Below are 105966 nucleotides of genomic sequence, written 5' to 3' on the forward strand. Positions count from 1 at the left end.
TGAGAACAAATTAAAAAACAAGAACACTATCAGATTGATACAAATTAAAGAACATCAAACAAAAACAAAGACCGGATGAGGCAGGGTGTTCATTCATTCCAAACGACAAAAACAAATCTCTAAGAGAACTCCCTGCTACAGTAATACTAGTAAACAGTTTATTGGTGAACTGAATTTCTCACTTGAAGTAGTAGGATAACTATTGGGCATATGGAATCTATGTGAAGTCTACATGTCTTCACCTGACCTTGAATTTATTTCATTGATAGGTGACCAAGGTTAAATTTACTTAATTAAGTCCTTTCCTGAAATACTATAAGGAAAAGGTCAACTTTATTTGGTGAAAGGAATTATTGTAAGGTTGACATTTCTGTTTGGAAGGTTTCCAGGTATCATGTGACTGACCTAATTTGCATGGTTCATTACTTGATGTTTTATTTACCCCCTTTAGTTTTTGGTGTTTTTCAAATACTAATTGTAATAGGTCAACTATATTTGGTGAAGGGATAATTGTATTAAAGGTGTACCTGTTTGTATAGTAGGTATACTCTGATCTTTGCCTTATTTGCATAGTTATAAATTGGTTAATGTAAAGTGTTTTATGTTTTTGATCTCTCTCAATTATCCCAGGCAATGGGTCAATTTTATGTATGGAGTGATTGTCAGGTGGCCTTATTTGCATGCTTCATTGGTCAATATTAAGTTATGGTTTCTATGTGTACATATGGCAATTGGTCATCTATATTTCATGTGTTATAATTTTAAGTCGTATATTTCTATCTGGCTTGGATTTAAGGAACAACTCATTTTCATGGATTATTTGATTGGTAATGCTGATTTTATGTAAAACTTTATTTGTAGGACTATCAATATAAAATACAACATAAGTTAACCTGGCTCATCACTTGGCAACCATAGTCATCTTTTGTCTATAACTTTTACAAATATCTTTTCTGAAACTACTGGGTCAAATATAACCAAACTTTCCCACAATCATCATTGTGGTATCTAGTTAAATATATATGAAGGTTATACTACAAGAATCACAAACTTGATATTATCAAAGATCCATAAAAATGATGCCAAGTTCAGATAAATCATGCCAAGCAGGCATGTACACCTTAACAATCACAGACATAACTAGAGGCTCAAAACAGCCTGTGTAGGTCACCTTGGTCTATGTGAATATTAAACAAAGGAAGCAGATGGATTCATGACAAAATTGTGTTTTGGTGATGGTGATGTGTTTGTAGATCTTACTTTACTAAACATTATACAAAATTACAAAATATGCTGCTTATAATTATCTCTATCTATAATGAACTTGGCCCAGTTTCAGTGGAAAATGTTGGTAAAAATTTACAAATTTTATGAAAATTGTTATAAATTGACTATCAAGGGCAATAACTCCTTAGGGGGTCAATTGACCATTTTGGTCATGTTGACTTATTTTTAGGTCTTACTTTGCTGTACATTATTGCTGTTTACAATTTATCTTTATCTATAATAATATTAAGATAATAACAAAAAAACGGCAAAATTTCCTTCAAATAACCAATTCAGGGCAGCAACCTAACAACTGGTTATCCTATTCATCTGAAAATTCCAGGGCAGATAGATCTTCACCTGATAAACAATTTCATGTCCCGTCAGATTTGCTTTAAATGCTTTGGTTTTTGAGCCAAAAACTGCATTTTACTCCTATTTCTATTTTTAGCCATGGCAGCCATCTTGGTTGGTTGGCCAAGTCACCGGACACATTTTTCAAACAAGATACCCCAATGATTAATTTGGCCAAGTTTGGTTTAATTTGGCCCAGTAGTTTCAGAGAAGATTTTTGTAAAAGTTTACGAAGCCGATCACTAAGTGATGAGAAAAGCTCAGTGAGTTAAAAATAAGATGTGGTATGATTGCCAATGAGACAAAAGACCAAATGACACAGAAATACACAACCATAGGTCAACCTACGGTCTTAAACAAAGCCCATACCACATAGTCGGCTATAAAACTGACAAATGTAATACAAGTCACACAAGAAAACTAATGGCCTAATTGTACACCTTCAAATCGTTCCATACAATGAACATCATTGACCTATTGCTTATAATATCTGAGATTAAAGACTTGGCCATTTTAACTTAATGATCACTGATCCATAAAATGAGGAAGAGTTGGACCATGCAAGGAAACTATTTACCAAATAAAATTATTATGTATACAGTGAGTACTGGTATTTCACATTACAAAATTCAAGCAGTCACTGAACCATTCAAATGGAACAATTTGTTCCCAAGTTGAGATTTTTAATAATAGAGTTATACCTACCAGTGAAAATTGACATTTATTAAATTAGAATATAATTCGTGTTAACTAGTTCTCATCGCAAACATCTAGGTGATCTAGAAATAAAAACATCCCTAGGATGTCCGATCACCTTACCTGTGTAATACACACCACTACAGGTAAATATACAGGTATTCTCATCAGTTTTGATTTTTGTCATGTTCCTTCAATCTACACTTACATGTATCTCGAAATTCATCTGGGGGATGGTGGTGGCCCCTTCACTGGTAGGTATAACTCTATTATTAAAAATCTCAACTTAGGAACAAATTGTTCCATTTTTAATAATATTCATTATACCTACCAGTGAAAATTGACATTTATTAGATTAGAATACTCACTGATTCCAAAGCAGTGATGAATTCATTCAACGGTGGTGGATGAATTTCCTTCTCTTCAAGAAAAATCCACAAACAAATATCTTTCCAACAGGATAAAATACTACCACCATAACAAAAAAAACCACTATTTACATCTATATACAGCTACATGTTATACTGAAAATACAAATAAAATATCATACAAATAAATGAATTTGTATGCTTATATCCTATTCTAAAACTTTAGTGGCATCAAAATCTCGCAAATAAAACTTTGCGAAAGTTGATTCAACTGCCCAGTCGGCAGAATCTAAAATTGATTTCAAAGAAGCTCCCTTGTACAAAGCCCAACTTGGAGCTATAGCACGTGTGGAATGTGCATTAACTTTCATATTGTCATCATTATAAGCTATTCTAATAGCCTGTACAATCCAACTTGAAATAGTTGCTGTTGATACCGGTTTGTGCGGTTCATTTATTCCCAGAAAAAGCTTAATTCTTTCTGATTCACTCAACTTTCCCCGGAAATTCTTAGTTTTATCCAAATAAACTGAAAGAGCTCTTTTTGGATCTATTAAAGTTTTCTCTGGAAAACTGGGAACAAATAATTTTTCTCCAAAATGTTTTTGTCTATCTTGCTTGGCTAAGCCATGTCTTACAAAAGTAATACCCTTACTTTGAACTCTCATTGACTTGTCATCAATACGGAGACTTTGCAAATCACTACATCTTCTGAATGTAGTTATGGCAACTAAAAACACAGTTTTTAAAGTTACATGCTTTAAATCAACTTCTTGCATATGCTCAAAAGGTTTCTTCTTAAGAGCCAGTAACAATAATTCTAAATTCCATTCAGGCAGAATTTTAACCTTTGGAGGTCTAGAATTAAAAACACCTTTGATAATTCTAACTATGTTAGGGTGTTGGCCGACAGGAAAATTTTGCACTGGAGGTAACACTGCAGATAACATAGATCGATAACCTGCTATTATCCTATATTGCAAACCAGAATGAAATAAATAAGCCAAAAAATCGGCAATCTGATTTAAATTTGCTGAATATGGATCAATTTGTCTCTCACCACACCAGCTATTAAACTTTTCGAATTTTGAGGAATAGTCCTTTTTTGTACCATCGCGCCATGAAGCTGAGAGCAATGTTCTTGCTGATTCAGAAAATCCCTCTGTTTTAAAACGTCTGTCGAAAGAAGCCATGCTGTCAGATTTAATATTTCTGGATTTGGATGAAACATTTTCATTTTGGACTGAGACAACAAATTGTCCATTACTGGTAGTCTTATTGGGCATGCTATCAGTAACTGTAAAATCTCTGTGTACCAGTGTCTCCTTGGCCACTGGGGCACAATCAAGATAATCTGACAGTGGAACTGCCTCATATATTGCAATATCCTTGGAATCAGACAAATTGGGGGAAACACATACGCGTACATGTTCTCCCAAGGAATTGTCAGAGCATCCAAGGCCAAAGCATTGGGATGAGGAATCCAAGTGCAAAAGATTTCTGTCTGGCGATTTTCCCATGACGCAAACAAATCTATCAAAGGAGTTCCCCATATCTGAAAAATCTGCTGCACTATTGCCTTGTTCAGAGACCATTCTGTCGGACAAACCTTTTCCCGACTCAAATGATCTGCTAAAACATTCTTCTTGCCCATAATATGGGCTGCTTTCAATACTATGTTGTTTTGAATTGCTATCTGCCATAGCTCCCAAGTCAAGTAACATAAATTTGGTGATTTCGTCCCCCCTTGACGATTTATGTATTGCACTACGCTTGTGTTGTCGCTCCTTATCAGAACACATTTTCCCTTCAAACTTTTCAGAAAATGCTGAACTGTCAAAGTTACAGCTTTCATTTCCAAACAATTTATGTGCCAAAGTTTCTGTTCTGAGTTCCAAACTCCCTGAAAAATCTGTTTTCCCATATGACCCCCATAACCTTTCATTGAAGCATCTGTCGTTATGGTCACATTGATTTTCGGCAATTGCAAATATCGGCCTTTCAGCGTGTTGGCTGAATTTTTCCACCATAAAAGATGGGATTTCAGATGTTGTGTCAATGGAACATGTGCCAACATATTTTTGCTGACTGGTCTCCAAAAACTTAACAAATGAAGTTGGATGGGTCTCATAAACAGACGAGCATCGGGAATCAATTCGATGCATGATGCCATCATCCCCAAAATTTTCAAAAAATCTAGAGCCAAATTCTGACCTGAAAGCATTTTTTCTAGTAATATCTGTATTTTTTCTATCCTTTCCATTGTTGGATAAACTAGGCCCTTGTCTAAATGAAAAACTCCCCCTAAGTAAGTTATCACTTGACTTGGAACTAGGCTCGATTTGTCTATGTTTATCATAAAGCCTAGTGAAACCAACAGATTGAGACATTTCAGACGATCCTGAACTAATTGATGTTGGTTTTGATTGACTATCAACCAATCGTCTAAATATACTGACATTCTGATATTTTGAGTTCTCAGATATGCAGCTACTACTGACACCAGTTTTGTAAAAATTCGAGGAGCACATGTTGGGCCAAAGCACATTGCTTTCCATTGATAACATTGATTTGCTATGCAAAACCTCATGTACGGACGATGTTTCTGAAAAATTGGTACATGGAAATATGCATCGCTCAGATCTATTGAAATTGCCCAATCTTTTGGTTTCACTAGATTTATGACTTTGCTCATTCAGTGTGTCCATCTTGAAATGGACTTTCTTTAGATGTGCATTTAATGGTTTTAAATTTGTCACAGGTCTCATTTTCCCGTTTTTCTTTGGCACCAGAAATAGTGTACTGTAAAAACCTGTGAGATTCCGGAAAAAATACTTTTTCTATAGCATCTTTTTCTAATAAAGAATTTATTTCTGCCAGAAATATATCTGCGTTTTTGTGAGATAGTATTGTTTTCTTGATGCCTGTCCATGCAGGTCTTTGAAGAAATTCCAGTTTGTAACCTTCCTCTATTATAGAAAGTACCCACTGATCTGTTGTTATCATTTTCCAATTTTGAAGAAAATATTTTAGACGCCCCCCTACCGGAATCTCTGTACACATCATTAAACATGAGCCTACCTTTGAGTCAACTGTTGTTCTTTCTGGGGATCCGAAAAGACCCCCAGCTATTCTGACCAGTCTTGTTGGTCTTGTCCTTATTTGACTCTTTTGCAGGACCCTTATAGCCTTGATTGTCTCTTTGTGGCTGTCTCCCACTATTTGATGTCTTAGGCACATTGAACCTATTGTTATTTGAGCCTCTAGTCTTATTGGCATTAAAAGTATTATGCTCAACATTGAACTTGGGAGTTTTATTTTGCCAATCTCGGTCAAAATCTGCCCTTCTCTTCCTACCCTGACCTAGTTCAGGTAATAAATCATTCAATTGATCTTTTTGTTCCTTGCGCTTTTCAAGGCATGTCTTAAGACCATTCCCAAAAACACCTTCTCCTGATAGAGGCAAATATTGAGTTTTGTCTTTTATATCAGACAAATTCACAAGACCTGATTCATGTGATGCAGCCTTACGTCTGACTAAATGAAAGAATGCACCAGTCCTACCCGACTGGTCCAAAGACTTAGTTGACATTGAGAACAAATCTTTCACAATTTGACAACATGATTCTTTCTCCTCATGCTCTAAAGATGGAGAATTTTCAAGCTTCCCAAGCAAAGTACCCATTGTCTGTTGCATATACATGCCTGAAATCACATTCATTCGAGACGCCATTTGTCCTTGATATGAAAGTTTTTCAATTTGTTTTAAAGGCTGTGTATATAATTGCCTATGGCCAGTATCCCATGACTTTACTGCCTTTGGCCCATGGTTCTTTCTCATCATTGGCTCTAGCAAGTCGTCCAGACTAGGAACTTGCAAGAACTCTCCAGCACTATCATGCACAGGAAAACAACTCCTGTATTCCTCTCTATAAGCGGAAAGTTTCTCTGGGTGCTGACACCGCCAGGAGTTTTCCAAAATAGTGCCTTGAGCCTGATCCATAATCAACCCAACACTACCTTTATCATTGCTTGAGGCAATATCCTCACTAAACAATTCTGACAAAACATTATGTCTAGTAATATTGTCTGAGCTTAACTCAACATCTTTGTTAACATCATTTGAAACAGATTTTAATTGTACATGTTTCATAAACCTTTCACCTTTTCTAGCAACACTACCTGTTGACTGCTCAAATCTAATTTCGCTCTCATTATCTGACTCATTGTCAGAGCGAATGTCACCAAGTATATCCCTTTCTATCGGATTAACATGGATAGAAATTTCCAACCTTGCGTCGAAATCTATATTCCTAGAAATTCTAGGAGAACCCAAATCCTCGTCTAGATTCGAAACTAGTGGAATAATGGGTCTAAGAGTGTCAGATCTGAGCAAACCTTGTGTTTCTCTATTCTGACCCCTTGAATCTGGATTAGTTTCAGATCTGGGCATACCTTGCGTATCCCTATTCTGAACTATACTCTCGTTATTTGCCCCTCTAACATTGGCTAACGACTGCATCATGCTAAATAATGTATCAAATTTACTGTCAAAATTTTCTTGCAAACCTTTTATCTTGTTGTCATATTCCTGCTGCAATGCAGTTGACTTTGACGTTTTTTTCTTCGTCTTACCAGTGGTCTTGGTTCTGGACATATCTTTACTTGCCGGTAAAAAAGATGGCGTATCTTTGTTTACCTCCTCCGAAATCTCGTGCACCTCGAGATCGGATTCCATACTCATATGTATTTAAATTTTCAATTTAAACGATATATTATTCAAACTTTGTTATTTAAAGAAAGTCTTCAATAGAAACAAACTAAATTTCTAATTTTTTTGAAAACTTTGCAGCGACGAGAACATCTGTTCGCTAGCTCGCAAAAATTAAAACTGATGAGAATACCTGTATATTTACCTGTAGTGGTGTGTATTACACAGGTAAGGTGATCGGACATCCTAGGGATGTTTTTATTTCTAGATCACCTAGATGTTTGCGATGAGAACTAGTTAACACGAATTATATTCTAATTTAATAAATGTCAATTTTCACTGGTAGGTATAATGAATATTATTAAAAATGAGGTTGTTGACAAAGGACAAATTATTGACAAGACGTAACACAAAACAACTTCTTAACATAAGGTATCTGCATACAAGGTTTGACCCATCATGTCTTCTTCCATCTGAATGATAAGGCTTTATACAAATAGTTTACATTGTCACCACTTGATTGTTGTCCCTATGTCTCACATTCTATGACTTTTGTCATGGGCAAGACAAGCATTAGGCTTACATGACAATAGTGACATGATAAAGCAAATAGAAGACCATTTAGATTTATGTTTTATTTATGAATTTCATAAAATATTCTAATCAGGTATCACAGAAATTGCAATTCACAATAAAATGGACAAAGGTTTTACACAAAATGGTTTTACACTGAGTTACAGCAGTTAATCTAGCTGACATATAACATGATTTCACAACATACATCATGGTGATGGCAGTCTAGAAATAGTTTTTCACAAATTTGAGATTCCTTAATCATGACATAATGGACAAAAATGTTTGTTAAAACACAAATAATTAGACACAGCAAAATTATTGTTGTACAATTTCACAGGCACAAAGCTCAGCTGAGATGTTTAAAATATTGAAATACTAACAACACTAAAATTATGAATTTACTTATAAAACCAGTCAAAAATAAATATCTTTAGGCTTACTATAAAGAAAACTAATACGTAAAAAAATAATCAAAGTAATATTGTACACCACTGTAAAAATATATAATTAATGTGTGTATTTCTGTTAATAAGTCTTTTTTTTTATGTTAAAACTCAAAGGGGTAACAAAAAGATTTCCTCAATTCGGGAAAATTACCCCTAAAAGAGTTCAATTGATAATACAGACTTAGTTCATGTATTGTGAAGCAGTGAGCTACGATTCAAGGCTAGTTTAAAAGCAAGAGTCATGAACAAAGGGAAATAATTCACAATTTTAAACTTTAAAGTACTTTTCACAATTGAAATTTCAATAATGAAATGAAGTCCAATTAGTACTTCCATCACCTTAAAATAAAAATAAAAAATAAAAAAATTCAATGTCTCAACACAAATAATAATAATTAATTTAAATAAAAGACTCTCATGATTTCACTAACAGAACTGAAGTTGGTTTAGAGTTATTTCCCTTTAGTCTAAATTGAAATACCTTACAAACAATGCTTATTTTTTTACTGGGTTTTGTTGCCTTGGTTAATTTAATGAAAATTTCAAGAAAAGATAGCTCTGTGACAAAACTATTTGGAAATGTTTGCTCTGCAATCTTTTCTGAAGAGTATTACATCAACATAATTTACAACTCAATTTCACAAATTGGTACAAGAAATTACAGTTTTGATGATGCTTAAAAATAAACAAATGAAAACACATACAAACACTGGGACTATTTAACAGCAGCCATCTATTGATCAACTAAATATTTAATTTCTTCAATTTGCAATATAAAAAAAAATGAAATATGCATAAGCACAAATTTTGTTCTAAACTAAAGTGTGTACTTCACTATGAAGTAAATATCATAAAAGGAAGAAATGTTCCCCTTTACTTTCTTAAGATGTTTGGTTTGCCCTTTCATAATACTTATTGGTTAAATACTTTATCAATTTGCAGTTTGAATTAATTTTAATTTCAATAAACTAAAAAAAAAAGAATTTGTATAGTAAGTCTTATAATCCTGGTACCTTTGATAACTATTTACTTTACAAATCCTTAGATAAACTGATGAGAAATTTTAGCCCTTTGGTAGAGAATGGTTGGTTATATAGTGTCATCCTATTTATGTGACTGTCTTCTGATTCTTAGTTAGTTTGGAAAATTAAAACAATGTATTAGATGTACATCAAAACAAAAGCATGGACTTCAATATGAAATCTGCTTCAATTTTTTTCACATAATCTGTTTCAAACTATTGTTTTGAAGAATATAATTGTTTTGAAGAATATAATAAACATACTTGTATTCCTTTTTTCTCTAATAAAAAGTTGTTGAGCAACTTAAGTTCAGGTCACTGTACAGCCTTCAACAATGTTACCTTTTTTTTAACTAATGTTTCTGATAACTAAACTTGGTGTTATTTTTCTTCAATCTCGTTATGTAAAAATGTAGAATGTAAAAACTTTGAATTAAAAACTCATAACATTTACTTCAAACTAAAAAAAAATTCTCTCCAATGATGGGCACAAATTTTTACCTGTTGATTCGTTTGTCAAGAAATGAATTAAAACTTCAACTTTATATAGTACTTTTGGTCATTGGTATAGTGAAAGGACAAGGTATCATATGGCTAATAAAAAATATCCTCATAGAGGAGCCACAGTGTTTGATATTTACATTTTAATGATTAAATCTTTTCCCATATGATTATCAAATATATAATCTAGAAACTTCTGTAAATATGTATATGACTTAAAAAATGACTTAAAAATAAAGAAATTGTTCCCCTTAAAACTATATTTGACACTGTGAACAGATCCATATGATTTTTTAAGTGATGTAATGACAAAATCATACAGCCTACTTAAAACTTCATAATGGAAATATTTAATTTTTATCGGTAATTCGTAAATTTTGCCTTTGATCTTACTCCCTTATATTTTCGAGTATCAATGTACTGGCAATACATTGCGTGATGTCATAATTACCGATAAACAGAATAGTAGGAAGTTTCGTTTTTTTGATACTGACTATATCATGTGGAATATCTTAACTCACCATAACAGGCTCGTCTAGATATTCCACGTGATATAGTCCGTATCAAAAACGAAACTACCTATTATTCTATATTTATGCATTTTCCTGCCAATACTATATTTTTTCTTCTAATGATAAACATATTAATCTTTAGTTTTATTCCACTTGCTAAAATAATGTTCAAATCTCAAGAACTTTGTGTTAAATTATTTTTTCTATATGTTTTTTTGATCTTACAAAATAGATTGTTTTACCAAATCCTTTATTTCTATTTCTGTGCAAGGTATGTATACAAAACCTTATTACAATTTTAAATGTATTCCTGTAATCATAAATTAATATTTAATTACTTGCTGTTTCATTGATCTATAAATTCTATGTTTTTGTCACTTTATACAAAGATTAAAAAAAAATAGGAGATCCTTTAAAAATAACTAATCTACACTACTTTACATTCAAAATTTACACATGACATAAAAATCTGTATTTACAATAATATCACAGTTAATCTTCTACATTAAATTATGCATTAAACAATTGCAGTATGGTCTATGGATATGTAATATGAAAACTCTATGAACAAATCTAATGTAGATTATCCTAATGTTGCCATATTAAAAATATAAAATTTCTGTATTCATAAAACTAAAGTTGTGTCAGTCAATGGGCCCCCACTTATGAAAATTTCTGGATTCGCCACTGAATTTAAATATGAATATGTTGCCTTTGTCAAGATTAAATTATGATCATTCATTTTCTCTCTTTGGCAACAACTTTTTCAGGATTTACCATCAACAGCCTTGTCAGACAAAATCGACATATATTTTAAACGTACCACAGACTTAGAGGTAAGAGAAAAAAACGGAAGAAACTTGTGTGATGTGGATGAATAATTTTGAAATAACTGAAATTTTTCAATCCAGATCATTTTCTTCATATTTAGAATTGAAGATTTCTTTGCAGGATTGACATCTTAATTAAATCAAATAACTAAACTAACTTTGATCTTTTTCTCTTATAATTTTGGTTCTTTTATTAATTAAAGCAGGTATTAATCAACTTTGAATATATCTAAATTAAAGCTCAAAATTATACCCAGCTCAAAGTGACTTGTAGTTTCACCAAAATTTCAGAATCATTTGTAATTTGATCAGCTTCAAAAATAGTATTTCTACAATAAGGAGGTAGAAAATGAAAGAAACCTAAAATGTTGAACACAGAGTAGCATAACCTAATGAAGCTTGGTGTCAAGTTAACACCAGAATGGTCTTAACACTCAAAATATGATTCGAGACAGCTTTACCTACAAGGGAAGTCATTTTTTTAAAACATTTTTTTTTCTGAAAACTATTTTAAAATTGATCTATTGTTTTCAAAGATGAGGCAAGACTTGGAAAAGAATATTTTCAATGTTTTCTAAAAGTATTAACCAAGTCACTATGTAATGTAGACTAGCTCTAACTAAATGATTGTGTGGTTTTATTTCAATAGTATATAGTTGTTTCCCCCAATTCAATGAGGTAAAAAAATGAAATCAACAAAAAAAGAGGTAGATATCAACAATAGTTTTAGGTAGATATTCTGAGTAATAACTGCATTGCCAAGAGATATACCCTCCATTACATATGAGGCATTCTAATGAAAGAAAATGTTCTCTCACTATTAGATGATTATAAATGTATCAAAATATTGCATAAATATAAAGTTAAGGATGATCCAACAGTCATATCTTATCATCTTACTGTAATCAGAATAAATGAAAGAAAAATTATAGCAATGAACAGATAACTCTGTTTTATATGAAAATAAAATCTAGATCCAGTAAGAGTTGTCTCTCTTTGAGACAAAAGATAAATGCAAAAGGTTTTTAACAATCACCTTTACACGTAAGATGATAAAAGAACTGATTAGACTATATAAATAAAATATTTGGAAGAATCTAACTTCTAATGCCATTTTAAATACTTGTACTAATTATATTATTACAAAAAACTATGGAATTCTGAGAAGAAAATGGGACTAAATGCAATAAATAGAACAGGAGTTGTCATCAGCTAACATCCATTTTTTCATCATGGCCATTACTCCTTTTTCTGTCTTTTCTTTCACTTTCACATAAATCTTTACTTTCATTTTCCCTTCCACACTGGTCCTGAACATGTTTACTTTGTGCTTCTTGTAACCAGTTATCTCTATTTTTAGCACAACCATCTAAGAGAGGTGATAATTTGGGGGACACCTTTGCAATTGCCTAGAATAGAAGATTTGAATACATTCAAATAAAGAAAGTAACTATTGAAATAATTATAAAAAGTTGATTTTTTACTATAAGACAATAACAATCAAAATCAAGGATTAAACAAAGACTCACAAAACCAAAAGACATTTACATCAACAGTTATAAATAATAAATAAGAAACAACACGAACCAAAGTACACATCTCATCAATACATTTATTTGAAAATGTAATTACTGAAAATATGTGATGAAGTACATTTAATTTTATTTATAACACAAAGATAATTCTGTGGAAACCAGCGGTTTGTTTGACTGCATCTAAATCTCAAATAGTAATCTCATTCAAAATGTAAAGTTTTCTCGGCTCAGTGGGACACATACATATGACATGTATTTATCCGAGCTCTCTGCAATGTTAAAATATATGAATACTGAAACTTGACAAACTGAAATGGAAGATTATTATGATCAACATTATGACAAAATGTCTGACAAAATATCAGAACCATAGTCATGTCTTTTGTCACTCTTTTGATTATCTTTAGATGTTGTCTCATTTTGATTTACGCCACATTGGTTTATGTTAAAACAATTCAGATTCATAACAATTCACAAGGTCTTATGATGTATACAATTGTACATTATAAATGGCCTAATCTCATTTTGATAGGATTAGAGAGTTTTAACTAGGTGCATAATATATGTTCTAAGGTCCATATGTTATTTTTTTACTATTTGCGGACCATCTATGATTAAAAAAGCCAAACTAGCCATTGATATATTTTATTTTTAACTTCCATTTAAACTTCTTTAGTACTGTGGATTTATTTATTTTCGAGGGTATCAGTTTTCGTGGCTTGCTAAAAACTTGCATTTGTATGGATATTTCATTTCCCGGTTTTGCCAATCTCTGTAGGAAAAGCCTCTTGAAAGTCAATTATTTGTAGAATATTTGAATTCCTGGTTTATTAATACCAACGAAACCCACAAAAATTGGTATCCAATGAATAATAAGGAATCCACAGTATATATTTCACTCTTTAAATATTTTGCATGACAATACATTGTGAAAAGGGGTAAAATTTTTACAATGAACTCCTAATCAAGTTTCTTTTCTTATTCACCTGATATACTGGCATGCAAATGGCATCGATGAATCCAACCTGCATTCTAGGTAACTCCTCTTTCTTTTCTCTGTTCATCATATCCTTCAAATAGATAAAAAAATATAAATGGAAATAAGTACAAAAATGGATTAAATATACAATACGTTGTTGACACAGAGAGATGTCTTGTCATAATGCTATTTTGATAATGCAAATGTTCTATTTAAATGGCATTACTTCAGCTGAAAACTATGAAACCATTCAACGTTGATGAGCCTTGACTGAATTCTCATTTCTCAAACAACATAATGAAACAACACTACTGTGGATTCATTTTTATTCGTTGGATACCAATTTTGTGGGTTTCGTGGGTACAGGTAAACCACGAATTCAAATGTTCAAAGAATATAATATTTTCAGTAGGCTTTATATATAGAGATTTTCAAAACCACGAAATAAAATAACCACGAATATGCAAGTTTTCAGCAATCCATGAAAATTGATACCCACGAAAATAAATGAATCCACAGTATTTTTACACTTTGTTCATTTACAAAGTTATTCACGTACTTTGTACAGCCAGTTATATTTGTAAAATGGCATTATTTTTTTTTAAAATTTGAACCAGATGCTTCGCAGGGCGTAGCTTTATACGACCGCAGAGGTTGAACCCTGAACGGTTGGGGCAAGTATGGACACAACATTCAAGCTGGATTCAGTTCTAAATTTGGATTGTGATTAAATAGTTGACACAGCATAGGTTTCTGACACAGAATGAATGTGTTCTTATGAACTTAAAATTTTTGTTTTCTCTTAGAGCAATTCACTATGCTGTTCAATATTAATCCTCTCAAAAAAATGTTTGAAGAAATTTTCTTTTTATTTATGAAATTTCAAATACGAAAAATTGAACCCAATTTTTTAATCACATCCCCCTTTCCCTTATTCCAAATCTAATCTCAATTAAAATATTCTAATGGAGTTTGCAACAATAACTACTCATTTAAATACATCATAAAATATTAAGATGTAAAAAAACTGCTTGTTATCACTGAATGGTAAATATATAATTAAATTTATCAGTTGGTAGTAAAAATTGAATATACATTGTATATTGTATATAACAAAGATTTAAGTTGATTCTGGACAAAGAAAGATAACTCCAATTAAAAAAAATCTTGCAATAAGATATTTCTTGTTTACTATTTTGGACAAAGAAAGATAACTCTAATTAAAAAAAAAATTGCTATTTCACAATATTGTGAAATTAGATATTTCTTGCCATTGCACAATACTGTGCAATTGAAAAGACTTGCTATTCCACAATAATTAATATGATAATTTTAGTTCCTGATTTGGACCAACTTGAAAACTGGGCCCATAATCAAAAATATAAGTACATGTTTAGATTCAGCATATCAAAGAGGCCCAAGAATTTATTTTTTGTTAAAATCAAACTTAGTTTAATTTTGGACTCTTTGGACCTTAATGTAGGCCAATTTGAAAACGGGACCAAAAATGAAGAATCTACATACACAGTTAGATTTGGCATATCAAAGAACCCCATTTATTCAATTTTTTATGAAATCAAAAAAGTTTAATTTTGGACCCTGATTTGGGCCAACTTGAAAACTGGGCCAATAATAAAAAATCTAAGTTCATTTTTAGATTCAGCATATCAAAGAACCCCAAGGATTCAATTTTTGTTAAAATCAAACTAAGTTTAATTTTGGACCCTTTGGACCTTAATGTAGACCAATTTGAAAACGGGACCAAAAGTTAAGAATCTACATACACAGTTAGATTCGGCATATCAAAGAACCCCAATTATTCAATTTTGATGAAATCAAACAAAGTTTAATTTTGGACCCTTTGGGCCCCTTTTTCCTAAACTGTTGGGACCAAAACTCCCAAAATCAATACTAAGTTTCCTTTTATGGTCATTAACCTTGTGTTTAAATTTCATAGATTTCTATTTACTTATACTAAAGTTATGGTGCGAAAACCAAGAAAAATGCTTATTTGGGTCCCTTTTTGGCCCCTAATTCCTAAACTGTTGGGACCTAAACCTCAAAATCAATACCAATCTTCCTTTTGTGGTCATTAACATTATGTTTAAATTTCATTGATTTCTATTTACTTAAACTAAAGTTATTGTGCGAAAACCCAGAATAATGCTTATTTGGGCCCTTTTTTGGCCCCCAATTCCTAAACTGTTGAAACCAAAACTCCCAAAATCAATCCCAACCTTTCTTTTGTGGTCATCAACCTTGTGTCAAAATTTCATAGATTTCTATTAACTTAAACTAAAGTTATAGTGCGAAAACCAAGAAAATGCTTATTTGGGCCCTTTTTGGCCCCTAATTCCTAAAATGTTGGGGCCAAAACTCCCAAAATCAATACCAACCTTCCTTTTATGGTCATAAACCTTGTGTTAAAATTTCATAGATTTCTATTCACTTTTACTAAAGTTAGAGTGCGAAAACTAAAAGTATTCGGACGACGACGACGACGACGACGACGCCGACGACGCCAACGTGATAGCAATATACGACGAAAATTTTTTCAAAATTTGCGGTCGTATAAAAAGGAGTTGACATTTTGCAATGTAAATTATGAAAATGAATAATTAATAGAAATATACAATAATAAACTATTATCGTAATGATATGATATGCATGTATAATATTTATTTCAAATTGATGACTACTTTATGAGCAATCAATAATGAAATCTACATCATGATTTTGAAAATGTCAGCTTATATGACATATAATTGATTGCACATGGGATGATACTCACTAGCTTTTGACTAATTAAACAATTTCTGCCAAAGTTTTGTGTTTAAAATATGACGGTCAGATTTTAAATTGTTAATAAAATATCTATTTCATATATTTCAAAGATTTGTAAATATTACTATTAAAAGCTGTGTTTTTGTTAATTAATACATAATGAATGCAAGTGACAATCACAAAAAAAAAAAAAAAAAAAAAAAAAACCAAACCAAACCAAACCAATTACACTATTAGGTAGAAGCTGTTCTGTACTAAAATGCAAAATATGAAGGTCACTGCATTCTTTCATTTTGTATGAAAAAAAGCAATGAATTCTATAATGAATCAGGTAGTTCCAAAAGGCTATGACGTTACATACCATTGGTGTTATCTTTAACTGTATCTTTTCTAAATCTCCTTGTTCAAAGAACTCATTAGCTATCAATTCTGCAACCTAAATATAAGGAAAAGTCAGAATGAAAGTTATAAGGTCTCCTAAATTAAAATATATATGAATATAACAGTAATTAGTATTTTGTTAATGTTTAGATACAAGAGGTCATATAACATGTATACCATCATAGTTTCCTTTAGGTTTGAACTGGATGGGCATTTGATGTTTCTGTGTCATACATAAAATACTGTATATTGTTAAATGTGGGTTTATTCTTCAAATCACTATAATGGCATAGACATCAGTTTACAAAGAATTTGGTTCAAATCTATGCATATATGGTCGTCTTAACGTTCAGTATGGTAAGGGAAGGTGTTTGCAGGCCTAACTATACCTTTACTATACCTTTGAGATTAAGAACAGCAATACAAGTGCTGTTCCTGTGATTTGCATGTGTTTTTGCTGTGTATATGATTTTGGGTCAAATTTGTTCTTTTTTAAGTGGTATAGGTATGTTTTAACATGTCTTTTGCAGACTTTTAAAATATGAGAGAGCTTTACATTAACAAGACAGCAATCGATCAATCAAGTATTACAATCAAATATTCAATCTTCAACACGCTAGACATATGCTAAACATTACCATCCACAAGATTATATAATTGCAGGTACATATTGAATGGATAGAACTTATATATTAATACAATATTGTACACCTGTGTCAAATATAGCATGCCTACTTCATCAAATTGTAATCAACAAAATGTTATTTTACCATCCTACACCTGCATTGTTATTTATCAATTACTATCATTAATCTGTCTTATCACAAATACAGCTGATTCTACTTTCATTTCAACAGGAAGTGAATAATACACCTGATAATTAATTAGGAATACAATCTACACAACAGCAGGTGGTACGTTCCTTAATCCTATAAACCTGCACTTTATAGAATATTAATTATAAATTGTATATAATTGATATAAAAAGCTTATGCAGTAAATCTATGCTTATTCTACTGGCAGATTATATGAATTTGATCTACTCCAATTGATTTTTTTTCATCATGAAGATGATTAATTTGGTAGATTGAAAGAAGTTAAGCCCATTGTTTCAAGATAAACAAGAATGTGTCCATAGTCTTCAGATGCCCCAGATCGCACAATCATTGTCTATGTTCAGTGGACCGTGAAATTGGGGTAAAACTCTAATTTGGCATTTAAATTAGAAAGATCATATAGCATATGGGACATGTGTACTAAGTTTCAAGTTGATTGGACTTCAACTTCATCAAAAACTACCTTGACCAAAAACTTTAACCTGAAGAAGGACAGACAGACAGACTGAACGCACAGACAAAAAAACATAATGCCCCTAGGTGGGGCAAAAATAAGTTTCAAGTTGATGAATAGGTTTGTAAGATAGTGAAATATAATCATTATTGATGAACCTAAAATTTTAACAAAGTCCCAAACAGATCAAACACAGCTAGAATTATGAGAAAGTTGACAACATTTTCTAAAATTCAACCACATTTGCCATATATTTCTGGTCCTGCAATCACTAGAAATTAACCTGTTTTCATCAGATTTTGAGGAAAAACAAAAGTTGAGGTATTCATGACTGATGAAATGAATGCTGATTCATTAATTTTCAACAACAACAAAATATTTCCTGTCTAGTCATTATTTTAAGATTTATCATGATATTAATGGTCTATAAACTTTTAATTGAAATCCTAGCAAGAAATAGGTGTCTAATTGAAGTCTTTATAAACCTTTTGAAATTCCTTTAAATGTTTGATTTGAGTCCCTGTCCCCCTATTAGCCGACACATTCAAGACTATCATCTTATTACTACTGACCTTTCTCTGTACTTCCCATGGTTTTGTAATAGCTGACACATCTGATGCTGTCATCATCATGGACCTATAATCATACAATTTATTATTCATTAATATCTTCTCTCAAGATACATTGGTGACAACCAACTGAGGGTATAACAAAAGCAAGAAAACCAATATAAAAGTCAAAAACCTGAATTCTTCCTACTTTTTCTAAAGGACTAATTTGTATCAATGGCATTTCAAAGGATTTGGTAAATTGGTCTCAGATAATTTGAAAGATTAGCCAAATAACATAATGATTGTTTAAGACTAGTCTGAGTGAATCTCTACCTAAGACAATGTTACAGCCAATTTCACTGAGTGTGTACACAAAGGTAATATCAGGTTAGTTATACTAACCTTCTTTCGAAGTAGCATAGTCCAACAGACAGACAGATTGGTTATCTGTCAAATAGTCTCAAAGGAGGGTTGTATACCTAACCTAGTAATTACTTCATGGTTCAGCTATTAATCAAGCTAACCAAAGATATTACCTTTGCCTACACAATCAAATGAAATTGGCTGTAAAGACATACTGTGTCCTATAGTTTTTTACTTCTATTTCCGTGGTCTCTGGTGTTTCATTTGCAATACTATCATATCTTCTTATTTTTTCATATTATCTGAGTATACCTAAATCTAAATTGACTTTAAACTGGAATAATTTAATTTTGGATGTAACACGTCTTCTGATTGGCTGACGTTATTTTGTAATGAGCCCACAGACATAATTTAGTCATATGACTGTGACGTCATCAACGTTTTTTCATGGTTTTTCTACGGTTTAAAATGGAATTTAGAATTAAGTTATAAGAAATGACTGTAATATTTTTTCTGTCTATTCAAATAACATACAAAATGTGGTGCACACTGTTAAATAACCCGCTACACGCTTTATTCAGTGTGCACCACATTTTTTTTGTTATTTCTTCATAGACAGAAAAAATATTACAGTCATTCCTTAAATAAATCTTTTATATACACAGCACTAACCTGAGTAAACCTCTATCACTTTATATACTCAGCACTAACCTGAGTAAACCTCTATCACTTTTATATACTCAGCACTAACCTGAGTAAACCTCTATCACTTTTATATACTCAGCACTAACCTAGGTAAACCTCTATCACTTTTATATACTCAGCACTAACCTGAGTAAACCTCTATCACTTCTATATACTTAGAACTTACCTGAGTAAACCTCTATCACTTCTATATACTCAGCACTAACCTGAGTAAACCTCTATCACTTTTATATACTCAGCACTAACCTGAGTAAACCTCTATCACTTTTATATACTCAGCACTAACCTGAGTAAACCTCTATCACATTTATATACTCAGCACTAACCTAGGTAAACCTCTATCACTTTTATATACTCAGCACTAACCTGAGTAAACCTCTATCACTTTCTTTGCTCCAATCTGCTTGTTTATCTTCAACTAAGTGGAAAAATTCACCTCTAAATCTAAAAGAAACCAATTAAATTTGTTAAATAATATGATTTTTTGAATTCCTTTGATAAACAAAAGATTTCCCACCATCATAAAATACTACTGTCTTCTTAAACTTCACATGATTCTCAGGCAATGATGACCTTAGATAAATCAAGCTATTTTTTTGTCACTTTTGGTTAATAAGCCCCCCTCTCCCCCTAGCATTCAGGTATTTATATACCTCTAATGCTTTGAAAGTTTGGGTTTTGAGCATCATGGTAGAGGTAAAATCAATAAAAGACTCAAAAGTGCTTTGAATGTAAGGAGTTTAATACCATTTAGTTCCGGGACAACAACCTCTTAGTTTGTATGTAAACATTTAGCTCATATGCAAAGTATTTTAGAATTGTGTAATACTAGAGCTTAGAGGCAGTTATGGGGCATGGAGAAATGTGCAAGTTAAGACAACAGAAAGCAACTTTAGATCTAAAGCAGACATGTTGTAAAATAGGACATTTCAAGTTATAAACCTTGACAATTTGGTACAATGTTGTTGTTTGGAAAATTTTCTTCAAAATTTTTAAGGTTTAGGAAAGAAAAAAGTTTTTGGTCTAAAAATAGATATCATTTTGTTACAAGGAAAATATTTATTTGAAAGTTGCCACTGTCAATTGGTAATTTGGTGGTTTCAAAGCAAGTAAAACTGTTTCTTAAGACAATAACTAAAGATTAATCTGCTCTAATTTTGGGTATCTAATTTAGAGACAATAATTTAAGTTTGTTTATGCCATTAGTACAATCAATTGGGGAATGAGACATATGCATTGTATTTGTTTCAGCATCTTAAGATGAGCAATTTACAATTAACATTCATTTCTACCCTTTTTTCTCTACAAAATAAACAGATAGCAAACCAGAAAATGTGTTGATGGTTTTATAATAAACATTTTAAGTATGGAACAATCAAAACAAAGAACTGTTACTGTAATTACTTCATGAAATAAACATTACTCGCTTAAAATACAGCGCTAAGTCTGTGGCCAAGATGGCACTCCCTTATAACTGTACTCACTTAAAATACAGCGCTCAGTCTGTGGCCAAGATGGCACTCTCTAATAAATGTACTCACTTAAAATACAGCAGTAAGTCTGGCCAAGATGGCACTCTCTAATAAATGTACTCACTTAAAATACAGCGCTTAAGTCTGTGACCAAGATGGCACTCTCTAATAACTGTACTCACTTAAAATACAGCGCTAAGTCTGGGGCCAAGATGGCACTCTCTAATAAATGTACTCACTTAAAATACAGCAGTAATTCTGTGGCCAAGATGGCACTCTCTAATAACTGTACTCACTTAAAATACAGCGCTTAAGTCTGTGACCAAGATGGCACTCTCTAATAACTGTACTCACTTAAAATACAGCGCTAAGTCTGTGGCAAAGATGGCACTCTCTAATAACTGTACTCACTTAAAATACAGTACAGCGCTTAAGTATGTGACCAAGATGGCACTCTCTAGTAAATGTACTCACTTAAAATACAGCGCTAAGTCTGGGGCCAAGATGGCACTCTCTAATAAATGTACTCACTTAAAATACAGCAGTAAGTCTTTGGCCAAGATGGCACTCTCTAATAACTGTACTCACTTAAAATACAGCGCTTAAGTCTGTGACCAAGATGGCACTCTAGTAACTGTACTCACTTAAAATACAGCGATAAGTCTGGGGCCAAGATGGCACTCTCTAATAACTGTACTCACTTAATATACAGCACTTAAGTCTGTGGCCAAGATGGCACTCTCTAATAACTGTACTCACTTAAAATACAGCGCTAAGTCTGTGGCCAAGATGGCACTCTCTAATAACTGTACTCACTTAAAATACAGCGCTAAGTCTGTGGCCAAGATGGCACTTTCTAATAACTGTATAACCCGTTCATATTCGTCTGGCTTTAAACTACTAAGAATATCATTTCCCTGGAAAAATGAAATTGTCAATATTCATGAAAAAAAGTTTAATACCTATCATAAGGTGTAACATTATGTATTAAAAATGTTGAGTACATTAGATAGCAAATAAAAAAATAACTCAAAGATATCTAGAGGTATGTACATACAATAGGTTAAACTCTATATCGCACTGAGTCTACAAAAGTTGAATTTCCCAAATAAGCACAAACATAAACATACAACTTGTGATGAGGCTAGAACAGGCAAATGAAAAAGATATTTTATTCCTGCCAAGTTTGGCTTTAAAGAAGATGGTGAAAATGTGAAAGGTAAACAGATTTTGAAAGTAAAGGGACAAAAAGCACTGACTATTGCCGTATGTGCCTGCTAAACAAACAAATATAAATATATTTATCAGTATTTTATTGGGGTATTTATTTCTTCAAAATGAGTTATCTACCTTTCAAGCAGGAATTAATCAATACTACATGTCAACTAAAATATCTCCAAATGAGAAAAATAATGACCACATCAACATTCCACTTTAATTTGTTCCTGAATATTTTCAGTTGTATGAAAACTGACATTGGCTCTAGAAAAATATCTGACTGAACTCCAATGTTCTTAAAGTCATTATTTAAAATCGTTATAACAATCTGTTATTAAAGACAACAATTAGTGTCGCCACAAAAATGGTTCCATTACATGATTAAAACTTGTTTTCACTGTTTCCTTAAAAAAAACTATTCCCCGGAGAGCAATTATTGCACAGAATACAACCTAACGGATGTAAATTAACTTAAATAAGTGATACTTGAGATGACATTGACCTCGGTTCTATCAATATTTCATGACAATAATATCATGCTCGCTGTAACTTAGCTCCATTTCAATTTCATTTGTGACATATAAATTCCATAATATGGAATCATAGAAAAATATTTGACAAGGAAAAAATAAAATAAATTGGTTTTCAAATGATTTTGGAGAATCAAAATTAATTCTGTAAATTCAGCAATTAATTATAATAAGGTATTTTATAATATTTTAAACATGTATGTACATTTTTAATGCATGTTATTAATAAATACAGGTGTAAACTTTCTCAAGAATTCTAGAAAGTAGACTTGAGTTATTGTAAGACATAATTTAAAAAAAAATGTGTTTTTCAATTAATTTGAGTACCTAACCTTGGAATGACTTATACTAAAATCATCAAAAGAGAGGAAATGTTTTATAAATTGTGACACTTTTATAAAGTTTCAGGTGATATTTTTAGCAAGAACTTCTAAAAAAAAATGCCTAGGTTTTTAACAATCTATGCCCATAACTCTGGAACTCTGAATAATTTGAAACTCATCATAGACTAATAGCTAGTCTTCAGAACAAGCGTCACCTAAAAGCCTGAATCTGTGTCCTGTCAAAAATATATCTGGTATTGCTTATCATTTTTTCTGTTTACAATTTTTTTTTATAACAATCTAATAAGATTTTTTGTGATATGGAAGAACATTTGAATTAGTCAAAAACAAGAATGTGTCCCAAGTACATGAATGCCCCATCTGCATTATCATTTTCTATGGTGGATCATGAAAATGGTGTAAAACTCTAATTTGGCATTAAATTTAGAAAGATCATATCATAAGGAAGTTTCATGTTGATTGGACTCCAACTTTTTCAAAAACAACCTTGATCAAAAACTTTAACCAAAACTTTAAACTGAAGCAGAAAGAACGGACGCTCAGACCAGAAAACATAATGCCCATAAATGGAGCATAAAAATTATTATTAAAGGGCAATAACTCCAATAAGGATTTATCTAATGATTTCAGTCATATTTGAATTTCTGTAGATCTTGCATTGCATATCATTTTACCTTTTACAGTTTCTTTCAATCAAGTATGGTATCAACAAAAAATTAAAACTTTGGTAAAAGTCTTTCAAGGGCTATTATTGACTTATTTGTAGATTTTATTCGTTAATTCATTTCCTGACTATAGTTTTTTTTACTAAAATATCTTATAAAGGGCAATTACTCATTGCGCAAAAAATTTGGTAAGCATTATCAAAGTACACTTGGGTTTTCATGGGTGTTCCCAAGATAAAAAGTTTATAAATTGAAAAAAAAATTGTTGGCAAAGCTATCCTGTTGTTCAGGAGAAAGACATATTTATTTTTACTGAATGTGAATTTTATATGTTGAAGAAACAATCAACTGGAAATAATGAAGTATTATATATACTCCCAAATTATTAATAAAACTGCAATAATATTATATTGCATTGCACTCGTAGGAATTCAGAAAGAGACTTTCAAAACTAATTGAAATTGATATCTGATAATATTGGAAAAAGTAATTTGTGACCTTTTCAATTACAACAGAAAATAGTATAAAACCTTAATCTTCTACCCATAAAATTATTGCAATCACTAAAAATTTTCAATATTATATATTTTCAATTGAATATTCTGGGTTTGTTTTTCTCCTAATATTCATTTCCAGATTACGAAGATATAATAGATTCATCTGTTAATGAATTGTGCTTATAAAACATGGAAGCTGACATACTATGATAAAAATCAAAGTTCAGGTTGAACAGAATACACACTAGTACCATCTGATATCATCAGTAATATGACTTTCCCATGAGGAGGTTTCTCAAGTTTTTTTATGCTTTTTCAAATAAAATCACCTTTACAAGGTAAATATCTGTGACTAACCTTTGTACTGAGTATCATAATACACTGATCAAAATGATGGTGTTCTAATGTGGATGTGGAATATAATTCTGCTAATGGAGACATGGACCTGAAATAAGATATTACCTATTTAAATATTAGCAATAGGAACAAGAGGCTAACACGTTGCCAGTAAACTTTATAATTTGTGACCATCAAATCACAGATTGAGGCTGTTGGAGCTTAAAATACAATACAGTTGTCTCCTAAATCTAAGGTGAAACAAGAATGTGTCCACAGTACACAGATGCCCCACTCGCACTATCATTTTCTATGTTTAGTGGACCGAGAAATTGGAATAATTTTCTCTAATTTGGCATTAAAATTAGAATGATCTTATCAAAGGGAAAATGTATACTAAGTTTCAAGTTGATTGGACTTCAACTTCATCAAAAACTACCTTGACCAAAAACTTTAACCTGAAGCGGGACAGACGGACAGACGGACGCACAGACCAGAAAACATAATGCCCCTCTACTATCGTAGGTGGGGCATAAAAACAAAAGATGGGGAAAATAAGGTTTTACAAACCATGCAGAAAAAGTAACTGAATCAGCAAAGTAGTAAAACAGGAAAAGTATACATATTCTTGATTAATGAACTTGAAATATGTTGGTGAAATAGAAATCAAATTTTACATGAGATTAGATAAACATTGGTTATTTTATACCCCAAAAAAAGGGACACCTCTTAGGGCTGGACATTCTTTGGAAAATGTCAACTATCAAATGGTAGAGACCCACTGAAATGGAGAATCACAAAGTAGAAAACAGAGAGAGATATGTTTGATGCACCAGCTATGTACTCTTGAACCTGATGGACTCAATGATAGAGATGAATAAACGGCTTTATCATAAACCAAAGGAATAAATCTTGAACTTACTGGTAATACCATTTGCATAACACAATAAAATTGGTAATAAATTGCAAAAAATATATGATAAGCTGAAAAAAATTCTTATCAGCCTCCGATTTCACCTGGATGGCTGCATGCACCCGATGACGCTAGTTTGTCTATTGAAATATTGCGTGAATCAATAAAATATTACCGGTACAAGTAATTAGTGTGTTAAATTTACATTCTTAGGCATTCATATACTTTAATTTAGTAATTGGATCAGTCTATTTTCAAACTGATCCATGTCAAGATAGATGGTTGTCTGTTGCTATTTTTGTGATCTAAAAAAAAGCCAGCAAGTGTTAATGACAAATTTGACACCGGTAATCAATTTGGAATAGCATATCATATCTACCTCTAATATTACATGTACATGTATATTAATATGTTTTGAAATTATAGCACAAAAAAGTGTTATTTAAACATTCTATGTTCACACAGTGCATAAAAATACTGAAATCATCTAATGCAGTACTGACTTATAAGCCATAGAAATTCTGATCAAGAAAAAAAAAAGATAGATTCCCAAATGAATGGCTGGATTGCTGTTTATTGCCAAGCAGAAATCTAAATGATATTCAGGATGTAGGATGTGAATATCAACCATGCTTTGTACTAGACAGACATGCTGAGTCAGATTTGTAATGTAACAGGCTATTATTTGAACTTGGAATTATTTTTTATTATGGAATTTGCTAAAATTTCTTGTGCTTGAAATTTTTAATGAATCCCATGTTTATTCTGTATTATAATGTTCTGTGCCATGCACAACACTTTCTATTACAAATAAGATACATATAGTATATTTTCCATAGAATGTACTGTGCTGTGCACAAGACTATTTTTACAAAATACATTGTGTGGAAAGTGTTATGCACTGCTCAAAACATTGTGATGACGAATAAACATGGAATTTAAAAAAAAAATCAAACACAAGGCCTTTTTTTTTTAATTAGTTGGTTTACGGATCCGCCGACCCGATTTTGTTTAAAAGTGAAATAAAATTAAAATTTTGATTTCGTGTTGTTTTTTATTCCGCCGACCTGATTTTTCGAGTGCTGTGAATAAAAAAATCCGAGGCGTTCCAAAACGTTTTGTCTGTGTCAATAAAGCGTTTGTTGTGAACGGCGTATTTTGAAAAGCTTCGAAATGACGCAGACGAATTCAAAAACCCAACGAGGGAGGACCATGGAGTCTGACGGCTTCATCTACTTTCAGTTGAATATTAACTTTGATGGTCAACGTACTGAGAGCACTTTTATCAAATGCAAACCTAAGCAAACAATCGGCGATGCCATATTCGACAATATGGCTGATGAAAATGTTGCCATTGTCAAGGTACAAACAGTTTCGCCACCATTGTGTTCACCTGGAGAGTGAGAGATCTTGGGTTTGAACCTTGACCCGGTCAAATCAAAGACTTAAAAATTGGTATCTGCTGCTTCTTCGCCAAGCACGCTGCAATTGCAATTATTAAAGGAGTCAGAATAATGTGTTTGGGTAAGGTAACATATCTTTGGGGGAACTGTTACCTTGTGAGCTAGCACATTTAAATTCTGGCTCAGTGTGTCAGTTTAGCATTTCATTTCTCATTATCATATTCTCATCCTAATTATGCATCTGATTAGCCACTAGACATTAAACAACAATTGAACATCCATCCATCAAATGCAAAGCATATCAAGATAAGAGCTAAACTATTTCTCCTCCTCAACCCCTGTAATGTCATGAATGAACAGCATTTTTTTTTTTTTTTTTCCTCCGACTCAAATTTTTCAGAACAGTTATACGTGAACAAAAAAAAAATCTAAGATTGCTATTTTATTTTTATTTTTTTTACCTCCTCCGACCCTAACCTTTGACACTAGTTGTCCGTAAACCAACTAATTAAAAAAAAAAGGCCCAAGAAATTATGCGAATTCCACAATTAAAAATAATTCCAAGTTCAAATAATAGCTTGTTATGTGCTAGTTCAAAAAGTCAGCAGCAAGACCTGTCAACCTATCTCGTAGGCCAAGCCCAGTCAACTGACTAGCATTTGCTGTTTTTACTTAATACTACATGTTTGGCATTTAAACAGCAAATAACAAAAGTTAAAAGTCTTTCACTAGACATGTACATACCTGTTTAAGAACTGATTGTTGACCCCTCGGTGATCTAAATCGTGACATAAACAGCCAACCATTAAGGCTAGTCTTTCACAATCTGTCAAAACATTGTCCATTTGTCCTACCTAAAAATATGATTATAACATTAATACATTTATATTAAACTTTTACAGGACTACTAAGAAAATGTTTATATATGGTCAAATATGGCAGTACTGTTGCCTACATATGCTTACATCAACCTTATTTGAACTTTGGTGGATAACTTTCTCATTGGCAATCATACCACATCTCCTTATTCAATATCAATATTTATCAATGATTTATAACATTGGCTTCATAATTTGTGAAATGATTTCTGTATAATGATAATGATTTTCGAGGGAAACAAAATGCCAAAAGAATAGCTCCTGCTACTATAAGTTCATTTAAGTAACAAAACACTGAAAGGTTAACTCCTCTAACTGATAATAAATCTGGCCATACAAAGAATATCTTTTCTTACTGATAATTATTTGAGCATAGATAGTATTAAAAGCACACATATCTCTTCTATAAATAATCTTTATTAGGTATACAAAGCAATGATTCTCCTGTTGCTGACAATTAATTTTAGGAAAAAAAGCAAAGAGAACGCATTACCTTATACTCATACTCGGAGCATACAAACTGGCAATGAAAGCCCATGTCCTCTACATTGACATAGCATATCTACTGCTTCTACAAATATTGACCATATAAAACACTGCTCTGGCTACTTAGTAATAATACTGAGACATTAAAAAAGCATTCAAAGCATAATTGTGCCAAAGATGATTGCTCTATGCTTACATAATCACTATAAGAATTTTTAATGTTAATTCCATGTGACAACAATGGCTTTAAAATATAATGGCTGCAACTTTAAAAAATTACCCTGAGCATACAAAACATTGTCTGTGCCACATTGAAAGCATGCCTCCAGTTATGATATGTCACATTCCGGTAATTCTTCTTCACACTCAATAACCATCGACATAATGTCTATAAAGAAAGAAAAAGGTAAGAATAAATGCATTATATAAAATTGTTATCAAGAATTTATTTTAAAACTGTTTTTATTTTTGTGGGTATCAACTGTCTTGGATTCAAGAAATCTTGCGGTTTTGCATATATCTGCATTCAAGCCTTTAGAAATTTTATAATTTTTTGAAAATCTGAGTTTGTTGGTTTACCCACCCTTCACCTGAACTAATGAAACCAAGACAAATTGGTATCCAACGAATATTAATGAATCCACAGATTTTTTATTTACTGATGCTGCAGCAAGTAAAATTGAGAAAGGAAATGGGAAATGTGTCAAAGAGACAACAACCCGACCATAGAACAGACAACAGCAGAAGGTCACCAACAAGTCTACTATGCAGCGAAAAATTCCCACACCCGGATGGGTCCTTCAGCTGGCCCCTAAACAAATATACTAGTTCAGTGGTAATGAACACCAAACTAAACTTCAAATTGTACACAATAAACTAAAATTAAAAATAGTACAAGACTAACAAAGGCAAGAGGCTCCTGACTTGGGACAGGTGCAAAAAAGCGGCAGGGTTAAACATGTTTGTGAGATCTCAACCCTCCCCCTATACCTCTAGCTAATGCAGAAAAGTAAATGCATAACAATATGCACATTAAAATTTAGTTCAACAGAAGTCCAAGTCTACAGGACTAATTTATCACTCTCTCTTTAAAATCAAGGAATATATGGTCAAGTAAAAATACATGTGAAAATCTTTTTACCCCAGACCTCAGGCTATTATTGGTTACTTTATTTGATACACATTGTGAAATGAAAATTTTCTGTTTCTGCAATGTACATCTTGTGAGAGTACAAAAAGGCAATGGAAAGAAAGTTTTACTCATTTGTTTTTTCTTGACTGCAGATAATCCTGTTTATGCTGTCTTGACTAAAGCATTTTCTTAACTTTAGAGCCTGTGTCGCTCACCTTGGTTTTTGTGAATATTAAACAAAGGAAGCAGATGGATTCATGAAAAATTGTGTTTTGGTGGTGGTGATGTGTAAGTACATCTTACTTTACTAAACAGTCTTGCTCCTTACAATTCTCTCTATCTATAATGAACTTGACCCAGTAGTTTAAGTGGAAAATGTTAATAAAAATTGACAAATTTTATGAAAATTGTTAAAATTGACAATAAAGTACAATAACTCTTTAGGGGGTCAATTGACCATTTCGGTCATGTTGACTTATTTGTAAATCTTACTTTGCTGAACATTATTGCTGTTTACAGTTTATCTTTATCTATAATAATATTCAAGATAATAACCAAAATAGGCAAAATTCCTTAAAATTACCGATTCAGGGGCAGCAACCCAACAACCGGTTGTCTGATTCATCTGAAAGTTTCTGGGCAGATAGATTTGACCTTCATAACAATTTAACCCGATCAGATTTGCTCTAAATGCTTTGGTTTTTGAGTTAAAAGCCAAAAACTGCATTTTACCCCTATGTATTAATTTTAGCTGTGGCAGCCATCTTGATTAGATGGCCTGGTCATCAGACACATTTTTTAAACTAGATACCCTAATGATGATTGTGGCCAAGTTTGGATTAAATTGGCCCAGTTGTTTCAGAGGAGAAGATTTTTGTAAAAGATAAAGATTTACGAAAAATGGTTAAAAATTGACTATAAAGGGCAATTACTCCTAAAGGGGTCAACTGACCATTTCGGTCGTGTTGACTTATTTGTAGATCTTACTTTGCTGAACATTATTGCTGTTTACAGTTTATCTCTATCTATAATAATATTAAAGATAATAACCAAAAACAGCAAAATTTCCTTAAAATTACCAACTCAGGGGCAGTAACCCAACAACGGGTTGTCTGATTCTTCTGAAAATTTCAGGGCAGATAGATCATGACCTGATAAACAATTTTTCACCATGTCAGATTTGCTCTAACTGCTTTGGTTTTTGAGTTATAAGCCATCTTGGTTGGTTGGCCGGGTCACTGGACACATATTTTACACTAGATACCCCAATGATGATTGTGGCTAAATTTGGTTGAATTTGTCCCAGTAGTTTCAGAGGAGAAGTTTTTTGTAAAAGTCAACGATGCCGGACGCCAAGTGATGGGAAAAGCTCACTTGGCCCTTTTGGCCAGGTGAGCTAAAAATAAAACACATTCAAGAGATAGAATTATGTGGTGATCTGATGAGACAAGCCCTTTTCAATTGATTTTTTCTTCTTTTCATATTGCATTGTAACACTGACCCCAAGTTATAGGGAGGGTTCAGCTTGCACATAGATTATTAACCCCACCAGTTTTTAGTTAACATGACTTTTATTTTTCTATCTAATGTTATTAGTCTATTCAAGCCATAAATTTTAATCTGTTTCACATCTTGTTGTCCAATGGATCTTGTATTGCTTATTATACAATTTGGGTTGGCTCAATGTTGAAGGTTGTACTATGACCTGATGTAGTAAATATCCTTATCAACTGGTCTTGAGTGATAGTTTTTTCTTTGGCAATCTTACTGCTTCTCCTTATTCTTATATAAATCTTGCACAATAGTTTTAACGAATTTGTACAAAAACAAAAATAAAGACAGACATGTTGATTGATATCATTTTATAAAAAATGTCAAGTTTAGAAATTTATGTGTGAGAAAACTTATGTAGGTTACCTATTTAATGTCTTTAGAAATAAAAATTTACAATCCTAAAGTTAATTTATTCTGAGAATATGGTTTAACCATCACTTAAATAAACTCTTGAAATGGATTTAAATATTAAATCACCATGTTAGGTTGACTATTTAAATGTAACAATATTGAAGCATTTATAAATATGATCGAGAATGAAAAATGGAAATATTCAGTTATATTTAATCTGTTATGTAGTAACAATGAACTTAATGGGGTTTTTATATTTCACAAGTATGGAGAATTCCTAAAGCAGCAAAGTTCAATAACCAATATCTGGTATCTCAAGGTTACTTTTACAATAAACCTGTCTGATTACCATAAGCGTACTTAATTTGTTTTTTCAAGTTTTTCAGAGGAATATGAATAAATGCTAGCCGCATTCATCAACATGTTTCAGGACACACAGTGCTAATAAAATTTGTTTACATCTTGATTTCTTTAATACGCAATACTTTTCTAAGTTTAATAAAATATATAAAAACAGTTTTACAATAAAAAGTACTTGTGAAAATTTGTATGTGTAAGTTTAATACATGACGCACTATAAGAGACTCTTAATTCTTTTGCAAAATACTATGTTATTTGGAATCTTCACAGTGATAATGGTTCATGTTTCTTGTCAAATTGTTTATATCCCCTTGAGCTTATAAGGCATAGAAGGTAAAGGGCAAACATAGAATGAGTCTATATCCCCTGTGAAGCCCAAATAACAATGATATTTATAACACTGAAGTGTCCTGCTTTGAACATTAATTACCATTCTGATTTTTGTTTTTTATGCAAATTTTTAAAGTAAATTGGCTCATTTACACTGTTTTCAAATCAAATTGCATGACTAGCCAGATATTTCACTCCATTATAAATTTTATCTGTATATAATTGAACACTGATGATTGAATACTTGCCTCATAGTTAATTCTGAATTTGTCCACTAAATTGAGATCTTGGAACATTCTGATACTAGCTTTCAGTGTGTCATCATCGTCAAGATTAAAATCTATGAATGAGTAATCTAATAAACCATATTCCTGAGATGTGAGTATGGGCATTTTCTAAAAAAGAAAAAACAAACATTTTTAAGCTATTAGTATAAAGATTTTCTGAAAAATAGACCATTCTCAAAGCTGTAAGTATGTTTTTTTCAAGATTTATAAGCCATATGCTTTGGCTGTTAAGGTTTAGCAATATGTTAAAAAAAATAGGCCTTAAAATGTTTTTGGTTATAATGTGTCTTTGTGTTTCTGTCTGCTTAATGTGTAATCCACATCTTCTTTTTTTCAATTTCATTCAGAAAATTTCATATTATAGTTTTTATTTTTGAAAACTCTGACTAGAATTGCAACTACAATGCTTGGTAGATTGAGTGTTTTAAGTCCAACTAGTACACACATTTCATGCATACTCTGGATGGAAATACTAAATAAAATAGTTTGACCACTCTCATTTTCATAATATTCATGTTTTTTTAATACTTACTGTTAATCTCTTGGCATCATCTGCTGGTGCTGACGCATGATAGGACAAACACTCCAGTGCCACTTGTTGCTTAGCAACAGCTCTCATTACTTTCTCATACATTTGTGTATTGTCTATACCCATACCACAAAATATTGCAAAGGCCTGAAATCAGAAAAATACAATATTTAATGCAGGATTTTTTAAAAGAGAGGCGAAATATACTAGCCATGACCAGATTATGTATAAAAAATGTAGGTTTCTTAAACCCGAAAACTTCAGTTCGCAGATGGTAAAGAGATATATATTTACACACCATTTGAAGGCATTTTCCTCTTTGACCTTGATCTTCTGTTCCTACCCTGTGTAATTCTTTCACATAAATTTGCTTTTGTAATCTTTGTAAATGAAAACATACATATTCATTGTTATGACAACATATGAACTTACATATGTTTTCTACACAGCCAACCATTAGCCATACCCAATAAAGATACCAAGGTCAAGGACAGAGCCCACCCATTGAGTCATTGACAAATCATGAAATGCCAAAAAGTTATCTTACAAACAGAAAAAAGATATGATCCAAATACTTCTATAAAGTTTTAATTTAAAGCTTTGAAAACTTTTTAAAACTCTCCTAGCACTCTGGCTTCCCCAACCAATAAATCATGACCTCCACAATATAGCACAATAGGGTTGAAAGTGGCATTAAACACCATACATTAATCAAAAACTTTGAAATAAAAACTAATATGTAATGGTTTCAAGCAGTATAATTTCATGAAACTTGACTATAATCCAAAGAAGGAACTCAAATAAGAAGTTAATAAGAAAAAACAAATGGATTGACAGACCAATGGAAAAAGATCATTTACCACTACCCCATACTTCTGGGCACATTATAAAAATAATCACAAAATGTTTCCAAGGTAAGATGAGTCAAGAACAATAGTTTGTTTCAAAAGGAACCAACTGAATCTGATGGAATTTCCCAGCATTTTAGGATTTTCCAGGACGCGTAGGATTATTAGTACTTTCTATTTTCTTTGTGTGATAAAAAAAGGCCTGAAACATGCTCTTATCAAAGTTTTCTCTATACATAGAAATTTTATGAATAAAGATATTGGAAATTAAAAATGATATCGGAAGTTATATTGAAACTTGATTGCTCCCTCTAGCCCACCTCTTCTGAATCTTATTAAAAACTTCAATGAACCTGAATTGACTAGAGAGTACATATTTAATTTAATCCCTTTAACATGATCTAATAAAGTACCCCATAACACTATAGCTGATCTTCTTAAAGAAAAGGAAGATGACATTCTCAAAGCTTTCACAAGCAATTGGACAAACACAGCACTGTAAACCTGATTTTAACACGAAACGGTCAAATCACCTGTAGATGTAACATAGAAAGCCCATTTAAAACCAGATAGCATGTTATTATAGTAGGAAGAACAGAAAATTGGTAAGGTTATTTAGGGTAATATTGAATTTTTAAACAATAGTTTAAAAGTCAATCAATCTTTGCATACTAAGAAAAACATGTAGAAAATCTTTTTGTACACAGTAAACTTAGATATTTTATGGAAAAGAAAATTCTGTTGAAAACATCATAGTATTATTTCATGTTCTTTCACAAAATGCTTATACAAACAGTATGGCTACATAACTAAGAAAAAACAAGGTACAAAAGTTTTTATTTGAAAGGCTATAGTTGTTACATTTTGGCTCTAAATGACATAAAAAAGAATGGTTGAACATTCTGAGATTTTTTAAATAACATGATGTATTTGCTCCTATTATCAAGTCTACTCAAAGTTTTAACCTAAACATCCATACTGTGAGTGTTTCGGGGAATTAAATTTTGTCTAAATTCTTACTACCCATAGCTAATTCAGACCTGTGACCAAATTGTCTAGTCAGAACATGATATTTGAAATTTTTAACTGGACGTTTTAGGGGAATATTTTTATCAAAAAAGGAAAAGATGGAACTTTTAATGAGAGGAAGGGATAAGGGCTCCAGCAAGAAGAATCTTAAGTATTTCAAAATCATTATCAAACTTGTTCAGTCCATGATAAAAGCCATACTATAAAATTTAGGACCTATAAAAGGGTGGATCCAGCCAATCTTTAATAGGGGGTTTCAAGTCATAGATTCCCAACCAAAAGCATTGATTGTCCAACCCCAGAACCCCCCTGGATCCACTACTCTTTAAAAAGTGATTGAAAAAAACGTTATAATTGAACATCCTGATACCATTAAAGTTAACTCAATGGGATCCTCAAATCTAACTTCCAGAATCAATATGGCTGAATGCTGTTTAATCTGATCAGCCTAGGTTTATATCAATAATCACAGTTGATAAGTCCTTAATTGGGCTAAAGATCAAATGGCTTATATATGTAACGGAAATTATAGACGATGTCAAAAGAGATATAAATGATGGCCATGATTTTACCATAAGGTATTCTGCAACTGTTTTAATGAGCATCATAATGGTAAACTAACTGTAATGATTTAATAAGCTTCTTTTCTTGTAGTGACTCCCTTTATTCAAATAGGACAGAATGTAATATATTCCCGCTATTAAATTATTTTGTTTAGTAGCTTTATTTAGTGTATTTAATAACTAATTTTACAATAGCTCAAAACTAAATTATAAACATCCAGTAGAAGTCCATAAATTACAGGAAAAACAGAAGTAAAATGAAATATTTTTAGTAAAAAATATGCTTTTTTAATAAAAAAATTATGCTCTAGTTTACATTTTTTACAGTTGAAAGGATCAACAACAAAAAGTCTTAAAGAAAGGTTGTTTAATTTGTCATATTGATTATACTAGTAATTCGTTCTTTTGTTAGTGGGTTATATTTCTATTGGAGTGATGACTCATTAGGGATGAAAAGCCTAACAAAACAGTGATTTGTTTTTAATATGTCACTTTGGTTTATAATTAGTTTGATTTTAACACCAAAACATATTTTTTTCAATAAACAACTAGAAGCGGAATGAAACAATTCTGTAAAGACTCATGCCATACTACAATGTTAGCTGTACGACATTTTGCATTATAGAAATATTAACTATATCTAAAAATGTCAAAGAAAATGGAACAATTCAATTAATGGAAATAAATCAGAGGGACAATATGATCAACTAAACATCATCCCAAAACTCCTTAACCAATAAAAGATCTAAATAGATAAATCAGACCTCAGTGGTATTATATAATATAGATGCGAAATATAGACAGTTATAGAACATTGCTCCGGCAAATATCACTTATTCAGACAAATTCTTCTGCAGTGAATGGATTGAAAGGAGAATGAGGACAAAGGGAAGTATAAGTATGTCACTCAGTTGTATAAATATGATGAAGAAACAAAAAAGAAAAAACTGAGAATGGAAATGGGGAATATGTCAAAGAGACAACAACCCAACAAAAGAGCAGATGACAGTCTAAGTCTACCAATGAGTCTTCAATGAAGGGTTTACATCAAAATTTGCATAAATGTCTGTCTAATCCCCTACATCCAGCTCAAAGTTAATGAGTGATTTGTGCATACATGAATTTCAAAAAGCATTTTAAGTTGTAACTAACACAAAAGAAACTAGCCAGGCCCATAGCCAGGAATTTCCAGGGGGGGTATTTGGACTCACGAACTCGACTTTAACAGTCACAATTCGAACAGAGTGTTGACTTTAACAGTGCTTATTTGTTTTCAAAGGGGGGGTCATCCCAACCCCTCAAACCCCCTAGCTACGGGTATACTAGCATAATTTTTCTTTGTTAATTTGAGAATGGAAATGCATTAGCAACAAACAAAAGTATAATACTATCATCTTACTAGTGGGAGTTCACGGATAATGAGAGTAATGAAGTTTTGATGTACAATTCAATGCATCAATGATTTAAGAAAGAAGTAAGTTAAGGAAGAGTTTAAAATTACCCAGATACATTGAAATTCAAATAACTGTACCACTTCTACAGAAAACATGTTAATATAACATATTTTTTCATGTTTTTCCCAAGCAAGTAAATAAAATATTTGTTTGATGGTCGCTACAAAAATACATCAAAAAACTTTGGACCAGGAAAACTTTGATAGTGATGATGGACCTTAAAAGATGACACCAGGAAAGTGAAAAGCTAACCAATGTTTTGTTATATTGATATTTATCTGTCCCCAACAAATACAAGATGATATTACAGATACATAAAACCAATTTATACTACTATGTATAATCACAATAACATCACAACTAAGGTGACAAATTAATCTGAACAGAAGTTACAATGCAGAAAATAATGGGTCTATGACCATATACAACAGCATTTTTTCCATCCTTTCATTAAAGATTTACACATGAACTTAATATCATGAAAGAGACTCAACTATCTTTCTGCATTTCTGAAAAAAAAATACTGACAACTGTCATTGAATAATCCTTAAATGACTTTTTAATGAGAATACTAAAAACTCCATTTTTATCGGAAATAATTACCTCAAAGAGATTCTGATCATTTTTGTTGAATGATGACCCGTCAAGTTTGTTGATGAGTTGTGCCACACCAATGACACGACCCTGAGCATTTTTAATTGGCATACAAAGTATTGATTTGGTCTTGTACTTAGTTTCCTCGTCAACCTGAAAAAAAAACATAAAAAGACAACTATAATATTACTTGTTAAAATTACTATTTCTGTTTGATCCATAAATGAATTGGTTATTTAATATTAAAGTATTACTCATTCAGTCACTTAGGGTGGATTTTTCTTTGCATTGAGCTCCTTTCTACCTGCAGAAATCATAAAGAGAAAAACAATCTGTATATTTTTAAAATTGGTCTATTTTTTTCTTCCAAAAATTTGCTGCAACTTTAGCCTGTGGTACAATTTATATGAAAAAAGATTGATTTTCTATTGCAATCAGAGTACAAAATAAATTTGAGGTAGGTTCATAGTCTCATTACTATATACTGTAAATTCAAAACTTATTTACACTTTTGGTATTTAGCTGAAATTATCCTAATATTGCTAGAATTCAATGGGGGTAACATGCACTTTCCTGCAGTCATATGTAAAACTATAAGACATAAAAAAAGATAAAGAGGATAATTTATATTTCATCACCAGTTCACAAGAGACAAAAGTATTCTTTTCATATATGATATGTACTTTTAATAGAAATCTGATAAATATCAAACAGTGTATATTACATTAACCTGAGACAGATCGCTGTGGATGTGTACTATAAACAGCTTGGACAGAAGATGTTGACATTAATCTAGTCAAATTCAATATAATTCAGTTTTTTTGGAAAGGGATCTTTTTTTTTCAATTTCCGATATATGTCTGTTTTAAACTCTATCCATCTGTCCCGCTGTATGTGATTGTACTTTATAGACGAATATTCTATTGCATATAACATAGGATTTTAAACTTGCTATACATGTGCTTAACGTTGAATATAATCAATGCTTCTGGAATGTCTGAAATCATATATGTGAAAACTTTTATTTTTGTTCCAAAAAACATTTCACTTTAAAAAAAAGGTTTGCAAATTAATTAATCTTTAATTATATGATTTTTTTTTATGCTTAAAATGGGAGCAAACGATTAATTTCATTTCCCAAAAGTTGGTAAATATTTGAAGAAAAGCCAAAAATAGGCTGTGGAAACAATGCATTAAATTTAGATTGTTAAGTGTTACAGTTCATTTTTAGGATACTTAGGAACAAGCAATTACTATTATACTTGAAAATTCCACCTATATAAAATATAAACAGCAGAAGACAACTTGAGTGGGGAAAAGGTCATTATTGAGAACCAGATGAAAATTTTCTATCTATTCATCACATGTATTGTTCAATTTATATAAATTTTTGTCAATTGGATTGTTCCATTGAAAAAAACACAATAGCTATTGTGCTCTATTGATTTCTGACAATTTTTTTTTAGCATTGTTCCTATTGAAATTTGCATTTTTTTTTCGTTCACTTTTTAAGGATACAATTAAGAAAGCCTTTATCAAAATATCATAATTTTCATTTTTTTTTGTTGAACACAATTTTTGTTTGTCAGATATCAATAGAGAACAATAGCTATTGTTTTTATTCAAGCATTTAGGACTTCTACCTTTAGAAATATAAAGCTTTGTACAAACAGTTACACAGCCCAAGATTTCACCCCTATGTCTTACATTATGTGAAGAAAACTTGCATGTGAGAAAGAAAAGAACTTAATTATTACTGAACTATGTAATTACAACAAATAAAATAACTTCATCTGACTACATCCTTAAGACACAGTTAAAAATGTTTACCATTGGCATACAGAGACAGATGTAGGACAGAAAGACACAGGACAAAAAGTCACAATTCATTTTTTCTGATTTTTTTCTTTGAATAAAAAATGCTTATTTCTACCAGATTATTTTTGTATTTTCCTTGAACTATTGCATATAAACTAATTTTTTTAAACAAAATTTATCCAAAAAATATCAAAGATGATCAAATCATTGTTAAAAAATAATAATAATAATAATAATAATAATAAATTCTTTATTTAAAGAGGGTAAACACAGTTAGTTACAATCACTAATCTTCCCTGAGGCCCTCATATACATGTATGCAATACAAGTAAAAACAAAATGGTAATAATAAAAGAAAAAAGCAATCATACAACATATAAACACAATTGTATAGACATAATAGTTCAGTGTACATGTACCATGATTAAAAGATATAAAACAGTTAAATATCGCATGTAGTAAATAGACCTAGTATATACAAATCATTAAAATCATACATTCTAAGAGTAATACAATGTGGTTGCAATCATTTCAGACTGAATATTGGGACTGTCTCAAGTATTGTTTTATAATTTGTTTAAAAGAATAAGTGTTTTGCACTTTACGCATTTCATAAGGTAGTCCGTTCCATAAAACTGATCCAGAATAAGCAAAAGATTTTTTAAACAGTTCAGTTTTTGGCTTTGGAACTATCAAATTACCTTGAGTAACACCCCTTAAAGCATAAGGATTACTTACAGATATAAGTTGAAACTTTTGAATTAGGTACTGTGGTGCTTCTTTCCGCATACATTTAAATAGCAATAAATATTTATGGTATTTGATTCTGTTTTCTACTGTCATCCAACCAAGTTTTTTAAATAAGGGGGCTGATGGGGATAATGGGTCTGCATCAAGAATTAATCTTGCTGCTCTTTTTTGAAGTTTTAATATTCTTACTATCCCTTCATTTTTACATTCTCCCCAAATAATACAGCAGTAATCGATGAGAGGCAGAATATACCCATTATAATATGCTTTCCTGGCATTAATATCTAAAAATTTCTTTAATTTAGAAAGAAGGTATATTCTTGATGAAATGCTAGCACAAATTTGATCAATTTGGTTTTTCCAGCTAAGTGTGCTGTCAATTTTAACACCTAATAATTTCTCACATGATGAATTTTGTAGTGTTTCTGAATTTATTACTAAATTTGGTTGAAAAGATTGGGTTGATAACTTCTGACTTGTTCCAGTAACCAAACATTTAGTTTTTTTGGTATTGATGAACATATTATTCATTTTGCACCATTCTTCAACTTTGCATAAATCTTCTTGAACATCATCATGTAAATTTTCTATACTTTTCCCTGATTTATGAAGAGTAGTATCATCAGCATACAAGTCTGTTTTACAATTTTTAATGCACAGGGGAAGGTCATTTATAAATAAGACAAATAATAGAGGACCTAGTATAGATCCTTGGGGGACACCAAATTTCACATCTTTTTTATCAGAATTAACATTGCAAATGTTTACTTGCTGTGTTCTATTACTTAGGTATGACCTGAAAAAACCTACTGCAGACTCACTGAATCCATAAATAGCAAGCTTTAAGCAAAGAATGTCATGATCTACAAGATCAAATGCCTTTTTAAAGTCTAACAGTATTGCTAAGTTAAGATTACCATCATTCATTTCTTTCAGCCATTTGTCAATGATATCAATAAGTGCAGTTTGACAAGAATGATGTGGCCTAAAACCTGATTGTGTAGGATGTAAAAGTTTAAATTTAGACAAGTACTTATACATGTTATTTGAGACATGCCTTTCTAATACTTTTGATAAAGATGGAAGTACAGAAATTGGCCTGTAATTTGTTGCTAAAACCTTATCCCCATCTTTGTAAACTGGTGTTACCTTAGCATTTTTCAGTAATGAGGGGTAGATACCAGTATCTATCATTCTGTTGAATATATATGTGAGAGGAGAGGCAATACATGGAGCACTTATTTTAAGGATTTGCGGTCCAATATTATCAGTTCCTGATGATTTATTTACATCAAGTTTAATTAACTCATCAAATAGCTCATTTATCTTTATTGGTGGTATGGTAAATTTCTCATGTTTTTGTTGTTTTAATTGATTTTTAATAAATTTGCTTAGATTATTGAAATCTGCCTTGTCAATAGATGTAATGTCCCTTTGCTCTCTTAGTTCTTCAGCACAGGAAGTAAAAAAGGTATTAAAAGTATCTGCTATAGATTTTTTATCATTTGTTGTTGTATTGTTCTCATCTGTAGCTAACTCATGTGGGGATTTTTTAAACTTTGGATTCAAGCTATGAAGGCATTTCCATAAAGATTTTGAGTCCTTCTATAGAGTCTTTTACCATGTTTTTATAATAGTTCTTTTTTTAATTCTCTATTATTTGTTTAGTTTTATTTCTCCAAAATCTATATTCACTCCACAATCCAAGTGCATTGTATTTATCCCTCATGTTCCTAGCATATATAATTTCACTATTATACCAATCAGGTTGCCTATCCTTTTTAACTCTCTTTTCAACAACAGGAGCATGTTTATCTAAAACTTTGTTCAACATATCATAAAATAGTTGGAGACAAACAGAAGGGTTGTCTTCAAATTCAATTTTATAAAATGGTGTACTTTGTAGGTCTAAAAGAAATTCATTTTGATCAAATTTTTTGAAATTCCTGTATGTGATTGTACTGTGTGAATTCTTTTTGTCTTTATTAACTTCTTTCCTTGTTAAACAAATAGGATAATGGTCACTAATTGCTAATTTACAGACATGTGATTCCTGTACCTTATCTAGATTACTGACATAGATATGATCAATCAATGTACTGGTATCCTTTGTGACCCTTGTAGCATCTACAATCAATTGTTGAAGATTGAATGTTTCTAAAACATTCAACCATTTTTGAGGAGGTTTGCTTGGTGCTTTAAAATTCATATTAAAATCCCCCAATAATATAATATCTGAATTAATGGTCACTGCCATTCCTAGTTCTTTTTCAAAATCATCAATCCAATCTATTGTTGACTTTGGAGGTCTGTACACAAAACATAGTAAAAATGATTTTTTATAATCTGGTTTTACCTCAAACCACATTGTTTCAAATGGCTTCATGGTGCCAAGAAATCTTTCTTTTGCATAATTAAATTGGATAAATCTTCATTTTTCAAGTATAATGACACATTTCCTAAACTTTAATATGAATATTTGTATTAAAAAGTAAATATTTCAAGATATTTCTCTTATTAACAATTGCCAACAGATTATTTGTGACTTTTCATCCTACCAAATTTGTGACTTTGTGTCCTGTGACTCTTTGTCCTGTGACTTTCTGTTCATTTACCACAGAGACATAGCATAACATGAACTTCGAAGCATCTCCTTCTTTGACACATATTAGCAAGACCTTTCAGTTCAACTGTTGTGCAAGTACAGACCTATACAAGACTCTTAATGTCTGTTATGTCAAAACTTCCGTCCAATTTACTAGATCAGCTGATTGGAACTGTGATAGATTAGACAAATAAAGATTACATAGACTAACAAGTGCTGACTACTGATGTGTCAGCTGACATTCTATAGAAGACAATTTAATAACAAATGTCTATTGGTCAGTGGTACTTAAAAGCTATTAAAACAGGGCAACTATTTATAGTTATTTTTTTTATAATTGATGCTGACATTTAAAAAGTAGAGTTTTTTATTGCTATATATTTGGTCATGACATTTTCAGCAAATCTTAATTGAGGAAGACCATGAAGTCAACATTTCCAGCTTGTTCTTAATGACGAAGAATGTCTAGAAAGTGGAAAAATCTCAAACTATACCATATAATATTATGTTCTAGACCATATTGATAAAAAAAAAATCAATAGAAATGCTTATAAAAATTTAAAATCAATCAGAAATAAATGCTTCATTTTGTCTTTGAAATTACATTTAAACTCAAAGAGAATATTCATTTTTTTTTGGTTTTATTTTAAAAAGCTGTTTTTGAAATTTATAATTCATTGATGTTATATCTACTGATAAAGTATTTAGTATAGTTGTCAAAAATGTTGATAAAAACCATCAATTAAATCATTCTATTTCATTAAACAGAATTTTTTACTAATGGATAAAATTATCAATTGATTTGAATTGAATCCCATAAAGCCCTCATTTTAAAATTCTGCAAGTCACACTAAGTGTATGCTAAAAATTGCCTAAATATAAACAGCTATTAAAAATCCCAAACAAGAACAATTAAGATAACACTTCCATATAAATATTACAATTTTGAACAATACAATGTTTTTAATTTACTGCAAATCCTCTTAGGTTGGTACTTTGTATCTTTTGTCTTAATGTTGAGAGTTTTTGTGCTTTGTGCCATTCTGAACAGTCCAGCCATTTTCAATTGATTTTTACAGTTTGTTCTTATGTTGTGATGTTACACCACTGTCCATGGTTACAGTACAGTTGATCCCAAACATGTTTAGCCTAAATATATATTTCCCATCTTATTTTGTTTTTCAAAAACTTGCAGCTGCTACTCGCTTAGTAAAGTGTCATGAGAGCAATATTTAGACAGAACAAAACTTCTGTCTTTCTTTTTTTGTTTGGACATTCTCATAAATAAAACAGACAGTGATATACACAATGACAGATTCTTCTGTAAATTGTCTGAACAGAATTCAATTTCATTAATATAACAGTCGCTACTGAAAATGCACTTTCTTTTCTTAGAAGCAAATTGTTAAACAAATGTCAAAAGTCAAGCTGTATGATAGACATACAATGAAATAGGATGTTAACTTTATATGGGAAATAAAACTGCTATAACATCTGATATATCTACTGAATGTCATAAATATTGTGTAATAGGGGGAAATATCTGTTTTATTATGTAATGTCAGACTTTTACAACAATAAAGTATACAATGGCAGAAGATAATATGTAATCATGCTTAATGTTAAAAAACTTTATTGACAAGCTTTTTCCTTTATATTCTACTTTACAGCCTTCATCTGTAATACAAGAATACTTTTTTGCAATCTGTTGAAATGTTTATTGCCAGCACTCTAATTTACTTATAACATTAGTAATGTGAGAGAGAGTTATAGTCAACTGTTTATTCAATAAACTGTAACAGTTTTAAACATTTTAAACAGAAAAAAAACCCTATAATTATAAAACAATGCCATAAACTCTTGATATGAAACATGAGGATAAATATTAAATAATTTCACTCTCTGTAGTAAATCATGATTTAAGTTTAATATATGCAGAAATTTCTCTCCAGAATCTCCCATAAAAAATTTAGATTAAAAAGAACATGGGCATCACCGAAAAATATTTCAGATACAGGCGGCACAGAAAATGTATAAGAAAAGGCCTGTTGTTGAACTTTTTTTCACATTAGCCCTTCCAACCCCATATTTTGACATTGTTCTGGATATCCATCTATCCATTCATCTATCAAGACAGATTGGCAGACAGGGTGACAGACAGACAGCCATCATTCATCAATCTTTCTAGGAAGACACACAGACAGATATTGCTATATCTGTTCTGCCACTTTGTAGCAAGGAAGAGATTTGTTATGCTTGGCTCATTGAAATTATTGAAAAGCTTTTTAATCAGAGGAATTAAGGGTGAGCACAAGCTTCTATAATTTATATTGCTTTTTACAATGTGAAAATTAAGTTGCATTGAGTATCATGCTCTAAATATACAAGCTTCATTCTGTCTTTAATTAGCATTGTCTTCTTTGACCATAAATAGAATAAAGGCAATTCTATAAATTTTACAAGCAGGCTTTTTCCAATTCCAAATATGAGTTAGATTAAATTAATAAAAAATATCTGAAAAGCCTTTACAAAATAAAACTGAATAGAATCAGGCTGAATTCAAAACGTTACAGCAATCCTATTTAGTATTGATAAAAGCGACTGACATTTTGATTATTTTTTTTCAGTTTTTATTGTCAATTGACAAAGTATTAGTAAACAGAAAGAGTTGTGCAATGAAATTGATATATAACTTTCCTGGTACAACTCTACATTAAACCAAAGACCAAATTTTAAAAGATTCATATGTATCAATGTTTATTAGTTGCAATTATCAATTGTGTCCAGGGCCATAATAAATAATAGGTTTGTTTGCCAAAACACTACCTACCCAGAAAAAAGCTGCCTACTCAAATTCTTTTATTGTCCTGATTTGAAGAAGTTTTTTTTTAATCAAATAGGCCTGAAGACTAATAAACATCTGAAAAAAAAAGAAAATGCCTACCTACCTACCCACTGTCTCAACCTTTGGGTAGGGTTTGGGCAAACTTTTTTAAAGTGTGGCCCAAATCGTTTCAGAGGAGAAGAATATTAATAAAATTAATGAAAACATCAGACACCAAGTGTGGGCAAAGCTCAGAGTGATTTAAAAAGTAGGTTTTATAGCAGAGGGCCCCACATTTGTTGCAACACACATTATGCCTATATGGTTAATTTAAAGACATTTTACAAGTCGGAATCCGAGGGTTACCTTGTTGGTGGGCCAAACATTTTCAAAATCGTGGATTCCAATCTGAAGCTCACATGCATGATCCAAATGAACATGATGAGTTAAAAATTTCAATACGATAGCAACTATGTGTAACAATTTTAAAATACCTACTTTTGGATCAAATCTTTTATCTTTGTATGCATCTGGTATTTTTAAAGTCTAAAAATAGAGAGAAAAAAAGATATCATCGAATAATCTTAAAACTGATGAAAGCAAATGATCATTTGTAAAATTCTTCTGATAATAATACATCAATCTGTCCAGAAGTTTGCTATAAATGTTTTGTTTTCAGTTGCCAGTGAAATTACATAACAACAGCTTTACATGGCACTGCAAGGGTAAACATTATTTAAAGATAGTACATCTCTCCTTCATTTCTAGTTCAACATATTTTTTCAACTTTGTTCTGGTCTTATATCAAGACTTTTCATCAAAATATTTGTTTAATGACATCTGCTCATATACAGAAATAATTCTACCTCCTGTGATTGCAGGTGCTTGGTCGTAATGTAATTAATCAGTGTAGTTATATTGATCAATTTCTTCAATTTGTGTCTAACATATAAAAGTACATAGCTAAAAGTTCATTTAGATTTTTAGTAAATATGCTATGTTAACAGAAATATCTAATTGAAGTGCTACCGAAATCTTCTTATTTTAGAGAACTGCATGAACTGCATCTGTAATTTTGTTTTCTTAGAAATTACAGAATAACTTGCAGACATTTTCTAATGAATATTCATGGGTATACTCCATTGACATTCAGGACAATTTAGTTCTTTTGTTGTTATATTGTTACTTGGTTGCTGTCTCATTAATGTATATTCCATTGATTATTCCAAGATTTTCGTTTGTCAACTTTTTCAAAGGATAAGTCACATTCAATAAATTACTGAAAATATCAACTCACTGCACTCCTTGTTTTACCTTTACCATGCAAAAAAAATCAAGTAATCATCCAAAGTCACTGTTTTATAGCTGACTTTGCGATATGGGCTTTTCTCATTGCTGAAGGCCGTACGGTGACCTACAGTTGTTAATTTCTGTGTCATTTGTGCTCTTGTGGAGAGTTGTCTCCATTTCCAATTCTAACACATATTCTTTTTTATATCCAGGAAACAATTTTTCCAAAGTATTTCTATTTTGAAAAAAAAAGACCTTTTTATGCAATGAAGATCAAGTAATCATATGGGACACTAATATTTCCATATATTTTTTTTATTTTTAGAAACAGTGACCTTGACCTGTGACCCAAACATCAATAGAGCGGCTCTTATGCCTTCCCAGTAACGGAAAAAAGTATGAGAGGAATAAAATGAAACAACAAATCCTCAAAATTGACACTTTTGGCAAGATATGACTAACTTTGGAGCAACATCTTGCCCACCAACTAATAACTGATTACTCTTTTGCATTTTATATGCATGGTAAAACAATAGTTGTATGACAGTGGATACATATAAAACAAGGTTACATTTTACCTGTCCGGTAGCTGCCACATGACCAGAAATACCAATATGGATAGGAAAACGAGGTTCTGCTGGCCTGAAATAAATAAACAAATAAAATAAAATATCAAGATTTACTTTTATCGACAAATAATGTAGTTTCCTAAATGCTGGTTTCCTCCTTATCCCTTGGTCATTTTAGGGCCTTTAACAGAATTTAACAGTATTTAAATTTTCCTAACAATTCAAGTAAAGTGACCTACATACAGTTGCATTTACATCATTTGGACTCATGATGACAGTACTTTGACCTAGTATAATGGTAACTTTTACAAATTGTGATATGGGTGGAGAGTTGTCTCATTAGCACTTGTACCACATCTTCTTATATCTAATAGCAGGGGTTAAATGTGCTGTAGTACAATAGGAACTTTTTAACAGCATAAAAATCAACCATACTTAACCATCATGTTCTAGAAGCAGTACAAACAATATGTTTCTTACAATTACTGGCATCACACTGAAGCCTCAATGACAAACAAATTAATAAATAGCTTAATGGTTTTGCTTATCAGTTATGTATCTTAAACTAACACATTTAAAATCACTATTTGCCAATAAAAGTTAAACTGTACAAATATACTATAGGCTTTTTTTTCAAAATCAATTCTCGTTAATCAATAAACAGTTTGTCTTCTATATGTTATAGAACCCTAGTTAATTTGTATTTAATAGGCAGATAATAGGGTTGAGCTGTCTGGTACATTTAGATAACTGCTATTTATTGACATGTCCCCATAATGTATCAAGCTTGCTGTTGACACTTAAACCAAAGACTAGGATAAAAACGTGAGAGCAAATATAACCTTATCTATATTTAAACCTAATTGACGTGCAGATCAAATAATTGACACTATTTTTGAAGAGAAAAAAAATTTGAATAAAAAAGCCATGTAATATATAATCTCATCCTGACAAAAAAGACTCTAACAATAAGCTTTTTGGTCTTACTTATCAGTCATTTTGTCTCAAGATTGGCAAAATCAATAAAAAAAAATCCACTTAACCTAACTTGATTTGTGTATCATTGTGATATTCAATCAGTGTCAAGATTAGCAAGGACGTTCCACAACAATATTATCATAGAATACAGATGCAGTCAATTCCAAGGATAAATCTACCATTTTATAAGATTGTGATTTAAAAAAAAATGTTCACTGTACAGAATTTAGTTACAAATTGCAGAATCCTAAAAGACTATCATGATCATACCAGACATTACATGATTGACGATTTTATCTATTACAAATTTTCATGTAAACAATTAAAAGATACTATGGTGTCAAGCACAAATCATGTGTCAATGAAAAACAAACAACTCCATGGCAGGAGGAAATAAGATAGAAAGACAATTATCAGTTAACAAAATGATACCAATAAACTAAAGACTGAGCAACACAAACTCTAGTGAAACTACTTGGTGAACTGTCAATACTCTGCGAAGGTAAATGATGCTTATGACTTAAGATCTCAAATGTTATTAACTGGAGTGACATGATAAAGAGAAATGTAGACAATGTTGTAAAAATAACAAATTGAGCTTGTTTGTGATAACTCTAGCACAGACATCTTTTAAAAATGATCTACTAATTCATGATGGCGTCAATACAAATTTTCGAGAAATGAATCGCATGATCTCAAATTTGCTGTCAAGTTGTCAAGTACTCTTGATTAATTGTCAATTAACACATTAACTTCTACTAAGATACATCCAATGATTTCATTATTTTGGATTTTTTTTAGATTTGGTATATTTGATATTTTTGTATGCTCTTAATGTATCTACTATACTTTTTGTGTTAATTAACAAAGGATTGTAACTCTTATAAGGGTCACTTGACAACTCCTGCTCAGTTGACTTATTTGTAGATCTTATATGAGAAATTAACTAGCTATTTTATATAAATTTATAATATTTCTATTATAGTTTTTGCCAAAACACAAGAAAACTTTTTCACAATTTCTTTCCATCTATTGTAGTTTCTGCCAATAAAATTGCTTTGCTGTAGTTCTGCAAGAGGAATTTTAAATTCAATAGCCATCAATAAATGGAAATCTTCTTTACAAATTTAAAGAATATACCATTGAACAAATGTATTAAGCAAAACCATATTTGTGATCCAGTTATACAATAGATGAGCTGTAAAAGTTACATTTATCACCATATAAAATTTCTAAGTTTTCTGATAGAATTTCAGATTTAGAATTTTTAAAGAAAAGATCAAACATTTCTATTGTACACAGGCCAATAATTCAATACATAATATGTAATATTGTTTATATCCCTCTGGTAACATCAATCAGTGAAACCTATTCTGTTTCATTATTACAAAGAACTCAATCAATATATTTGATACAAAATATACAAAAATGGGTACAATCATCAGAGAGTAAAAAAAATCCATTAACCCAGTTATATATCATTGTGAAATCAGGACAAAATAACTAATCTGACTTAATGATACAAGTCAGGAATGAATGGTGGAATATTTCACTCTATCTCAAAGTCATGTTACATTCATGATAGAGCATGAATGTTTCTTGGCAATAGAAATAAGGAATTACAAAAAAAATGCATTAAAAAACATAAATTTTGTGGTTTTTTGTACACACAATGACATATAAAATTCTTTACATCAAAGTTGAAGTCAAGCTTTGTTTATACTAGCTGATATTTAGATGTTTGATATTTCATTTTCTTATTAGAAAGTCAATCATTCGAACTGCAAAAATAATTTCAGAACACCTAACCAGTGTTTCAATGCTCTTCAACTTCAAACTTTATTTGTTGGCCTTTAAACTTTTTTGGACCCGAGCGTCACTGATGAGTCTTTTGTAAACGAAACATGCGTCTGGCGTATGTACTAAATTTAGTCCTAGTGTCTATGATGAGTTAATTACCTTACTACAGCCTCAGACTACAGCAGAACTTTTTCTATAGCTAGCAAAAGGCTAAATGTTTTAACAGATGATCCTTTTGAAGACAGAAAATCAAAATGCAACTTGCCAAAGACATTTGGATTATAGGTATTGTGAAATGGGCAAAGCCTTTAAATGAAGAGCGTATAAAAAAATCCTTTCAGTTTACATACTTCATGCATGCAGTCTTTACTACAAAAAGGCTGAAGTTATATCTATAGCTAGCATCTGTTTCTTTGATTGTCAGATTTACTCTATACTTGATGGAATATGTATATGCTACACTTCCACCAAGATGTCATTAAATCAATATCAATTAGATATCCAGCATTATACATGCTTTACCATCAAATAAGACAAAATAGCTGAAAGATCCCTTCCTAAATTATTATAATTTATCTTTAAGCGTTTATCATAACATTATGGTGTAAATATGATAACGCTCCCTGGCTTTTCAGTAAATTTAGATAATTACAAAAAATGCATCATCGTTATAATTGCAATAAGTTAAACTCACATTTTGATTTTTTTTACATGAAATAAATAGGAATTTTTTTCAATATTGCAAAAATTTTAAATCACATTTTAGTCTCAAATGACAAAATTGCAATAATAAATGCATGGAATAATTTCTGAAATTACAGTACTATATATCGTGGGTCTAATTGGGGTCTACACAGGAGTGCAGATTTTTTTGTAAGCGTAACAGAACCCCCCAATGAGACCCCCTATACCAGTACTTACCATTCTCTGTTGAAGGTATCACTATTGTCAAAGTCTGTATGTAATACCAGTACTTACCATTCTCTATTGAAGGTATCACTATTGTCAAAGTCTGTATGTAATACCAGTACTTACCATTCTCTGTTGAAGGTATCACTATTGTCAAAGTCTGTATGTAATACCAGTACTTACCATTCTCTGTTGAAGGTATCACTATTGTCAAAGTCTGTATGTAATACCAGTACTTACCATTCTCTGTTGAAGGTATCACTATTGTCAAAGTCTGTATGTAATACCAGTACTTACCATTCTCTGTTGAAGGTATCACTATTGTCAAAGTCTGTATGTAATACCAGTACTTACCATTCTCTGTTGAAGGTATCACTATTGTCAAAGTCTGTATGTAATACCAGTACTTACCATTCTCTGTTGAAGGTATCACTATTGTCAAAGTCTGTATGTAATACCAGTACTTACCATTCTCTGTTGAAGGTATCACTATTGTCAAAGTCTGTATGTAATACCAGTACTTACCATTCTCTGTTGAAGGTATCACTATTGTCAAAGTCTGTATGTAATACCAGTACTTACCATTCTCTGTTGAAGGTATCACTATTGTCAAAGTCTGTATGTAATACCAGTACTTACCATTCTCTGTTGAAGGTATCACTATTGTCAAAGTCTGTATGTAATACCAGTACTTACCATTCTCTGTTGAAGGTATCACTATTGTCAAAGTCTGTATGTAATACCAGTACTTACCATTCTCTGTTGAAGGTATCACTATTGTCAAAGTCTGTATGTAATACCAGTACTTACCATTCTCTATTGAAGGTATCACTATTGTCAAAGTCTGTATGTAATACCAGTACTTACCATTCTCTGTTGAAGGTATCACTATTGTCAAAGTCTGTATGTAATACCAGTACTTACCATTCTCTGTTGAAGGTATCACTATTGTCAAAGTCTGTATGTAATACCAGTACTTACCATTCTCTGTTGAAGGTATCACTATTGTCAAAGTCTGTATGTAATACCAGTACTTACCATTCTCTGTTGAAGGTATCACTATTGTCAAAGTCTGTATGTAATACCAGTACTTACCATTCTCTGTTGAAGGTATCACTATTGTCAAAGTCTGTATGTTCCAAATCAAACACCTGACAAAAACTACCCTGGAAAAGACAGAAAAGTTCGGCGTTATTGACAAATTATTTCATGGTAACAATGAAGTTAAAATAGTTTTTTATGATATATAAATGACAATGAAATAATGGTACACCATCCACTGCTACAGACTTTGATGTGTGACACATTCTTGAATAAAATAGTTCTGAAGGTGATCAATAATAGACAGCTAAAGCTTCAACTTTAAATGAGTGGAACATTTGATGAAAAAGAAGTATGAAAAAAACCCATCTACTGCGGTTTCATTACAATATGTGGGATATCAATTTATGGTATTTTTGGGTACTAAATGATCAATGAAGTACAAATGTTTGTTTAATAATTTGCTTTTTATGGAGACTTTGGAAAAACCCTGACATCAATTTTTCAAACCAAACAAGCCTTTCTAAATCCACGATTTTTTTTAACGGTACACACAAAAATTAATGATTCTAAAAACTATTGGACTGAAGAAGGATTTTAATGCTAAAGTAACTCCAAATAATATTGTATAATTTCATTTTCTCTAAAAATAAGTGGTATTAAATCAAATAATGATGACATAATCATAATAATGTTTAAAACCATAACATCATCCAATCATCCACAATCAGATAGAAAAAGCAACTAAATTTACATGAAATATGTTCCATCAACCATACAAATTGTACCTTTTAATGAGATACTGCATTTAAATTGAAAGAACTAAGACAAATATGATGACCATATTTTAACCTATAATGGTTTACTTTTACAAATTGCGACTTGGATGAGAGAGTTGTCTCATTGGCACTCATACCACATCTTGGACTTATATCTAAATTAGTGAATATTGAAATATATCAAACAAAATGCACTGCTATTAAACATTAAGTTTTGTTTTTTGGAAGGGTTTTCTATATAAAAGCTTTTTTCCTTTTGTATGAATTTAGGCTTTTTAGGCCTTTTTCTGTTTTACCAAATCTTACAAAGTGGGATTTATTGCATGTAACAAAAAGTTTAAACATAAACTAACACAATTGATACTTGTAGTACAACTTTGATACATGTACTGATGTAGTACAAAGTTTAACTTGTAGTACAAAGTTGATGTATGTTGTTCACAGTTTAAAAATGAAACACAAGAACACGTTAATAGATTTAACAAATTGTCAATTATCTATATAACTTTTGTTATTTCATTGATAGTTTTCAAATATCTTGTTGTCTCCCCTTTATGACATTTAAAGTGCATTTCCACAAATATATATATTTTGGAATTAATTATCATTCTAAAAAACCTTAATTACAAATACAACAATTTTTCTTGAAAATAACATTGTGCAATATTACAGTTCTTGAAAATAAACATTTTTTTACCTAATTAAAATTGTTTAAAAAAAAATAAAGTTCCAATGATAGAACACAAACAGTTCCATGCAAATTATCAATATTACATGGAAAAGAGCAACATTTGTTATCTTAAATGTACCAATGCCTGAATGATTCTGATGAGGAATATCAAAAAACTACATGCTGACATGAATAAGCATGAATCATCTTAACTTTAATGATGCAGAATGCAGAAACGAGACATGAAACTGAGGGCCAAAAATACCACAAAAACTTTAGATATATTTTCTTAAATCCTTTTGCAAATAAAAACTATGAACCAGAACATATACTACTAATTAATACATGATATCTTTTATGATATCTTTGCCAAATATTAAAGCTAACATGTTTTTTGCATCTACTGAATAAGCAAGTTTATTAGCTTAGAAATCAATAAGGTTGCGTTGTTATAAATATGGTGTCAGTTGCTTGCTTCAACCTTATATTTGTAAGGACTGCATCTTTTACCGTTATTGCATAATTCTTTAAAACCTCCAAATTTTCCAACCTTAATAAAAGTTTGTCATAATATAAAAGATAAAAAGTCTGGATGCACACTATCTTGTCAACTAGGATTTGCAATAAACGAAGCAAAATATTGTAAATTGCTACAGATTTTAATATGATTTGACAAAAGAGAAGAAATCAGTTAATGAGAGAATATAATTAAATTATGCTATGTCTGAGAGGCAAAATTGTCCTCTAGATAAAGACACGGAGTGCATTGCCATCATGTATATGATATTTCATACTTCCATTGTCATTTGTTTGCATTCAAACTTTCCTTCAATATGAATAATGATTTAACTGTTTTTGATAGTTATACAAACAAAATAGAACAGGCCAAGTACCTATCAATGTCTGAAACTTAATGCCAATAATTAGCTTTATTTGGAAATATCTAACATATTTTTGTGATAAAAGAGTTTACATTTCTCTGTGTTTACCTATCAGACACTGACAGTCAACCATTATACTTAACAACCATATGTCAGAGTTACACTAAACAATTCCTAATCATCGTTATGCCTATTTCAGATAAGCTCAGTGTTCTTCAGCATAAGAGTATAACAAGCATCTATGATAACAGAGTAAACGGGAAATTGGAAGTCAAGTACGAAGCCAGCAAAGCATTATAACATTTAAATTCACATGAAATCAGGAAGCATTTCAGATGTTATCCAATGGATAAAATATCAGAATAGGAAGAATCCTTTCAAACTGTAGCTAAAATTGTCTTTTAATGATTTCTAGAGGATTTTGAATAATATTTCCTTATTATCCAATCTAACTATATGTCCTCATTGTCCTATCTCGATATAACTTCCTTATTTTCTAACTATTTCTGAAAATCTTTACAAATTGATACTTAATTCTAAGTTAAGTATCAATTTTTTTTTACATGAATGACCATCAAATTGAATGAATCCAAAATAATGGGTACATGAGATGAAAGCTTTATTAAACTATGTATCACAATATAAATGCTGATACCTAAAGTTCACTGCCCAGACACACTTCTTTTATAACCTTTATCAGGTACATTCAAGATCATTCAAGATCAAAAGTATGGAAAGCCAAAGTGTTAATTATCTACAACTAAATAAATGGCTAGTTCATTGTTAGATTTCTCTGACGATAAAAGTGAGAATGGAAATGGTGAATATATCAAAGAAATAACAACCCGACCAAAGGGCAGAAGAACAGCAGAAGGTCACCAATGGGTCTTCAACACAGAGAGAAAGTTCTGTACCAAGAATCGTTCAGTAAAACTACATTATATATTAGTTACTTAATTCATAAAAAATATAAAATCAGACATTTAAATCTTGCCATTACTTGAAAGCCTCTGTAACATTAAGGATGGGAAATAAAACACAATAAAAACAGATCACCTTGTTCACGGACACAACAAAAAAGTCAGTCTTATATCCTGAAATGAAATATATTGGCATTCTACTACTAGGATGATCAACAGTTAAGAATATTATGAGTTATGATCCACTAAGACCATCATTGGGAAAAAGGATTTATATTGTACAATAAAGACTTAGTATACTGCTCTATATACTGTGAAAGAAGTGAGAATAGTGCAGCTACAAAAAAGAGTATTATGTATTTTTTTTAAAGAGGAGGCTGTGAGTTCTGTTTATTGTGCAGTTATTATGATTGGTTTCACAATATTAGTGACTAGTAGGAAAATGCTGAACAATTTTATGTTATGCAACATTTCAAAAATACACTACAAAGGCATGGATTGAGATTTTGTGCAGCCCAACTTTATCCCTACTTTATAGACAAGAATGAGTTAATCTCCAGTCATGTGTTTAGTCAACTTACAATTTATTTTCTGTTGCAGAGTTCGCACCATGTTCTAAAACATGTCTAAATAAATAAATGAAAAAAAATAGGGGGGGGGGGGGGGGTGAGCTTATGCCTACCTTGCCAAAATTATTTGTTTTACATGAAGTTGATATGGGATGATCTGAAAATGTATGGTTTAGCCAGACAGACAGGTGAGGGTAAAAAAGTAATAAAAATACCCCTCCTTGGAAGCAAGCATATCAAAATGTGGCAATACAATATAAAACTGTGCTGACTTCTGGTAATTAAAACAGAATTAAGACTTAAATAATCATATTTGATATTCTGATACTACAGATGTCAGTGCTTTTACATAGGTAGATATTGTCAGCTAATTGTATAGAGGATCTTCACAAGAATACTATATCATTATTAATTTCAGACTGTTATAGATATTACAGAAATTTAAAGGGTTTTCAGGCTAGTTAAATCAGTGATAAATTTAAGCTGAAACTTTAACCACAGAAAACTTAACTGTAGTGCTTTTTGCAGTTAATTTTCTTAATGTTTTATGTCTTTCTAGCATCCTCACACATATTCAAGATTAATGTTTGTAAAAAAATATTCAGAAAGATGTTTATTTTTCCATACAAAATAGATCACTAGACAATTTTGCTAAAAGGTTTAAAAAAAAACCAACACCATTTGTAATAGATTATAGCAATTACCCTGTAAGATTATTAGTTAGTACCTTGATTGAAAAAAGATGATAGTTTAACCTGATTGCTTAACAAATTGATTTTCTCATTTTTAACTTAAATTCTTATGCCTTTCAACTGCTTATCAAATAAGATAGTACCTCCCTTTAGAGACAAAACCACATGTATTTGTTCAAAACATGCTTTTCAGATTGAAATAGATAGAAAATTATAGAGAATTGAAATAAATGTTATATTTTAACAGTTGCTTGAAATTATGTTTATGAATCTTGGAAATAAAGAGGGCCTCAATGTAAGAATCAATCAAAAAGACCACCCCTCCCACTAGATAGGATTCAATTATAGTTGTTCCATACAACATGTTTAAATATTGTTCAGGTGATATAGGTATATAAATCTAATCAGGCCCGTAGCCAGGAATTTCCAAGGGCAGGGGGTTCGTTGGACTCACAAACTCGACTTTTACAGTCACAATTCGAACATAACATTGACTTTAACAGTGCTTATTTGTTTTCAAGGGGGGGTTTGCCTGAACCCTTAGAACCCCCTGGCTACGGGTATGATAATATATTGCATTAAGTGTGAAGTGGTACTGGAACATCGAGTGATATTAGAAAAATAATATTGTGAAACCAATCCATACAAGTTAAAAGATGTGCATATATTACTCTATTATAAACATTCACCACTTTGCGTTTTAGATGAAAATCTCTGTTTTTTGCCTGAAATATAAAATTGAAAGCTCACTAAGCATACAAACATACAATCATGCAAACACAGTGCAGTGCAAAAATATAAAAATACTGATGATAAAACCATTCCTAATGGAATAAAATGAACAAATTAATGATCAGATCAATGATGTTTGATGTTGATACAGGATACATAAAGCATTAAATACAAATTAAACGTAAATACAATTAAATCAAAGTCCTTTTGTCAGTAAAGGTGTTACAAATCAGACATAAAAATATAAGTTTCATACATGATGAATTTGTTTTTCTTACCTCTTATAAAATCAGATTCAAGTACAGACACATAAAGATATGCAATCACAAGAGCATGCAACATAAATCATAGTTAAGCAATGAATTAACAGATAAGCATGCATGTAAAATAGCATGCTTTACATGAAAGATAGGATATATGTGTACAAAAATTGAGTGACACATGGTGCAGCCCATTAACATGCTACATTTAGAAACTTTAGTGCAAGGGTTCTTATATGTTGTGGTAATACTATGTTCCTTTTAACTGTTGAATTTATTTCTAATCAACTGAACCAATTTTTTTCTTTCCAAAAATTCGAAAATCTATATATAGTTTTTGTCTTTTACGCATGCAACTAATTTATCTTTCCATTCATATGAGGAATATGTGATTCCTAACATGTAATAATACCATGCTATGATAAAAGATATGTTTAAGTGGTTTCAAAAGAAAAATATACTATGTTACTGTCTTGCGATTCTTGACAAATTTTACAAACTCCACTTTAATAAACAAAATCTGTTGCACTGTCCAGTACTTTTATGTATAGTTGCTAAATGAGTGCAATGTTTTGCTGGTTGTTCCTTTGCAAGCAGCTTAGCCAATGATATGCAACTATTTTTTTTCATGCCATTAGCAATACAAGTCACTATTGGTGCAGGGACTGTGGTCCCTTCCAGAGCACATTAGTCATCCCCTGATTTTAGGTGGAGTTTATGTTTTTATTGTAGTGTTTTAAGAACTGTTGTTTGCCTGTCTTTTTTTATCATCTTTTGGTAATGTTGTGTCTGTCTTTCATTTGTTGTTTTTGATTGCATCATGATATATTCTACCTTTTTAAACGTTCCACAAGTACATATCAAGTACCAGCTAGGATTGTCAGTTTTACCCCTTACATAACAACAGATAAGGTTGTTAGTTGATGAGAATTGAAGTTAATTTTCAATATAGATATTAAAAAAAAAAATTCAAAAGGATTGGCAGAGTGAATTTAACTATTTTTGAAAACTTCAAACAACAGCTCACGGTAATTTTTGTTACGGTACTTATATTTCGCACTCAAACAACCCCTAAGCCACGGCCATTTCACAACTTTAATCAAGCAGTAATGTTGAATAATATTATGGTTTTAAACCTTCCAAATGAAGCTTTATCAAAGAAAGAAAATTTGGTGTTAACAAATTTAGCATGTTTCAAATGTGTAACAACTTGGGATGGTTCTGTCATTACTTTTACAATAATCTAAATTTTATAAAAATATTTTCAACAACAAAAGAATTAAGCATTGACTGTATGATATGGAAAGTTAACCTTGTATGTCATAAACAGTTTACTCCTTTTTAAATCTGAGTAATCAAATTCCTTTTTACATGGTTTACATAAAGCGAAGGGTTGTTGCTTTGGGTGAATGGCGTCATCAATAACAGTAAAAATACCTGGTGGGATTCAGGATTACTTTTAAACGGAAACAATGGATATTAACAACACAGATAAATATTCATCTTAAGCTCTCGAAGGATGCAATATACCTTGTATATAAATTGGTTGTATTTGGACTGTAAAATGTCAGTTTCATTTAAAGAAGTCAACGTGTCTTCAAATGATATCATATAAATGACGATATAAGAATGGCTCGTGGGAGAAATGGACAATAAATTGATTCCAATCGTTCTAATAAGTCAACTTTACTTTCAGGATTAAGAAATTTATTTTGTAAAATAAAAATATCTGACGTAGGAAAATAACATTTTTCACTTTAATATCACCAAGATTACGTCAAGCAAAACAGTAAAATTTAATCAAATTTCCTTATACATGTATAATTTTTTTTATGGAAGCTCGTATTTCATTTTCACATAAAAATTTCCTTCTATTCCATGCTATAAATCCTTAATATGAAAACATAATACGATCTCATAGTTTTATTAATATCTTATCTAAAAAAATATTATCACATGATTTTAGCATTTCCTGTTATGAATAGTAGTCCAGAGTTCTGACATAATCATATATTAAAATGGTGCACAAAAAAATACATATGTTCTTTTGATCATAAAAATTGAGAATGGAAATGGGGAAATGCAAAAATAATGTATTCTTTAAATTGTTTACATTTGTTTAGAATGCATGTAAAATTAATGATAAATATACTTTGTCTTTAACTTATTTCATTTCAAATTCAATTGGTAAAATTTACTTGCTTTCAATTAATGGCTTTACAGAGCTATAAAATTATGCCTGTTTTGATGATAAGAGATCATTCTATTTTATGATAGGGTTCATTTTGAATGATATATACACAAAACAAAGGGTTGACCCTCGAAAATTTCAAATAACTATAAAGGGAAATATATCACTCAACAATATGTTGTACTTCAGAAAAATCTACTGACTGGTAGTAAAGGATCAAGAATTTAATAAAATTCTAAGAATTTTCAATTGAAACGAATCAAAGGAATTTGAACAAATAAATGATTTTTTTCATGGAATCTTCAGTTAGATTTCATAACATTAACTGTATTACTAAATCATTTGCATCTTCAATAAATCACAGTTTTTCCGGACTTTTGGTAACAATCTAACTAAAACAAACAACATATAAGAAAATCAGCTAATTTAAGCCATGAATAGTTTTGAGTATAGTTTGTCAATAAATAACTGCTTTTATCAAATATTTAACTATTGCATCTGTGACCATTACTACACTAAATAGTAATTCAGCCTTGACCTTATGAGGACCTCATAATCCAGATTGATATTTAGTATTACTAAAAAGTAAGTATCATAAGTCAATATTTGAACAGTAACAGCTATATACTTCATTCCACCCACACAATGTTAGATTGTATTTTTTTAACATACAATTCTCCTGAGTATGGTTCCCCCTATTTAGATATCAACAATAAAGTTTACTATCAAGGACCATTAATATTGAAGGTGCTCATGCATACAAAAAAAGTATTTTATAAATCTTGGTCAATTTTATCTGTACTATCACAGTACTAGTGGACTCTCAAAGATAATCAGACTGACATAAACTATTCGAGTAAACAGAAATTTTGAGATATAATGTTTTTAGAGTAAAAAGAATGCAAATCTATCAATTGGTCCAGGCTGTTTAAGCCCCAGTCCCACAAGACCACGATCGCACCACGATCACCGCGATCTCAATTAAATTCAGATCGTGGTGAGGTCGCGGTATGAGCTGCATGAAAATGTAAATTTTCGTTAATTTCACAATGCTGCTACGTCCTCATTACGCTCCTACAACGATCCGGCTACGATTATAACACGTTCCCACCGGGCTACTTCTGCGACCTTACTACGCTTATTAAGATCTTTCTACGCTCACCACGTTCTCACTACGACCATACCACGAGTTATCCGATTGCAACACGATCTTACCACGCTTCTATTGCGATTATAGCACGTTCTTACCACGACTACACTACGTTCAATCCGCGATCTTACTACCCTCTTCTCAGCAATAACGTCAACATCGTGTTCTATATCAATACAGTATCGTTCCTTCAGTTCTATTTCTGATTAATACGTAGATTTCTCGGAAAAATACAGTCATGCCACCAAAATATACTAGAACACATGGGCGTAGTGTGAGGGTTGATGAAGATACCAATGGAGCTCTGATAGAAACGAATCTTGATCAAGTAAAGATGTCGGGCCCACCAATCCGACCTAAATTACAACCTATTGCTGGTCCATAAAGCTGAAATGACGATAGTTTATTGAACGATATCAGATATGAAACAGATGCGTCAATAGATATAGGAAGATGTGGTATGAGTGCCAATGAGACAACTCTCAATCCAAGCAACAATTTTTAAAAGTAACAACTATAGGCCAAAATACGGCCTTCAACACGGAGCCTTGGCTTACGCCGAACAGTAAGATATAAAAGGCCCAAAAAACTACTAGTGTAAAACCATTCAAACGGGAAAACCAACGCTCTAATCTATATGAAAACAAGAAGGATGGTTGAGCCGTTAGAGAAAATGGACAAGAAGTCCCAATTACATACAGACAAACAAAACCTGGGGAGAATTAATATATTTTATGGGAAAATGACAATGAGAATAATGGTCGTAGTATGAACGTAGTCTGGTCGTAAGAAGAGCGTGATGGGGACGGCAAGGGTGTGCTAGAATCGTACTATGGTCGTGAACAGCGTGGTATAGTCGTTGTGGACGCGTAGTTTGGTCGCGGTGAGAACGTGATGATCGTAGTGAGGTTGTAATAACGTCGCAATGAGATCGTAGAGCAGTTTCTCCGAATAGAATCATGCTTTCGATACGCTCTCACTACGATGGTACAGCGACCTTTGCGATCTTACTATGATCTTAGTGCGCTCTCACTATGCTTCTACTACGACCTGATTTTGCCACGACCGCACCACGATTGTTTTGAACATGTTCAAAGTTTGCCACGCTCATCACGATCTTGAAGACCTCACCACGACCCTGATACGACCTTACTGCGATCTACACGATCGTACTACGATCATCAAAATTTGCTGTTTTTTAACAGATCGTGGACTAGTGAGAAAACAGGAATTTTGAGATAAAAGAGTTTGAGATAAGGGGGAGTAATATGAATTGATGAGATGTACTGATGCTATGACCAAATGGTTTTTAGTCTGAAGTGTAGTAAAGTTTATTGAACTGTTGATCTTTATCTATTCAAATTGACTGTTTACTGCTGTTGTAACACTTTAGAGTTGCAATGCAAACTTTAACAGATACTAAAACATCTTTGTTGAATTAAAACTCAGCAATAAATAGAAAATCTAGATACCAATATTTGTCAGGTTAGTAAAGTAGGTTTTTCTGTTTCTATGACATACAGCTGAAGACTGTATTCTAGTAATTTACTTTTAAGTGATTTAACAAGAGGCAAATTACAATACATTATAAAAATATAAATAATTTTGACAGCACTTCAAAAGATTTGGTGTAATTTATATTACAACATAAGAGTTTCATCTTCAGAGAATAAGATTCAAAATGATATAAATTGACACAACTGTTCTGTTTTACTGCAGTCTGGTAATTTAAAATAGTAATTTTACCCTGCAGGATGATTAACTTTCTTCTGCAGGAATAGCCTTAAGTTACTTCTAGATGGTGTTTAACGACTTTTACCCATGAGGGTCTTGCTTGGTCATCTTTATAATGACAAACTTTTTAAAAGTAATTTGAAAGTTTTTTATTGGGAAAGTAATAAAACCTTTCCACATAGTTATAAAAAAGAAGATTCGGTATGATTGCCAATGAGACAACTATCCACAAAAGACCAAAATGACACAAACATTAACAATTATAGGTCACCGTAGTTAGTTGATCTTAATGTGAGGCTGTTCATTTTCTGGCATGCTGAACTGTCTCATTGAATTTGAGTTTCTGACAAATAGATCTCCTTTAGTTCCAACCAACCAGAATCTGATATGAGCCTTGGCAGCTATCATCTTCAATTTCAGAGTAGCTTAAAAATGACAAGTTGTAATGAGGTTTCCCTGAGGAACATTCTCTCTATGCTTGGTCTCTTTTACCTCTCTATGCTTGGTCTCTTTTACCAAGCTGTTTATATACAAAAAAGTTTGCAACAGACAGACAACTGACACAACATGATTACCGGTGATCTGAAACAATGTGTAAAATCATTAGCTGATTACATGCAAAGACAATTTATAAACATTTTCATGATGTTTGATATACCATAGATTCCTATATCTAAGATAATTGAAAATTAGAAAAAATTGGAAATCTAATTTTAATTTTAATTTCAATTAAACCATAATTAAGGGGGGTTGGAGGGGTCCTCAGGTCTCGAAATCCTGTGATTAAAATCATGAAATCCTGAGGTCCTGAATTTAAAAAAAATCTAAATCCTGACATCCCGAAATTCAAAAAAAGAATTTCTGGATCCTGAAATTTTATCATATAAGTCAGTCTTGCTATTGACAGGACTAGTGTGCCAGAGTGCAGGAGGTTGTGGTTTGGAAACCAGCCCATGTCAAAACATAGGTTTTTAAAATGGATATTCACTGTTTTTTCTGCCTAGCTTTTAAGAGAAAGTTCTCAGGCTCAGGTTTGCTCTAAATTGGTGTAAAGTTTCCAAGCAGGGTGACATATCTTCCTGCAAACTTTTACCTTGTGAGCTGGCATATTAAACATGCAGTTTTGCATGTCAGTCTAGCTTAAAGCAGGGTTAATATTTATACCACCATCTCGTCTTTATAAGCATGAAGTATTTGCCATTGGAGAATAAACAGCAAATTATCCTGCTTTTATCAATATATAGTTGCTCTGGAAAACTATCTCAATTTAAAATTTAGCTATTTAGAGTGTAAAAAAAAGTAATAAAATACAGTACTGTGGTAGAACCTTTATATTTATTTGAGCCATTCTCTATGTTATAATTTCCTGGCAGTAACAATCAGTTCATACCTACCTGTTAGAATTCCTACTTCACAAAAGATAAATTTTCTACTGCTGTAATTATACAGAATGTTTTCACACTGACTGCCCCCCAAACTTTCACATTCTATTAACATTTTTGCTGGTTTTTATTATCACACTCAATATAAAAGAAAAAAGCAAAACAAGCATTAGAAATTCAAACAAATTAGAGAGTCATGCTCAAATCAATCATTTGAATTATTGCAGGCTTCCATCATGCAGAGATAAATAGTAGAGCAATGCCACAGCACATACCGTAAATTTTTTATCTAGATTTTCACTTGACTTTTTGTCTTTGTCTAATTTTGTGTGAAACAGATCCATCTATAAACAAAGCAAAAATAGCAAACCAGTTGTTTTTATTGTATACACTAGCAAATAAAAATAATAAGCTTTGAAATCCAACTCATCTTTCCAAATTAAAAAAACATAAATTCAATTAAGAACATTTAAGAAGAAGCTTATAATCCTGATTTATAAATACTGGTATGTAAGAATGTGAGAAATGTAAGTAATATTTCCTTAGTAAATCAAGTTTATTTCCATTATTAATTCATACAGAAAATATATCAATCAAACAGAAATGCCCCAGCATCAAGCTATTAAGAAGTCAACATTATACATTGTAATGTCTAAAAGTGTAGACCTTTATTTCTTAAAATAGTTTTCTTAGTAAAATAGCGGTATTTTTTTTAAATTTTTAAATGAATTAAAGAAATATCAAATGTAGGGGTTGGGAATTTCACCCAGGGACAAATTTTTTGTTCACGGAAATTTTTTTAACTAGTTTTTGGGTTGACATATGTAAACTAAATATTTGACCTCGATGGTCAAAAGTCAAGGTCATCAATGTCATTTAGTAGTCAAAGGTCAAGTTCATATGATGGTCACAGTCTTATTGTAATATACATTTATGCCAAAAGATAAAGTTATAAGCTGGACTAGATTACGTGATAGGCAGAAGAACCAGACTAAGAAACACTACTAAAACATTAGGTCTCTGATTGTCAAAGGATGTCAGTAAACATCCATAACACACTAACCCAAGGGCACAAAATTTACAGTAAGTTAAATTCAGCAAAACTAAGATTTCTATTCTCATATTAAGCTTAATGAGAAATAGAACAGATTAAACAACAATTACTATTAAATTAGTCAGCTAATAGAAATACTGAACCCTTAAGAAAAACAACCTTAAGGAATATCTAATCAGAACTGAATCTAGACTTCCATCTGCAGCATCTATAAAAATTCTTCTTAGAGATAACACTTAAAATTCCTCTGTAAATCTTCAACAAAGTGTAAACCTTAACAAAAAATAAATAAACTAGAGGCTCTTTAGGTGTCGCTCACCTTGGTCTATGTGCATATTAAACAAAGGACACAAATGGATTCATGACAAAATTGTATTTTGGTGATGGTGATGTGTTTGAAGTTCTTACTTTACTGAACGATTTTGCTTCTTACAATTATATCTATCATGAACTTTGCCCATTAGTAACAGAGAACTATATTTGGTAAAAATTTACATAAATTTACCAAATTAATGAAAATTGTTAAAAATTGACTATAAAGGGCAATAACTCCTTAAGGGGTCAATTGACCATTTAGGTCATGTTGACTTATTTGTAGATCTTACTTTGCTGAACATTATTGCTGTTTACAGTTTATCGCTATCTATAATAGTATTCAAGATAACCAAAAACGGCAAAATTTCTTTAAAAATTACCAATTGGAGGGCAGCAACCCAACAACCAGTTGTCCAATTCATCTGAAAAATTCAGGGCAGATAGATATTGACTTGATTAACAATTTAACTTCTTGTCAGATTTGCTCTAGATGCTTTGGTTTCATAGTTATAAGCAAAAAACTGCATTTTACCCCTATGTTCTATTTTTAGCTGTGGCGGCCATCTTGGTTGAATGGCCAGGTCATCGGACACATTTTTCAAACTAGATACCCCAAAGATGATTGTGGCCTAGTAGTTTCAGTGGAGATTTTGTAAAAGATTACTTAGATTTATGAAAAATGGTTAAAGATTGACTATAAAGGGCAATAACTCCTAAACGGGTCAACTGACCATTTTGGTCATGTTGACTTATTTGTAGATCTTACTTTGCTGAACATTATTGCTGTTTACAATTTATCTCTATCTATAATAATATTCAAGATAATAACCAAAAACAGCAAAATTTCCTCAAAATTACCAATTCAGGGGCAGCAACCCAACAACTGATTGACCGATTCATCTGAAAATTTCAGGGCAGATAATTCTTGACCTGATAAACATTTTTATCCCATGTCAGATTTCCTCAAAATGCTTTGGTTTTTGAGTTATAAGCCAAAAACTGCATTTTACCCCTATGTTCTATTTTTAGCGGTGGCGGCCATCTTGGTTGGTTGACCAGGTCACGCCACACATTTTTTAAACTAGATACCCCAAAGATGATTGTGGCCAAGTTTGGATTAATTTGGCCAAGTAGTTTCAGAGGAGAAGATTTTTGTAAAAGATTACTTTAATTTACGAAAAATGGTTAAAAATTGACTATAAAGGGCAATAACTCCTAAACGGGTCAACTGACCATTTTGGTCATGTTGACTTATTTGTAGATCTTACTTTGCTGAACATTATTGCTGTTTACAGTTTATCTCTATCTATAATAATATTCAAGATAATAACCAAAAACAGCAAAATTTCCTCAAAATTACCAATTCAGGGGCAGCAACCCAACAACCGATTGACCGATTCATCTGAAAATTTTAAGGCAGATAGATCTTGACCTGATAAACATTTTTATCCGTGTCAGATTTCCTCAAAATGCTTTGGTTTTTGAGTTATAAGCCAAAAACTGCATTTTACCCCTTTGTTCTATTTTTAGCCATGGCGGCCATCTTGGTTGGTTGACCAGGTCACGCCACACATTTTTTAAACTAGATACCCCAAAGATGATTGTGGCCAAGTTTGGATTAATTTGGCCAAGTAGTTTCAGAGGAGAAAATTTTTGTAAAAGATTACTTTAATTAACGAAAAATGGTTAAAAATTGACTATAAAGGGCAATAACTCCTTAACGGGTCAACTGACCATTTTGGTCATGTTCACTTATTTGTAGATCTTACTTTGCTGAACATTATTGCTGTTTACAGTATATCTCTAACTATAATAATATTCAAGATAATAACCAAAAACAGCAAAATTTCTTCAAAATTACCAATTCAGGGGCAGCAACCCAACAACCGATTGACCGATTCATCTGAAAATTTCAGGGCAGATAGATCTTGACCTGATAAACATTTTTACCCCATGTCAGATTTGCTCTAAATGCTTTGGTTTTTGAGTTATAAGCCAAAAACTGCATTTTACCCCTATGTTCTATTTTTAGCCGTGGCGGCCATCTTGGTTGGTTGACCGGGTCACGCCACACATTTTTTAAACTAGATACCCCAATGATGATTGTGGCCAAGTTTGGTTTGATTTGGCCCAGTAGTTTCAGAGGAGAAGATTTTTGTAAAAGTTAACGACGACGGACGACGACGAGGGACGACGACAGACGACGGACGCCAAGTGATGAGAAAAAACTCACTTGGCCCTTCGGGCCAGGTGAGCTAAAAATGAACAACTAAGAAATTACCAATCTTGGAGACGCAATAGTTTAGCAGTGACACATTTTCAACTATTATGTAGTCAACTATTATGTAGGGATACAAAAAATGCAAAAACTTTTTCCCTTAAACTGAGGTTTTATTTTCTTTTATCAGAAATTGCTTTAATCTAAATGATGTACACTTGCAATTATAAGCTAAAACATATAGAGACATGAATTTAAAAAAAAATGGTCAACATGTCTGTATAAAAAGATAAAAAAAATAGAATCAAATAAAACAATCAATCAGAATAAATTCACAGTTTCAATTTAGAACTGTCTCTGAGTGAAAATAATTATGTATAAATTATCAAGCACCTTGTTAGGTTGTCGGATGTAATGCTCAAAATCAATTTCTGTTCAATTATCCTGTCTTACAAGGCAATGTCCACAATTCCTTATTCTAAGTCTCACGTTACCAGCTTGGTAAAACAATCTTAATAGCCATATGGGGATTTGGAAAACCTGCTTTAAGGAAATTAATGAATATTGCATAATTTTTATTTCTATTTCAAGTTAGGAAATACTATATAAATCAAGCCGATCAAGCAGTTTTACGTCATACTCATTGTTTTTGTGATTCACAAATAAATTTTTCTTGTTATAGATTCAGATTTTTCCCCAAAATGAAAGAATAGGTCTAAATTTACCTTTTTCCTGGATTTGATACCTTTCAAGTGTCCAAAATAATTACAAAACTAATTTAGTTTGCCCACGATGTCATGTATAAGAGATATAAATATAACTGATGTGTATTCATTCAATTGATGCTAGCGACAGTAAGGAGCTTAAAGACAACTATTGTAACAAATTACATCCTTTATTTATGGTAGAATTCCAATATAGAGAGGAAAGAATTAGATTTCTTGAAAATTCTTTTATCAAATTCCCTTTTCATATGACTCTTTTTAACTAAGTACTGTAAATTCAGAAACATGGTTATATTTTAATAAATGCAAATAATCAACTGGGAGAATATCTTAATAATAACTCGCATTTTAATATCAGATACATATATATAACTGTATGAAGATTTTTCTACAAATTGTATCTCATCTTTGTTCTTTTTATTCAACAATAGTAAAAACTTAATGCCTTTGATAATTTCTGAATTTTCAGTACTCACTGCCTGGACATACTGCCTGCTTTCTTAAAAGAACTGTTCACACAGAAGGCAAAACTTCTATACTGGCATGATTTATATGATAATTAAGTTAAAAAATTATGTAAAAAACAAATTTTATAACTCTAAGAGGTATTCCCCTTTTTTTGGTTTCTCATATGCTCCCAAATATGTAATTTAGTTAGCTTCCAATTAACTTTTGACTTTTTCACCAAATTGTAATACAGTTTTTAAGGATTGGAAAATAAAGTTAAAGAAGTTGTTAGAGATAAAAGACAAAAAAAATGTAAAACAATGAAAGTTGAAATGACGCAAAATTACTTATTGGAATATTTTGTCAAAAAAGGGTTTAACCTTAGAGACAGCATGTGGAATTAGAAAATAAAAAAACAAACTTGAAACTTTATCGTGATTTGTCCTCATTTAATATGGACTTACTATATAAAGGAAAATTCACTCTATAAAAATGAAGATAGAAAACTCTTTCCATTAAACAACAAATTTTATTGGATGAGACATAAACTAAACAATAAGATTACTAAAATAGTAGAAATTATGCTTATGTACTTTTAATTTCTATCTTATGTAAGTTTGAAAACAAGTTAAAGTATACATTTATTTTATTTTTTTAAATCCTATCAATTTGCTCACTGTCATAAACCTGGGTCTTACTGGTACCTAAGTGGAAATAAATTCTTCCATAAATACCAAATAATTTTTATGATGTTTGATCCAAATAAAATGAATGCATTAAAACTGGCCTATATATTATTTTTACAATAAATACTATAAAAATCTTTTTACTGTGAAGATTTTAATTAACACTGTTTGTATACTTTGGCTGAGAAATCTATACAATACAACATTTAATAGTTTCTATAAAATTCAACAATGCAAAACTTAAAAATGATAAACTTGTACCATATTGTCAATTTACTTAAGTATATGTTGAAAAGAAGAAAATAGATTGACAATTGATTGGGATATTTCATTTCAACATCTGCATTTAAGTAAATGAAACTCTTCATCTTAAATAATGCATGCATGAAACTCTTTTGTAGAAAAGGGATCAATATTTCATAAATCATTTAAAATCTTGTCTATATTTCAATTTATTACAATTTTTATGCTTTTGAAATGAAGTTATACTGTCTGATTGCATTGGGAAAGCTTTTATGCTCTAACCAATTTTCTTGTAAGGAGTAGTACTTTACTTATTTTGTCAAGAGCTATCTTATTCTAATATCAAACTCCAGTATTGAAGTCTAACATTAGGTCAGCAGAGTCAAGCTGTTTCCTCTGATCAAAATACTTTAAAAAACTAACAAATGTTTGAATAGCTCTTGAAAATTTTTAAATTCATTTGTCCTGTTGTAAAAATACTGTTTACCATATATTACATAAAAGTATTATGAATTTGTGTTTATACTTAGACAAGGCAATAACAATATTAAGGAGCATCCATCTGTGGCTATACCAGGACTCTTGACATTGTGAAGATGTGTAAATGTGACAGCCTGACAAAATCTGTTCATCGAATTAGGAAATTTTATTCAATAGAACAGACTTAATTTAAGGAGTTTTGATATAAAATATTTTTCCTGCGAAAATCATTCATTATTATGTTGAATTTTCACCCAAATTTGGTAATTGTCCGAGCAGTGAAATATCGGGAGATTCTATCCTGACAGACAGGGCAGTGCCATCAGTCATAAAATTCTGTTCAGTACTCGGAGTACAAAATGTGTGCTCAAAACACCAAATACATTATTTTGATTGGTTATATTCAGAGGCTGAGTACAATAATCATACTTGGTTATATTCAGAGGCTGAGTACAATAATCATACTATCTTTATATGACTTCAAGACCAGAAGAATGACTGAAATAAATAACTTGAGGTTTTCTTTCCCTTTAGTTCCCTCCATTCAAAAACTCATAAATGATTCAAAAACTCATAAATTATCAATGAAAAATTCCTACTAGGTAGATTATTTTTCAATTGAAAGTAATAATAAATTGGAATAAATGTATTCCATTCAATGAAAATAGAGAAAGAATGTAATTGAAAAAAATATGCACAATTATAAAAATAAACAAGTGCTAGTCTTCACTGTTATACAAGAGCTCAATCAGATGATCTGTTTTTTTCTACAAGGCTAATAACATATGGGAGAAATTCCAACAGTTTGATTTGTTAGTTGTGTACATGTACTTTTAGATGCACATCAATTTCATACGTCAGTTAAAACAGAAACATATTTCTTTCACATGAAACATCTCATATTAAGTGTGTCTCTTTAATCATAGTCTATTATCACTGTTTATATCCGTATAAAACTGCTTCCCAATTTGTTTGGTGCAAAATATCATGTTGCATATGGTAAAATCAAGAACTGTCCTGATTAAATAATCTTACACATACAAAGCTTTACAAATTTTCAAACTCTAATTATTTTGAAACCAAATGCTATTATGAAATGGAGACACTAATTATTTTGAAACCCAATACTATTGAGAAATGGAGACACAAGAATTTTTTTTCATGGGGTCATTTTTTAAATGCACAAGTGTCACTGGTTAAGAAATGGTAGTCTTAGTTCAATACCTACCACTTAAAACTTTAACACACTTAACAATTAAATAAATAAAACTTTACCACGTTTATGTCATCGATGAGCATGACCTGACATCGAGCACACTGTAATAGGGACTGGGTATGCATCATAATCTTGTATATCAGGTTGGCAACATTACTCTGCTCTTCAAATATCACACGAGCTAAGTCTAACAGCACCTGAAAACAGATAAACAACATATTATATATTTACTTGCTTATTTGTGATGTAAGTTGTATATTAAGATGACAGTTTCAAAAAAATAAAACCAGAGGTTCCAAGGTGCATAAAATACTTTTTCAGTGATCACATGCCTCAGCAAGTCTCAGTATCAATGCTTTTATGACTTCATGGACATCAACAATATTGGAAGATGATTTATCCTTTCATTGAAGTTTGGTTTCAATCCTGTCTTCACATGATTTTTCATTATTTTGAATTTATTGTTCTGTGAAACTTATATTTTAGAGAATAGCTTGTAGTGGCTAGTTATGTAATTATAAGTCATGTTGATTCACCAATGGCTGGCATATTTGTCATACTTCCTAACTGTAAGGGCAATTGTTGCCAAGTTGTTCCCAGTTTGGTCTTATATAGTAGTTTGAAAGTAGGAAACTTTTTCAAAAGCTTGTGCATTTCTTACAAAAGTAATTTATCGACATAAACTCTATCACATTGCAACAGTGGAAATAACAAGCTGGTTCAGTGGATTCAGTTCTGACAGAAAACCATTCAGAAAATTTATTAAATTCTGAGTTATTTTTACTTTTTTGCTATACACATTTTTTTTTAGCTAGCTAGAAAATGCATAGGTAGATATTCTTAAGACTGAAGCAGTACTGAGGAAGATGTCAATGAAAATGTTATCGTTTAAGATGGATTATTCAGGTATCTATCACCCAAATAGAATTTTCTCATATTTTTTCAAAATGAAGATTCTCCCATGCTTTTTTCAAAAACATTATAAAATAATTGGTCACCATGCTTTTTTCAAACTACAAGTTGTGAAAACATGTTCAAATTTGCATATATTGTTCATGAAAAATGCTTTTTTTGTGAATAAAAAGAAAACTTTAAAATAGAATTTTGAAATGAAATATGAGAAGATAGGTTTAACAATATGCTTGATGAAAATAAAATTGACAAATGGTATCACCGACCTTGTTTTCTTGCTACAAATTAAATTTGGAAATTAAAATATCATTCCCTTTTACCATTTGAGTTATCTCCCCTTAAAAGTCCAAGTTGACAATCATAAATATTTGAAATTTTTATTAGTTAAAATAAAGCAGTAAATCACTTTTTTTCTGTATTTCAATAAAAAGAGTTACACATAATAGCCAATCTGTTTCATAATTTGCAGATTTAAGAAAAGACCTAGACCCATTGTGAACAGCTATTTTACAATTAAAGGTGTCAGTATTCTACCTGAACTTAGATAATAAAATATTGGGAAATTATTTCAAATTGTTTTAGTTTATAGTCCACTTATGTTTCTGATCAGTAACATTTGTCCATTTAACTAACCAGAACCTTCCCTTGAGGCCAAACTATTTCTGACTATAAATATGAACTCCATAAATATCAATTTGTTCATTTAGTTGTTTTATTGCTAACACCAGATATAATGACCCTGTCATAATGACAATGGTCAATACTTTAACAGTCAATATTTACCATGAATGAAAATACTAGTAAAAACACTTGAGTTTGACAAAGACCAAGGTCAAGGAAGACTTCATGAGGACTGATTAAACTATCATATACACTTAAGTGGCATAAAGTATGCTTATTTTGATATGGGGTCCACATTTATAATACTCATTAAGGGTTCAAAATGTCCATGAACTGTTTTTGTTGGTGAAGAATCTTAAATAAATTTTATAGTCTCCTCTGACAGACCTTTGAAAATTCGTTTCTTCACAGGTTTGATATTAAAAAAAAATCCGTTCAAAATTTTCATGTTGTTATCAGGTTTGATATTAGAAAATGCTGGAAGAACATAACATGATAAATACACTTTTAAATTTAAAGTCACAGCAGATTTTACTAAAAGATTTTAATCAGGGGCAGATCCAGCCATTTTAAAAAGGGGGGGGGGGGGGGGTCCCAACCCAGGACAAAGGGGGTTCCAACTATATGTCCCCATTCAAATGCATTGATCAGCAAAAAAAGGGGGGGTTCCAACCCCCAGACCCCCACCCCCCTGGATCTGCCAATGTTGATTCAGATCATTCATCGTTAAATCTCAAAAGAACGAACTTCGATAAATAAAATATCACAATTACAAAAATATCTTAATCCTTAATCTTAGATATCTTAGCATTCAATAAGACAAGATGAAGAAAATTTGTGAAGCATCGTCCATGTAAAATAACCATCAAACTTCGTAATAACTCTGAATTTCAAAACGGTTAATCATGAAAGTTTTAGTATAGATAAAATAGTGCACATGTACTAGATAGACTCAAATTATACATATTCTATATTTAAGTAAAGGTTATACTGTAAATTTGAAAACAAGAATGTCATTTAACTACCAAGTCATATATTTGGTAACTTCACCTCAAATGTATTTACCATAATATTTATATTGAAGTCAAATGTAAAAGCAATAATAAAGTTCAAATGTACTTTCATCAATTCAATACACTGTAATCTTATTTTTACATTGTGTAAAATGTAATCAAAGTGTTTACAATTTATACATAAATTTGAAGGTGTACCACTAGATCTTAGTCTTCAAAGAACTAAATAATTAATGGACTATCATCCACAAACCTATCATAAATTAATGTGATCATCAATTCTAAATAATCAAATTCTTTATCAATTAAATTAAAATGAAGGTGGTCTAATACCTGATGATTTTTCATTAAGTATCCGGTTATTACACTGAAAAGCTTGATTATGTTATCATGATACCAATAAAAAGCCATCAGATCATTTATTAAACTTGCCTTATTATAACAGTAGCTACCTTCATTGGTTATCAAAGGACAGTATGGCTCCTGCAATTACCTTTCATTATATGAAGTTTTCTGATGCTTTATTAATGGTATATAAAATGGAATCATTAATTCTTCATGACATTTGGGGTTATTCACCATTATAGGAGCGACAATGTTTATCCTTGCAGCTATTTCTTTCTAATGACAGTCTGCTAATGTAACAATCGATCATAACCAAAATTACAGAAGAAAAAAACATATAAATATATATGGTGAATAAAGGTTTTATAGAAAGTGCTGACAATATCTAAATTGATTTTATTTTAAACAATTTGTTTATTGCATGAGACGAATCAAACATATTTGGAGAAGACGGATTGTTTTCATTGAAGATGTTATTTACGAAACCTTAACGCTTAAAGCTAAAGATTCCTGCTGAGATTTCAATATGATCCTTTATCATCACTGTAATATTCCAAACATAAAATAATTCCAATTTCAACTGTTACTTTTACTAATCATATTACTCTGTCAAAGCAGCTCATAAAAGAAGCTTGGCAAATCCTTGTCTTTATATGGAGGTAGCAATGTTATTATATTAATGTCTTTACATTTATGAGTTCAATTGTAAAGAGGATATTAAACCTTTAAGTAATACTAATACTTCATCTAGGACTAAAATATAAACAGATGAATGATATGCTTAAACTGATTTGATGAGAAAAGAGAAGCTTTAATCGCTTCTTTGTACAGCACCGTGACTGAAAATAAACTGGTATTGGGAACATAACTATGTCATACCAGCAGGTTGCTAATCCCTGATTTATCAAATTATATATAAAATCTTACAAGCTGAAAGGCCTATTCAAGAATTAACTGACTTCTTGCATTTGTGAAAAGTCTAAACATGACTGAATAAAAGAACATTTTTGAAATCCTACATACACATCCATTGCTTTTTGTATTTTTGCTGTGCACAAACTGATATCAAGTCATGGATGAAGTAACACCTTTCTTTCCTACCATACACAGTCAGGAACCTTGTTGATGGTAGTTGATTGTTAAATCTTAATATTGCTATTCAGTGTTGGTGACAAATATGTGATATTATGTCAACAGGTCTGTTAAATTTTTGAAAATATCATGTCCCAATTGTATTCATAAATTCCATTACTTTTTAAAATCATGATATTAAACAAAACGAGTATCAACATTAAATGCACTCGATAATCACCGTCTTACTTTTACTAAATTTTAATATAATTATAGCTTCAGCTGGTTCTAACTTTCAAGATGAAGCAATAAAAGCATTATTAGTCAATCATATGGTTGTGTCCTTGCATATAAAGGAGTTTCTATTCCAATGATCACCATCCACCAACTTTCCGGAGGCAATCACAGACAGAAATAATTGAAGAATTATTACAATAACACATTGGCTGATTCCTTGTATCAATAATTAACTTCAATATTTTGATCAGGTATTCTGTATATATCTAATCAAATAACTAAAGATAATTCAATATGTGTTCTCACTAAAGGGATAGGTTTCTACTGTACCCAGAGACTTAGGTTTTACTGTAGATAGTGAGACAACTGTTTTCCTCATATTCAGAGAAAACATTTTTTTTTTTTACAGAAAATAAATATACGTAAACTTCTTTGAAGATAAAAGATTTATAGCATGAAAAGGCTTTTTTTTTTTTTTTAAACAAAAGACAAAAGTGCTTATATAAGCTAGATTGAGTATAACTTTAGAATTTATCTGAATGAACTCATTGATAATAAAAAGATGATATTTTTGCAGCATACATGACACAATTTACAATACTAAAAAAATGCACCTTTTCAGACAAATGTCTAAAGGCATTAAAAATCTTCATTTAAATAGCATATAGAGTCAATTAAACTGAGTATATACAATACATTTGTCTATCTTTACAGAGACCCAAATACTGATTGAAATGCAGTAAGATCCTAATGATCATTAGTATTTGGATATAAAGTTCTTTGGCAAGGGTTGTTGGAAAAAGAATTGTTCAATTCACAGAAGGACACATCAGTGAGCCAGGGTTAAACTTAATCTGTGAAATAGACTTTTCTGCTGCACTGTCAAATACTTCTCATTAACACTCTCTTGGTGAAGAAAAGTCCTAATTGTTATGTGGTATAGTTCTGCACATTGTTGAAGGCCATATAATGACCTATAGTTATTAACATCATTTGGTTGTTTTCTTTGAGAATTATTAAAGAGAAGAATGTGTCTGAGGACACAAATGCTTTTGCTCAAATGGAAGATGGAAGGAGGAAAGAACAGAAAGACAGATGGTCAAGGGTAACACTTAATACTCCTGTTGACAACCATTCAAACCAAAACATGTCTTTATAATATCTAATTTGACAAATTTGAGCATTGTGAAATATTGTGAAATAACTGTCAAACACACACAAACAAACAACACATCTTAAAGATGTATCATTATCTCTTTTTATCAGTATAGCTGATAGCAGTGATTTGTAACTTTTAACCACAGAAAAATAAAATGTGAATAATTGTGTGGATTATTGCGAAACACACACACACAAATAGACAATTTGTGACTACATCTTTTCAAATCAACTTTTTGTGAATTAATTATTGTGACACACACCTAAAGAAACGTGAGAATTCCTATCTCACATACCAATGTATACTGAACACCATTATTTTCCTGCAAAAACAAAATTGAGAAATACATTTTTTTCTGTTCACCTATCAACTAAAAACATTATTTTTGTCCTCCTTTACTTACAATCATGTTATAATTTATTTCAAAACTTTGAAGTTAATTTGGCACAGGTTTTAGTACATGTTTGATTTATTTGAAAATTATGATATATGATGTAAAAAGTGAATACTAAAGTTGTTGAGATTTATGTGATTTTTCTTAAATCAAGTTTGATTTACATTTCAAATGAAGCGATATGATCATTATATTTTTTATAACAAAATGAAAAAGATCTAAATTTGATTATCAAGTGCAAACCTACAACATTTAGAAGGCATATAGTGACTCTCTCAGCAAGAAACTGTTAGATATTGCTATATTATCCTGTATCTGTAAGTTTTACTGACATTTTTTCAATATCATCAGACAACCTATAATTTCATATGAACATTATAACTTAACATCAACTCTTATCATCATGAAATCAACCAGTCACCCAAATATGAGGGAAAGCCAAGCCACATCAATAGTCGTTTTAAGTTTTGTTGAATTTCTAAAACCTGACATAAGTAATTCCCAAAGCATGTACATAGGAAATTTCATTTCAAGCTTAGGTATTAATATGAACCAAGAAAACAGCAGTATTCAACTTGGTACTATGATCTTCCTGTAGGTTTCCTGGGCCTTTAATTTTTGTTCGATAAGATTTGTATTTTTTATTTTTTTATCCTTCCTTAATCCTTTTTGTTTATTCCTTCATCTCACCAATTATCTTTAAAGAGCTTTTAGTGTTTCAGTACATCTTAACCATTCTATATTATTTTTAAAGCATTACAATAATCTAACAGCATCTAAAATAACAGTGTTCATTTAGAAACTATTGAAAAAATTTAGGTTGTTGATTGTAAACCACCGGATTGCCAAGACAATAACAATAGTCTTTTTTAGTTTGTTGTGTTGACTTTCCCATACCAGACAAAAGTAATTCCAGAAATATGTGTTGCATAGTGTGCTTTGTTTCAGTCTGAATTTTACAGCTTGTTTATGTTGTACTATTACACCACTATCTCAGATTTGGGGGAAAGTTGCAGTTGCTGTAACTTGTTTTACCCTGCCACATTCTGTATCTGCCTTTCTCAAGTCAGAAGCATTAGAGAGGGTGCCCCCCCTTAGGTCAGTCAGCGCCCCCCCCCCCCCCCCTTATGAAAAGTTCTGGATCCGCCACTGGAAGCCTGTAGCCTGTGGTTAAAGAGCAAAGCTGGATAAATGTTATTCTATAAACATATATGTTGTGTGTGCACCTTAATTATAACTTGCTTTTTATGTGTTTAGAGCATGGTTTACCATCACTTTTATAGATGTAGTAGCTGCTCTAAAGTTTTATTGTAGGTGAAATCAGTTTGTTGAATAACTGTCACATTGAGATTTAATCCATGATATCTCCCTTTTATGCAACAAATATTCAGAAAAAAAAACTATCATATGAATGCAAAGCACTGTAAATAATGAAGATTGATCTTTTGGACAAATTCCAATTAACGCCTCATAAAATCAGTGAATCTCATTCTTTTTTTGTGCATCATTGCTAATATAAATGATTATCTTTGGGAAAAAATGAATAAAAGATTATCTGAATGTTACAAATCATTCTTTTTCACACCCAGATTTTTTTTGATTTTTTTGGTTTAGAAATCTACTTTGTACTTGTTGAAACATGCTACAAAACTCTAAAAATGTAAAGTCTACTTAATATCAGTTTCATAACTCCAATAAGGCTTACATGATAAGCTTACATTCATTCCATCATGAAGCCAGGATAATAGTTGTGGTTCCCATTATTTTCACTTTTAGCTTTTATACATATTGCAATTATATTACAATATGCATGACAATTTAGTAATACTGAAGAGGTAATGCATGACTACTATTGCATATTTTCACTAGTATATTTTTATATTCCACAAGTTTGCATGGCAAAGCAAAGCTTAAAGACTCTTTGAAACATATGTTGGTCACTCTTGAGGTTGATGATTTGAATTTACTTTTGCACATTTGCAATACCACAGAGGATTGCATGCTTACTATTTTGTTCTGTGGGAAGTACATAGTTGCCTCACAATATCATACCTGATTTCTTCGGTTTTCTAGTAATGATTTCTCATACAGCTGTGCATTCTTTAGTCCAATACCACAAAATGCAAGATATGAGCCAAACACCTGAAGAAGAAAAAAGTAAAGTTATATAATATAATTTATATTCAAATGTCTGTGATATGTCAATTCTGATTGGGATGGCAATACATGGCATGTTTTTTTTAAATATAATTCTTTCTGTGACTGTCAAGAGACAGGAACCACACAGTAAATTTTTGTTGTAGGTTGCTGTCTACCCTATTTGGTTTTTGTTTGTTTAAAGCATACATAAGGCTGTTAAGTCTTTTCTTTTGAACTGCATCACACAGTAACATCCTTAAAATTTGGGCATGAATGATAGTTTTATCATTAAAAATTAAGTACTTGATTTATTGATGTCAGACCAGAGGATGATATTCACACTTTGTTGATTTGAATACTCAATTTATACATAACATAGGTTTTGGGTGCTTTTCCATTATTTTTTTTAAAGCTAACCATTGCATCCTTTTTTTAGTTATATTTTTGGGTTGCTTTCCGATAAGTCAACCTGTCCTAGATACCAGGCTTACAATTTTGTATGCAAGACACATGTTTTGTCAACAAAATACTCATCAGTGACACTTAAAAAAAGTTAAAAAAAAAAAGGCCAATTAAATTTTGAAGTTTCAGAGCATCAAGAACCAAAAATTCAGAAAATCTGAGTGGCAAAATACAGCTTTTAATCAAAATAATGCTTTTTCACATTTTCATTGTGCTATCTGTTATTCAAATAATTTCATTCATAACATCATAAGGAAGTTAAGTAGATTGTAAATGGTGAAAAAAACATCTGCATACAGGTAAAATAAATTTACATTATACAAACACTAGATATGAAACGAATGCATGAATGTAAGAGCAATTGAGAACATGTAACTGTCACCGTTTGCTGACAATCACATCAAAGATATTTAATCTAAAGTTATGACAACTTTACAAATATATTATGACAGATAGGAAATATGACTTAAGTATAATCATTTTAGAAAGATTGTTTGAATTTAATATTCATGTACTTTTCTGTACAATCAGAAGATTAAATGTCATTTGGTCACATCCAACATCAACTACCTTCATCTATTCTCATAGGTGGATCCAGGGGGGGGGGGCCTTGGGGGCCTGCCCGCCCCTTTAATGGGAAAATTTTTGTTGATTATATAGGGAATCATTAAAGCATGACTAGAGCGGCCCCCCCCCCCCTTAGGAAAAGTTCTGAGTCGTCAGTTTCTTCTGTCCCTTATAAGAAACAACAGATTAATATTTGTATAGAAAGTACATTAAATCAGCAACATATAGTTTTCTTTAAGAAAAATCTACAGAGTAGAAATCAGAAGTTTGATAATTCTAGGACAGATTTTAGACGTTTTTTCAACAATTTTATGTGCTTTTTTCGCTGTTCACTCATTTTGAAAGAATTCAAGCAGTATTATTTCAAATGATATATTTAATTTTTTTTTTTCAATTTTCAGTTGAAGTTCAACGTGTCAAGGCTGTATGCCAAATTTTGGAAAATTCTGTGACATAGCCCATTTACTGTAACTTGACCTCAAGTTGCTCTTATTTTATCATTCCTTGATTTCCGTCTGATTTATTCCTCCCTTAGTTGCTTTTATTTTTTATTTTCCTGAATTTTTATCTGATTTATTCCTCCCTTTGAATATATTATTATTCATGAATTTACATGACCATGCACATCTGGGTCCCCAAAGTTCAACAGTAAAAATGTGTTTTTATACAGGTGTTCAAAGCCATTCTATCAAAAGCATATCAATTATTAAAATCCTTCCCTATTCATGAACAAAAAAACTGAAGTTTTGAAGCAATTTTACTTAAGTCAACAATGAATAGAAAAATAAGGAAAAATTAGTTATCTATATTGATTTTTCAAATAATTCTAATATTTGTTATGGGTTCATTAGGTTTTTCTGATAAAAAGCAGAGTATTTCTAAAATATTGTTCCTTCTTCCAGGAGTTCAAGTTTCCCTGAAGTTATAAAATATACCCCAATAACATTCAGCTATTTTTAGCTTACCTGGTCAAAGGTTCTAGAGTGTAATAAAACAGTTAAGATTTATTTGGTTATTGGTCTTCTAGATCAAAAGGCAAAAAAGCACTTCAATGTCATCATAGCTAACTTAAATGGAGGAAACTTATCCAAAGTTATAAATTTGATTATTTATGTACAACAAATATATAATTAGATTGTAATGTCAGAATTTCAGTTTACTATGTCAGCTTTATAAGTAGGTAATATATTTTTCAAAACATATACCATCAAACCATTCACACCGATTTTCAATATGGTTTTGTCTGATATACCGTATAGCGGGTTATTTTCTTAGGGTGCAAATTTTTGCTTATTTTCGCGGATAGAACAAAATTGCCGAAATAAATTCCGCCAAATTAAAGGTATGAATAAAAGTTTTTAATCCGCTAAAATAATAACCGCCAAAATATTTTGTATACCTTGTTCAATGAAAATCGTGAAATTTTACACCCGCAAAAATAACCCGCTATACAATATATCTATTCTATTTTTAAAAGATCCAACTTGATTTCAACAATTCTTCTCCCAAACTTTCTGCCAGGTGAGCTCAATAAAGCAATATCAAATTAAAACTTATCTTCAGCATTGCTTGCTGTGTATGCTTGTTCATTGTTGAAGGCTGTACAGTTGCCTACATCATTTGAACTTCAGTGGATAGTTGTCATATTGGCAATCATACCACTTCTCCTTCTTTATATATGCTAATTTCAGTAGCAAGTTTCCAAGTTCAGTGACAACTACTCTTTCAATAGCAAGTTGTGGGTAGCAATGCAGTACAAACAAGAATTTATTAGTAACTATATAAATACTTGGTACTCAATTGTGATAGTTTCATGCAGCTGATGACTGGCGGGCGGGCGGGATGAGCTCTGAATATAGGTCAGTATTTTTGTAATTTGAACTTTGACGTAATAACAAAAGAGCAGGGTTATTTAATTTCATTTTCAAAGGAATTCATATTTAACTTTACTAAATTACCTTAAATAATAACCTTTATATTTTTACATTAGGTGAACAGAAAGTTAATACTTAATTTTAAAACTAATGGGTTTTTTTACACAAGTTTTCTAAATTAAACAGAAATACTTAAAAGTCTATTCATGCCTTATTTGCTTTTTATTTAACCTCAAATATACAACAAATAAAAGGTTAATAGAACATATTAGTATTAGACCCACTTAACGAACAATAGTACTTTCAATGTACAAGTAAAAATATTACTAATGAAAATTGCCATCTTCAAGTGGAAACCAAAAGAGAACTACATTCTACTGTAGACAGGGCATGAATATAGATGTGTAAAATTTAAAGAAGTAATGTACTGTATATTCAAAAATTATTGCAAGTTTTTTATTATTGCAAATAAAAATACAATATTAAAAACTGTCATTTATGAAAAATCACCATAATAAATGCATTTTTGTCCTTTCTTCCAAAATGGCAATAATAAATGCATGCAATAATTCGGAATTAACAGTTAAATAACATTACCAATATCTTGATTCAAAACATTATGTTCAAGGATGAAATAATACACTCAAAAGAGTCATCAAATGTATTTATAAAAACTGAAAATTTACATGCTACAAAAATGTAGAAACTATATCCAGAGGACAAAAAACATAACAATTCAAAACAGAAATACTGCTTTTTTTACAATTAGCTGGCTTCAACTATGATTATCTTTAAGAAACCTTATCACAATTAATCCCACAGCCATTTTCCCAACATGTCAGTTTATTAGACGAATCCCTGACATTTTCTGAGATTTCCTTCATTGCATGCCATCAAGGAAAACACATCAATGACTTGATGACAATATCTATGAGGCTCAAGGGTACAATAATCATGATTATGCATTTAAACCTATTCAACTGACAGACTAACTAACTAAGAATAACTTCTTTTTAACATGCTTTCTTAGAATCAAATCCATCTTATTATAAAGTGCTTATTGAACACATTTGAAATCGAATACTTGGGAATAATACAGAAGAACCGAAAAAATTAATCTGTTAGATTGTCAAAACACATTATTTCTTGAATATTTTTATAGATGAGAATTAAAGCTGATGATGTCAATGAAACAAAACCTGTTTTTAATAACTTTTGAATCCAAAGTTTAGCTTCACATTGGCGGATCCAGGGGGGGGGGGGTCCGGGGGTTGGAACCCCCCTTTTTTTTTGGCCGATCAATGCATTTGAATGGGGAAATATAGCTGGAACCTCCCTCTTCAAAATGGCTGGATCCACCACTGGCTTTATGACTACGTGACTACATGTTGAAAAATTACAAGTAAAAGCAGTATAACACTAATAACCAAATTGATTCAAATAAGCAATATATTCCCTGCACTATCCATCCATATTTTACAAGGACGTCAAAACAAATCAAAACTCCAATTTAATTACTCCCCTGTGTAAATCTAATACTGTGTTTACTTTCACTTGTTTAAAAAACAAAAGCTGCAGTCTAAATATCTGGGAAATAGCAATGTTAGAAACAAGCAGGAAAAGAAAATATAAATCAGTCAAGTCATAGGAGGAAAGGTGGAATCTAATTATTTTGTTTGTGTTCATGTCTGATTGTGTATTTACTGGGGATACATTGAAAGTTTTATTTAGGAAACAGATAGGTTTTGATTAATTTAGACTTTAAGCAGATGCTTTAGTGATGGATTTTGTAGTTTGGAAGCCATCATACCATTAATTAGTCTGGTCTGTTATTCAGCACCCATTGTTTTATTACAAAACATATACCTTTCATCCCCTGACCAAACATTCCTCATGTTATATACAGTGGCAGATTCAGGGAAAGGAGGTGTAAGAGGACCCTTTAATTGTACAATTTGTTTTTAAATCTCATGTTTTTCAAGATTTATATTTGGTAATTTTTAGGCCTTGCTCTGATAGAGGCTATATATATAATTTCAATTAACACCAATTACTCCCTTCTAGATTCCTGAATTTGTTTCTGATAACCATTTAGTAGATAGTTCTTCTGGTCAATTAATTTTATAAATTTTCTATTTGGTATTGGAAAAAAAGTGTCTGTAATGAAAGGCAATTCTAATTTGGTAAATCTTTAATAATCCCCTTAAGCTTGCCTGTCACTAAGTATATCTCTAAGACTCTTAAAACCAATTTAAGAAGGAAAACCTTGAACCATTTCTGCACTAATTGTTATAAGCAGACAGAATCTTCATAAAAGAGCTTTTCAATACACTCACATATTTGGTCTATGATTTTCAGATGATACAATTTTTATCTGTTTTTCTTTTAAATGTTGACCAGAAACTAAAAGAAGGTCAGGACAGCTACTTTTAATAAGTGAGTGGATAGATTTCTCCTTTAAATGCTTATACATGTACTTCATTGGGCCAATGGCATTCAGCAGTGTTTATAAATATGCATTCATGTTTAAACTGATGTGGACATTAATTCTGGCAATCATACCACGTCTTTTTTTATATTAAATCTACTGTTTGACTGCTCATAGAGAGTTCCATTCTCTTGGCATGTTAATGAACCATTTCAACATTTCAGAAGAAAATGCCTAGGTACTTGGCAAACATTTAATTTGTAAAATATCTTTGTGTTAATTCTCTTTAGATACCATTGATTTCTCTTTAGAAACAATGCAAAGTTTCAAACTTAATTTGTTTCAGTAAAATAATTTGTTTGTGACACTGAACATTAATTGAAAAGATATTCAATTTTCTTTCAAATGATATGAAATAAAGATAAATGATCATTGGCATAGATGCAAGCCAGCAAGTTGTCAAACATTAAGCTCTTACAAAATCAAATTACTGCTAGATTTTATAAGAAACCTTTCAAATTGCACTAGCAAGATATAGTTTGTTCTGTTGACACAGATTTGAAGTAAAGTACAATAGATCATACTTCTAGATTCTTTTTAAGAACTGTGTCAAAAATAAGAATTCGTGTTGTTTATTCTTTAGTTTTCTATGTTGTGTCATGTGTACTATTGTTTTTCTGTTTATCTTTCTCATTTTTAGCCATGGCGTTGTCAGTTTGTTTTAGATTTATGAGTTTGACTGTCCTTTTGGTATCTTTCGTCCCTCTTTCAATATTTAATATGGTGAAAGAATTAAATAAAAAGTGATTACAGTTTATAACAGGTATATCCACTGCTGATGAAATATATTGTTTGTGAAAACTAGAGGATTAAATTGTCAATCATGCATTTAGGATCTATTCCTCCGTTTATATAAGACTCTTACTCAGCTCTGTCTTAATAAAGCCTACTTAGTCCTATTAAGTTCTGTAGTAATTGGCACTTACTGGGTAATAGCAGGATTTTTGAAAAAAAAAGTTTTTTGAAACTGTCACTTAGGAACACTCATGGAAACTATGCTAAAATAAATAGTTTAATAAGATTACCAGTTAACCTGTAATTACCACTGTAAGTGGGTTTTTTCTACTGATTTGTACAAATGTATACCATAAGTCACAATTTTTCTTGAATCATATTTCAGAAAAATATTTAGATCCAATCCATTTAATTAACCTATTTTGCAGCTTAAGCATATTATTAAAAAAGGAATATTTGAGATAAACCCTAGCAATGATATTTGAGATATACAATTTTCTAAGTAGATTTATGCCAATATATCACATCCATTATGGTTCTTGACTATTTTTTAATTCATATTCTAACCTGTAGCATTTCATAGCATTTGGATCTGTAAAAAAAACAGAATTCAAAGACATATTGCCTTCCAAAACACTGCATCAGTATTAATTAGATAGTGCATTAATCTACAGGAAATGAAAATTTCCATGTTAGACGCTAATTTTGCGTGATGTATCCAAGGGTATCGTAGGCAACAGTGACATCACAAATATTATCCCAACAGGGTATTATCATTAACAATGAACAATATACTTATGATTAGAAAGACCTTAATAAGAAAATGTTGTATTCATTATGAAAATTAAATTTACCATACCAGGCACAAGAACCAATTGAGTAAAATGGTGATGTTATTATTGGTTTTGTAATATAAAAAAAACATCCTCAGGGATTGATTCTTTCTAATTTAGTTTATAAGATTTGCGTTTTCAATTATAGTGGGAAATAAAAAAGAAATAGGCATCAAATCTACTGTGCATTTAAGCGTCCTGTACTGATCAAGTATTATCTGGACAGACATTAAGTCCCCTAGTCATATAAAAACTTCAGTTTCTTTAAATTGTTACTAATACAACTCTGATTTATATCAATTAACATTTAGCTTTACTATCTTCCCAAGCCAAAAAAATAACGTGTTTTATGTCAGACGTGATTCTGCGAAAATTTCTTTCCAGTGTTTTACTTCCCCTAAATGACCTTTAGTCAGCTTGTTCTATTTGCTGTTACACTAGCATAATTCTAGGGGTTTTAAAATCTTAATTTACTATTTAATGTTAGAATTCTTGATTGAAATAAATGACTACTGTTAATTCAGAAATTATTGCGAGGTTTTTATCATTGCGAAAAATGCAATAATTTAAACTCGTATTTTGAATCACTTTAAATGAATTAAACAGGACTTTTCTCAAAATCGTAAAAATTAAAATGGCATTTCAGTCTAAAATGACAAAATTGCAATAATAAATGCACACAATAATTTCGGAATCACTATTATTTTTCCACAACTATTCTGAATCAACAGTATTACTTTTCCACATCTACCATTTTGATCCAAATGTTCAATTAGGTGGTACATAATTAATCAATAGTGTTTCATATTGAAGTCATTTACAACTTTAAAAGTCACATATGTCTAGACCCTCCACACCAAATATATTCTGTATTGACTATGATGATGAACATTCTATATAACACTTTTTCAAGCTCCTTTTTCAGGCCATTCCAGACAAAGTTTATTAATGGTTTTTGCTATTTTTGATAACACATTGTCTGGAAAAAAACCTTTATCAAAAATAATTTTCATTGATTTTTATTGAAAGAGCTTATATAGAAATACATTTTTTTCTGTAAACTTGTTGTGTATAGCTCATATAACAGTGAAATTATTACATCATTCTCATATTCAATTGTTTCAAACGGCCAAATAATTACAAGTAAACATGCAAAAGAGCATTGCCTTGCAGTTATGCATTGTATTGCTCTCACCATACTTCTATTACTATTAGAGAAATGATTTTTGGGTTTACTATACAATCCTCTTTTTGTTTACGGCTGAATTGTAAAATCCTATTTAGTATTTTTGTTGGCGGTTATATTTAACAAGAGTAGATTTATTGAGATTTTTTTTATGAATTTTGTAAATATTTTCGTCAAAATTTCCTGTATGTAAGTAAAATTGATGATCCAAAACACCACTGAGTTCAAATATTTTTAATCCACCAATATACATGATATAGGTAGTAGTTCAGAAAAATGTTGAAGCCTTAATCTTGACTGCTTTTAATATTTATTAAAGGTTAGGAAATGAAATGGGTCCAATTCTTTAAGCTTAATGTACATTTTCATTATCTCCAATTTATTTATTATAATGACAGATTGATATATATGCAGACAGGTAATTATATTTCTTAGAATAATTATTTGGATATATCACATTAAGTTTTAAACATCAAATGAAACCTTTTGTTTGTAAATCATCAGTTCATAAAAATTATGTGCTAAAATGAAAGTTGTAACTCCTTCAGGCTAAGACTATCATTTGCTGTTCTGTTTAATTACTTTTGGTGCTCTTGAACTAATGACATATTTTTATTATGTAGGTTTTTTTTCTATCCAATGCATGGCCCTATGTACGTAAATTATCTTGTAAAAGTAGGGTAAATAAAACAATAATAGTGTACTTCGATTATCAACCTTTCCACATTGCATAGTAAAACCAAGTATCTATACTGCTGTGAAATATGAATTTCCATATATTTTCTATAAACAGGTTAAATTAATCTTATATATTGAATTAATTATTAGATGAATCCAATACTTTAATCCTCAATTTTAATTGATTTCAAATTATTTACCATTTGCAAGGCAATTTTAAATAAATAATTCACAAAATTAAAAAATTATTAAGTGCATATTTATTGGTACTTTTCCCTCAACCATTTCTAGGTAAATTAAAGTTTATGTTTGAACCATTAGGAAGCTGATAATTATGGCATATCAATTTAACAGTCCCACTGTTTTAGATGACATGTGTCTGGGTTATTTTCTTTATTTTAGTGCTAGATAAGAATCAAGCTTATTTAAGATTTGATTTTTTTTATTTAGGATTAAAGTAATTAAGTTGAATAATTATGAAACAACTAACTATTACAATAACCATCCAATAAAAAAAGTCAGCTCTTAGTGGTGGCCTTTTACGCTATCAACAGCAAAATTCCAAAAAAATTAAAAAATTTACCTCTCAAAATTTTTTGGACTTTTGGGTCAAAGTTTGATTTGCAAGTTGTTGTTTAAGCCATGTTTAGATGGTTCATTGATTCATGAATCATTAATATTTAAGGGGAGGAACACAAGACAAGTTCTTTCATTTTGAAAAGATAGTTTATTCTTGGATCACACTTTCATATAAATTCTACTATATTCTTCCTCCATCAGAAATATCAACATACCAGTACTTTTATGGCAGTGTTGTCACAGAATGTTTCATTATTTTAAGAATACAATGGTAACAGCTTCAATGATAGTAAGTTCTATAAACATTGGAGATGAGTTAACTAGGAGGGACATTTGCGTCCTATGCAACACATTGTGCTAACGGGAGTTGTAAGTTGTAAGAACTAGGATGGTATGAATAATCTTATAGTGCACATGTTCAGTCTAACCCAAATAATTGAGTCCTTCCCTGTAATCAATCTCGCTTACTTGTGAGAATGAAGCAGTCGTAGACCAGCAGAATATAACAACTAAATAATTCTGGTTTATGTTTAGTCACAATATTTTACAAATTGTAGAGTGAATATCCTATAAACATTTGGAATTAAAATCACAATTAATCTACGCTAAAAAAAATCATTCAAACTTCCTAAAAATCAAAGGATAATATAATGAATTGTTACCTTTTCATCATGTTCATCAAATGGTTCTTCCTGTATACTGATCTTATTGACAGCCTGAGCTACACCAATAACCTTCCCTGAACAATCTTTTATAGGCATACTCAGTATACTCCTTGTCTTGTAACCCATCTTCATATCTACTTCATTATTAAATCTTGGGTCCTAAAAATAAACAAAATAAAAATTTCATATACAGTTTTCACATATAAAACATTAAGCTTTTTTGCAAGTTTGTGGCTAATATCACATTTCAATATTCAGCAAACCATGAAATCTAGGTCAAACCCCTGATTCAACATAATACATATTTTACTAAAAGTTCATATCATAGTAACATTTATACTTTCTAGTAGTTTCAAGTGAAATATAGCTCAATAAGACACAATTTCATGGGACACTTTTTTGGTTTACAGATACATCCACAAGTTCATAGTTAGATGTGAGTACGTACATTTAACCAAATAATTTACCATATAAGAGGTACATGTATGTGAGCAGACAAACAGAATAGCATCATAAAAAAGGCATACAAATCTTTCATTCACTAATTTTGCTACAAGTTGGACAAGCATATTCTGTGGTCAGCAGACTGGCCCAGCTTGTATGTCTCAATCAGCCAGCTAAGGTTATGTGTCCTCTGACAGCATACTTAAATAGGAGTGACACATTATTTACTTTAACCATAAACTATAATAAGAACATATCCCAGAGTTCACGAAATCTTTTTTTCCCTGGTGGTCCTTGAAGAAAATCTGCTGATCCTCACAATTAATTTCGATTGAAAAATACTAAAATTGTGTCAGTCCTATGTAAAATTTTGGTGGTAAAATCCCAAGGACCACCACTTTTCGCGAACTCTGCTGATATCATATGTGTCCTATTTTTAAAAAAAGACACAAGTGTGTCCTTTGTAAGCAAATGTATTTGTGATTTTACTCAAGGAAAAAAATAATCATAGTTCATTTTAATTCTAACCTACACTAGCCCTATTTGTCTAAAGGAGAAAACTCTAGAACACATATTTTTTGTTTGGCCTTATACTGGTACATAACATTTAAAAACAAGACTTTTATTACTCTTATACAATAAATGTTGTGTAAGAAGGTGGTATCAATTTAAAAACATTAAAGCCAAAAAATTGTTAAATCGATGTTAAGAAAGTGTTACATGATTTAATTTGGGAAAAAACAAAGTTCACAATTTTTATAAACTTACAACAATTGAATTCAGAAATACATTTCATAGACATCTACTGTTCAAGACAGTGTGTTCCCTCTAGATGTGCTTTGTGTTGTTGATAGGTTGCTGCCTCTTTGACACATTATGGATAATTTGTGTTTATGCATGTATAAATTATTTCAAGACACTCTTACATTATAATTATCATGCATCTCACAGGGGCGGATGAAGCCATTTTAAAAAAGGAGGTTTCAAATAGATATAGGAAGATGTGGTGTGAGTGCCAATGAGACAACTCTCCATCCAAATAACAATTTAAAAATTAAACCATTATAGGTTAAAGTACGGCCTTCAACACAGAGCCTTGGCTCACACCGAACAACAAGCTATAAAGGGCCCCAAAATTACTAGTGTAAAACCATTCAAACGGGAAAACCAACGGTCTAATCTATATAAACAAAACGAGAAACGAGAAACATGTATATATTACATAAACAAACGACAACTACTGTACATCAGATTCCTGACTTAGGACAGGTGCAAACATTTGCAGCGGGATTAAACGTTTTAATGGGCCCAAACCTTCTCCCTTTTTCTGAAACAATAGCATAACATCACAACATAGAAAAACATACGATAAAATATCAATTGGCAGACTTAACTCAAACCCAGGATAAATGGGGGGTTCCAACTATATGTCCCCATTCAAATGTATTGATCAGCCAAAAAATGAGGGGTTCCAACCCAACACTGTCTCATCATTATTTTAATCAAGTAAAATGTATAACTTATAATGTCTTTCCAGTAGCAGGCATCACTTTGATCACATACAAAGTTTAAGAATCAGAATCAGAATTAGATAAAAAGATATTTGAAAATTGAGAAATGAAACATTATAATTTATTAAGACACTGCATTGAAAGTAGATAAACTGATGTTGTTTTTTAAGGTTGTTCAAAAATCTGTATCATCATATACAAATTTCTCTGAACCAAAATGGAAAAAGTTAGTATGAAAACAAATTCATCAAAATTTCATGAAAACATAGTGAATCCCTTACAAGCATTCAAGTGTTCAAATTTCAAAAAAAAAAGATTTTGTAACGTGTAAGATTTATGCATTTATACATAACAATATGATTGTGATATACTTTGTGTTGAGTTCATTTATCATTACCTATTCTAAGATACAATATTTCACATTGAGCATGTGTCTGACTATTCTATCCAAGGGGTCCTGTCTTGAGTGATTCCATCTGTGACAAGAATTTTATATTCTTCTTGAATACAAAGAATGAACTTCAAAATAAATTAACCAGTCTAATGTGACCTTATTTTAGACTTTCCTTTTGATTGTACTTGAGACAGGTTTAACTGTCCTAACCTTAGATATATGCAGTGACTTATTAGTTTGTTAATTGGTCTTAGTTGTATGGCACTGTCTATACTCCATACCTAATTAAGTCATACTTTATTACTGTGGATTCATTATTATTCGTTGGATACCAATTTTCGTGGATTTCGTGGGTACAAGTGAACCAAGAATTTAAATGTTCAACGAATAACAAATTTTCGTTAAGCTTGTATGAAGACTTTGGCTAAACCACGAAATTAAATATCAACGAACATGAAAGTTTTCATTAATTCACGAAAATTGGTAACCACGAAAATAACTGAATCCACAGTATCATATGGTCCAGTAAAACATGCAAGGTTTTTGTCAATTCAAAACTCATTCTGATCAATTTTACATGTTCTTGTAAACCATCTTTCAAATATATTGCTTTTAACTTTTTATAATCTATAATGTTTCATTTTGTTCAGCATAAATAAATATTTATTTAAACATGAATTTTTATTTCATTTATAGAATCTGTATTTTTTATTGGCTGACAACAATCGCAAGGCACTCCCAGGAGCGGATCCAGCCATTTTAAAAAGGGAGGGGGGGTTCCCAACCCAGGACAAAAAAAGGGGGGGGGGGGGGGGGGTCCAACTATATGCATTGATTGTCCCAAAAAAGTGGGAGTTCCAACCCCTGGAACCCTACCCCTGGATCCACCACTGACTCCAACATCATATTTTGGGGGTTTATAAAATACAACAACTATGACTGCAAGTGCTATTCATGAAAATGTTAATAAAACAAAACAAACAAAAAAGAGGGTACAAGTCTTTCAGAATGTTTACTTCAATAAAAAAAAACTTCTATAATTGGTTTTTCTAAAGCTTTGCAATTATATGCACTTGAGGAAACTGGTCAATGAAGCAGGGTGCAAGAAAAGATGTACTACAAGGACCTGATTATTATCTCTGAACATAACTGATAATCACCCTCACTTAACTCTCCGCCTGCGGTAAAAGGAACATCTCCTAAGCTTAAATGAACACAATTTAATATACACAGCTCCATCTTATACGCTTCCATAACAAGTCAATTACATTAAGTTACTTATAAGACAATGTTAATGGGAAAGCAGGAGCTGAAAATATTGTTTTCTGTCTGGTATTATTCCTGTAATTTACTGAAGGTGCCAAAATGAATTTGTATAATGGATCAACGAGTTTCTCTTTAGATGGTAAGAGCTGTCTCATTGTGAATAGAAGTGGTAATTATCAAATACATATTCATAAATAAACAATGATGACATATACATCTAAAGAAGGTCTAAATAAGACGCTGGATTTATGGGAGACTGGATTTGAACATCTTACATATATATGATATAGATTGTTTATAAACACAATTATAATATCAAACTGACATTAACTTGAAAAAAAATTCATTATGCAATACCAATCTTGCTCATTTTCATAAACCATGTATGGAATAGATCACATTCATCTCGTGCATGCATCATACATTAAGCGGGGCCTTGTAATGTAAGGGAGAGTCACGACAATTATGAACGTTGAGTCAAAGATATGGCCATCAGTTTCTTACTTGCAAACAACTGTCAATTCAGATTCCGCCCTTCATCCAGGTCTGTGATTCAGGTCGATCAATTATTCAAAAACTACATATTGACATTTATTGTTTATTGTCTTTTGTTTGTTCTCATCATTAAGGATCATTAATACTCATGGAATATTTGCCACTGAACGATTTAAGTAAATTGTACGTAAGTCTTTGCTTTTATGTGTCGGAATACAAAAGATGAGATTCCGTGTTACGCTTCACATAAATCGTAGAACCTGACCCAAAGTATAGATTGTCCGTACAGGTATGGTATCATGTACAAACCCGTAGTATCCCTTGATTTAACAGCAGGGCCGTAGCGTAATGGAGGCAAATGAGGCAAATGCCTCACTTTTGAAACGACGACCGAACTTTTAAAGTGTCATTTTTGTTTAATTATATATTTTACATTATCAATATGCGAGTTTCACGTTTCACATTATCTACAAGCACACTACTACATACAATATGTCCAATCTGCAGCAGCGATTGCAGCTTTTACCATAGCGATGACGGTAAAAAAATAAGTGTTCCGAATACAAATCAAAATAAAAAAATGATACAAATCTTAATGTCATTACAAAACTGATTGAAGATGGGTTCTTTAAAGAGAAAAAATATGAAAAAGGTAACTCGTGAGTATAAAGACCCCCTATAAGTATGCTGGCTTATTACTTTCCTTGGTTTATTTTTAAATCGATAACGCTATAGTTATTAATCTTTACACTAAAATAATTCATTGGCCAAAAATATAATAATTATTCATAATCAATTTAAACAAAATCACGCACCGCCTTTTCTATGGAAGTCTCAGTTTAATGTATAAGGCAATTCTTGATTTTTATTTATCTTTGATAAAGTATGAAATACATTTTTGGTATTGTTTGAAAATATTTTTTTCGTGTTTCTTTTTCTGTTAATGATCAGCATTGTCTGGTTGTTTGCAAGCGTGTTCCATTGATTCTAGTGCAGTAGGTCGTGGGTTCGAACCCCGGTAGGTCATACCAATGACTTGAAAATTGAAAGAATAATGTGAAAGATAACTTGTTTTCTCTGTACCTATTCTTATGGTTAATGATTATGTATAATAAATATATTCTTATTGATGCTTTTCTTTTAAAAGCTTATAACTTGCTGTTGGACATACATATATATATATATATACATAAGAAGGTGTGTTTTAAGTTTAAATTTAAGTTGACCAACAGAGATTAATTTTAATATTGAAACTTGATTTGTTACTTACTAGGCTAGTTAATAATAAAAACCGCATTTCTGTTATATTTTTTATTTTTTTTTATTATAGATGGTAATGCTGGAAAAAGCTTCTACCGTTAGAGGTACCCGAACCACCCTAAAAAAAAGCCCAAAATTTTTTCCCCTCGCTCCGCTCGGCGAATTGCCTCACTTTAAATGAACATCTACGGCCTTGTTGAAAACAAATAAACACTGTTAAAGTCAACGTTCTCTTCGAAATGTGACAGTTAAAGTCGAGTTTTTGAGTCCAAATCAGTACAGCCCCCCTCTTGGAAATTCATGGCTACAGGCCTGATGTATTTAGGAAAGCCAGTAGTAAAAGAAACTGGAAGTTTAAAGAAGCAGACAAGCCAAAGTATGAATTATAATATGTAATGACAGTTCTTTATTGATTTACAATATAGTTAGAAAGAAATTAAAACCGAGATTAGACTCATCTAACACGCAAAGGAGCGGAATTTTATTCACTGAAATAAAAGATGTATACAAGTTATTAAAATCCTTAGCTGAAATAAACCAAGCAAATAGCCTTTAGGTCTCGATTTTCTTGTCTCAAACATCTGAGATCACAAGAAAAATATTAACTTTAAGCTTTGAACATTTTCCCATTGTGTTGGTATTTCCGTAGTAAGGAACATGTTGTGAAATCTTATCACACACCAACCATTCTTTGACTTCTTTTTAATCAGAAAGTCGCTATTTACTGAAATACAGGGAACTTCACAAATATTCATGAATTTTATAAAAGATCAAAGAGGCAACTTCATTATAAAATCTTAAGATCAGTTTGTAAAAAGTCGATCTCTGCCTGTTTATTAACACTAGAGAATGCTGTACACGAATCACAAGGCTGTCTTAGCTTTATTAAGATTCTCCCTTTCATACGATTATTTACGGATCGCTTAATTTTTCCTTAGTTTAATTTAATATGGAAGAAATCATTCGTATTTCCCCTACTTATTATATCGTAATCAAGAAGGTCTTTTAGCAGCTATGTTTTAATATTGATAAACAAAATATGTATCAGTACTTCTCGTTTAGTACTAATTTTGATGTAGAAAAGAAAGTGGATCAAAGACTTAAATAACCGGGTTACGTAGAATGTCCCTTAAACAAACGAGAATTGTCTTAAATGAGGATGTGATACATTGGAAATACTAAATGGGGACAAAAGGGGGAGAGGGTCTTTAACTTACTACAAAATAAAAGTTGCTTGCACAACTAAAATATGCGTGCAATCATTCTGTGCAGTTCAAGGATTTTCATTGAACATTGAGAATATCGGAAAATCAGCAATTACATCCTGCACTGCCAAATGGATGCAACTCAGACAAAGAAACTGGGACAAATTTACAGTCCACGGTATCCTCGAGGTACTTTGACACTTGGTTTGAGTTCTGTGGTAATAAACATTGTATGAAGAAGTTTTATATCATATATCATCATTTTGTTGATGTCAACGTGAGTCAGTCTAGAACAGAAACGCATCTCAGACTAAGAAACTGGGACCCATTTTCTATATTTCGAGGTATATCCTCGAGGAACTTTCAACAACAAAAAAATGTTCGAATTACAATACTTTGCATTTAAACATAGCCTTTCAAGTTTATATAATAATCTTTATTTGTCATATAAGTAACATTATACTTGTGACATAAACAAAAGTAACAATAACAATAAAATAACTGAGTTGAACACACACATATCTATATATATACAAGTAAAACTAACTAAGAGTCCCCTGTCCTCAGCTCTAAAGACTGTTTTATAAAGGAACCTGTTTTTTTCACTTGGTTTATATTAGAAGGATTTAGTAGAATTACTAGTTTTTGTGTATCAGATAGATTTGGAAACATAGGATTATCTATTGCCATGTCATTAATAAGTTTTATACGTAAAACGTTATTAATTTGACAGTGGAGGAGAAAGTGATTTTCATCTTCTAAGGTTTTACAAGTTGGACATGTTCTATTGTCTCGAGGTATTTTTTGATATCTGCCCTTTTCAATGAGCAAATTATGGTCACTAATTCTGATTTTTGTAAATAAACGTCTAGTTTCAAAATTTTGATATTTAAGATAAAATTCTTGGTCTTGTTTGACTTTAATATTTTTGTAAAGAAAAAGTTTGTTATTTTCGTTCAAACTATTTATTTTATTTTCCAGTAGTTCTGTATAAAATTTACTTGTAGTATTCTTGATCCAAGTCTTTAATTTGTTAACTTGTTCCATGTTTTGACAGGACATTACTTTTTGTGTATCAATATTCATAAACATATGCATCTTTTGTGTTAAATTTTAAAGATCATGTGCATGACATCAGGGTGCAACATCAAAGATAACAAAGGATAAACCTAGTGTGTTCTTTCAGTGTAAAAGGTTTTAACGCATTAAACTTTGGTATATCAAGGAAAGAATAGAATACCTAGATTCCGTTTGATACTATGATGATATGTACCTAGATTCCGTTTGATACCATGATGATATGCTTGACAACTGTTGATACATTTAAATAAAACACAAGGTGACCTTTTATTGACGAAACGAACACGGCTTCTGTTTATTTCATAAGTCACTGAGTGACTCGGTATCTATATTCATCTAAAATCAATTATTTTACCACTTTAAATGTAACTTAACCAAAAGTTAATCATACTTTATGCCAATCTAAAGCCATTAGATTAGTACCGTATGTAAATGTTCAACAATAGAGTAAGTACAACAGGAATGTATCCCTCCAAATAATATGTACACATTTTATTATAAGTATATACGTTCGGAACGTATCATGACAAATAATGACGAACAGTATATATATGTCGTTTGATAAGCATGCTTCAGTGTCGAGATACATTTTGACTGAAACCAACCTACCTAGGATGATAGATATAACACTGAAATAAACGATGCAAGTTTTACTACGCAAGATACCAAAGGCCAAAATATTTGAAAATCTAAAGCCTATTGAAAATTGAATAGTTGAAAAAAAAACCTAGGAATGATAAAAAGGTAAAGCCGAAGCTGGGCAAGGAATCAGAGCTTTGAGCAAGATTTACTCCTAAACTTCAAATAATTTCAAATTTTTCACTGCAAAATTTCAATAATACGTATTTTCATAACATTACTGAAATACTGGCTGTACTACAGTTTTTGCTCTACTGGGCTGACTATAGTTTAACGACCGTTGTTGTCTGTTTGATTTTTTAGTTTTTATAATATACCGCCTTATTGTTCGCTAGCTTCAGCCTGGTCTGACTATTCCACTGGAGGCTTACTATCCACAAGCAGCGGTATCAACTCAATTGTGGTTATAATATTAACGGTACCACTTTTATTGCAACATATGCCCATTCTGCAATACGAGTATTTTCAATGAAGCTCGAGGCTACACATTTGAATATCAAAAACAATCGGCTTATTGCAGAGTCGCCACAAAGTTTATGAAATTAAACTTTGTAAGTTCAGTACTTCCAAAATGAGGTATTCAGGCAAAAGCAGCACGCTTCAGTATGAAACTTTTGCCTTTGCTCGTTTATATCTTTTCCGGTTTTTTTTTTATTATTCATTCTGCTTTCTTTTCCTTTGCAGTACCTATGTAACCCATACCATCTCGTGCATTTGCTTACCTGCACCCATATAAACTTATTTCATCGTAAAGTAAAGATGACATAGCTAAAACGAAGCAACTTAAAAATTAATAGATAAAGCAACACACTTCCTTTGATCAGAGGACCAACTATATGTAACAGACAGCCGCCCTTTGAGATTTAACCTCTTTACTTCAATTTCGTTAAAAAAAACAAAGATAAGTAAGATTACACAAAAATGTTTAACCTATCAATACAAACAGATGGTTCTTGACGAATGATTAATACAGGATGACCTGTTATAAGCAGTCTATACTGCTTGCCTGATAATGAGCTAAAGATAAAAACGAATAAATCATTTTTTTAATGAAGAATGATTAATTATTATACGTTTATAATTGCAGTAATATCCTTTAATGATACCAGATATAAAATTAGAACACATACTGCTAATCTTACTATTGAAATAAATATTCGACTCGCAAATCTCTCCACACAAATCTCTCCACACAAATCTCTCCACACAATTTCAAATATCTTCAAAAAATATCTGCACACAAATATCTCCACAAATATCTGTACACAAATCTCAAATCTCTGCACACAAATATCTATAGCAGTTATTAATTTTTTTATTTTGTAAAAACGAAAATTTACAGATATTTACAGATTGCAAAACATAATACAATCGCTATTGTAAATAATTTTCAGGTAACAATTTGCGTTTGGTATCTTCCATCGATCACTGACGTAAAATTCTTAGAGCCCGATTTGAGTATAATCATTACTTTAAACTGAAATGCCAATGGAGAATCAGAGGCTCAACCAGGAGGAGGAATACATAGAATGAGAAGCAGTCACACAGAAGACTGTTTAAAAGCAGCAAGCCCCTTTCCATAGAAATGCTGATATGAAACGTAATCTTAAAATAGAATTCTTGACATGAAACGCAATTTTGGAAGACTAAAGAATATAGGATATAAACTCAACATAATTTCTTGTTTTTATTTTTACGCTGGATATTATTTTGGCGTAACACTTTCTATTCATTCTGTAACATTGTGAGATCACGAAAAGTAGATTTTCATCCGCACAAAGTCATGCGTAAGATGTCTACACTACATGTTCCTTAATATAGTAAAATTCGTAACAAGGACATATATCAAAGATACAGACATGTTCTAGAACTGTCAAATTACAATGTACTTTCACCTGTATACTAATTAATTGCGTAGTGTTGTTTTTCTAAGGCATATTTTATACAGTGACGTAAAACATAACGTATAATTATACTGAAGAAAAATTTATAGTGTATTTCGGTATTCGTCTATTTCAAACTAAATTTAAATTGCATAACAAAGCAATGTCATTGTGACATGTGTAACTTATGATATATATATATATAAAGATTGAGATAATGAGACATCAACCCAACGTAACTAAAAATAGACATGTTTACATATATATATATAGAGAGAGAGAGAGCACCCTACTTTCTTCGAACACAGACAAGTGTCTACACAATATGACAAGACATAACGTGTCCCAAGTCAACACAAGTAGTGATCATATTGAATAGAAACAAACAATAATGCTGCCATTTATTGATATTACCTATTGGTTTTAGGGTCAGTAAGTTTAAGGTGGTCAATGTCTCAACAGCTATCATTTTGAAATATGGACACACTTTCGGTTTCTGGATTGTATCTTATGAACAAAATGTTTATATTTTACAAAATTTGGTTTGGCAGTGTCCCATTTCAAGAGGAAGACCAAGGTTGATTTTGAGGTCTTTTGGTCAAGGTCAATATCAAATCAGCTTTTAAAATAATGAACTTTTAATTTAGACTCTCATCTAGTTTCGGATATTAATGTTGAAAAAGACTCCTAGTAGTATACAAAGATCAAGGTCATCTTCTTTTATAATTCTCAAAACGTATCGCTGGTTACCGTTTGAAAGTATAACGGTACTTTCATTGACCTAATAGATTAATATTATTAATCTAATTTGATATATAGTGTACGTCATTAGTTTAGTTGTTTGAGTAGTGGCTTACTATAGTAGGGGTTCCAGGATTAAATGTTTAGAACATGAGGGAGCAGACGTAAGAGAAGGATTAATATCTAAAAGAAATTGGTAATTCTCAATGTAAAGTGTAAAACATACAACCCTTTTAGTCTTGTCTGACTGCGGCTTAAGATGACTATATTAGGTGTTTATATAAATATACGATTATCAGATTACCTAAAGACTTTAATTGTGAAATAATTGAAGCTAATTGCTTGCTCTCCATGGACCCTTTCATTAGAAAAAAGATTCGTATAGAGAAATATATTTCTTGGATTCCTCGACAATTTTTATTATGTCTATCGGTTTGTTTATTTTGTGATTATCAACGGCTCTACTCTTCATAAGTTTAATTTTTTGCAGACCAACAAATAACGCGTCAAATTATGTGTCCATTGAAATCAATTAAACAGTTCATTTGAAGTTGTACAGTCTTACAAGAATTTGCATCAAAATGATGTTGAATAAAGAGTGAACTTATACACGTATGTTGAAAAAAAGTTTCTACTAGAACGTGGTTTAACATTAATTACTTTGATTACTGTCAAATGCAAACCATATACTAGCAGGCCCGTAGCCAGGAATTTCCAAGGGGGGGGGGGGGGGGGGGTCGTTGGACTCAAAAACTCGACTTTAACAGTCACAATTCGAACAGAACATTGACTTTAACCGTGATTATTTGTTTTCAAGGGGGTTCGTCCGAACAACCTGACCCCCCTAGCTACGGGTATGACTAGTATATCATGTATATCGACGGATATACCCTAAATTCTTCGTAAAACTTAACACACACGAATATCTTTTCCAGAGCCCTGTTTGAACGATATAAAATAAATATTTACAGAAATTATTAAGTTTCATATTTGCTCTATTTCACCTCAGTCGTTGTTAAAATAGCAACTTAAAATCCTATAGGATTAAGAGCACATTATAGTTAGGCCCATTATTTTTTAAAGGAATGAATAATGTACAGTGATTCATTTTGTTTCTATATGCATATGATATATGTAAATTTCAAATGGTTCAAATATGTTACTCCGGAAAACATTTATGACAATTGTTCATGCATATAACAAAAAACTTGATAAATCTGTGGTTTCTTAAATATTTTGAGGTAAATTTATCAATAATCGGCATGTGGTCTTCACTTGTCCTATAACTGGGCTCCTAAATACAAGTTTGAAACAATGATACTAAACAAAACCGAAGTGACAGGGATGTTACAGCTAGGGATACAATAGTACAGAAAGAACTACTACAATTTCTTGATTCGAAATTTGAAAACGTCTTCAATGCTGAAAAGTATGCACGTAATTTTACTTTAAAAAAAAAGGGTTCAGTATGTCGTCAACGAGCTTTTTCTGTTATCATACACAGCATATAGTTAAGTTATATGATATGGATTGAGGTATACGGGACTGGCCACTTGTTGTCCAACTGGAATTGAACATATAACTTGCCACCATATAAACATAACATCAATCAACGATAAAACATTCAAGAATCCTCTGTTAAAAATTATTATCACTTACTAGTATCCCTTTTAAAGTTATCAAAGGTAACATGATTATAATTTAGTACGCCAGACGCGCGTTTCGCCAGTCTACATAAGACTCGTCAGTGACGCTCATATCAAAATATTTATAAAGCCAAAATGTGCATGCATGGCTATACTTTTTATTGTTTTGTTAGGTTTGTACACTATGGTGTCCCAGTATATTTTTGGTATATATGTAATTTTCTGTCTCTGTGTATTGATATGGTAATATTGGTCTGGATTCTTTCGTTTATAAAATTATGTATGCAAGCTTTACGTGCTCAAACTCAAAGATTATAATTTAACGCTAGCATAGATAATTTATTTTGATAAATTTAAACAGGATATTACATCTAAAACTTATTTAATTTATATGTGTAAATAACAGTTAAGTCGTCCGTGGATTATAAGCATTGAAAGAGGATTTGTCGTCAGTAGGCTGTAATAAAGATATTCTATGTCTGAATTATACTACATTATATCTAAATCCCTTCACAATGGGCATATATTTATTTTCAGAAGATTTATGTTTGCATGAATTACTGATCTGAACTCTTGATTCAAAAGTTTACCTATAGAATAATATTGTTTTCAAGGTTTGTTCATAAAAAAATGCTCTATCTTGACTTAAAGCCAATGTTCAAATTTTACAGTCTTGTTATAGATTTACATGTATATATGTTACAGGCTCCCGATAGGGTCTGCACAATTTAAACACAAATATTTACTACCTTCTGTCAGTTATAATTGTTGCCAAATTTCTCACCCTTCAGATCTGACAATACGAGCGTACAACTGTAGATTTTATGAATTACAAACGAGTCATAAAATCACATAAAAGGTTTAAATTGTATACTTATATCCTTTATACATAGTATCAATTAATAAAACAATGTCGTATCATGTCATAGACCGGTCTCGTGACGCAATTGTCAGTGACCTGTGACATCCCCAGACCGATATATCTAAATTTATTCAATATTATAGTCCTTTTATGATTGTTCTACTCTGATACATTTAAATCATATCATTACAATGCAATACCGACTTTTGTAAATCAGTGTGAGAATATTTTATAGTTTGTTTTAGAGTAAACACATTAAAATATCTGTTTAGTTGCATATCCCTTTATGTGTTATAGGCTTAGAAGAGTGAATTATGCAACTCACTCTGCTTGCGTAGATATCATATCTTCAATGATAGACATTGAAAGGTGCTAATGTCAAAAGGGCCTTCTGTGGTATCTTTTTGACCCGTTTTATACCTGACTTTAAGCGCAATCAATAAACAAAGGTTCACTTGATTAAAGTTGTTTTTTATCAGTATGAAAATAAAACTAACCTTGTAAGCATCCGGAATATTTAGTGGCTCCCCTGTCTGCGCAACATTTCCAATTATTCCTGTTCCAAGGGGAACTTTAATTGACTGTCCACGATTTTCGGACACTTCTTGTAATGTGGTGTCCGCACTTACGTCAAACAGTTTGGGTGCAAGATAACGTTCCTCGGACTCCCTTCCATGTACCAGAAATAAAGAACACCTATCAGCATTTAGCAGGCAACATACGTTTTGTAGAATTTTATGACACAAACTTGTTACGTCTAAATCATTGCATATATCTATTACAAGTTCGTACATCAACTCTTTTTCGTCTAAAGCCTTTAATTCACTTCTTGAACGTCTGTGACATTTTGAAGACAAACTCTGGCAACTGGTAGAAGGTCCTAAGAATGTCGGAGTGCCGTCAATAGTTGAAATTATTGGATCTAAAGTGTCCCCACGGTCAAATTCTTGGGCTGAGATCTTCCTAACTGGGGTATTAGTCCCAGAATTATTCCTTGAATTAGAACCACTAGAATTGTTATCTCCAGGTAATTGAAGCGACGGACTATGTGCAAGGGCATGTGATAAGAGCCATCCATCTACCATGCTCTTTTTTGCTTTTCTGGCAAAATAGTCATGCACAAATTCTGGATGAGCATCTAACCATATCTCCATGTTTCCATATTCCTCCGTTACTTCTAGAGAATGACTAGATTTGTCATATTCCATATCACCGGACATTTTAGTCGGGGTATTTCTACCCCGCTTGTACGACACGGCCGAAGTCCGCGGTGAACGTCTTGAGTTAATAGAACTTCTGTACGAATCCAGCTTGAATGGATTCCTGGTCGGATTACGATCATCTAAGCCTCATAACAGTAATAAAATTCAAATGAATGCACGTAAAATATTAGATGACTGACCTCGTATTGTTATTACGAAAAAGCCTTGTAAAATGTATTAAGTTAAAGCTCCCAACACGCATTAGTACTAAATCTCAACGGCAAAGGTAACTGCTATTTATTTCCACATAGTATATGTAATTGTATTGACCTATACGCACAATTGAATATTGACAGCGTTTCCACATGTTAATGTTTACTATAGTGAGAAGGTAAAATCCTATTCATAGCGTAGCCTGGTTAAGACGGATGTATATTTGCTAGTGTTTACACTTCACTGCTACTGGTATACGATTTTTTGTTTACATATTATACACTCGAAGAAGACAGTGAAAATCTTTTAGGTGTAAAGATCCAGTAAAAATATTAATAACATCGTAAACTCTCTGTTCTCATACCGTTCAATAGATTTTCCATTGGAGGATGCATCAAAAACGTCATTAGGGTCAGAGTTGACTTCGTGGGGGAGAAAACCGGCGTTATTTTAAGAAAAGGTAGACCATGAGATAAAATTATCATGGAATTTAGAATATATTGCATTTAATTCAAGTAGCCTACGTTCTTCTGTGGAGAAGGAACAGATAACAAGCGTAATACTATTGACAAAGTTATTAAAGGAGCGATAAAATTTGACGGTTTTGACATAAAATGATTTACTATGTAACACATGCATAAATAATTCAAAGAAACAAGCAAACGACCACTTAGAACTATTAATTTATCATGAAAATACTTTAAAATGTTCACTTTTCTCAATTACTCGCTCTGATACAATTTTCTGAGCAATCAGTGACTGAATAATTAATCATTGGGGGTAATTGCAAATCGATGGTTTATAAATGCTAGATTTCAATTAATTTCGTCGTCAGAGTTAAAAGGTGGACGTACTTATAGTAAATATGTATCATACAAAATCAATGATTTTATTTATAATCTGTACAAATACGACAATATTAGATATTATACTAAACCAAGACCAGAAATCGATGTAAATGGAGGAGTTTATATGGAATATAAATATTGAAATATCAAACGTGAGCTGGTTTAATCGACACCATCATCAATATTTTACAAAGCTAACCCGCATTTAATATTGAATGACTGCATATTAAAATTCAACTGTAAAAAAGCTTCAATGATATGCCATGACGGCATTTAAGAAAGACACTAATCGATAATAAAAAGTAATATGGTAGGGGTATCACGGGGATTCTCAATTCCCAAATTCCGCTCTTTTAAAGAAGCTATTTTGTTCCTAATTTTATGCTTTTTTCATCTCTTAATCGGATACTAAGGTTTTATCCCATTTTATCCACATTCCTACTTTTACATCCCTTATATTCACCTTTTCAACTTGTGTTATCCCCTGTATCCAACATCCCAAAAACGTTGAGAACATAACGATACAACACTTTGCTCTTGGAGGAAATGTAATTATACATACGGTATATCTCCAATTGATCACATACTGAGTACAACAATAAAAGCAAAATAATAACCAAAGGCTGTCAAATGAGAATAAACCAAACTTTTCTTCTTAGTTGTGTCTATTTTTTAAAAAGTAGTTAAGGTCCGTTATTCCCGAACGACCATAGAAAAATCGTCAAAACCTTTCTTGGTCTTCATTTTGC

The 105966-nt window shown here is 31.3% G+C and overlaps 1 protein-coding gene across 7 annotated transcripts; it reads right to left on the reverse strand.

Moving 5' to 3' along the window:
- Nucleotides 1-10766: 10766 nt before the first annotated feature.
- LOC134725390 (dual 3',5'-cyclic-AMP and -GMP phosphodiesterase 11-like) lies at nucleotides 10767-104881 on the reverse strand. 7 transcript variants are annotated; one of them, XM_063589177.1, is made up of 21 exons: nucleotides 103452-104881; nucleotides 89526-89687; nucleotides 79375-79464; nucleotides 71630-71767; nucleotides 64462-64530; nucleotides 57409-57462; nucleotides 52281-52351; nucleotides 47508-47571; nucleotides 46138-46185; nucleotides 37652-37795; nucleotides 33158-33301; nucleotides 32587-32733; nucleotides 28892-28999; nucleotides 27992-28101; nucleotides 24953-25040; nucleotides 22158-22258; nucleotides 20236-20313; nucleotides 18823-18886; nucleotides 16941-17015; nucleotides 13803-13886; nucleotides 10767-12690 (listed from the first exon to the last, which is right to left on the reverse strand). In XM_063589177.1, exons 1-21 carry the CDS (start codon nucleotides 104172-104174, stop codon nucleotides 12490-12492), a joined length of 2763 nt encoding a protein of 920 aa, XP_063445247.1. In that variant the 5' UTR covers nucleotides 104175-104881; the 3' UTR covers nucleotides 10767-12489. The 7 variants fall into 7 exon arrangements, with proteins under 7 accessions (XP_063445247.1, XP_063445248.1, XP_063445253.1 ...); XM_063589178.1 differs by having other exon boundaries at nucleotides 57427-57462; nucleotides 103452-104880; XM_063589183.1 differs by lacking the exon at nucleotides 103452-104881 and adding an exon at nucleotides 93501-93579.
- Nucleotides 104882-105966: the final 1085 nt, after the last annotated feature.

This window comes from Mytilus trossulus, chromosome 7 (genome assembly GCF_036588685.1).
Source record: "Mytilus trossulus isolate FHL-02 chromosome 7, PNRI_Mtr1.1.1.hap1, whole genome shotgun sequence".
NCBI classification, from domain to species: Eukaryota; Metazoa; Mollusca; class Bivalvia; order Mytilida; family Mytilidae; genus Mytilus; species Mytilus trossulus.

Bases quoted from the DNA above. Each gene is read 5' to 3' on its own strand.
- LOC134725390 (XM_063589177.1), bottom strand. From the start codon at position 104,174: ATGTCCGGTGATATGGAATATGACAAATCTAGTCATTCTCTAGAAGTA. The intron at 20,314-22,157 runs GTGAGTACAGTT...GGTTTCTTTTAG, and splicing joins GACTTAGCGCTGTATTTTAA to ATTTAGAGGTGAATTTTTCC. The intron at 13,887-16,940 runs GTATGTAACGTC...ATCTATTTGAAG, and splicing joins AGTTAAAGATAACACCAATG to GATATGATGAACAGAGAAAA.